This window comes from Mirounga angustirostris, unplaced genomic scaffold (genome assembly GCF_029215605.1).
Source record: "Mirounga angustirostris isolate CCGP_5_RB_7025 unplaced genomic scaffold, mMirAng1.0.hap1 SCAF_3, whole genome shotgun sequence".
NCBI lineage: Eukaryota > Metazoa > Chordata > Mammalia > Carnivora > Phocidae > Mirounga > Mirounga angustirostris.
Window position 1 is genome coordinate 10,738,069 of NW_026991711.1, and position 107,981 is coordinate 10,846,049.

The 107,981-nt window shown below is 43.5% G+C and overlaps 1 protein-coding gene, 1 long non-coding RNA gene and 1 other non-coding gene across 4 annotated transcripts; 2 read left to right on the forward strand and 1 right to left on the reverse strand.

The window, feature by feature from the left end:
• Positions 1-4,787: 4,787 nt before the first annotated feature.
• On the reverse strand, positions 4,788-31,489 carry LOC129045599 (uncharacterized). Its single transcript, XR_008505551.2, has 3 exons — positions 31,408-31,489; positions 7,217-7,313; positions 4,788-6,019 (listed from the first exon to the last, which is right to left on the reverse strand). It is a non-coding gene; the product is annotated as an uncharacterized LOC129045599 (long non-coding RNA).
• Positions 31,490-41,615: 10,126 nt separating this feature from the next.
• TMTC4 (transmembrane O-mannosyltransferase targeting cadherins 4) lies at positions 41,616-106,141 on the forward strand. 2 transcript variants are annotated; one of them, XM_045869664.3, is made up of 18 exons: positions 41,616-41,715; positions 47,416-47,631; positions 52,141-52,256; positions 53,364-53,580; positions 59,502-59,589; positions 78,190-78,290; positions 81,363-81,455; positions 81,686-81,850; positions 82,713-82,915; positions 84,389-84,560; positions 84,647-84,778; positions 93,126-93,205; positions 93,365-93,472; positions 93,582-93,723; positions 100,090-100,204; positions 101,530-101,642; positions 104,533-104,602; positions 105,781-106,141. In XM_045869664.3, the coding sequence occupies exons 2-18, from the start codon at positions 47,470-47,472 to the stop codon at positions 105,927-105,929; spliced, it is 2,226 nt and encodes a 741-aa protein (XP_045725620.1). In that variant the 5' UTR covers positions 41,616-41,715; positions 47,416-47,469; the 3' UTR covers positions 105,930-106,141. The 2 variants fall into 2 exon arrangements, 1 of the variants encoding a protein (XP_045725620.1); XR_006789773.3 differs by lacking the exons at positions 101,530-101,642; positions 104,533-104,602; positions 105,781-106,141 and adding an exon at positions 98,859-98,934.
• LOC123840054 (U6 spliceosomal RNA) lies at positions 52,464-52,570 on the forward strand. Its single transcript, XR_006789874.2, has one exon. It is a non-coding gene; the product is annotated as a U6 spliceosomal RNA (small nuclear RNA).
• Positions 106,142-107,981: the final 1,840 nt, after the last annotated feature.

Sequence of the window (107,981 nt, forward strand, 5' to 3'; positions counted from 1 at the left end):
GCAGGGGCGGGGGCAGACAGCAGGTTCCACCTGACCCTGTGGGAGGCTGGTGGAGACACACGGGTTGAGCCCATCTCCGCTGGGGCAGAGGGCTGCTCAGCCCAGGAAGCAGCACCTGGACGGTGTTGCCTAATCTTGAAATTGTTCAGACCCAGGACAGAAGGACTGCAACAGAGGAAAGCCTGTAGTCTCCACTCGCCACCTGGTCCTAGAGCCTCCGAGGTGGGTTAGAGGGCAGAAGAAAATCGAGGAAAATCCCAGAGGCTCCTCATTTTCACCTGTTCTCCTTGCCTTCCCTTTCTCAACCACTATGGGTTTTTGGAGGGTTTTGTTAACAGCCAATTCAAATACCATATAACTCACCCACTTAAAGTGTATCGAATTAGATAGGTTTGGCTATATTGCATTATTCATTTTTTTAAAGATTTTATTCATTCATCTGTCAGAGAGAGAGAGAGCGCACAAGCAGGCCAGAGCGGCAAGGCAGAGGCAGAGGGAGAAGCAGGCTCCCCGCTGAGCAGGGAGTCCGATGCAGGACTTGATCCCAAGGTCCTGGGATCATGACCTTAGCAGAAGGCAGACGGTTAACCGACTGAGCCACCCAGGTGTCCCACATTATTCATTTTTTTGAAGTTGTGAAATATATATAACATAAAATCTTTCATTTTAACCATTTTAGGTAGGATCATTTTTATTATCGTAAAATATGTATAACATAAAATTTGCTGTTTTAACAATTTTTTTAAAAAGATTTTATTTATTTATTTGACAAAGAGCACAAACAGGGAGAGTGGTAGTTAGAGGGAGAGGAAGAAGCAGACTCTCCGCTGAGCAGGGAGTCCGATACAGATCTCGATCCCAGGACCCCGAGATCATGACCTGAGCCGAAGGCAGGTGCTTAATGGACTGAGCCACCCAGGCACTCCTGTTTTAACCATTTTTAAGTGCACAGTTTTGGGCCATTAAGTACATTCACACTGTGCAACCATCACCAACATCCATCTCCAGAACTCTTCATCCCCCCAAACATAAACTCTCTATTCATAAAGCAATAACTCCCCATCCTTCCCTCTTCCCCCCCCCAGGCCCAGGTAAACTCTAACCAATTTTCTGTCCCTCTGAATTTGCCTATTCTAGATATTTCATGTGAGTGGAATCATACAATATTTATCCTTTTGTGTTTGGCTTATTTGACTCAGCATAGAATCTTGAAGGTTCATCCATGTTGTAGTGTGTGTTCAAATTTAATTCCTTTTTATGGCTGAATAATATTCCATAATATGTATACACTACATTTTGTTTATCCATTCGTTTGTTGATGGATACTTCAGTTGTTCTCACCTTTTGGCTCTTACGAATAATGCTGCTATGAACACTGGCCCCCAAGTATCTATTTGAGTTTCTTTTCAGTTCTTTGGTATACATACCTGAAAGTGGAATTGCTGGCTCATATGTTAATTTAGCTTTTTGAGGACCCACCAAACTGTTTTCCACAGCTACACCATTTTACAGTCCCACCGGCAATGTGTAAGGGTTCCAATACACTGCTTATCTTCTGTTTGGGGTTGTTTGTTTTTTAATTACAGCCACTATAGTAGGTGTGAAGTGGCGTTTCATGGTTTTGACTTGCCATGCCCTGTTGACTAGTAATATTCAGCATCCTTTCATGTGCTTATTGGCTATCTGTAGATCTTCTTTGGAGAAATGTAGTAGTTTGCTAGGACCGCCATAACATAGTACCACAGACTGGGTGGCTGGCTTAAACAACAGAAATTTATGTTCTCACAGTTCTGAAAGCTGGAAGTCTGAGGTCAAAGTGTTGGCAGATTTGGTTTCTTTTGAGGTAGGTCTCTCTCCATAGTTTTTAGAGGGTGTCTTCTCCCTGTGCCTTCATTCGGTCTTTTTTCTGTGCCTATCTGTGTCCTAATCTCCTTTATGAGGACACCTGTCCTACTGTATTAAGGCCTACCCCGGTGACCTCATTTAATCTTAATTACTTCTTCAAAGACCTTATCTAAATACTGTCACATTTTGAGATACTAGGGGTTAGCATGTCAACATATTAATTTGGGAGGGAGGGGACACAATTCAACCCATAACAAACGTCTATTTAAATTCTTTGCCCATTTTTTTTCAATTGGGTAGTAACCACTGTGAGTTTTGATGTTGACTGTGTGGTTTTATCTTTTATAGAGGTGAAGGTAGGGATAGAATAGGAGAGAGGAAGGTTATTACTAGGTTTTAAATCTTGAAATGTTTTATTTGATTAGGTGTAAGCACACTCACACTGTCCCAAAGGACATTTTCCCACTTTTCCCTATAGAGTTCCAACCATACTATCTCTCACTAGAATAATGCAATAATATCCAACAGCAGCAGGCAAGAAATCACTATATTATGCCTGAATCATAGTAAATCAGTTTTCAAATGCCTGCTAGACTATAACTTGCTTAAAGGCAAGTGTCATTTCTTACCCAACTTTGAGTCTGGCTCAACATCTGAGTCTCAGGCCATGACAGCATTTTCTCATGTGATAAACAAAATAACCTATGCAGTAGCTCTTATTATCCCCACTATACAGATGAGGAAACAGAGGCTCAGAGGGATCAAGGGGCTTGCCCAAGGTTACACAGTTAAGTAGCAGAAGGAAAGTATAGACCTGGATCTAGCCAACTCATCCTTCCATCCACTGTGATTTCTTTCCCCATGAAGGTAGAAATGGGGTATAAGGGCACAGTAAGCAAGCAGCATTGAATCCATTGAGATTTCTGAGTGAGCCGAGCTCATCTCTAAGGGGTGAATGCTTACCATTTAGAAGGTAGCATTGTCTGTCTTCACAACGGTTTTTTTTTTTTTCTTTCCGTACTTCCTAACTTCTTATTTTAAGTCTTGCTAAAATCAAGGGAGATTGCATCTCTTAGGCTTTGCCTACCAAAAGCTTTAACAAAAGAATGGGTCCTGAATGCAGTTGTGCGATGTATTAAACACTCTCCTGTCTCCAGTGGTAAGTAAAAGAGCTATGTAATCAAGTCAATCTCTCCATCACAGCTCAATTTTACACATTCACTGATGAGAATCCTCTTGGTATTGTTAGTATAAGCTACAATTACTTTTTGAAGTAAGGTTCTCTAATGTCAACATAAAGGAATATTTTAATTTCTCATGCACATATCAATTAAGTAGATATTATAATAACAGACAGGAACTCAAGTTCAGTCAATATGCTACATTCATGGTAATTGTAATAGAGACAGAGGATTTTTTTTTTTTTTAATAAAAATTGAGGGGATGGGGCAAAAGGTTATTAGATAACAGTTTCAATACACCAAGATAGTGAAAACAGTCAATGATTATTGTCCTTTTAAAAAAAATTTCTCCATCTAAGACAATGATAACAGCATGCACAAATTATCCACACTGGTTTTCAGCCCTCTGCTGGTGAGATGAATTTTTCTTTTCTTTTCTTTTCTTTTTTCTTTTCTTTTCTTTTCTTTTCTTTTCAAATATCCAAATAGACCTGGACTCTTCTTGGTAATGGGCAAAGAAGCTTTTGTAGGCATGTCCCAGCCCAACTCCATGGCACTCTCAGCCAGCTGCTTCACAAAGAGAAGGTGTCTTACCCTTTATTACTCCCATGCTGGTAATCTGGGCCATGGTGAATCCAGTCATCGCTCTTTTAACTCATTTGATAAGTTTTAATGGGCAGTTTTTCTCCAGTGGCTCCATTGACCAGCAGTCACCAAACTTGTTAGGTAAAGAAGAAATTTATCTAAGGGATTTTGCAAATATTGCATGTTCTTCCCTTGCTGATTATTTCTCCTTTGAAGAAGGGCATACAGAAGACCCACCTGGTAACTTGTTTAATAATTAGAATTTTGGGGGCGCCTGGGTGGTGCAGTCAGTTGAGCAACCAACTCTTGGTTTCACCTCAGGTTATGATCTCAGGGTCTTAAGCTCAAGCCCTGCATGGGGCTCCAGTCTCAGCAAGGAGTCTGCTTGAGATTCTCTCTTTCTCCCTCTGCCCCTCCTGCTTATGCTCTCCCTCTCTCTAAAATAATAAATAAATAAATTGTTAAAAATAATAAGAATTAGAATTTGTTCATTCCAGCTTTTTTCCCCCAAGGGGAAAAAATAATCACATGTATAGAATGTGTGGGTGAAGTCCTTGGTTCATAAAGGAGAATCTGACCAAGGAAGTCTCATAACACCTTTTCGTGTTTGTATGTGTTTTCATTGTGTGCTCTGCTTTACCTTATGTTCTCAACATGCTAGTTGTTCGATGGGGCATAGGCCACAACAGCACATAGTGGGGTATGTTAGGAAGACACATTACACACTGGGTGCCAGAACGATCTCTTAGTAGCATGTTCCCAACTTTCAATGACTATGGTCATATACTCAGGACAGTTTTATAGTCCAAATCACACATGTTATATCAAAAGCATCTGGTCCATAGTTTCTATAGTTCTTCTGATGAGGGACTATGTGGGTTTAGTAACCAGTAGGATGAGATTAACTTTTCTGATTGGTTGCACAGTTGCTCACAATGCTAGATTCAAAGTCTGGCTTCATATGTGGGCTTCTAAGAAGAGGGATTCCAAAGCAATCCTACATAATGGTTTGGATTGGGTGGCCAGGCAATTCCCCTTGTTCTTATTCATTTCCTTACCCTATTTCCCCCTTGATCCCACTCAAGCAGTGGTCTCTCCAAAAAACACATAAATATATTTGTACAAAAATTTATTGCCATTTAAAAAATTTATGTTTTAAAGGACATATATCACACAGTTTGCAAGTGATAAAGTATACAATATTCTTCCTTGTAAATTTTAGTCAGTTGATTCTCACAGAACACTTCCTTTGATCTTTTGCCAAACTCTGTGTCTACGTCAACCCATGGTTGCAACTGATAAGCAAATGTAGTTTTAACAAGAATATCGGTTGATGTTTTTATTTACATTAACAAGTAAGGTGAAACAATGAAGATATTCAAACTTTTACTTGATCATCATGGACATTATTGACTTCCTTGTTGAATCAGATAATTTTCTAATGCAGGAAGAATATTTCCTCAAATTTTTGTGCTGTTCACAATGTAATGGCTACAGATGTGACAATCTTAAAGTTTAATCTGCATTGTTAATATTTCCTCCATCCCTTCTTCTGTCTAGACAGTCATTAAACCAATAAATCAAGCCCTAACTTATAGCAGTTGTCAACTCCCATGTCATAAATACTCCCACCATTGCAGACTTCAAGCTACCAAAGTGACATTGAATGTGAACCTGGGGAGAGATACACAGTAGCACACCATTATATACTATTCATATCATATAAATACAGTAGATGTTAAAACCTCAAAAGGTTAGATAGTAAACAGGAAGTGATGAGTTTGTTTTTTTAATATAACTGATTTAATTATAAATGTATACAATTTAATTTTCAATAATGGCTGTGTTTAACCGTTGGTCCTCAAAATTTCTGAATTTAGCCATAAGTTCTTATAAGCTGGTAGGAGCCAGCTTCAGCACACAACTGCACCCAACCCACAGAATCTTACGTTACAACACCAACGTTAGTAGGGAATGCTTTAAACTACAGGTAATAGTATCTGGCTAAGAAGGGCCAGATTTAGCTTCAGGAGGGCAAGGATCTTTGTTCATTGAGATCTGTTAAAGTACCTAGAACAGCTCCCAACATACTAGACATGCTTTAGTAAACTTTGCTGAATTGAATTTGTTGAAATAACAGAGGCGTTTAGTTATCACCCACAGTGACAATGGTTCCAAAGCCAGTCCATCCAGGGCACTGGATCAACCACTCTGTGAGGTTCTGGCCTTCTCCTTATGGCTGGCAAGGTGGCTGCCACAGCCCCACTCATACCCTCACATCGAAAGGAGGAAGCAGCAATAGCCATGCTGTAAGTGACATGTCCTCAAGTGCTTTCCTGTTTTCTCAGCTAGGTCAAACACGATCAGTTGCAAGGAGGCTGAGATAGCAGAAGCCCCCTTTTTGGACTCTGTGATGGGAAATAGATAAAGAAAAAGAAGGTCAGGTATCATTACACTATCAAATAACTTCCTTGGTTTCCTACTAGGCCAATTCAATGTTAGGAATCAAGTAGTACAAATACTTATTTTGGTTCAAGTGTCATCTGAATATAATCATTGCTCTGGAATTTTTTATTTGTATTGAGCTCCTTGAAGTATTGTTTTAAAATAAAATGTGTAGGGGCACCCGGGTGGCTCCGTCAGTTAAGCGTCTGCCTTCGGCTGAGGTCGTGATACCAGGGTCCTGGGATGGAAGCCCACACCAGGCTCCCTGCTCAGTGGGGAGTCTGCCTCTCCCTCTGCCCCTCCCCCTACTCATGCTCTCTCTCTCTCGCTCGCTCGATTGCTCTCTTGCTCTGCACTCTCTCTCTCAAATAAATAAATATAATCTTTAAAAAATAAAATGTGGGGTGCCTGGGTGGCTCAGATGGTTAAGCGTCTGCCTTCGGCTCAGGTCATGATCCTGGAGTCCCGGGATTGAGTCCCACATCGGGCTCCCTGCTCGGCAGGGAGTCTGCTTCTCCCTCTGACCTTCCCCCCTCTCATGCTCTCTCTCTATCTCATTGTCTCTCAAATGAATAAATAAAATCTTTAAAGAAAAAATAAATAAAAAAAATAAAAAATAAAATGTGTAATGAATCCAGGAAGAATCATTACACATTTTATTTTTTAAAAGATTATAATTAACCTTTTGAAGGAAATCTAGGATCAACTGCTTATATACAATTTGACTAAAGAAGGTTTGTATCAGATTATCACAAATCAGATTTGTTATAATAACATAGCTACAAAGAAAAAAAATTCCTTGTAAAAATGCTCTAGCCCATAAAACATTCAAATAAAATAACAACAAATACAACAACATTCTACAGAGAATTTGAACAGTTTTTAGGAATATATTCTCCTGGATTTTGATCCACGTTAGTATTACTAATAAAGAAAACAACTGAAAACTAGTCACACACAAAATATTTGCACTCAAACAACCCTCAAATACTTTGAGGGGCCTCCTTCTACCCCTTGATAGAAGGTCAGGTATCATTACACTATCAAATAATTTCCTTGGTTTCCTATTAGGCCAATTCAATGCTAGGAATCAAGTAGTACAAATACTTAGGGAGCCCAAGGAAATACTCAGGGAGCCCAAGGAAATAAATGCAGCTTACTTGGGGATCCCAAGGTCTGTTGGCACAGATTCTGGTCACTGAAGAAGATTCTTTCCCATCTGTCATGATCCAGACACATCTGTGGCAGAAAGAATCCCTGAGTTCAGGAAAAGGCAGCAAATAAATGTCAGAATTAATACCGTCTGGGGTTTACTCTTTTCAGACTCAGAAAACAATCATAGGACTTAGAACTACAATGGACTCTAGAGATTATCTTCACTTACATTCAAAACTGTGTTCTCCTTGCTGAGGTCATTCTAGAAAATGGTTTTATACAGAAGAAATGGGGCATTTTACTCAAGACTTGTGTACTGTAAATCTAAAAACAAAACAACTATAATACCTAGCTTTTCCAAACATGATGTAACCGTGGGATGCCCGCCCCCTTTCATTTTGAAATGGAGCACATATTTTTTTTTTTAATTATGGTAAAAGACATATAATAAGCACCCTGGTTTTGATCAGATTGTATATTTAGGTAGCTTTGTTTTTTTTCTAAGGTCCTGAAGACATTTCTAATATTTCTAATATCTGCAAAATGCTTACCATTTTTACTTAGCCTGTTTGTTTTGGGCAGGTTTCAGGAGGAAGTTTATGACTTACATAGTAGGCAAAATCTCTCCTACTCAAGCCACCCCTTGATAATGCTGTGGAAGAGCTGGTATGAGGGTTCTTGCAGAAGGGAGAGAATATATCCTACATGTGGAAGGCATATGAATTGTTGTGACCAAAGTGTGTCCTCTGATGTAGGGTTCAAAAATTCATCAGTTGTGTATAATACCCAGTGTAGTGTATAAACCTACATCAGAAACTAATGATGTGCTATATATGGGCTACCTGAACATAATAATAATTTTAAAAAAGAAAATAAATAAAAGCTAATCTAAATTACATTAATAAACTATAAAAACTAAAAAAAGGTGTCCTCGGCCAGACTGTGTTTTCCAAACATTGCCACCACAACAGGTCCTGTCAATGTGCTCTTCTTACAATGTGACCTAGACGCTCCTCCCATAGTGGGAGGGTCTCTGCCCTCTCCCCATGAATCTGGGTGGAACTTTGAAGGCTTCACCAATATAGTAAGTGGAAGTGACTCTTTGTGACTTCCAAGGCTTAACAATGCCATACACACCTGCCTTAGGAAGCTGGTGCCCAGAACTCAGCCACAATGCTTGAGGAAGCCCAAACTAGCCTGTGTGGAGAGATGCTGTGGGAAGGGCACATAAAGGTGTTTGAGCTAAGAACCTACCTGAGAACCCAGCTGACGGCCAGCACCAAACACCAAACATGTAACTGAAGATGCTACCAGATGATTCTAGCCCCTACCCTTGGGTTACCCTGTAGCTTCCAGTCTTCCCAGCTGAGGATCTAGACATCATGGAGCAAGGACAAGTCAGCTCCATTTCTCCTGTCCAAATTCCTGCTTTACAGAATCTGTGAATATATTGGAAGGGTTATTTTATACTCCTGAATTGTGTGGCAGGTTATGAGACAATAGTAACGGAAATGCATAAGAATGGGAGCTATGTATTTTATTTGCTGGATTTTTCTTTGCCAGTTCCAGGAAAGCTTTTGTGCTTCCTTTCCTTAAAAGTAGACTTTTCTGGAACCCTATCGCTCTTCTGCAGATTACATCCCAAAGATGGAAAGGAAGAAAATGGTTGCATGGGAGAGGGTGGGAGGAAAGGAAGAAAACTCTGGGTCAATCAGAAACTGTAAAGAATCTCTTGAAATTACGAAGTAGGCAAGAATAAAGAGGAAAACCTGCAGCCCAGGATGATGGTGGAAGAAACCTGCTAAAAGCCTCAAGGGTACATCAGACCAACTGGGAGGGAATCCAGGAGGAGGCGGCAGCTGAGAGCGACCAAGGTGAGAACAGGAGGGCAGCCCCCGAGCATCCCACCTCTTCCCCAGGCTTGGCAGCAGGCAGTCATGGTGCACGTTCTCACCTTCCACCAAGCAGTGGGCACAGGAACTCCGGGAGCAAGAAATAGAGGGCAGGGTCTTGGTATGCCTTAAGGACCAGCTGTGAGAGAGCCTGTCCTGACACATCACAGAAGCTTCTGCCACGCTAACTGAAAACAGTGAGTACAAGCCTGAATGGCTGTTCCTACACCCCTTCAACCAGTCTGCATAAATTGTTACAGCAAATCTGTAACACGGAATTTTAACATTAAGGTACCTAAGCAAGAATCAATGTTTGAGGAGAGCCAACACCATAACATAGAAGGGAGCGGGAAGATGAATGGAAAAAGGAAAACGTACAACTAAAGAAGTAGATTGAATAGTGCAATCATAGGAGGTTTTTTTTTTTAAAGACATGTAACTATATCAAAGGTTTAAAGAAATAATGTAATCAAAAGAATAGCTAGAACTAATAAAAGCTGTTGGGCATTAAAATTATACTTGTTGAAATTGAAAACTTAATATGATGCATTGAGAAGCAGAATGGGCACAGCTGAGGAGCAAATCAATTGGAAAATGAAGCCGTAGAATTTGCTCAAAAGACACAAAATTAAGAGACTTCATAGAATAAATCTAATTCCAGCATCCATTACATAAAGGAATTACAAAAGAGCCTAGAGAAAATTAAAATGTAAAGAAATAATTGATTAGAAATTTACAGAACTAAAGTAAAATGTGAGGTCTCTGGAAGAACTCATACCCAGTAGGATCATTTTTTAAAAAAAAATTATTCAGACACAGTTGATATTAGAGAACAGTCTTGTCCTCATAGCTTAGCTATTGGGATCAAGAACCAAGACCACCTGTTTAAACATGGCTTATGTGTTCAGGAAATCCTTCCCCAGAAAGATAAGGCTGTAAATCAATAAATACTTGCTGTTTACCTCAGGAAACTCCTGAAAACCAATTTGTCTGGGCAAAAGGTATGTGCATCTGGGCAAACAGTTTTCCTCTCTGAACAAGAGTGTTTACACCTGAGCAAACAGCTCATTTATCAACAACAGTTTATATATCAATATTTGCTTTGAGCTTCACTGTGTCCACCAAACTAAACTATTCATTAGGAATTTTGCCCAGTCCTAATCAGTTCCCTGCCTTGAAAGACCTTCCTTAAATCACATGAGCCCTGACTCCAGAACCCTGTAAATATCTTCCCCCTGACTTTGCCCTTCTGAGACACCACTAAGAGCCTCTCAAGGTGATGGTCTCCCTTCCTACAGTAGGTTTAATAAACTCAGCGTGGCTTTATCAAAGTTACTTTCAGTAGACATTTTGGGGAGTTGGCTATTGAAAACCCATGGAGAAACTTCACTGAAATAAAAGGAACACCCTTAAACCTTCTAGAGAGGTATAAACCGGTTACCTGCAAAGGAAGAAGAATCGGGTTGATGTCAGGCTTCGTGGCAACAGCAGTGAATATATAAAGACCCTGAAGTAATTATCTTCAGTATCTAAAGGAGAATAACTTTGAGCCTAAAAATCTATACCCAGACAAACTATCCTTTAAAACAGAGGTCAGCAAAGTATGGCCAGTGGGCCAGCCGTCTGTTTTTATAAATAAAAACTTCTTGGAACACAGCATGCCCATTCACTTATCTGTTGCCTTTACATACGTAGTCTGTGGCTGCTTGCACTACAATGGCAGAGTTGAGTGGCTCTGAGACCGTGTGGCCTGCAAGCCTAAAACACTTATTATTTGTACCATTAAAGAAGTTTCCTAGGGGCACCTGGCTGGCTCAGTCAGTAAAGCATGTGACTCTTGTTCTCGGGGTCCTGAGTTCAAGTCCCACGTTAGGCATAGAGCTTATATTTAAAAAGAAAAGTTTCCTGACGTCTGCTTTAACATAAAGACACTTACAGACATAAGCTTTCCTGAAGTTTACTATTCAGTCACCCTTCTTGGAAGCATCATGATGAAAATTATGAGGATAGGAAGAAAGGAGGTTCAGGATGAAGAGGGGAGATTTATAAAGGAACAAGTTACAATCACAGTGGTAAAATTGTTACATTAACATAAGTATTAAATACTTAAATTTTAAGGAAGACATCCCGTGCGGCGTGGGATTTCACGGAGACAAGTGAGATTGTGAGTAGGTAGCGGAACTCAAAGGGCAATAAAGCTCTTACCTTTTTGTTGGGAGTGTGGAGGATAGAAGAGAAAACTAACTCCAGGCAAAGTTTATTACTTCTAGATTATTTCTAGATAATTATGCTTTCTAGGCAATGTTAAGCATTTAAGGGTAAGCATTACAAGTTCACATTTAAGATATGTACATTTCCAAATGTACAGAAGGGAAAAGTGGAAAACAAAAAAATACCAGTTAACCCAGTTAAAGCAACTCAAAAGCATAGTAAGACAAATGCAAATAAGGCAGCAGGAATAAATCCAAACACGTCTATGAGTTTGATACATACAACACAGGTACTTTTAGTTCAACACCGTGTTTATCACATGCATCCTTCATGACAGGCATGATCATAGGCAGTAGAGACAACAATGAACAGAAGCTTACATTCCAGTAAAGAAACAGACACAAACTGGGCGCCTGGGTGGCTCAGTTGGTTAAGCAACTGCATTCGGCTCAGGTCATGATCCTGGAGTCCCGGGATCGAGTCCCACATCGGGCTCCCTGCTCAACAGGGAGTCTGCTTCTCCCTCTGCCCTCTTCCCTCTCGTGCTCTGTCTCTCATTCTCTCTCTCAAATAAATAAATAAAATCTTTTTATAAAAAGAAAAAAGAAACAGACACAAACCAATAGGTATCTCACATAGGGGTGCTATTTAAGAACAACAACAAAGGGGCACCTGGGTGGCTCAGTCGTTAAGCGTCTGCCTTTGGCTCAGGTCATGATCCCGGGGTCCTGGGATCGAGCCCCGCATTGGGCTCCCTGCTCCGTGGGAAGCCTGCTTTTCTCTCTCCCACTCCCCCTGCTTGTGTTCCCTCTCTCTCGCTGTGCCTCTCTGTCAAATAAATAAAATCTTTAAAAAATAAAAATAAAAATAAAAAATAAAAAAAAAAGAGGAAAAAGCTGGCGAGTGATAGAGGTTGGTCACTTTGGAGTCTACTGAGTCAGTCCAAACAATGTGTGATGGGGGCTCAGATTAGGGTGGGATTTGTGGGAATAATGGCAGTGATAGCATTTGGGGGAAATTTTATTTTTATTTTTTTTATTTTTTGGTCTTTAAATTTATTTAAGTGGAATCCTATAGCTTATGTTTTTTTATTTTATTATGTTAGGTTAATCCCCATACATTACATCATTAGTTTTAGATGTAGTGTTCCATGATTCATTGTTCGCATATAACACCCAGTGCTCCATGCAGAACGTGCCCTCCTCAATACCCATCACTGGGCTAACCCATCCCCCCACCCCTGTCCCCTCTAGCACCCTCAGTTTGTTTCTCAGAGTCCGTAGTCCTACAGTTCATCTCCCTCACCAATTTCACCCCCTATTGGGGGAGATTTTAAAGGGACAAATGACAGGATTTTCAGTCAGAATGTATGAGAGGTAGGAGTCAGGTTACATTGGCGCCATCACCAGGAACACTCAGTTCTGTGTTAGAACATACAGACCAGTGGAGCATCAGCCATATTATTTATAATATTTGGAGTTGCGAGCCATCCCTGTGTTGCGGGTTCTTGTCTCACCAACTCCAAGAAGGAATCTTGCAGACAATAGGGGAAAGGGAAGTGAATGTTGACTAAAGGAAGGTGAGAACAAAAAGGAAGGCTCTTTAGAGTGAGAGAGCTCTGGAACGGTTGCCATTGAGAACTTTTATGGCAGGTCTTTTATAGAAAACTGACCAGGGAACTTGGTAAATATCTTGTCTATAACACTGATGACAAACAAGGTAGATTTGTAAATATCATGAAAATATCTCATCTATATTTAGAACAAATAAGGTGGATTTGTTATGTTCCCTTCTCTCTGGCTAATATCTTGTGTCTCTAACATTTCTCCACATCTGGGATTTCTGTGAGCCTGGTTACGTGGTCCCCTGAATGAGTCTAGTCACATCACCCCCTACCTGTCTCTCCCTACCTTGCCTCGTCTGTCCCTTACTCACATGGACAATTCAGACTTAAATATGCCAATAAAATCTTGGGCATGGCATCTCACATCCTATAGATGGCTCAAATTTGCAAAGAAAGAACTATTCCTTCAGAATTACAGAGAGTTCTCAGAAGCTGTTCTAAGAACCGCCCTTGGGCGCTCCAGAGCAATTTCCTGTTCTAATTAATAGATTAGCTCTTGAGAGGTCACGACCTACATTCTGTGCAGGTGTGGCTGATGAAAAGCTGCACGGTCGCTTGGGTAGCACAGTGATTTATTCAACCTTTGAGATTGAAGAAGTGGGCACCCCAGCTGCCTCACAGTCGCTGAGAACCAGGGAAGGCTGTATTGGCGCTGAATTCGAAGCAAGGCATGTGGTCCCTCACATCCACCAGCAGCCCTTAATGTCCTCTCATTGGCTTTCCATCAAGCAGCCACTATAATTACAAACAGACCTTTGAATCTTAAATATTTCAAAGTGACGTCACCAGAGAGAGATGAAAGTTGGTTTTAGGCTTTATCTTTTTGTTGTTCTTGGAACTTTCTTTCAGATAAAAACAATATAAATCTTTTTTTTTTTTTAAGATTTTATTTATTTATTTGACAGAGAGAGACACAGCGAGAGAGGGAACACAAACAGGGGGAGTGGGAGAGACTCGATCCCAGGACCCTGGGATCATGACCTGAGCTGAAGGCAGTCGCTTAACCAACTGAGCCACCCAGGCGCCCAACAATATAAATCTTTTTTTTTTTTTAAGATTTTATTTATTTATTTGAGAGAGAGAATGAGAGAGAGAGAGCACATGAGAGGGGGGAGGGTCAGAGGCAGAAGCAGGCTCCCTGCTGAGCAGGGAGCCAGATGCGGGACTCGATCCAGGGACTCCAGGATCATAACCTGAGCCGAAGGCAGTTGCTTAACCAACTGAGCCACCCAGGCGCCCCAACAATATAAATCTTAATACTTCCGTTTTTCTGACCAAATTTTCCAGCATTTTTCACATAGGATATAGAAGAGACGTCTCTTATCTTCCAAAATGCTGTATCAAGGAAAGTAAATGATGACTGGAAAAACCCTTCCTTTCTCAATCTGATGTTTTGTGTTCCTAACTGGTTTCCTGGAAAAGTGCTAACAGATTGCAAGAGAATTAGACATAGGACAGTTAGGCTTGAGAATGAAGAGTAACCAAAATATAACTGATTCCTATGCCATCGGTACAAATGCTATTTCCATGTGCTAACTTGATTAACCTGCCACCCACCCAGATCAAGTCAGCTGAGTTCAAAGTCCCTGAACTTGCAGAGAATTCTGTCATCCTGGGTTACTGTCCTCTTTTGCTTTTTTTTTTTTTTTTTTGGAATCTCTGCCTTCTGGCATTGGGGTTACAGATGTTCCTTTCCAAAGATTCAGTCCCACACCCCAGAATTGCCCAAACCACCCCCACTATCAAGCTAGACTGGATCCATCACTCTGTGCCATGGACTGAAATTGTCCCACAAAAAGTTCATGTGTTGAAGCCTAAACCCCCTATTGGCAGTATTGGGAGGTGGGTCCCTTAGGAGGTCATTAGGTCTTGAGGATGGGCCCTGTGTTGGGATGAGTGCCAACAAGGAGATGAAGACACCCAAGCTCGCTCTCTCTGCCACGTGAGAACATAGCAACAAAAGCCATCTGCAAACCAGAAGAGGATTTTCACCAAAACCCAACCATGCCGGCACCTTGATCTCAAACTGCCACACTCGAAAACTGAGAAATAAATTCCTATTGTTTAAATCCCCCCAGCCTGTGGTATTTTTGTTATAGCAGCCAGAATTTACTAAGATGCCCAATCCCCTCTTACTCTGTATTCATCTTCTATTGCTACTATAACCAGTTACTACAAACTTAGCAGCTTAAGACAATACAAAAATGCATATTCACTCGTGGAATTCTGGGTGGGTTCAGCTGTTTCTGTTCTGGGTCTCAGAGGCAAAATCTAGAGGGTGGCCTGCCTGGGCTCTCTCTCATCGGAGGCCCTGGGGGGAATCTGCTTCCAAGCTCATTGATGTTGTTGGCAGAATTCACAGCCTTGCAGCTATAGGGCCAAGCTCTGTTTCTGGAAACCTGTCTGAACTCCCTAAGGCTGCCTACATGCCTTTTTTTTTTTTTTAAGATTTTATTTTTATTTATCTGACAGAGAGAGAGAGAGACTCAATGAGAGAGGGAACACAAGCAGGGGGAGTGGGAGAGGGCGAAGCAGGCCTTCTGCGGAACAGGGACCCTGACATGGGGCTCGATCCCAGGACCCTGGGACCATGACCTGAGCTGAAGGCAGACGCTTAACAACTGAGTCACCCAGGTTCCCCAAGGCCACCTGCATTCCTCATCCTGATTCCCCCTCCCTCTTCAACCCAGCAGTGGCACATAGAATTCTACTCGCTCTTGGAGAGTCTCTGACTTCTTCTGCCCTTTCTCTTGGACTCCATTCAGAGAAAGTGTTAGGCTTTAAAGACTCATGACCACATGGGTTCCCCCTCTCCTTCCCTCACTTGATCCAGGATAGTCTCCCTATTTTCATGTCAACTGGTTACTAATTAGAAATCTTTATCACATCTGCAAAATCTTTTTTGCCATGTAATGTAACATATTCACGGGCTCCAAGAATTAGGGTGTGGACATCTTTGGGGGACCATCCTGTCTACCACCACCACCCCAAGTTTCCTTTGCTATCAAGCAGATCCAGAATCTATTGTGCCTAGAGCAAGCCCTTTACACACAGGAAAGCCTTTGGGTGCTACACCAAGCCCTGCAATCTACCTACCACCTTGATTCCTCAACCCGACCCATTGTCCTGCCAGGGCTCTGGTCTCTTTGGCATGACCTGAGCACCCATCTGAGAAGCTGGTCCTCCTCCCTCCCTAGGAGCTTGCCCACAGACTGGTGTTGTGCTATAATTGTACAGCACTCCCAGAACTGCCTGATACCTCCCGAACATCTTTTATCCAACATGCCCTGCCCCCAGGATCCAGCACCAGTACTGACAATTGCCAGAATCAGCCTCCATTCTCTCCCCACAATGGCCACCAAAGAGATTCTCCTCTCTATAGCTGGCAGCAGAAGAGCAGGAACAATAATAAGCTGCAAAGTTGTGGATTGCCTGTGTAAAGCATAAATCAGAACCAGTGTTTTTCTGTTGGAAATCCAATCAATATTTTTAATGAAACCACATTTTGTAATCTATGGATGTAGGTGATGTGTTCCCCTAAATCTTGCTTGTTTTGAAACGTTTCTCCCCTATAAGAAATATGTACTGGCTCTCTTTTCTCTAAACCCAGATGATATAAACACGCCAAGAATTTATATAATAAAGATTTGATATTTCCCAACTTCCTTATCATTTCTACTCTACTTTCAACTCCTACTCAATATATTTCCCTAAGGGAGTCTAACTTCTTACCCAATTCACAAACAAAATCCTGACACAAAGAACAGCCACAAAACCTGTAATAAGAAGGGATAGGAAGGGCAAAAAATCTGCATGCAAATGTTAACAAATATGCTCCTGGACACCAGCCAGTGGTGGCTAGATAACTGATCTCTCTCTCCTACTTGGTCTTCCATCCCCCCAAGTCTTGAGTGTTTCCATATACACAGTCCATCGTGTGACCTTGAACACAAACCATGTGACATAATTTGTAAGTATTTATTCTGTGGTCCTTGTATTTGTGTTAATTTCATGTAAGTATCCACAACTCACAGTCCAGAAACTCAGGTGCAAAACCCCCCCATCTCTTTATTTACATAAATCAGTCTTATTTCTGATTCAATACCAATAATGCAAGTCTGGTGGAAAATGTAACCTCGATCACTTTCAGAGTTTCCCGATGGTTCCTTGGAGCATTCTCTAGGTTATGGAGGTTTGTCACTGTTCTGTGATTAGTCCTCTGGACAAGGGTTATCAGGTTATCACTTGCATTTAGGCAGATGGGCAAGTTATCACCAGCCCATCTGCCTAAATAAGCTAAGGCTTGCCGCTCCCATTTCTTCCTTGGGTCCAAGTACTTCTGGGAAGCCATAACCAAGACGTCTTCCTCCAAGACCCTCAGACTTCCCTCTCCTTTTATCTAAATTCTTTATAATCTGTGGTGGGGAGAGGCTCAAATGGAGAGGGAAAAGCTCCATCACACCTCTCAGTCCTCTTCTCCGCGGCATCAGATCTCCAAGCAAAACAGTCTCAGTGGGGGTCCCTTATCAGGGATCCACAGTCTTATCTCTTCAATGGCTTGGGTTTGGAAACAAATCAGTCAGCCCCAAGCCTTCTCTGAACATGGAACATCAGGGTCTACTATCTATTTGAATAAGGGGGATAAAGGGAGAAAATTGGGCTGAAATACAAATATCTCAAAATGCTACTTAGCCAATAATAATGCAATACACAGCCTTTCTCAGTCAAAACAGTTGATGTTTGACAGAGAATGCCTGAAGTCTAGATGAGCCCCTGCCAGTTTCAGGAATTCAAGTTTTGTTTGGGTCCTGAACTAGGAGGGGATAGCTAAGTCATAGCCGCCAAAACTGCTCTTTCCCCTTGAAGGTCAAACAGCAGCTCTCCTTTTTCAAAAGCACTAGTGTACAAAAACTTAAAAGAGAGATTATTTAGGAAAGCACCATCCATGAGTGTTTTTCAGCCAGTTGCTGAAAGTTTGCCTTCCCAACCTTCCCTGACAGAATGAATTACTCTTTCCTTTATTCCCACACAGTGGGAAATTTGTAGGTATTTTTAGCACTTACTTTATTCTGCCTTCTCTGTGTGGCAATAAATGAAGACCACCCAGTTAAGAACAGGAAAAGGCTACTTATTTTTTTTAAAAAAGATTTTATTTATTTATATGAGAGAGAGAGTGAGCAAGAGAGAGAACACATGAGCAGGGGCAGAGGGAGAAGCAGGCTTCCCGCTGAGCAGGGAGCCCAACATGGGGTTTGATCCCAGGACCCTGGGATCATGACCTGAGCCAAAGGCAAACACTTAACCAACTGAGCCACCCAGGCGCCCCAGGAAAAGGCTACTTATTTAGAGCTGGCTGTGACAAGGGAGTGAGCCACCACCACTTGCATTTCACAGAGACTGCAAGGAGGCAGCGGAGTGGAAGCACTTTATAATGGAAGAAGGGAAGGCTCTAGGGCTGCCCTGATTGGAAGCTGTTGGCCTGGGGAAGCTGGAGGTAGGTCATTTGGGAGCACAGAATCCTGAGCCCAAATTGGTTAGGGGTGCCTATTTGGCTTACTCTGGTTGGTACTAAGGTGGAAGCAGAGACCAAAAAAAAATTAGGGAACTGTCAGATATTAATTAAATCCTAGCCACTTGGGGCCAATCATTATAGGGGTTATTATTTGGCTCCCTGGACTGGTTGCCAGAAATAGTGGTCTGACCTCCCTCCCGCAAGTTTAACTTATAGACAGTAGTCCAGCTTTCTGAGCTGGTTACCGTGATGGTGGATTGGTTTCCTGAACTGGTTGCTGCAGATTTGAAGTCAGAATTTTATTTTTATAGCTTAATTTTTTTACCATAGGTCTGGCCATTGTCCATTTTATATTCAGTCTCTCATCTATTATAGTTGGCTCTTTATGTTCATGATTATAAGCTCCTTGAGAACAGAGATCAAATCTTTGTGTTTGTGTTTCCAAGGCCAAGAGTCTAAGACAATTATTTTGAAAATTAAATTGAATCAGTTTCACATATATGTTTTTGGAAGTAAACTGACTATATTCCACTTTCCCTATTACAGTCATGGGGTTTATTTTTCCCTTTCACACAAAATTCTAAACGCCCAGTACTGTACCATCCTCCATTTGAGGCAAGCTCCCAATGCTAAAAACTCTCCAGACTCCACTTGTGGCCGATTTGACCTCAATTACATAACTGTCCTCTTATCAGCTTTGTATATCTCCCCTTGCCTGGATTCTGTGGAAATTAAGGTGACAGGTCACCAATGAGATGCAGAATACCATCTGACAGGGTTCATGAATCAGCATTTTATTGTTATGAAACAGAACTGTATCTACCTTTCCCAAGTTGGCTTAAAAACAAGATGTATTTGTATTGAACCAAGGTTTCCTTGTGTAATTTCTTTCTAGAGTATGTTTTCATTGAACTATACATTTTTACAGCTTTATTTTGATTGCCTGTATGGGACTAACATAACCCTCTCTAAGAAAAATAAGGTAGGTAGTTTCAGGGATCAAAGAGATGGTTTCATGATTTTTAAAAATTGTTTTCTTTTTTCTTTTTCCACATAGATATTCATGCCACAAACCTGGGTGTGATCCTAGCCTCTCGCCCCTCCGTCATTACCCACACCCAGGCATCATATTGCCAGTATTACCTAAATATTTCAAACATCTCTCTTCTCTTTCTTCCCACGACCACCATCTTGGTGTTGCAGGCACCCCTCACTCCAATCCTGGACAGCTACAAATGCATCTTGCCCGGTGTCCTGACTCCAGTCAATGCCCCACACTGGCAAAGATTTTTCCACGCTGAACATCTAGGCACATCATTACTCTACTTATATCCTATCATGGTTCCTCACCACCTGCCAAATAAGCCAAAATTGTGACCATGGTTTTGGTGGTCTAACAACCATCTGACCCCTTCTTAGTCTCCACTCTGTCCCCCTAGAATCACCCAACTTCAGCCACATGGGACAAAGTGCCAGGCTCTAAAAGAACCCAGATTCTCTTGTTCACTTGCTTTTGCACATAACTTCATTCTACTTCATGATTCAGATTAGTGGCTGGTCTTCCCTGATGTTCTTTCCCCAAGACTGAGTTCTATTGGCTTAGCAAAGTACCTGGGGCAGAACAGGCAGTCACTACCTACTTCTTTGATACAATAAACAGATGCACAATTTACATTATGCTCATGCAGCTCCTAAACTAGGAACTCATTAGATATCTTTCCTCTAAGCCCCCTAACATCCTGCTTCACACCCAGTCACACCTCGGAAACTACAGCTTTCGGTGGTTTCCCTCCAGACAATGGTGTGCTGATCTTTGTTTGGTAACTGGTTCTCCTGCAGGACAGAGCCCTATTTTGTAGTATTTGCCAATTTCTGCAGTGTAAACTCTCCCATCCAGGACCAGCTACATAATTTATAGGGCCTGCTGCAAAATGAACATGTAGGGTTGACTGTTAAAAATTATTCAGAACGTCAAGACAGAAACAAGAAAGCATTTAACCAAACATGAGTTCTTGTGCAAAGACACAGATTTCACACCCAAGGAGCACTCGCTTTGGCCAATGAACTCTGAGTTGGGAGATTTGCACAATCAGCTTGTGCACAGGTGAGCCATTTCCAGAATACCACTGCCTCCAGTACCCAGAGTACTTAGCATCACACAGAAGGCCTTCTCTTTCTACCTCTACAGCCCCATCTTCCAGTCCCTGCCTTCCCTTCCCTTACAGGAATAATGACCCGCTTGTATTCCTCCAATTACAGCATGTTTTTCATGCTATGCTATATTGTTCATGCTGTTTCCTCTGACTGCAGTTTCTTCTTCCCACTCCTTCCCAAAGTCTTCATCTAAATGGCTCCAATTCACCCTTCAATGCTCAGTTCAGACAGGAACTTTCTCCTCTGGAACGTTTCCTCTGAAATCCCACTGACCCAGAGATTCTTCTAGAATTTAAGGGAGGGTAAAGAATGGAGAACAAGAGGTCAGCCTGTTACACATTTCTCCCCTTGCAAAAGGAACAGTAAGAATCAGAATACCTTTGTTTATATTTCAAAGACAGTATATTTTGATGTAAAATACGCTGAACCAAGGATAACTTTAAAGAGGCCCTTTTCTCCCCTGTTAATGGCTTTCCCAGGTGAGAGAATCAGACTGCCTAATTGCTGTCCCTATAGCTTTGGTCTGAACACAAATAACTAGGTCTCTCCTCTCTGACTCTCTTCTCTCTCTGTCTCTAATTGAGATAAAACTCACATACATAAAATTAGCCATTGTGGAATATACAATTCAGTGACATAAATATATACACAGTGTTGTGCAATATCACCTTTATCTAGTTCCAAGGCATCTTCACCTTTATCTTGTTCCAAGACATTTTCATTACCCAAAAGGAAACTCCATGCCTATCCCCACTCCGGCTCCCTCTCGTCCCAGGCAACCACGAATCTATTTTTTGTCTCTGGATTTATCCCTTCTGGATATTTCATATAAATGGAACCATGCAATACATGCTCTTTCATGTTTGGCTTTTCACTTAGCATAATGTTTTCAAGATTCATCCATTCATCCATGTAGCATGTGTCAGAAATTCATTATTTTTTACAGTTGAATAATATTTTCTTGTACGGATAGACCACATTGTGCCTATCCATTCATCAAGTGATGGACCTCTGAGCTGTTTCCACCCCGTGGCTATTGTGAATAATGCGGCAACACGTTTCTGTGTAGACCATTTTCATTTCTCTTGTCTTTTTCGTGTCTACCTAGGAGTGGAATTGCTGGATCAAAATTCTATATTTAACTTTTTGAGGAGCCTTCTTGCTTTTTAAAGTGCCAGATGTGAGGAGTATTCAATCCATTTGAAACATGCTGGTGGGGATGGAGACCTGGAATGGGCTTTCTGTAACCTCCAGCAGTGTCCCCTCCTCTCTGCTGCGCAGTAAGACCTCCGTGTACCACACCACAATGCACCAAAATTATCCATCTCCAGTGTCAGGGACCCTGACTAGCCTGCAAGTCTTTGTACAGCAAGAGCCAGTGTTGTGTTTAGTTGTGTTAATTGTGCCTAGCACATAGTAGGAGCTCAAAAATGTTGGTGAGTCTAAATCAACTCACGAATGATTAATTTAGACATCATCCTTCAGTGTTTTGGTCCTTGTTTACTAAAAACACCATTTCTCCTCAGGATCCCCCACAGAGAGCTGCTGATAGGGCACAGCACCATCATCTAACATGAGGGGCATGTAAATTTGGAAAGCAATAAACCCCAGATGTAGTAATAACAAGGACGACATCACTGCTCCGGGACAGTACATTTAACTTGTGTTTAAATTAAAAGTGAAACGCGTTTAAGTATTTCTCAGCTCTTAGTACAAGAACTCATTATCTTGAGCAAAATACAATCTTAGATAACACTGACAATAAAGCTAAGTGTTGTGTCTGTAAGAACAAGAGGACGACTAGGCAAAATTATGTCAGTGATACACTGGTTGTGTTATGTTTCTATTGTTCAGAACGTTTGGCCTGCAAGTTCACCCACTCTGCCTCTGCAGAATAATGAGTATATTATAGGATCATGGAGAAGGACACAGTTTTTTAAATGTGCAGTAAACTCAGCCCTACATTGAAATGGAGCTCAGTCCCAGCTGCTGCTCGGTTGGCTTTAGGTGTTATCTGAATATGATGCCTGCCATTCAGGGACCTGCACATGAAGACAACATGACGTTCTGTGAAACTCCCTGTCGTTGGAATGAGGAGATCTTTTTCTCCCCGCTGTCAACTCTCCCTTGATGTTGAGACGCTGAGGCTAAGAATGATCAGACACTGATTAAGCCACCGCGATCGAAGAATTATGCAAGAGGACGACTAGGCAAGGACTGTCTGCTCCTGAGAGATAAATTGTGAAGCATGCAAGGGGAAGAAATATTCATTCTGGGTTAAAATGGGTGGTTTCAGGGTGGCGGACCATACGTGGAGACCAAGTTCACCGTCTCCTTCTAAACCCGCCCTTCTTTCTGTGTATATGGTGTCCCCGTCTCCCCACAGCCGAGTCTCAGGATGAGGCATCAGCTTAGGTACCTTCTGTCTCGTCCTCAGTGTTAGCTTCCGCACTGTGCCCACACAGCCTCCAAAGCCCCCTCACGTGTGTCCCATCCTTCACCTCCTGCTGCCACATCCTACAAACAGTTTAAGCCGACGGTAACTGGGTTATTGAAATAGCCTTCTAGCCGGCTTATGGCGTCCAGATGCCCTGCACTCTTAACTTATTTATGAATCCGCCTCACAGGAAAGCTAATTCACATTGAGAAACTGCTAACGACAGCCCGCTCCCTCCAGAATAAAGTATAATGGCTGGCTGGGTATTCAAAGCCCTCCATAACTTGGCCCCAACTTACCTTTCCTCACTACAGTTAAAGTGAACTATTTCTGTTCCCGACACACATTCCTACTCTCTTCGGTGGGGTTCCCCAGGGTCCCTGACATGAAGATTAGTGTGCAGGCGGCTTATGGAAGAAGCTAGACACAGGAGGAGAAAATGCCTCCCTCCAAAAAGATGGGGTGTAATTTCCCATGGAGGGAAGCTATGGGAGCATGAGGCTGATCGAGCAGAGGAAGTCTGCAGCTTTAAAGTGAGCCTCAGAAGCAAAGTTTACTGGTCTTCCTACTCCTGCACCAGGAAGTCCTTGGCTAGGGGCTGGGTGGGCAGGGGGCAGTGAAGGTGAGATGTAAATTCTAGGCATTTCTGGATCTCTGTGCAAGGAGGCAAAACTGGCCCAAGTGGTTTAAAGGCAGTCTTCAAAGAGTCACAGGTGCAGACTCTTTGACCCAGGGGGGTGGGTGCATGGGGTGGAAGATGAGAAAAGGTATAGGGACCTAGAGGATTTGGGTGGAGTGGTAACAATGTCTACCACACCGACTTGGTATCTTCCTCCTGTGGCCAGGACAGAGTTTATCATCTCCACTTCCCCAAAGCATGGCCAGTTTGACAGCCCAGCTTAAGAATGTCAACCCGTCTTCCCTAACCAACACACACACACCCCAAATGTTTATGAACAGATGAATGAATAAACAAAATGTGATATATCCATACAATGGAATATCATTTGACCTTAAAAAGGAACAAAATTCCAGTACATGCTTCAACAAGAATGAAACTTCAAAATGTCATGCTAAGGTGATATAAGTCAGACACAAAAGGGAAAGTATTATAAGATTCTACTTATATGAGGTAGGTAGAATAGGCAAGTTTGTAGAGACAGAAAGTAGAATGGTGGTTGCCTGGGGCTTGAGTGGGGGCGGGCTGTTACTGTCTAATAGGTAGAGTTTCAGATGGGGATGATGAAAAGGTTCTGAAGATCACAAGAATTTTTTTAAAAGTGCAGCAAGAACTTTAAAAAAATGCTCCTAATAAATAGAGGTAAGGGTTCTAAGAATTTTACCTCATCCAAATATAAGGATATCTCAAAAAAAATCTAAGTTTCAACCCATTCTCTGTTCTGAAAGTGGATGCTCTCCTCCCATAGCCGATCCCCTTCAGGAGTCCCTCAGGCACCTCCAGCAGTGCCTCCTGGTAAGTATTCAATAAATATGTGTGGAATGATTTTTCTCAATTCAAAGGAAGGCCCAGAACCCAGCCTGGGATCAGGATAGAGAGCTAAATTGCTGTATATAATTCAGTCACATACATTTTTTAGTCTTGCCCAGGGAGTTGGAGGAAAAAGTTTGGAGTGGACGTTAGAACATGGGAAGTAATTTAAAGGAGAGAGACAGGGTGAGAGAGGCGGCCAAGCAACATGGAGGAAAGCCAACCTTTATGAAAAAGTTGGCAAGTGAGCTATTCTCTGTGCTGAGTTTAGGCAAAGAACTTCAAGATGGAGATAATTAATACTGGAATATGGAACTAGGGAAGAGCGTAGGATCAGAAGCTCCAAGGAAATCCTCAGAAGTCTGTAGTTAGGGGTGCTTAATACTTTATTATACATGAAATGTGTGCACACACATACACATATGTGCATATGTATTTACGTATCTGTGTGCACATATATACACATACCAGGATATACCTATTCATACATATGTGCCTACATTTATAATGCTGTATATATAGATAAGTATATAAAATCTCACTGGTTTTAGGAAAGATGTCTAGAACAATTATGCTCTTTGATTCTACTATGAAGAACTACATGATGCATAAAATTCTCATGCCCAAAACACACTAGTGGCACTTCTTGTATTAGACTATAATAATTTATAATCACCACAACTCTTTGTTAAATGCTTCAGTAATGGTCCACCTGTATCAGTCACAACATCAGTAAAATAGCGTGGGCTATGCACAGTTCACCCACAGCGGCTTGCTGTCTCTCTCTCTCTGCAACTTCTAATCAAAGAGCGTGTCAGTATATAAAAAAAAAATTAGTGAACAATTGTTGGTTTTGTAAAATCAGCTATCACCAACTGACAGTGACACAGATACCCCACAGTTCCATGTTCCTTAGAGTGACCTAGGCAGGTCTTCTTAGGTACCACCCCTAAGACATATTTACAATGCTCTGGATGGTGAGGGTAACGACAGGAAGAAGGAAATAAAGCCACATTAAGAGTTCTTTTTTTTTTTTTAAAGATTTTATTTATTTGAGAGAGAGAATGAGAGACAGAGAGAGCACACGAGAGGGGGGAGGGTCAGAGGGAGAAGCAGACTCCCGCCGAGCAGGGAGCCCGATGTGGGACTCGATCCTGGGACTCCAGGAACACGACCTGAGCCGAAGGCAGTTGCTCAACCAACTGAGCCACCCAGGCGCCCCCCCACATTAAGAGTTCTACACTGCTTCCAAAACCAATGAGTCTTGGCAAGCTCAGCTATTATGGACTGATTTGTGTCCCTCCCAAATTCTTATGTTGAAGCCCTAACCCCTGGTACCTCAAAATGTGACTATTTTTGGTTCTTTAAATCGGGTCTTGAAAGAGGTGATAAAGTTAAAATGAGGCCATTAGGGTGGGCTCTAATCCAATCATGCTGGTGTCCTTATAAGACAAAGAAAACTTGAACACAAGAAGAGACACCAGGGGTGCACACAGAGAAAAGATCACAGGAGGATGCATCAAGAAGGTGGCCATCTGCAAGCCAGCGAGAGAGGTCTCAGAAGAAACCAAATTAACTGTCACATCAGTCTCAACTTCTAGCCTCCAGAATGGTGAGAAAATACTATCTGTTGTCCAAGCCACACGGTCTGTGGTATTTTGTTATGACAGCCCTAGCAAACTAATAAAACAGCCCTTCTTACCTGCCTCTGAGCTAGCTCACCGTCTGTAGGAGTTGGTTTGAAATGTGTCACCACAATATGGCTCTCTTCATTTTCCCACCCGGGATGCCAGAAATCAGGGCAGTGAAGGCCATTAATGTCCCTTTATATGGGAAAGAGACACTGGAAAACAGATCGTCAACAATTGAGATAATACACTTGTGTCCGTTAAAATCTGACCACAAGCCCTCAATCTCGTGTGAATGAGTGAAGAGAGCAGACACCAGAGGCACCGTCTTCTCCATACCAGAAGCTGGCTCAGCATGATAAAGTGTATTCATCAGCATTTACATGAGCCAGCACTTTGGTTGATCTGATTGAAATCACTCAAGTATTAGGCACCAATGACCTGCTGTCCAATTGCAAACCCTACTTGTCAGTAAAGGCAGGACCCACTGGAGGAAACGTAAAATGGGTGAGATGGAGTTGATGGATTTATTAAAAGTTTTATTGCCGAAGTCAAGAACTGTAATCCTTTCCTACTTATTTAGAAATCTACTGCTGCACTTCATCAAAATCTGACACCCTTCTGGCAGGTATTATGAAAGTGGTTGAATAATACTCGCTTAATTAGATTAATTGTGTGCTATAATTATCTAGAGAATTTATTCATCTTTACCTCCCTTCTTTTTCCTCAGCTCTTTCCTTCCAGGGTGTTTACCAGTGGGTGGTATGTTCAAGATGGCAGGACACCGAGAGAGTGGGAGAGAGAAAGCAATTGCTGAGACATTTGTCACTCTAAAGACATTTCCCTCCTTTATTCACCTCTGGGCCTCTGTGATCCACCTCCAAGGAAGGCAGCATCACCACCAGGAGAGACGAAGGGTTTGGTTTACAGCTAGAAATGAAGAGGAGGTTGGTCTGAGGTGCAGACACATGAGGATGGAGGGTACAGATGTGTGAAGAAAGGGGAGAAGAGTTATAGAATTGTGTCCTCTGCCAAAAAAAAAATATGACCTTTTTTGGAGATAAGGTCTTTACAGAATTAATCAAGTTAAGAGGAGGCCATATTAGAACAGAAGGGGCCTTTAATCCAACATGGATGGTGTCCTCATAAGGAGAGGAACATTTGGATACGGACACAGCGGGAAGACGGCCATCTGAGGACAGAAGCAGAGACTGGAGGGACACCACCACAAGCCAAGGAACACCTGGAGCCACCGGAAGGTGGAAGAGGCAAGGAAGGGAAGGATCCTCCCCTAGAGCCTTCAGAAGGAAAATGATCCTGCCAACACATTGATTTCAGACTTCTGGTCTCCATAACTATGAGAAAATGAATTTCTATTGTTTGTGGTACTTTGTTACAGCAGCCCTAGGAAACTGGTACAGGGAGAGAATGTAAGGAGCTAAAGGAACCCTCCTAAAGGCGCTTACCTCTATAGTTCCCGAGATATCGGCAGCGCTCAGTAAACATGTTTAAGTTAATAGACTAGAATGAGAGTCACTGCCATGTACATGAGGTGCAGAAAATAAAAATGGGAGAAGAAATGTGTGAGCCAGTGTCACATAATCTTTGATTTCTTCCCCACTGGCTAGCTCAGTACCTTCCAGAGAACAGGTGCTTAATGAATGTGTTGATTAATTCATTTCCATCATCATCTAACACTTGTTGATGGACTCTGGGTTCTGCAGTGAGGTCATTTGTTTTTTGAAACTGGAACAGTGATTGGTCTGAAAAAGCAACTGGGCATCCCATCATGTGCAGTTTTACCTCCTCTTGGTGTGAGAGGAATGAGGGTGAGGAGAACAAGGAGGCAGGACAAGAGGAAGAAGAAGAGAAGGAAAGAGAAGAGGAGGGGATGAAAAAGGGAAAGAAGAGAAGTTGTTCAGTTATGAATGTGTGGGAAGCAGTGAGTGTCACTTATCCCTGATCTATCTGTAGAGAAAGTTTCACTTCCTCAATCCTCCTTTGGGAGAGAACTAACATTACATGGAAGAAAATAATTTCCTGCCTCCGTAAGTTCCTGCTCACTGAGAACCTGGCTCAGCAGGCTTAAATTATCCAGGGTGGGGAAAAATATTTTCAATGAGACCAGAGGAGGAATTTGGCTAGTTTGCCTCTTGAGAGGAAGAGAAGTGATGGTGGCGTCGGCAGAAGGACTAGAGGTGGGGAGGAGCCCACAAAAGAAGGTGATGTTGGGGTGAGATGAAGTAGAGGGCCTGTGATTGGGCATGCCTCAGCGATGCATCTCTCGCACAGTCTACCCTAAGTCTGGAACTCACCTGCAGGCTTTTTTTGCCCCAAATGATGTGAGCTGGGTCTGAAGACATCTGGGAGCTCGAATGAAATCTGCTGAGCCAAGTCCACATGTTCATTAGGATATAGTTTCCATTTCCACATTATCACAGGCAGCTGGAGCTGCAAACATCTGGAGACTCAACTAGACTGGAATGTCCAAGAAGGCTCACTCACAGGGCTGGCAGTGGGTGCTGGCAGTTGGCTGGGAGCTTGGGTGGGCATATTGTACAGAGCATCTCACATCATGGTGGCCAGGTTTTGAGGACAAGCATTCTAAGAGAGAGGAAGCAGAGGCTCTGCCAGTCCTCATACTGACCCTGGTTAATTTCCACTGCATTCTCTTGGTTAAGTGGTCACCAGGATGGCCCAGATTCAAAGGGACGGGAAATAAACTCCTGTCTTCTAGTGGGGAGAATCACCAAGAACGGGTTGCCATCTTTAATTAACTATAGATAGCTAATGGAGCTTTTAAAAATGGGAATGTCTTCTGTGCCCATTAAAATTGTTTGCTTTGCTTCAGTGTAAACTTATCTCCAATCTCTGTGGGGAATGTATATTGTTTATAAAAGATTTGTATAAGTGGATTTTTTGGTTTTTTGGAAAATCCAAACAAATACTGACTTTTGCCTCTAGATTAATGTAGGATAAAATAGATATACAGCAGGGATGGATGCAGAAAAACAGGCAGAAAAGGACCATGAGAACACATGTCCTTGATAATTCAAAGGAAGTCAATATGTTCCCTAAAGCTGATAAATAAATACATAGGGATATAACAGTATTAAGTTACAGAAATAGATGTGGCGCCTGGCTAGCTTAGTCGGTTAAGCATCTGACTTTGGCTCAGGTCATGATTCCGGGGTACTGGGATGAAGCGCCCTGTCGGGCGCCCTGCTCTGTGGGGAGCCTGCTTCTCCCTCGCCTCCCCACTCGTGCTCTCTCTCTTGTTATCTCTGTCTCTCTCAAATAAATAAATAAATAAATAATCTTTTTAAAAAAGTTACAGAAATAGGGGCGCCTGGGTGGCTCAGTCTGTTGAGCATCTGCCTTCGGCTCAGGTCATGATCCCAGCATACTGGGCTCGAGCCCCGCATCAGGCTCCCTGCTCAGCGGGGAACCTGCTTCTTCCTCTCCCTCTGCCTGCCTGCCTGTCTGCCTACTTGTATCTCTCTCTCTCGCTCGCTCTCTCTGTCAAATAAGTAAATAAAATCTTTAAAAAAAAAAACTTACAGAAATAGTCATTATGAATAATAAAAGTAAAAATATTTAAAATAGAGGATTTTTTTTTAAGATTTTATTTATTTATTTGAGAGAGAGAACGAGCGGTGAGGAGGGGCAGAGGAGGGAGAGAGAGAGAGAGTAGTCCCCACTGAGCAGGAAGCCTGACCCTGGGCTCCATCCCAGGACCCGGAGATTATGACCTGAGCCAAAGGCAGACGCTTAACCAACTGAGCCACCCAGGTGCCCTATAAAATAGAGGATCTTATAGAGTAGAACTGGACACCAAGGGGGTACAGAAAACATGAATTTAAAATTTTTTAAATATTTTATTTGTAATATTTTTTTACTTTTTTTTTTTTAAAGATTTTATTTATTTATTTGCGAGAGAGAGAATGAGAGAGAGCACATGAGAGGGGGGAGGGTCAGAGGGAGAAGCAGACTCCCCGCCGAGCAGGGAGCCCGATGCGGGACTCAATCCCGGGACTCCAGGATCATGACCTGAGCCGAAGGCAGTCGCTTAACCAACTGAGCCACCCAGGCGCCCCTATTTGTAATATTTTTGAAACAAAGGTAAACTTTTTCTGCCTCTCAGACTGACAAAGATTAAATATATTGACAAAACCTGTTTGGGCAAGGTATTGAGAAATAGGCTTTTATGGACTGTTACAGTAAACATGAACAGGTATAACCCTTTCAGAAATGTTTTTTGCAAAATGTTTGCATATTATTACTAGCAATACCACTTCTAGGAGTTTACCTTAAGATGATAATTTTTTTAAAGATTTTCTGCTCTTTCTTTTTTAAAAAAGATTTATTTATTTGAGAGAGAGAACAAGTGGGAGAAGGAGCAGAGGGAGAGAATCTTCAAGCCGACTTGCCACTGAGCAAGGAGCCCAACACAGGGCTCGATCTCATGACACATGAGATCATGAGATCATGACCTGAGCCAAAACTAAATGTCAGATGCCTAACTGAGCCACCCAGGTGCCCCCACCTTAAGATGACAATTACAAAAAATGTCAAAAATGTAGGCACAGAGATGTTCAGCATTGTTTATAATGATGGAAAATCAGAAGCAACCTAAATGGCCTTTATAGGGAACTAATTAAGTAAATTATGCTATAGACACTGTGATAACCTCCAATCATTATAAGTGATCTCTAGGTCCACATTTATGAAAATGGAAAGGTGTCCATGACAAACTATTGTGTGATGATGCTGGTTGTTGGTTGCAAAATACCAGTGTTTATATAAAGCTGTATACACATACTTACATGTGTCTATATGCACCAACATAGTCATCATGATGAGTACAATTTCCAGTATCTTCTCTCTTAATTTTTCCGCTTTACTTAAATATTTTACAATAAGTAACTTTTTAAAATATAAAGCCAACTTTGAAAAGAGCTACGAAACCACAATAACAGCATTTGCAACAGTTCAAGATTATACCTAGTCCTTTTGTATATCAACTACTTGGGAGAGATGACAGCATTTTATAAAATAAATACCATAAAGAGTAACACAAAGCTCACTCTGGCAAATGCCATAAGCAAACAAACAGAATATCATCATCTGTTTTGAATAAAATAATTCTACCCAATTCTCTTGAATGTTTTTCCAGAATAAAATAACAATTCTAGGCAGAAACTCAGAGTTTTTGTATCAAGGAGAGAAAAAAGGAAAGATTCACTTACTTGGGGGTAACTTGCATCAAGAAGAAAATCAGGCAAAATGTTACCGAATGTCCTCTAACCAGATGAGCCATATTACCAACCTGGGGGAGAACCAAGGTCATTATCACTTTTATTTTTCTAATTTCTTCCTTGAGCCCTTACCTGCCCTATTTATCAGAAATTTCATTACCTCCTTCTGGAAAGCTTCCTTATATCTGCCATCTCAGTGCCAAGAATTCAAAGTTCAGTTGCCCACCCCCTAGGCCCAGGCAGAGGAAAGTCTGAGTTTTGCAGCTCAAGCCCAGCACCATCTCTCTGGGGCTGCCACCATGCCTGATGGATGCCCAGTTAGCAGTTATGGCTTCTTGGTTTCAAACACAGTCATATTCTACACCTGGACCTTAAGGTTATATCACCTTTAGTTCAACTACATGCTCGGCCATTTTTTCCAGCATGACACTCTGCTAGAACAGATTTAGGAAGACCACAAATATTTAATGCCTGTGGTGAGCCTAGTTCACCAGCCCAGATACATCCTCACCCAAATAAATAGATTATGTAAGTAGATAGGTAGGTAGGTAGATAGGTAGGTAGGTAGATAGGTAGGTAGGTAGGTAGGTAGATAGGTAGGTAGGTAGGTAGGTGAATGGATAGATAAATGGGTTCTCATTTGAGTCCTAGGTGACCTTTCCCATCAGTTGACTTCAGCTGGGTCAGAGCCATCTTGATTCATCAGAAAAAGCCTCAACATGGAATCTCAGGAGTGAAAGGATAGCAGATGAGCCTCACTCCCCTTACTCCCAAATCTACCCACCTGCTAATTCAGGAACTGTCTCCACCAGCCAGGGTTCTCCAGTACAAAGTCTAGCTAAAAAGGCTCCTATTAAATGACCAGAGAATGGATCCCTACTCAAATTACATTTGTATGGCTGAAGAGCCCTTGACGTGACTCCTTTCTCCAGCCCCCCCAAAATTTACTCTAAAGACACTTGTTACAGAGGCTAACCCAGATAAGTGCTGTTAGCGCCTCTGTTAAAAAATCCTAAATCCTGGTTAACTGGATATCCTATTAAAAAGCTATCATTTAGGGTGCCTGGGTGGCTCAGTCGTTAAGCGTCTGCCTTCAGCTCAGGTCATGATCCCAGGGTCCTGGAATCGAGTCCCACATCGGGCTCCCTGCTCGGCAGGAAGCCTGCTTCTCGCTCTCCCACTCCCCCTGCTTGTGTTCCTGCTCTCACTATCTCTCTCTCTGTCAAATAAATAAAATCTTAAAAAAAAAAAAAAAAAGCTATCATTTAAACAAACAAACAAAAAAGGGCAGGGAAGCCTAAAACTTAACTTAAAATTTCCTCCTCTGTTCTTAATGTGTGTCAAGACCTACTCTCCTGAATCAGCCTTAATAATTCCAGGGACACATTACATACCCAAACAGCTCATGACAATGACTTCTCCCAAAATGGTAACTGAGTGACCTGAGACCTGCACTATTATTATTATCAAAGCCTTTTGTATGATTATATTCAAGCATCCCTATGTGATCTAGACCTTACTTTTTTATTAGATACATACTTAGTGTCTTTCCTTTGTATCATATCAACACATATAGAGCTAGCCTCAGCTGGATGACTCCGGTTACAATGTATGAGACATCAGTGGAGGTGGGACTGGGGAAGTGACTGCTGTTGTTAAGAAAAAGTCTTTAAAACTTGGAAATAAGGCCAAAAAAAAAAAAAAAGTAGGTGGTGTGTCCCTTAACTCTCTTACTGGGTATATTAGGTTGAATACACACCACACACACACACAGAGTGAATTCATGTCCTTCCCAGAACCTCAGAATGTGACCCTATTTGGAAATAGGGATTTTGGAGATGTAATTAGTTAAGATGAGGTCATACCGGAGTAGGGTGTGCCCTAAATCCAATATGGCTGGTGTCCTTAGAAGAGAAGAAAGACAGGGAAACAGACACACAGAGAAGAAATGCCCTGTGATGGCAGAGGCAGAGATGGGAGTGATGTGTCTACAGGCTAAGGAGCCCCAAGGATGGGCAGCAACCAGGAGAAGCTAAGAGAGAAGCATAGGACAGATCCTCCCTCACAGCCTCCAGAAGGAACCAGCACTGGGGACACCCTGATCTCAGATATCTGGCCTCTTGAACAGTAAGCGGATACATTTCTGGTGTTTTGAGCTCCCCAGTTTGTGGTAATTTGTTACAGCAATCTGGGAAGCTTAATACACTGGGGCATTGTTTAACAAGCTCATCCAAGAATTATTAACTTTTTTAGGGGATTGTCACTTTATTTGCTTTTTCTACTTACTATTAGATAAGAGGTCCATCTCTGTGTGGTTACTATTAACTTGTAAACCTTGTCCAGTAGAGATGCAAATAACTTCCATCTAGTAAAAAGGATAATCCTAAAGCTTACAATTTTATTGCCCTGTAGAGATATTAACCAGTTTTATCTCACACTTAGCAAAGTTGTATCAGAATGTCTTTTCCTGTGAAGGTAATTCCTATTCCTCTAATTCTTACTGAACTGGTTTTACCACTTCTCTAGTTCTCTCATTAGAAAGCTGAATGAAATCTTTAACACTTCTTCATTCTATACATGTATGGGAGTCATGTTTTCAACCTTTTTGAAAATTATACCTTAGGCGCCTGGGTGGCTCAGTTGGTTAAGCGACTGCCTTCGGCTCAGGTCATGATCCTGGAGTCCCTGGATCGAGCTCCCTCGCAAATAAATAAATAAAATCTTTAAAAAAAAAAAAAGAAAGAAAGAAAATTATACCTTAACAGCACCAGAATCATCAAGGTCAAAACATCCTTTTGAGGTCATCTGATTCAGTGACCCTCTAAATGCAGGAAAGAATTCCTTCCTCTGTAGGTTTGATAGGTTTGTTCAGCCTATGCTTAGAGATGTTACTTAATGGGGAACTCATGATTGTTTTTAAGGTAACCCTTTCATGGTTAAGTATTTATTATTTGAAAGTTATTTCTCAAACTGAGATACATTCTCTTTCCAACTCTTACCCATTTGTTTTAATTGTGTTTAACTGAGCACAGAATCTGACAGCCCTTGGGATATTTGAGATCATACCCCTCTTGGTATTTTCTTCCCTGGGCTAAACAGAGATTAGATTAGATTAGATTAGATTAGATTAGATTAGATTCGATTCCATAGATGCACACTAGAGTATCCCTCTTAGGTAGCCCTATTGAATTTGGAAGTTAAATTCAACAAACACAATTTTGACCTTCTATAATGTTGGGCCCTAAAGGCATAGAAAGGGAATCACACCACCTGAATTGTGGAGAAAATGCTACATTTATGAACAAATCTTTATAAGAACAACTAATAGGTTGGAAAAAGTCTCACGGCTTTATGGGATCCAATGAAGACCTAAGGGAGGGCATGATTAATTCTACCTGGGGGTTTGAGAAAGGCTGACTTCCCCAAGAAAGTGCTCCTTGAACTGGGTTCTTAAATGAAGTGGAAAGTCTCTGGAAGGTCAAGGTATGATGGATATCTTGGACAAAGGTAGAAAAAAACCAAAAAACCAAGGGAAAATCCTCAGATATTCACAAGGTAGTAGAGTGCCCTCCAAATTCCATGAGAGCTGCAACAATATAAATGTAATTCATAAAAAATAAATTATAATCATGGAAATGTAACCCATTACTAAAAATGGAGACAGGAGGGTGGTGGTCTGCACAAACACCATAAACATTGAGCTTAAGAGCAAAAATTTGTCAATCCAAAGAAAGGGAGCATATGGGAAAGATTCTAGTATTTTGGAGGAGAAAAGCAAAATTTGAAGAAACAGTAATCAAACAGGAGGCAATCTTGTTTAGTAATGACTCAAAAAATGGGATCTGGTGCCATGTTGCCCAGCGCAAATCCCAGCCTTGCCCCTGGCTCTCTGCATGACCTTGAACAAGCTACCTAACATCTCTAAGATCGACTTCCCCATCTGTCAAATGGGGGAAATTAGCACACTCCAAGGGTTATCAGGTTCATATAAAATCATCCATGAGCACATGTATCATATATGTATGTGCCTGACACATACTAAGCTATCAGTGAAGATTAGCCATTATTATTGTTAATTATCCTATGATTGTAATATTTATTTTAAGTAGAGATTTAAGGTAAGACCGCTGGAGAGAAGGAGATAGGGAAAAGGAAAAGAGAACAAGCTGCTGAGCAAAGAAATACTAAAGATCAGGCAAAGGAAGATTGAAAAGAAGAAAGGAGGGGCGCCTGGGTGGTTCAGTCAGTTAAGCTTCTGCCTTCAGTTCAGGTCATGATCCCAGAATCCTGGGATCGAGCCGATCAGCAGGCAGCCTGCTTCTCCCTCTTTCTCTGACCCTCCCCCCCGACCCTGCCCCCCTGCTCATACACTCTCTCTCTCTCAAATGAATAAATAAAAAAATCTTTAAAAAAAAAAAAAAGAAGAAAGGCTGAGGAGATAAAGATGCAGGTTTTGAAGGAGTCTATATAATTCTTGGTTGATGTGCACCCCAGGCTATGTAGGGGCAAAAGAGAGAACTGGTTAAATCATGACCCTTTCCTGGCCAGGCCACCTGGCCCTGAATCCTAGCTCTACCCAATACAGCTGTTACTTAGCTTCTCTGGTGCCTCAGTGTCCACATCCATAAAATAGGAGACAATAATAGGTCTACCTTCTAAGGTGTTGTCTGGACAAAATGAAATAATATACATAACATGCTTAGGGCAGTCCTGCACAGAGCAAGTACTTTTTTATTCTCTCTTCTGACATCATACTGTTTTCTCCAGTTATTTTAGGGCTTAAAGCTGAGATTCAAATATAACTACACTGGCTAGACAAGCTTGTTTGCTTAATGTATTATTACACACCTAGTGTTGAAAATGCACATTAAAAATGAAAATGTATGGAAATACTATGCAAAATACGATGCTTTGAGATTAAGCAAATAAAAACCATTTAGCCTTTCTCTCCAAAGCATTTTTAGTGTTTATACCAAAAATATCTACACTTGCAAATATTGATTGACCTACAAAAGTTCTTAAACAACTCTTGTGAAATTTGGGAATTCTAAAAACAGAGATGATCATGGGCCTCTTGAAAAGAGGAAAATTTAGGGCGCCTGGTGGCTCAGTCGTTAAGCGTCTGCCTTCGGCTCAGGTCATAGTCCCAGGTCCTGGGATCGAGTCCTGCATCGGGTTCCCTGCTCAGCGGGGAGCCTGCTTCTCCCTCTCCCACTTCCCCTGCTTGTGTTCCCTCTCTTGCTGTGTCTCTCTCTGTCAAGTAAATAAATAAAATCTTTTAAAAAATAAAAAAAAAAGAGGAAAATTTAGAAAAAATTAAAGAAAGCAGGTAGGTAATGTAAGAATAGAGCAGATGGCTAACTTGTTGAACTTGGGTAAACAGGTGAAAATATGTTTCCCCAAAATTAGACAACATATGAAAGGGAGGTTTATATTATTTAGCATCACTAAATATTCTTTAGCTTAAGAGGAAAAAGGTATCTATTCCAACCTGTACCCTGGATTAGATTTTCTTCTTAGCTCCTCAGAGACCATGGTCCATATCACTTTTTTTCCCTCCTTTACCTTCAATCTTGCCCTCTCTTCTGGTTCTTACTTCTCAGCATATAAACAAATTAAAATCTTTCATGTATTAACAGTAAACTTCTCCCTTGACACTCTATCCCCTTCCAAATGCCATCTGGTAAAATATCCTAATGGCTACCTCTCCAACATCCATTCCTCCCAAAAGAAACTCTAAATTGCCAGCCCACCAACTGCCCCCACCCCCTGTGATTTAGGGAAAGTAGTTTCCCTCCAAAAGGCTCAAATGGTTCATCTCCCTCCAACAACTTTTTTTTGAAAAAGATTTTATTTATTTGAGACAGAGAGAGAGAGAGAGAGAGCGAGAGAGAGAGAGAGTGTGTGTGTATACAAGCGGTGGGGGAGGGGTAGAGGGAGAGGGAGAAGCAGACTCCCAACCAAGCATGGATCCCAGGACCCCTAGATCACGACCTGAGCTGAAGGCAGATGCTTAACTAACTGAGCCACACAGGCACCCCTCCCTCCGACAACTTTTGACACCTGCTACTAAGAAAAGAGAAAGGGAAAATGTATGGGGGGGGGAGACAATACTTACCGTCTTCTCAGTTCTAGTTCTCTCCAGCCCCAAATATCAACCTTTTAGGCATTTCAAGGGTTCTTTAAATCTCCAGCTACATCCCTCAGTTGTGCACCCAGTCTTGGCTCCACTAAGAAATGCTCTGGTTAAATTTGCAATGACATGGATGGAACTACAAGGTATTATGCTAAGTGAAATAAGTCAGAGAAAGGCAAATACCGTATGATTTCACTCATGTGGAATTTAAGAAACAAAACAGATCAACATAGTGGAAGGGAAAGAAAAATAAAATAAGATGAAAATTGGAAGGCAGGCAAACCATAAGAGATGCTGAACTCTAGGAAACAAACTGAGGGGTGCTGGAGGGGGGCAGTGGAGGGAAGGGATAAATGGGTGATGGGCATTAAGGAGGGCACTTGATGTAATGAGCACTGAGTGTTATATGTAGCTGATGAATCACTAAATTCTTCCTCAGAAAGAAAGAAAGAAGAAAGAAAGAAAGAAAGAAAGAAAGAAAGAAAGAAAGAAAGAAAGAAAGAAAGAAAGAAAGAAAGAAAGAAAGAAAAATGCACTGGCTTCTAAAAAAGAAAAAAAAAATGCACTGGCTGTTTGACTCTGGACCTCTGTGCCTCTTTTTCCTCATCCATAGGATTAAGATAATGATATTCACTTGTTAGAGTTTCTGTGAGAATTTTTTAAAATAACATGCAAAGGGTTTAGCACAGCGCCTGCCACAAACTAAGCACTCAACCAACCTGTTTTCTATGTGTGATGGTGACCCCCATCTGGGAGTCAAGGGTTGGGGGGGTCAGTGTATGAACCTGCATCTCATACCTTTTTTTTTTAAGATTTATTTTAGAGAGAGTGAGAGAGAGTGCGAGTGAGGGGAGGGTCAGATGGAGAGGGAGAGAGAGAATCCTCAAGCAGACTCCCCAGTAAGTGTGGAGGCTGATGAGGAACTTGATCCCAGGAACCTGAGATCATGATCTGAGGTGAAATCAAGAGTTGGCTGGTTGGCTGCTTAACTGATTGAGCCATCCAGGCACCCCTGCATCTCATACTTCTTAATAAACCATAAAATTGGAGCACCTGGGTGGCTCAGTCAGTTAAGCGTCTGCTTTCAGCTCAGGTCATGATCCCAGGATCTTGGGATCGAGCCCAGCATCAGGCTGTTCGCTCAGCGGGGAACCTGCTTCTCCCTCCCCCTCTGCTGCTCCCCCTGCTTGTGCTCTCTTGCTTTCTCTGTCAAATAAATACATAAAATCTTCAAAAAAATAATAAAAATAAACCGTAAGATTGTAAAAGTTGGAATCAGCACCATGTTCACCTTAATATTCACAGAGCCTGCCTCTTCCTTGACACGTAGTAGGATAACATTTTGATCATGGCTGGCTCAGCAATTTATGGAGTAGAATTCCATTGCGTTAAGTCAGGAGATTCCAATTCTAACTCCAGCATCACCAATAACATGCAGTATGACTTTCAGAAATGTACTCCTTTTGGAGAGACATTGTTGAGTGCCTGCTCTGTGGGAGGAACAGCAGCTGCAAGGATACAGTACTTAAGACAGCCATGACCCTTACCTCCGTGGAATTCACAGTCTAATGATGGAGATAGACTTCATACAATGATCACATGGATAGTTAGCTACACTTGTGATAAGAACAATGAGAGCATATAAAGAGGGACCTAAGGGTGTTTGGGGAGATAATTCAGGGAAGGCTTTTCTAAGAAATTGACATTTGAGCAGGGACCTGAAGGATGACTTGGAGTTAGCCAAGTGTCACAAGAAGAGCAGGAGAAAGTGCTGCAGGGTATGTGAACAGCCCAAGATGGAAAGAAGCATAACACTCTCGGACTATAAAAGGCCAATGTGGCCGAGCTCAGGAAACACAGGCGACAGGCGCAGAGACCCACGGGGCCAGGTCATGCAGCATCATTCAGGCATTCTCACATTATGCCTTTGTTGATTTTTCTGAAGTCTTGTATCTTTATCCAACCACTGCTTGTAATTCAACCATGGTTTCACAGAAGGATTGGATCTCAATCTGCTCTTTTCCCAATAAATTTATTGTGACTAAATCTGATATGTGATCTGTTAAGCTATTTTTTACCCTGTATAAATAAACCCATTAAACTAAAATCTTTCAGCTTCAGCACTAAGCACAACACATTTTAAAGTTTAATCTGCATTATTAACCCATCACTTTCTTAAGCCTAGAGACAATCAGCAAAACAAATTAAGCCCTGATTCATAGTGTTTGCTAATTTCTACGGTGTAAATACCCTCGCAATGACCAATTGCAATCTGCCAATGTGACATCACTGAATGTGGGTTAGGAAGACACACACACAGCAGCATGACATTTTTATATATGGCAGTGGAAATGGAAAGAAGTGGGCAGACCTGATAGACATTTAGCAAGTACAACCTTGGTGATTTGTTAGATGCCAAGGGTTTGGAAAATACTGTGGCAGTTACATCACTATTACAGGGAGACCCGAGGAGGAGAAAGCAGTGAAAGCATGCATTCTATCTGGGACGTCTTCCATCCCAGGTGCCAGTGACACAACCAGGGGGAAGCTGGATAAATGGGGTTGAAGCTCAGATAAATAAGGACTGGACTGTAAATCTGAGATCTATTGATTGAAACGTTGGCAGTGGATTAAATCGTACAGGGAAAAATTGTGGCATGAAAGGGCTGAGACCGTAAAAATATGTCCTTTGGAAGTCATCAAGCAGCAGATGAGCAAAGTAAGGAGACTGGGGAAACAGAGCAGCCGACCACTATCACCAGAAGAAGTGTGTCTGAGGAAGAATTTTGCTGAGAGATCAAGTAAAATGAGAAAGGAGAGTGTCCTTTGGATTTAGTGATTATGGGTGACTACAGGAAAGGCAATTTCAGCGGAATGTGGAAACCAAGACGACTAGAAAGGGGAGTTGAAAGACTAGAACGGGGGGGGGGGGGGCGTGGGGACCGGCAGCTCTTTTTTCAGTTATGCGGAGTAGGAGAGGGGACCGGGTGGCAGCTGGAAGGGCGGGGTGAGGGGCAGAGGAAGGCTTAGGACTGATGAAATGCTGATGATTGGGATCCAGTCGAGAGAGAGACTGATCTCAGACTGGACTCTGTGATACTGGGGGGAAAGCGGGGAAAGGAGGGTGGAATCCGTGCTTTAAGGAAGTTTGTGTGTTAGGCGGCGGAAAACGCAAAAGGTTTCTCTCCTTTTGCGGAGGCAGCCAAGTGATCTACTGAGATGGGCGTTACTGGCGGGCGGAGTGGCAAGCTGGTTGGGAGTAAAGTTTCGGGCAAAGTGGCTACTGGTGAATGGACGCCTGAATGTCGGATCTGGCCAGGTGAAGTGCCACAGCAGGGTTCGTGCATCAGCAGAATGAAGACCTGAGCCGAGGAAGAGGACCCATTAATAACAATAGGCGGCAGGGCCTCGGATGGAAGAACGCAGTTTCACTTGTGTGCTGAGAGGCACAAAGTGGAGACCGACGCATTTGAAACAACTCCTCCCAGACAGGAAGAAGTCAGGCAGGCAGAACGTGGAGACACACAAATTTAAAACAACTCCTCCCCCGACAGGAAGAGTCCTGATGGTTCTCATCCAGCTCCTTTTCCTGCAGGAACGCTGCAGTCCCGCCGCGGAGCGCCACCGACAGCGCAGGGAGCGCAAGACAGACCCGGGACAGGCTCCTCGCCCGCGGACGGCAGGAGGCGGGCCCGCCCGCGCAGCCCGCCCCCCGGGACCAGGCTGGGGGCCGCCCCTTCCCGCCGGGCCCCGCCCGGCCTCCGCGCCTGGGACTCCGCTTCCTGCACTCCCGCAGACGCCGTCTGTCCCTGCGCCTCTTTCGCCGCCGACTAGCGCCCTCTGGCCCGACGTCACCGGCGCGTCCTCCAATGAGCTGAAGAGGGACGGGCTGCGGCGTGAAAGTGACCGCAGGAGCAGCCAATGGCCGCGAGGACAGGGCGGGCGGAGGCGGGAGTGTAAGAGTGAGCGCCCGCGCGCGTGGGGAGCTGCGGGCGGTGCGGGCGGCGCGGGCGGCGCGCGGCGCAGGGCGGGGGGGCGCGGCGGGAGGGCGGGGGCGCGGCGCGGGAGGCCCCTCCCCCTGGCCAGCTCCGGGCGGGCGCCGAGAGCGGCCGGAGTTTCCGCGCCCGGGAGGGAGATGCGGCCGCCGCTCGGGCTCCTTGCAGGTAACGCGCGGGGCGGCCCCTGCAGGGCGGAGCGGCCGAGCGTGCCGCGAGGCGAGCGGAGTTGGGCGCGGAGCGGACGCGGGGTCCCCGCTGTCGCCGTGCCCCGAGCCCCGCGGGCCGGCCCGGGCCCGGCGGCGGTGCTACTGGGAGTTGGCCTCAGGACCTGGGCTGCGGCCGGGGCCGGGGTCACGGGGGACGCGAGCCCCGAGCACCGTGCGCCCCGATGTAAGCTGCACGCGGGACAATGGGCGCGGCGTGAAGGGTGCGCGCTCCGCCTGCCCGCGCCCGGGCTCCTGCGCCCCTTCCGCCCCGGGCTGCGGTCACGCTGCCACCCCTGTCTGCTCCAACTGCACGGGCGCTCCGTACCAGGCGCCTGCGGCGCGTTCCCGGAGCGGCCACCTGGCCGCGAGGCCCCGCGCCTGGCCGCCAGCTGGCCGCGGCGCCGGCGATGGCTGGGCACAGCCGGGCCTCTTGGCCGCCTGCCCTGGGTTAAAGGCAGCTCCCCTGCAGCGCCGCGAGTGCCAGCTCCTCCGCGCTGGCTGCCGAGCGGAGCGGCGGGAGAGCCGCGTGCCACCGGCCGGGGTGCCCGGGGCCACCGAGCTGCCACTGCCCCGTGCGGGTTTGGAGTTTAGGGAAGCCGAGCAGGTGGCGCAGCCGCCGCCTCACCTCCTGCGAACTCCGCGGGGCTTCTGGTCTTGTTGATGTTTTGACTGTGGGCTGTGTGTGTGTGTGTTTCTTCCTTTCCTGTTCCTTTTTTTTTTTTTTTTTTAACCACACACAAAAGAAGGGAGGAGTTAGAAAAAAAGATCAAGCCAGCGCGCAGTGAACCATCCAAAACTGTTATCTCTGGAAGAGCAGATGGATGAGGATTCCTTGAGGAACAGTTACAGTAACGACTGACTGGACCTCCTCTCTGTCCCCTCTCCCGGCAGTCCAGTCCTGACCGTGGCTGGTACAGCCCCAGATGGGCGTGGGGTGAAGTGATGCGGGTGACTTAGATGGGAAAATGGCTACAAACTAGCAAGCTGGAAACTTTCTGGGACAGCGTAACTGTGAATGTCGAACCTCACCCAGGCATTCTTGCGGTAGGCAGGCATGGCTCTCGCCTGTTAGTGAATTTAAAAGAGCAAAGGCTATCACAAGAGGAAGATACTTTGAGTAGCTTTTTTTTTTTTTTTCCAGCTCTGCCTGGTGGAGGGCGGTGGAGATGACAGGCTCCCATACCTCCAGGGTCCCAAGAGAGGAGCTGCTAGCTCAAGTCTCCAGATGCTGGGTCAGAAATGATGGTGTTCTTTAATCTGATTTCCAGAAGCCCTGTCTCGGCTCAGCCTGGCAGAGGGCAACTTGCGTTTGGATGGATTGTTACTGATGAGGTAGAAAGGTCGGCCAGAGGCCAGCAGGCCCTTCCATGCATGTGGAGGAATATTCTGTAGTAGGTGGCTATCACTACTGTTTCAGGGTGAATCCTTTAGGTTTAGTCTCACCATTCCTGTTTCCTGTAGTCCCAGGCTGCTGGGTCCCCAGGGTTCACAGCTTCGTGACATGTGTTTTGGGAGGTGGGGCCCTTGTTTGAGGTCTTTTTCACCATTGATGATGGATTAATTTGTTTTAACCCCCTAACAATAGAGGCTTCATATTAGAAGTTTTGCGAAATTGAGGCTAAAGAGCCTTTTGCTTTGTTCCAAATTCAGTTCCCTCTAGGGCCAGTTAATTCTGAACAGTGTGAAATGAGCACAGGAGTCAGAGAGGGGTCAAAGCAGCAGCTCTATCACTGGTCAGACTGGCCGCAGCACCACTTTGGACGGAGCCTGAGGCCTCCATGAGGCTCCCTTCTTTTTACCTCATACAGTGAATTTACCATCCAGCCACACCCCGGAGCCAAGGCTCCCAAGCAGGACACCTGGAGGAGAGGAATGGGACAGTGCAGCTGGGGACCTGTCAAGAGAAAAACAGAATGTGGGCCTTCCTATTTCATGGCCTGCGAACACAGGGGTGGAGGGGTGGGTCCACTGGTCTGTACCACCTCACTCTGGCAGGACTTCTACTTGAGCACCAGGCCTGGGATCATCACAGAACAAAGTCCATTTCCTGTTGGAGGAAGCGAGGTTGGGAGCAGGGTCACTTTGTTACACTCTGCAGCTTGTGCAGGACATACAGACACCAGCCAAGCACGCAGTGCCCTGGGCCCATCCAAAGAAGGGCACCTTTTTCTCAGTGATACCAGGACACCAAATAGGCTACTGCTGGCCTGGGTTGGGAAGCCCATCTGCAGGAATAAAGAATCGATGGCCACATCAGTGTTCCCCAGATGGGAGATCAGGGACCAGGCACGGAACCAGTTTCTCCAAAATAGTAACAGTAAGGGGAACTAATTGTTTCCATACATTCTGTCCTCTAATCCTTATGACAACCTCCTGAAGTATACAGTGGTGCCCAGTTGTGCCGAAAAGGAACTGATCCTCAAGGTCTCAAAGGTAGCAAGTCCAAGTCAGCCTGCCTCCAGAGCTTGTGCTCTTAACGACACCCTGAGAACTTTGCATAGATTCCTAACACATTGGAGCTTTTATTGCATTTGCTAATCCACAGTATTTTCTGAACTATCCCAGTGTATACACTAATCATCATGCCTTCAGTGAAAAGGGCATTTTTGAGTATTTTCAGGGACAGCAAAGTAGTGAGAACCTTGGTGACTTGGGAGGGAAGCCGCAATGAGGAGACAGGAGGCCAGCAGAAAAGAATAAGGTGGAGGGCAAGGAACGGGGCGGACTCTAGGTTCCCTGATGTCCCTGCAATAGAAGAGGGGGAGAACATTCTGAGATTGACTCAACTGTCCTGGCGACTGAGTCTGGGCCTGGCCCACCAGGGTACTGCTGATGTTCGGGTCCCCAGTCTTCCTTCCGTATATCCAGGCTGTCGCCCGAGTACCAAAACGATTTACCTCTATTGTAAATACTCTGATATGAAAAGTGGAGCAGGACAGCGAATTTAGGAGCACAGATTATCTCTTGCTTCGGTATTCTTCCCGTATGGGTATTGGAACCTCACAACAGCCTTTTGTGAAATAATATTCAAATATTTGGGCCTAAAGCAGGAAACATCAAGACCAGCTGTGTGACCATTCTCAGCTCACAGCTGATTTATTTTAGGGTGCCTGGGTGAGTGGCTCAGTTGGTTAAACATCTGACTCCTGATCTCAGCTCAGGTCTTGATCTCAGGGTCAGGAGTTCAAGCCCTGCATTGGAGCTCAATGGAGACTTACTTAAAACAACAACAAAAACTGATGTATTTTCCTCTATATTAATTTTCCAAATCCAAGAACAGTTTTATTCCCTCTGTGTTAAGTCATGGTATCTTTCTAACTGCATGGTCTTTGTGATTTTTTTTCACATTTTTGTTTGTTTTGCTTTGCTTTTTAAGTAGCAGTTTCTTTAGCTGAAACATAGACATAGTGGTAGGGGCCTGCATGGTGACCTGTATTGTATTTGCGGCTGTACTTTGGATATCACCAGTGGTCTATACTTTCAGTGGAAAAGAAAAAAGGCAGCAGACAATAGCTGGACTATTTCCCCCCAGCATTTGCGGGAGTGTGAGTTCCATTAAGTGGGAGAAGCTTGAGGGACCAGCAGTGAGGGAGATGCAGAGCCTTTCCTCTCTGGATTGTAATCTGGACCCCTTTCCAGCACCTGGAGAGGGGCAACGTTATCAGAGGATAATGTGTCCCGTTGACTGTTGGATCTTTCTCCACATTCACTCAGATAAAAGCCTACAGAAAAGATGTCTGTGACCTCGGCCTGTTTTGCTGACTTCTTATTGATTCCATCGTCTGGGGTGGATCTAAATACATCTAAACTGCCTTCCCAATCAAGGGCTCTGGGATTCTCTTCCACCTTAGCATGAAAAGACTGGGGGCCGGGTCCCTTCCTAGTGTAGACAATAAACCAGAATGCTAAAGGGGATCTTTTTTTTTTTTTTTTAAGATTTTATTTATTTATTTGAGAGAGAATGAGATAGAGAGAGAGCACGAGAGAGGGAGGGTCAGAGGGAGAAGCAGACTCCCCGCTGAGCAGCGAGCCTGATGCGGGACTCGATCCAGGGACTCCAGGATCATGACCTGAGCCGAAGGCAGTCACTTAACCAACTGAGCCACCCAGGTGCCCGCCAAAGGGGATCTTGAGAAATAGTTCTGTGCCTGTGTTTTTACCCTTCTTAAAGAAAGTGCTTGTAATCATAGTTACCTCCCCTGAACAGTCATTACAGCCAGGCAGCAGTCCTAAGCACTTCAGGTGGGTATTTTGTTTAATGGCAACTACGTAAGGTAGAACAGTTATCCCCATTGTAGAGGCTAGGAAACTGAGGCCAGAGAGGTTAAGTGACTTGTCCAAGGTAACACAAGATTGGAACCTGAACAGTTTGAGCTAAACAAGATTCTGTAAATCCAAAGAAAGCACCTGTTGAGGGAGTAGCGGGAATAGGGACAGATAAAATGTGATTTGCAGGGTAGTTTGATATTCGGGCAAGTTCCAAGGCAGGAAGCTCTCTTGGGCAGTTCTCACCACTGGAAAGTTCTTATGCTTTGCTGAGTGGCACAGGAAGTAGACTCCAAAAGGGCAGGTGACATGCACAAGGCGCAGAACTAATAAATGGCAAGGCAGAGGGACAACCCGTTCTGACTTTAACATTTTTGCCTGTTGGAAAAAAAAGTTAAAAAATTAAGTGTATTTTTTTTTTTAAAAGATTTTATTTATTTATTTGAGAGAGAGAAGGAGAGACAGAGAGCACGAGAGGGAAGAGGGTCAGAGGGAGAAGCAGACCCCCCGCTGAACAGGGAGCCCGATGCGGGACTCCATCCCGGGACGCCAGGATCATGACCTGAGCCGAAGGCAGTCGCTTAACGGACTGAGCCACCCAGGCGCCCAAGAGTGTATTTTTAACTTGACTCTTTCTTCAACATTGAAGGTTATATCCTTACCTGGACTAGCTTTTCCTCCTCTGCTTTAGGATTCAGCTCGGCCTTTTCTGGACTAAGGTATTGTCCTAAACCAATGAGTCTACAGTGTTCTCTCCTTCCTCTGTGTATGAACCTCTCAGCTGGCCTTTGATCGTGGGCCCTGCCTCATCATCTGTGTTAAAACCGCGCTCTCTGGATTTTCATCTAACTGGCATGAGTGTCTGAGTTTTGAGAGAGACTGTAAGCTCTTTCAGAATCAGGACCATGTTTATACACTAGCTCCCCCGCCGCCCCTCTCTCCCTCCCCCGCTGAAGGCCCCCCCCCCCCCGCACACACACAGTGTGTTAAGACCCAACAAGGAGTATTTATTGATTTCTCTTGATTGGATGAAGCAACATGCTAACTTTTTTTTTTAAACTTTGGTGTAAAGGACTATAAAAACAACTTACCTTATGGGGTTGATATATACAGGATTCCCTGAAATCAGTGTTTCTCAAGATAATCCAGTATCCGAAACCCAAGGGCTTCCAGTTTGGTAGTGGCAGATGGGCCCAGGCGAATTTACATGTGTCCCAGGTGACTCTACTGCCCACAGAAAACCACAACTTAAAAGTTTGTAATGATCACAGCCTGTAAACTCACAGCATAGATGGCTGTCTAGTTCTTACTCACTTAAGGTACACATGCCCACTGCAGAAACATTCCTAACAGCGTGTTGATGAATACTTGTGTCTTGTCATTTTTCTTGTAGATTTCTAACCAGCATAATGCTGGAGCGAGAGACTGGCAGCCAGCAGTTTGCAAAATGGCCGAGCTGGACGCCGATTTGGATCGCATCATTCCGTCTTCTGTTCTTCCCCCTTTCTGGGCTAAGTTAGTGGTGGGATTTGTTTCCCTCGTGTGTTTCGCGCGTAGCTACGATGGAGATTTTGTCTTTGATGACTCTGAAGCTATTATTAACAATAAGGTACTGTATTGTAACTCCTTTTCGGTAAACTTAGGTTAACCATTTGCCTGTTTCTCATTAATAATCGAAGTTTGCATTGAATAATTCTGTGTTAAACTTTGGTTAAGCACTGTTGGGTTTAGATTTCCCACTTCTCAGGTCGCATCTCCTCGACTTAGGGTCCCTTTTATTGCTGGAAGCAGGGTCTCCAGCCCCTGCCTGACCGCAGGCTGTACTCTCCCCACGTCCCCTGTCCGAGGCCCCACGTACTCTCCCACATACCCAGTCTACACGTGTATCAGAGAGACCGTTTCTCTCAGATTACAAGGCAAGGAAGGGTATTGCAAGGCATTGCAGACTAAGTCTTTCAGGTTTTGTGACAAATTTCCAGAATTCTAGGCCACAGCTGTTCTCCCCGCCCCTCCCCCCACCCCAGTATGCATTTGCTACCGTGATGGATGAGTCTGATCACCTGCCAAGAGGTGCGTCCTCAGCAGTAGGCAGCCAGCGAGTTGGCATCTTCTTTGTCCTTTGCTGAGAGCATCAGGACAATCTGCTGGCAGCTGCTGGAGGGTGAGGAGTGTGCTGTCCGTGGAAGCTGCAGTTCCTGCTCATTTCTTGTTTGGAGACTCAAATTTGCTGAGTTTGCAAAATCCCAGCCAGTTTTGCTCACCAGTGGGTGCTATATCGATGCAGGAAAAATGACACTGTCTTTCACTAGCTAGAGATAAGGAAGAAGAAATAGGTGTGGGGGAAGGGAATAAAAAGATTCAAGTGAGCTAAAAGGAAGTCGGAACAAGAAACTTGGATGTAGGGAGAGCCCAGAGGAGAAAGAACTGGGAGATGGCACAGATTAGAGTCTTTGTGACAACCCAGTTACTCAGCAGACACTTTACGCATGTGCCTTAACCAATGAAGAGAACCTGAAGGAATACACGAATCTCTTTCTCTGCGGTAGATGCAACTCTAGCAACTCCTTGCAACACTGTGGTTGAATGCTCTTAAAATTGCTCTTAAAAATGCTCTTAAAAAAAATCCATCAAGGGCGCCTGGGTGGCTCAGTTGGTTAAGCGACTGCCTTCGGCTCAGGTCATGATCCTGGAGTCCCGGGATCGAGTCCCGCATCGGGCTCCCTGCTCGGCGGGGAGTCTGCTTCTCCCTCTGACCCTCCCCCCTCTCATGCTCTCTCTATCTCATTCTCTCTCTCTCAAATAAATAAGTAAAATCTTAAAAAAAAAAAAAATTAAAAAAAAAATCCATCAAGTCATGGATTCTCCTAAATGAGAAAAAAAAAGTCATTTTCATATTGAAAATGTTGAGAAAAATTCACATGTGTTCTGTGGGGTGAGGGCGGGGTGGGAGTGGGGGTGACTTGTGCAGGTATTGAGTTTGTAACATATTACCTGTACTTGATTTTCTCTATTTTGAGGACACAGACTACAGCATCCTTGATGTTTGTTATGAATCCAGGTTCTTCCCTTGCCATTTTCCTCAGGTTCACCCCGAAGTTACGCAGCGTTCTTTTTTGAATCATGCTTAAAAGCAAGAGTTGTTAAGTTTGTAGCTCCCAGCAAGTACGTCCCATTGGTGGTTTCATCGCTCCAGAGTTGCTTTTCGAACGAAAATATGAGAATGTGACTTAATTTTAAAGCCCATTCTTCATTTCTTTGAGAGCTTCTTGGATCTTCTACTTTGACAAAGTGGAGGAGAGACGGTGTTAACTTAGAACGTATGTTGAAGGGCTCTGATGAACAAGGCAGGGGAAGGCACGAGCTCTGTTGTACTTGGGATGCCCTGGTATGCAGTGAGAATGCTTCCTTCTGTGTGCGGTAAGGCAGATGAAGCCATTTTGTGGCTCTGCTGCACATTGTCTTGGCAGGGTTTTCTAGAACATCACACTGTGCCCCTTTGTTAACTTGCTAGCCCTCCTTTTTTCCTTTCCTGTCTAATGAAAGGCTCTGCTCTGTTCGTTGGCACGGTGCCCACAGTAATGTGAAACAGGCTGTTCCTGGGTTTTATTGGTGTTGAAGACTGTTTTCCAGATGCTTCCTTGTAGTGTTGAGTTGCCTTTTTTCATTGAGATGATGATTTTCTTTGAGACAGTGGAGTTAGCAGGAATTTCAGGCACATGTCTTTTCCATAAATCATTATGAGGAAAAATTGACCTTTCTTCCTGTAGTGCACCCTGCTGTGTGTAGGCTACACCTAATCAAATATTTAGAGCTTTGTTGGTGTTCATTTTCTGCTCAAATGGAGGGAAAGAGCATCCGCCCAGCTCCTTCACAAGTGAAGAGGTACTTCTGGGACAATGCAAAAGAAAAGGGACTTCCAGTTTTGTAACTGAGCCAACCAAATTAGTGGGTGGTTTCCGAGACCTTCATGAAATCTCGAACTGACTCTTAGAAAAGGGGTCAGTATGCTTAAGGACTCTGAAGCTGATACACAATGGAAGGGAAATTCACCCTCCAAGTGGGTATCAGGTGACCAGCTTTGCCTCTATCACCCATCCTCAAGCCTTGCCCTTTGAGTCAGTAAGGACTGAAGTCGTGATACTTCCTGACCTCCCCCCAGGTGCTGTAGACCCTGGTTGCTCTTCTGGGCTGGCCATATTGGATGCATTTCTGCTTGAGGCTTTGCCCATCTTGGTTGTTAGAAGCTGCCGAGACTGTCCAGGTTGGATGCAGACTCCACCTGTTGGAGGCAGGAGCTAGTCACACAAAGAGGACAGGATCTGGAGGCAGCTGGGCACCTGATACTGTCTAGTGGTGTGATCTGTGGGTGTGCTTCTGGCTATGGCGCCCCAAACTGGGAGCCCACCTGGGAGTCCGTGAGCCTTGCCATCGTCTTTAAAGCAGTCCTTTTTTGTTTATGTTAATCAGAGTTGATTCTGGTTCCTGCTACGAAGAGTCTTGACTGATACACTGTGTGGTGCATAGCATGTCATAATTGCTAGTCTCTAAAATGTCCCTGTTTCGTTACGCTTTAAAGAGAAAATCAACATTCACTTTCGTTGCTTACTCTATGGTGCCTTGTCTGCCTCTTCTTGTTAGACACAGTTTAAGCAATTTAGTCTTACATTTTTTAAAGATTTTATTTATTTATTTATTTATTTATTTATTTATTTATTTATTTATTTTTATTTATTTATTTGAGAGAAAGGGAGAGAGCATGAGTGGGGGGAGGAGCAGAGGGAGAGGAACAAGCAGACTCCACTCTGAGCACAGAGCCCAACACGGGGCTCGATCTCACGACCTGGCGATCATGACCTGAGCCAAAATCAAGAGTCAGACACTTAGCTGACTAGCCACCCAGGCACCCCTAATTTTACATTTAAATGTTTTTTAAAAAGATGCATTTTTAAGCATCTGTAGTATAGAACCAAATTAAATTACCTTAATAGTAAGATAGGTATCATTTTTTAATATTTAATGATTTTTATCTTTAAAAATTACATGGGGGGGCACATGGGTGGTTCAGTTAGTTGGGCATCTGCCTTCAACTCGGGTCATGATCTCAGGGTCCTGGGATTGAGCCCCACATCAGGCTCCCTGCTCAGTGGAGAGCCTGCTTCTCTCTCTCCCTCTGCTTCTCCTCCTGCTTGTGTGCTTGCTCTCTGTCTCTCAAAGAAATAAAATCTTAACAAAAAATAAATAAATATAAATTTAAAAAAAATTATGTGGAAGTTGTTTTTTCTTTAACATTTCTGTTTAGCTCATGATCAAAAATAAACAATATATGTTTGTTCACTCATGTTTTAACTGGGATATTTTAGGGAAATTATCTTATGAATATGAAAGAGCTATGTGATCCATTAGTTCATTCAACGTAGATTAAGTACCTTCTGTATACTCCCCACCTACACGATGTGGCCCGGGCCTCCTTGACCCTCAGTCCTGTGGGGCAGACAGATGGGAGTTAGAGATTATAAACCGCCGGTGTGCTGGGCACTGTAAGGACAGGTGCGAGATGCTGGGAGACCCACGGGAAGGGAATTATATCAGCTAAGGAAGGTCACAGCTGGCTGGCTGAGATGTGAGTGGCGGGAGGAACTGGGCTGTGAAGAGCTGAGGGGTAACCGGTGGACACCTATGCGTGCCAAGCCTTTGGGATGGGTGGCAGCAGGTGCTGAGTGGGGTTAGGACAAAGGTCAGAGTCTGAGGGAGATGAACAGGCAGAGCTCTGCAGGAGCCCGAGCACCCTGGGCTGGGGCACCCACATCAGGACGTAGGTTCTGTCCTGGGGGAGGAGGGTAGCTATTGTAGTGTTTTAAGCAGGGTAGGGCGGGTGACCCAATTTGCGTTTTGGAGAGATCAGCCTGGAGAACATGTCACAGGGCGCGGTGGATCCGCTGGGAGGCCTGGCGGTATCCTAGGGGGAGAGATGATGATGGTTTGGGCCAGGACTGGTGGGAGGGACGGAGCAGAGGGGAATGCACAGCTCCAAGGAAGAGCTTGCCGGGAGCGCTGAGACGCGGGATGGGGGAGGGGAGGGACTCCTTTGTTCAGAATGCCTTCTGCTGCGTTCCTGCAGGACCTCCGAGCAGAGACGCCCCTCGGGGACCTGTGGCATCATGACTTCTGGGGCAGTAGGCTGAGCAGCAATACCAGCCACAAGTCCTACCGCCCTCTGACCGTCCTCACTTTCAGGTAGGTGATGGCGCAAGCTGTGTGGATGCTGTACCAAGTTCAATGTGATAAGCCTCCCGGTGGGGGTGGGGGGGAGTCGAGCCAGGGGATCCTGGGGGAAAATATGGTCTCACTCATATGGGTCTCCAAGAAGCACGTGCTAATCCCAGCTGTTAGGAATAGGTCACAGGAAGATGGAGAGAATGTGCATGAGGAAACCTGACTCCAGGGCTGGCTTTGCCGGTTCGGATCCTGAAAGTGGAAGGATACAGAGAAGATGAGCATTGGTCCCTGTGCAGGATGACCTGCACATTAGTGAAACGTTCCATATTTTGCACATTTCTTGGAGGTTGGGCTTTTGCTGGTTAACACTGGAGAAAAAGTGTGAGTCAAGGCAGCCTGCGGCATCTAATGAAATTGTGGGGTTTTTTCCGCTACGAAAATAATAAGGTAAAAATCTTCCTACTGTTACCAAGTCAATGTGCAGAAACAAAATTAAGCTAAAAACACTCTCAGCCTCCCCCTCCCCCCCATTTGCGTTAGGTAGATTTATTCACCTCACCAAAATTCCCACTCGTAGCTGTTTCTCAGGTGCACTAAACACGTGTGTACAGATCTCTCCGAAGCAGAGAAATGATGAATTAGAACGGCTGGGGAGTGAGCGGCAGTCAGGAATAAGAATCCCTGACCGTGAGAATGTGTTTTGTTGGGATGGAAGGCTGATGGACGAACTATTAAGGAGTGCTTTTGTTTTTTGGATAAGCAAGTTACGGGACTATCTTAAACCCAGGTCCCTATGGGGAGCCAGGAGGAATGTGTGCTATATTATATTACCTTGGCCTTTTTAGCGCTTAAAAATCTGTCCGGTTTTCCTTTTGCTTTTCCTCTCCACATTATCTCCCACTCCTCTGAGATGCTCTTCTCCATTTTTCCCCCTGCAGTTAATTATATGCTCTCACCCTTTCTTCAACCTTCCTCGCTTGATAGGCATTATTTATCTTGCTGTCACTTTCGGCAAACCTCCTCTTCTACCCGGAATACTATTACTCACCAGCGTTTTCCTTCAGATGGTTTGCATTTCCTATTGCACGCTTCTGCGCATCTGGTATGAACCCCCTTCACTTACAGGATTAACTACTATTTGTGTGGAGGCTTCCACCCCATGAGTTTCCACGTGATCAACATCCTCCTGCACGGTGGCATCTCTGTCCTCATGGTGGATGTCTTCTCCGTACTGTTGGGCGGCCTGCAGTACACGAGTAGAGGCCGGAGGTTGAACCTGGCCCCCAGATCGTCCCTGCTGGCCGCTCTGCTATTCGCCACGCATCCGGTGCACACGGAGTGTGTAAGTAGTGTCCGTCCGTCCGTCCGTCCGTCCGTGGCGTCTGTCCTTGCATGAGGACAAGGAGCCTGTCATATGTTGGCTCGTTCCCTAAAACAGGCTTCCCTCGAATAGTCTTATCGCAGTAGAAAGGATACGGTGCCACACCCTGCCAGACACTTGAAACAATTATTTGCGGATCCAACAGGTCTCTCTTATGAAAAATGCCGAGTCCCCGGGGGGGGGGGGGGTGAAGACTTTGTCGTCACCGTATGATATGGTCTCTGGTGATACTTTCTGTTTCCCTTATATGGCCACACTGGAAAGGGCAGATGGTGAATATTGCCTGGTTTGGGGGCCTAAAGGCCAGAAGCGAGGAACTTGTCTTCTGCAAAGGGTCGGACGTCATTTTCCTACGTTCGCTGAGAGCTGTCTAAGGGTAGAACTTAAAATCTCACACTGAGGAGAGGCCGGCACACTTTGGCTTGCCCTGGGAAGGTGTGGTTCCCACTCCGTGCTGGGGATTGGTCAGGACCTCTCCCACCTTCCTTCTCTTCTTCGCCACCTGCATTCTTCTCCTACCCTTGGAAGACTCGTCCCAGGTGGCCCAGGTGATGGGGCAGAGGGTCCTAACCTTACTGTCCTGTGGGCCACGCCTTTATTCTGTTGAGCTGCTGCTGAATATATTTGGTACACACTGTGTTGGGATTTAACTAGGTGTGTGGGGATTTCAAGAACCACCCAATCCCCACTACCATGGAACCCTTTGAAAATGAAAGTCGCATGTTTGCTGAGGTGAAAGATTTGATTTTAGCCATTCATTCTGTGAGCATGAAGTACCTAGTATAAAATACTACATGGTCCTTATTACTTCTCCGCAACGGATTTCTGCATTTCATGCGTATTTAAATCCCCACGTTTAACCAAATGTATTGAGCGTCTTGAAGTGAGTTTCAAAATATTGAACAGAATTTCTCCCTTTAGCGTCTGCTTTTGTTAAACTCTGTTCTTCGGTATGAAGGGGATTGTAGAGCTGTTACCACAACCTTCTCCTAGTATTTTATCACTTTAAAGCCTTTAAAAAAAAAAAAATTCTCATAATGTTTTACTTTAGCAAATTCGGAGGACTGACAATCTGGAAACTGTTGTAAGAGATTTGTCATAGACTATTTATATGTAACTGTGAGCAACTTAGAATTTGCTTCCATCTGAGCCCTCCTATGGCTTAAGTATTTGTTGGGACCCAGAAATAGTGTACACGTTGATCAGAAATAGGGAATTTCTGGCAAAAGTACAGATTTACAGTTTGGGTCCTCATCTAATTTAGTGGGATCTTAAAGCAAAATGAAATATTTGAATTAGTAATCAAAGGAATTTTTCTAAAATTCTGATTTTAAACGTTGAGAAGTTAGTTTACAGAAAAGTTTGAAATGCCAGCAAGTCCAAGTGGATGCACACACACAGGCATACACCCATGCCCCAGTAAATGCAATCTGGGAAAATGTTACCCCGAAAATTCTACACTCGAGGTATTTAAAAAGAAGCCAAGGAAGATCTGGCTGTAGGAGAGAAGGGGATATTTGAGAAAAATCTCTTCATCTCCCCCACCCCTCCATTCCATCAAAGTCATTAAAACTCAGATTGCAAGAAAAAATTATGAGTCGTTAAAATTAGCATTTTTTTTTTTGAGATTTTATTTATTCATTGGAGAGAGAGAGAGTGCATGAGCAGGTGAAGAGGGAGAAGCAGACTCTCCACTGAGTGGGGAGCCCAACACGGGGGCTCGATCCTAGGACCCTGAGATCATAACCTGAGCCGAAGGCAGATGCTTAGCTGATCAAGCCACCTAAGTACCCCCAAATTAGCATTCTTAAAGCAAATGATTTGTATGTTCATCCTTCATTGTTCTGGCAAATAGGGAGTATTCAGTTTCCTCCTATCTACACCCGCCCTGTTATCCCCCATTCTACATTTAACCCAGCTTTAAAAATAAGCAGAAAGCAGGACCCAAGGAGCTAGGTGGAAGGAGAGCCCTTGGAAGCCCCCAGCCCAGTGCTGGGGAAGTAGCCCTGGGCTGTGGACTCTGGACCAGGGCCCTGCATGACGGCCCTTGGCACAGTGCCCCCAAACTGAACAGTGATCTAGAATGAGGACTGGGGGTTGGGTGGTTATTGTGCTTCTCTTTACATTTATTAAGGGAAAGCAGTGGCAGTGTGGGCCCCTGCAGGTTTTAGTAATATAAATTTCTTTGTATTAAATTTGTGTGTTTTGTGTCTTTACACCTTCTTGATGTTAGCATTGAGAATGTGTTTGTCCACTGCAAATAAGAACCTGAATTTCCCAGTCTTCCAGGGTGACCAGCCACGCACTTTGCCCATTATTAAGGAGGTTCTGGGACATGGGACTTTCCACTTTAAGACTGGGACAGTCCCAGGCAAACCATGGTGCATTGTTCAGTCTTCCCCCCTCCCGGTCCCCAGTGGGTAAGGCAGGGATATGTTAAAATTAATAAAATGATTCTTCATGTGGGTAACGAAATAATTGTAATTGGTGTTTTTACTTTTCAGCTGATATGGATGTCTCTCATTTTCAAGTATACCACCCAAACCACTCTGGGATATTTGTAGGCATATAAGGCCAGGCATTAGGGGAGGGAGGAAAGTTAAAGGAGAGGGTTGCCTAGCCCCTTGTCTGTGGCCATCAGGATGGAGACCCCAAGGACACCAGTGCCACCCTTTTCCTTTTCCTCAGAGTATTGGTAAGGTTTTCAAGTTGCCTGGATTTAGTATCAAAGAGGGAAACTCAGGCCTCCTTAGGAGTTCTGTCTGTGCACAAACCCAGAGTTTAATACTGAAGGTATTAGGTAGGGAAGATTCCCCCTTTCCCTTCCTCTAATTCCTTTTTAACAACCCCTATGCAATTTGTTCCTAGTGGGGAAACAACACTACCTGCTCTATAGATTTGAGGGAATTTTCTCTAGAAAACCCCAATATGAGTGTTAACGGTTACCTCTGTAGGAGTGAAAACATTTTCCCTTCTTCCCTCCTAGGTTCTTTGGCTGGCCTCATAATTAAATCGACATAAGATAGGTTAATGGGAGAAAAGTTTAATTTCTGGAGCCCCATAAAATGTACTGGAGCCCCCATAAAAATATGAGATTCAAAGAAGTGTCCAAAGCAGGAAGGATTTCTAAATTTGTGAAGAAATGGCATGACAAAGGGGTTTGCACTTGGGGTAGTGAATTAATGAAGTAACAAGGGTTGTTTATGCATCCTTCTCGGGCCCTAAACTCCCTACTTCTGGATGCCTTCTAGCCTGCTAATAGAGGGAGGGTGCTTTTCATAGGAGAGATTTATTTCCTGCTTTCAGGGGGACAAAGGACGGTCAGATCGTCCTTCTGAGAAACTGGCTATTTCTCAAGTACCTTTAATTCAAAATAATCAATATGCCAAAGTGGCATATCTGAGGATGGCAGAGTCTGCTCCCTTTCATTTGTAAGAAAAAGAGAATAGCCTACAAAGGCTGTTATAAAGACCTTTGCCTAGAAATACATACTATGCAAATATCAGAAAAGAAAAATAAAATCTCTCTATAGTCTTGCCCATTCCCCAAACAAGTGGACTCAGTGCTTCCTTGGATAGCCCTTAAAAATGTTTTCTCTGTGAAGTCTGTCTTTAATCACAATGTCAAAAATTCTTTGTAAGGACTAAATCTCTTTTTACTTTAAAACGCCTGCCATACTTTTTAAAATCTGTTTTTCTTTATGTCGGATAACGTCATGTACAATTGCTTAAGCACTTGGGAGTATTTTCACCAACTAGCCAAAGAATGTTTGTTTAAAAATAAGCTTATCATGGGGGCACCTGGGTGACTCAAGTCAGTTGAATGTTTGACACTTGGTTTCGGCTCAGGTCGTGATCTCAGGGCCATGAGATCAAGCCCCACGTTGGGCTCTGTGCTCAGTGTGGAGTCTGCTTGAGATTCTCTCTCCCTCTCCCTCTGATCTTCACCCCCCCCCCACACACACATGCACGCACATGCATGCTCTGTCTCTCTCTAAAATAAATAAATATACATTTAAAAAAATAAGTTTATCATGTTTAACCTTCATTTTAGTGCAGGTCTTTAAATGTACCTTAGCTATCTAGATAACAGGTGGTTAAGGCTGGTTGTTTTGGCCTCATCCCTGGTATTTATCCAAACACTTCCCTGCCCTCACTCATTTCAGTAAACCTTGTTTTCCGACCCGTTACCACCCCACCCCCTGCTTCTCCTGAGCCCCTTGCTTTAGGGACCCCTTTGGATAAGCTTCTCTGCATGGGTTTGGATTACTTTCTGTTCTGTGAGGCTTTGGGATTCAGGGCCATCCTCGGGCGCTGTAGATAGGTGCAGATGGAAGATGCCCCTCCCTTCCCTCTCGGTGTCCTGGCTTTGTCACTCACCACAGTGCCCTCACCACAACACCTGCCTCTCGCCCTGAGCTCCGGCGCCTTTGTCCATTCCTTTCTGCCCCCGCTGCTTACAGAAGCACGCATCAGGATTCTTGTGGGGAACTAACAGTGAGCCCGCACCTACTGCGTGCCAGGCGCACCTACTGCGTGCCAGGCACTGTTCAGTTTACCTGCAGCCCCGATTTTCCCAGGTCCCTGACTGAGTGAGGTGCAGGCTGGAGTATTCAAGAACTCTCATTACGTGGTTCCTGCACTCATGAAGTCATTGTACTGCTTAACCCTCTGGCATATTGGCATGCTTGTTCCAGATCCGTTGAACCTTTGTTTGTCCTTAGCTTCCTTCTTGGGAGGGTTTTCCCTGTGGGTTGGATTCATCAGCTCCTTCAGTCTTAACAATCGTGTGACACCTTGCATTGCCACGCGCACTGCTGTCAGAAATGAAAGATCAAAATGGATAATCACCTCCAGCATTTTATATCTAGCCAGGGTAGTGGGAAATTACTGCTCAAAGGCATTCTTTTTAGCCATTGCTTGTCCACATAGTTGGGAATCAAATGTAAACATAGTAATTTCACGTCAATTGTTTATTCTCTTACCTCCATTTATAGCTTAGTCTTTATTCTGTCCCACATTTCATAGTCCCCATCCTTTAAGAAAAGATAAACTTACCAGCTATTGGAGTAATACCTAGAGAATCCCAGTAAAGCTTTGGTATGTGTCACCTCCAAGTGCTGGTTAGCCAAATGTGCTACATAAGCCAGACCCACACTCCCGAGTGGAGTTTTCTGTCTTTCTCTGCCAGGAGATGTGTAGAGAACGGTTATTGGGTGTGATGTGAGACACAAATTTTACATTGCTTTGTTATCACTAAGGTAGAGAAGGAGAGGGCAGTCACGGCGGAAAGAAATGGTAGACGTTTTCTTCTGTCTTCGTCTTCCTTCTCAATCACGTTCGAAGCATTCTGCTTTCCAGGTTAACCCCCCCGAACCGGTTTTGGTCTTGAAGGGAGGAGCAGTGGCAGAGGTAGCTTTGCATGATTGTTCCTCTACCTTTTTCTGTTTGCCTGATGACGTTTCACACTTACTTCCCACCTCTCCTCCATGTCTCCAATCAAATTTTGTTTACTAAATATTCTGCCCTTTGAGCTGATAACATTTTCCGTTGAAAATCCACTTGAGGGCTATCAGCAGCGTGGGTGTCTGGGCTGTAGGGTGCAGGGTGCTGTGATGGGGCTCCTGCTCCCAGAACAGCCAGCGGTACGATCCTGCCCATCCCGATCTCTCGGAAGCAACTAGCTCGAGTCTTAGTCCAAAGAGGGAAAAGAAAACCCTATTGTAAGATAAGACCACAGGACTGTTGCACAGTCATTTTAATAGATGACAGAATCTAGTAAGGTTTTTGCCTTTCATTTCTAAGAAATTTTTTATGTTTCCTAAGTTTAGGATTTTTTTAACTTTTTTTTTTATGTAAATCTTTTTTTCTTCTTCTTTCAAGGTTGCTGGTGTTGTCGGCCGCGCAGACCTCCTTGGGGCCCTGTTCTTTCTGTTATCTTTCCTTGGCTACTGTAAAGCATTTAGAGAAAGTAAGCATGATGTTTGCCTTCTTAATTTTGAGATGGGAAATTATCGGTTTATATAATTTTATCATTTTGAGAGAATGTGGGCCAAAAGGTCTCTCTTCAGCTACGTGTTTACTCCGTTGCGTTTTTAATAATACAAAGTTCATACGTTAGCATTCACACGGGAGCCTTCTAGGGTGGTGAAACCAAGAGTTTCTGCTGTTCCCTAAAGCAGCTGTGATTGATTTTTGTCATTTTATTTGCAGTAAAATTGCAGGGGAAGAACACTTTTGTTTATTCTTTATTAAAACCTCTCTGGGAGAAAAATAGAAAAAGTCTAAAATGAATGAATAGCTGTGGATATGGACCTGGATTATGAAATTCTTGGTTTTGTCATTGGTATTAATACGTACAAAGAAAGTCCTTGTTGCTGGAGTTGAAATGGCTCATTGAGTGTGTGTGTTGGGGTGGGGGGGGCGTGGAGGAATGGCTTGGGGTGACACAGCAGGTGCATTGACCAAGATGCTGCAGAATCCCTGTCTGACTCTGCTCAGTGTATGGATTCCAGTCATCCCCAAGTCAAGTCGGACCTTCCCAATTGCTTTATCGTAGACACTGGATGTGATGAATCCAGCTTATGTACCTGTCATGCCTACAAGCTCCAGCAAAAGTTCTACACTCAGTTTCTGTTACCTGGAGAAGTCGGAAGTGTATGGATTGTAGAACGCTCCTTGTATCTCACAGTTAACGGTTTCTGTTTGGGGGAAGGGGACAAGAGGGAAGGTGAGCGGGATGATTTCCTCTGGAATGTTGGAGTGGAGCCTTTTAAGCAGGAGCGCACGTGGACCTTGGCCTGCTTGAGGCTTTTCCACAGAGTTTCTCAAAGCTCAGGTGTGGTCCAGGCTGCCAGGCCTTTCGTATTAGTGTCATATACTAATACTTGTACTTTGGTTTCTCCCGTGAATTTATCTCTTATTGATAATGAAGAGCAGAGCCCTCATTCAGAATTTTGTGCGCTGGGGCTGGTGAAATGGAAGTGTCAGGGTTACTAAATGAAGGGACCCAGGAGCCAAATCCAGCCTGCTATCCCTTCTCATGTGGCCCGCAAGCTAAGAATGAGTTGTTTTTTCCAAGTACGCATTGAGCTATCTAATTTATCTAAACTATCTAATTTAACGGTCACTGCGGCAAATTTTAACAGTGATTTTTACATATTTTTTTACCACTGCAAAAATGGTGCAGTTTCTTTTTTTCCATAATTAAACTTCCACAACACCTCGCCACCACGAGTATTCAAAAGAATTTTTGTTTAAAAATCACATTTTATAGATCTTAAACTCGTCTTCAGCATTTAGCTCAAAGGTCTCACTGTCCTCAAAAAATCGTTCTCCTGCTAAACTCATCAGCTGAAAGTTTCTATCCCGATAGTGAAAAGACGGTCTTTGCTGGCCCATGGTAATTCATTTCTCATTTGGCTGAACGCAGCCAGCGGAAGGCTCAGACTGGTGGGGGAGGGAGGAGGGATGCGAGGACTAATTTTCCCCAGCATGAGAAGGCACCTGAAGCTTGATGGGAGAGCGGACCTGGAGAGGCTTGAGGGAAGGGTCCAGGCTCTGTATCCGGTCAGAGTCCGTGCTGGAAGAAGAGGAGGAGGAATGCTTGTCATGCTTGTGGTGCTGGTGCATCTTTTTATGAGCTTTCTTCATTTTCTTCCCCATTTTCTTGTCCATCACCATTCCTGGTCCTACGAGGCCATGTGCCGAGGGATTCACAGGGAGCATGTCCGGAGTAGGTGCTGCGTGAGGACCATGGGGTTGGCATCCTGGATACCCTCGTTGTGGCACCAGAGGAGGGGGCGCACCCGGGGTCAGGGGAGCTGGATTCCCCTGGGGAGCCACTGGGAGAGTTGAAAGAAGCCTGGAGGACAGGCGGGATTGGCAGGCGGTGGATGGGCAGGATGGGGGCCTCCGGGCATCGGGCCCTGGCTGCCCGGCATGGGGATGCCACACGTAACAGTGTTCCGGCTGCCTGCACTTGACTCGTCCTCAGCTCTCTGCTTTTTACACTTTTAAATGGTTGGGAAATAAAAAACGATAATAACCTTTTGTGACATATAAAAAGTCACATGAAATTCAGATTCCAGTGTCCTTATATAAAGTTTTATTGAAAGAGGCACACCCATGTATTTTCATTTTGTCTGGCCGCTTCAGCCTTACAATGGCAGAGTTTCTCAGCGTCCCTACAGACCAGCTGGCCTCAAAGCCTGGGACACTTCCTGCCTGGTCCTTTGCAAAGTTTGCCCTGCTCTGAGACAGGTGATTCCCACGGTAGCTGTCACCATCTGAGTGGATCCAAAAGTTTTTTAGTAATGATTAACAGAGGTTTCCAGCAGTTTTTATTTAGGAACATAGATGACTTTGCTGTTAATATAATAGCTGCCATTTCTTGACCGTCTATGGGCACTTGTATATATATGTATATATATTTTTTCCCATTTAATTATGTAACAATCTTTAAAGTAGGTGGAATTACTTTCCCATTTTTCCAGATGTTGCAGTAACTTTGTTGGGGGTCACATAGCTCTTTATGGCAGAACTGGGTTCCCACTGGAGTCTAACTCACTGGAGTCTAACTCACTTCAAAGCCAAGGCCAGCTGCCTTGTGCTCATCTGCTTCCCTGTACTCATTGGACCGATGAGGCCAAGTTTATCAAAACCATCATGAAAAATAACCGGGGGTGGGGGGCGGGCACTGAGTGGCTCAGTCGGTTGAACATCCGACTCTTGATTTCGGCTCAGGTCATGATCTCAGGGTCGTGAGATGGAGCCTCGTGTTGGGCTCCACCCTCAGCCAGAGTCTGCTTGGAATTCTCTCTCTCCATCTCCCTCTGCCCCTCCCCAAACCCCCTCCCCGCATGCACTCTCTCTCCCTCTTAAATAAACAAACAAACAAACAAACCAGGAGGCACGTTCAATTCTGTTAACAAATTGTTAAAATATTAGGCATGATAATGGCATCACAGGTATGTTTTAAAAAACAATCCTTTTCTTTTAGAAACACATGCTGAAATATTTATGGATGAAACAGTATAATGTCTGGGATTTACTTCAAAATACTCTGAGAGGAGGCAGGAAGCATGTTGTCAGATTAGCCAGAAGTCAATAATTATTTAAGCTAAGTTAGGGGACATAAAGTCACTAGAGCCATATCTCCACTTTTGTATGCTTTTGTTTTTTAGAAGAGTTGGTTTGTTTTTTTCTTTTAAAGGCCAGGTGAGTTACCAGATTAAGAATCAACAGATTTTGATGACATGCTTTTTTAATCTTTAAAACATTGGGTTTATCTCAGACAACTAGATGATATATTCCTTAGAATTTTTTTCCTCCCAACATTACATGAAACAAGTGAATAGTTAATGACTTAATATTTTTCTTAGGGAAGTGGGAGGGAAAATTTAACACCAAACTATAATAATATAATTTGACAATTAAACATGAAAAGCTCAAAATATTAGAATAGGCAACTAGAATAAATTTACAGAATTTTTGAGACAAAAGAATGCAGTTGATATATAAATAATAAGCCAGACAGTAACTGTGAACTCATTTCCCAATTTTTAAAAAAGACACCTTTTCTAAAATTAAAACAGTTGAAAGACTCTGCTTCCTGCCCCTCCCCTACCGCCTCCTCTCCAGCCCTTTGCCCACGTGGGACCATCCCTGAGGCCTGGGGCTCTGCCTCTCCCCAGGTCTCTGTAGGTTTGGAAGACAACCATTTAGAAGGTTGAACGGCATCTCCTTCGTTTTATCTCCCTCCCTACGACTCCTAGGTGGTGTCGCTCCCCACGGTAAATGTTGGCAAGGCCGCTTCACCACACTGTCCGCTCTCAGGATTCTGAAAGAGTTTCTAACACAGTCTGCCTTTCAAGAAGTGCCATCCTAAGGTGAAAATGCACAGCGACCAGATTCCTCTCTTGTGACTTTTTAATGTCCTGGATACCAGTGGGAGTTCCCTAGCAGATGTGAAAAGCAAAGCATTAGTTCTATTATTTAAACCCCAATAGACTTTTTCCCCTTATTTTTATTGTGGTAGAATAGACGTAACATACAAGTGACCATTTTAACCATTTTTCATGTACCAGTTGAGCACACTAAATACATTCCCCTTGTTCTGTAACCATCACCACTGTCCATGTCCAGAACTTGTTCATCTTGCAAAACTGAACTCTGCACCCATTAAACAGTAACTCCCCATCCCCGCCTTCCTTAGCCCCTGGCGACCACCATTCTGCTCTCTGTCCATGAATTTAACTGTTCTAGGTACGTCATGTAAGTGGAATCATACAACATTTGTCCTTTTGTGTCCGGCTTATTTTGCTGAGCATAACATCCTCAAGGTTCTCTATGCTGGAGCGTGTGTGTCAGCGTATCTTTCAAGGCTGAATACTTCCATTGTATGTATATACCACATCTCATTTGTCTGTTTATCTGTCGGTGGGCATTTGGGTTGTTTCTACCATTTGGCTACTGTGAATACTGCTTTGAACATTGGTGTACCCAACAGACTTCCTTTTAACCCTTACTTTTATTCTACAAAAAGATTTAGGCAGGGTTGTAAACTCTTCTAGTTTGGATGTTCTAGGTATTTATAGTTATATACCTTGAACATCCATGGAGAAACTATCCATAGTTTCCAGGGGCGGGTTGGGGAGGACCTGTGAGATTGTTCACTCACGGTCCCTCCTCATCCCATCCTGTACAGGCTGAACGTGGGGCAGATTGTCTCGGAGCATCTGTTCTCTCAAACCAACGGCGCTGCTAAGACACAGCCAAAGGGTGACCCCAGTGGCCCCAGACTGTACCAGGCTCACTCAGAACTTGGTTACACCCAACCGCTCTGCACCCCCTTTTGTTACCATTATTTTATCATACTGAGATAAAACCACTAGTTTTCTTGTGACTCCCCGTGTTTCTGATACAGCAGAGAGGTTGGGGACAGCTGAATAGAACAGCTTCCAGTACAGAGAATATTGGTGGTAACTTTGCTTCCTGATACTGAAAGCTAACTTAGCAATAAGCCATGTCCAGCTCTTCCTGGGGCTGAGACCTCCCTACCTATCATGATCATAAAATTCCTGAGGACACATGGCGCCAGGGATTTGGTGGGGGAAGGTGGTGGGGGAGGAGTGCACCTGCCGCAGCCTCAAAGCACATCGTGTGGCTTTTCCGTAAGACTGGATCCCAGTGGGAGTGGGAGAGGGGGTCCATTTACTGCTCACTCCCTTGCTCATTTCAGACGGTGGTACTACATGTTCTTCAGGTGGCAAATCTGAATTTGCAATTACAGAAGGTAATTTATCAGTCATATTTTTCCTAAGGAAAATTAAAAATTAAATCTGTTGGCCTTTCCCAAAGATGACTCTAAAGTTTCATGAAGAATCATTTTATTAATTTTAACATATCCCTGCCTTAAAGAATCTATTCCTTATTCTGAGTGCATGTCAAAGACATCAGAAGTGTTTTTTGAAGAAAATCTAAATGTTGATAGATTCAACATGTGGGACACATAATTTAGGAGATAGACTAAAACTTCTCACTACTTCTAAAGATTACTTTGGTGAAATAATGAAAAAACTATCAGGAGACTAAAAGTTCTTCCGTCAACTGAACTGATACATTTATTAGCCTCCTTTAATGTGGAGTATTCTCGCAGAATGGAACAAAACTTAAAGACATGACATATTCTTTTCTTGGTTCCTTTAGCATTGGTCATTTTTTTTAAGATTATTTATACGTTTGAGGGGCACCTGGGTGGCTCAGTCATTAAGCATCTGCCTGCTTGTGTTCCCTCTCTCACTGTCTCTCTCTCTGTCAAATAAATACATTTAAAACAAAAGATTATTGATACGTTTGAGAGAGCGCGCACACGAGCGGAGCTAGAGGGAGAAGCAGGCTCCCCGCTGAGCAGGGAGCCCAGTGTGGGGCTCGATCCCAGGACCCTGGGATCATGACCTGAGCCAAAGGCAGTCGCTTAACAACTGAGCCACCCAGGTGCCATTTTCACATTTTTTTTTTTTTAAAAGACTTTATTTATTTGACAGAGACCGCGAGAGCAGGAATACAAGCAGGGGCAGTGGGAGAGGGAGAAGCAGGCTCCCCACAGAGCAGGGAGCCCAATGTGGGGCTCGATCCCAGGACCCTGGGATCATGACCCGAGCCGAAGGCAGATGCTTAACCGGCTGAGCCCTCCAGGTGCCCCAATACTGACCTTTTTATTTCACAATGTACATATTTTGATATATGCATCTGTTTTGAATTCATTTGTAAGTTACAAAATTATTTCTGAGAGCCATCTTTACAGAAGATACATTTTTTAATAAAGCCTTTGGAAACTGATACCAAAGGTAAAAGTGCTCTAATGTGTGATGACTTTTCAACAAATACATTGATTCTTGAGAAACTGGTGCAGTATATTCCAGTCCTAATGGAAATATGTTAACTGTAGTAGCAATATGACCTTTCTTTTTCGGTCTACTAGCATTCTTTTGACGTTTATATATTTGCTTTAAAATGGGAAAGAGATTGTTGGGCCTTTAATGCGATGTGTGTAAATGTTTTCCAGAAAATTAACCTGGAAATTTAATGTTTGCACACAGATAGCGGTGGTAGATGTGACTTCTACGGAGAGAATATGAATAGATTGGGGCACCTGGGTGGCTCAGTCGTTAAACCTCTGCCTTCGGCTCAGGTCATGATCCCAGGGTCCTGGGATCGAGCCCCACATCAGGTTCCCTGCTCGGTGGGAGGCCTGCTTCTCCCTCTCCTACTCCCCCTGCTTATGTTCCCTTTCTCACTGTGTCTCTCTGTCAAATAAATGAATAAAATCTAAAAAAAATATATATGAATAGATTTTCATTAGGTTGAAGTTACTTAGAACAGAAGACAAATGGACCAATTAGGAGGTCTTTGAAAAAGTGTTGACCTCTTATCTACAGCACCCCCCCCCCACACACACCTTCCCAGGATCTGTTTTCCTGTTCACTTGAACCCCCCCACCTTCAGGAAAAGGAAAGAGTAGATTAAAATGAAGCCTGTGGCCCTAATTCCAGACTGGAATGGTCTTTTACAGTTCCTGTCAGCTTATTCAGCTATTGGAAAATGTAAAGCTAGGAGGTTGACCCTCTCCGCGCATCCAGCCTCGGGGTCTCGACCCTGAAAGTTATTATTGGCTGTGGTCTTTTGTGTCCTTTCTGTCCTCTGATTGTATCCACCTGCCCAGGTAGGCTTTGAGTTACAGATCATGATCATTTTTTTTTTCTTGTGAGTTTAAAGTAGGTGGTTGAAAACATCCATCCCTCAATCTGCACTCTCCATCATTCTGAGTTGGTTTTCACTGCTCTTTTCAGTTCCCATGTATTGTTTTCACATCACAGAGTATGGAGGGCATGATTGAATTTGGCCTACCAAGTTCCTTGCAGGTCTGGAGGCACAGAGAAACCTGGATTCGAAAGAGAAAGGCTTACACTCGGTTATTAGCTTACTGGGGGGAAGCCCCATGTCTGAAACAGACCGCAGTTCTATGATCCTCCCCCCGCCAACGGCTCTGTGCCCTGAGCCCCACCTGGTGGACCCGGGAGCAGGCAGAGCAGGGCAGGACACGGTGACCAGATGCCCCGCCCTGGCCTCCCCCTCCCACCCAGCTCCCCTCACATCAGACAGCCCCCTTTGCTCTGCCAGCCACCCCTCCCCTCCTTTCTCTCAAATGCCCCTTTGTTTCATTATCCACACCACGACCCCCCCCCCCACCCCAGGACTGGTGCCCATGAAGTTTGCTAGTTTCTGTTGATAGAGGCACTCTGGTTTCAGCCACTTTTCTGTGTTTCAGATTTTCCATACTCCTTTTTAATATACTAAGAATAGAAACTAATTCTTTGTTTATGGAGAACAGCTCTCTGGAATAATCTTTACACATCATGTTAAGGTTCAACTTCATACCTATGGTGGCTAAGAGTCTTTTTAAAGAGGGGCAAGACTCATATACTAATAATAGCTGTGCAGAGAAGAAGCAGTCCGAACAGGGGCACCTGGGTGGCTCAGTCGTTGGGCATCTGCCTTCGGCTCAGGTCATGGTCCCAGGGTCCTGGGATCGAGCCCCGCATCGGGCTCCCTGCTCTGCGGGAAGCCTGCTTCTCCCTCTCCCACTCCCCCTGCTGTGTTCCCTCTCTCACTGTGTCTCTCTCTGTCAAATAAAATCTTAAAAAAAAAAAAAAAAAAAAAAAAAAAAAGAACCCTATATGCAAAAGTAATTCTGGTAAGGCATCCATGATAACACTTTTTCTGATTCTATTCTAAACTAGCATAGAGGCTTATCAATTTGGTCATTCATTCTTTCACCAATAATGAAACATTAAGGGTGTTCTTTGTACCAGCTCCTGTGTCCTGTGTTGGGGATACAAAAACTAGAAGGACACAGTCTGTGCCTCAAAGGGCTTACAGTCTAGTATATTTTGATTAAAATAAAGCTGTCAGTATTCACAATGCTCAAGGCGTAGAATGTTCTGGTTTTCCATACTTCCTTGTTAGCTTTTTCCTTCCTGTACGCAACTCACCTTGGGCACTCAGTAAGTAGTTCCTTCTTGTCATAGTGCATTTAGGCAGCATTGATGACTGTGGCCTTTGTACTGTTAATTTCTTTTTTTGTATGTTTCCCTTGGAATGTGCATTTTCTTTTTTCTTTCTTTGAGATGTAATTGACCTATCACGTTTTATTAGTTTTATGTATACAAAACAACGATTCAATATTTGCATATATTGTGAATCGATCACCACAACAAATGTAGTTAGCATCCATCACCATATATAGTTACACATTTCTTTTCTTGTGATGAGAACTTTTAAGACCGACTCTCTTAGCAGCTTTCAAGTATGCAACGCAGTGTTGTTAACTCTAGTCACCATGCTGTACATTCCATCCCCAGGGTTTGTAACGGAATCTTTACCTTTTGGCTGCGCACCTTCACCCTCCTCTGGCGGCCACCAATCTATTCTATCTATGAGTTTGGTTTTTAATTCTACATCTAAGTGAGATCATGCAGTATTTGTTTTTCTCTGACTTATTTTACTTAACATAATGCCTTCAAGGTCCAAACATGTTACAAATGGAAGGATTTCCTTCTTTTATTTATTTATTTATTTTTTTTTTTAAAAGATTTTATTTATTTATCTGAGAGAGAGAATGGGAGACAGCATGAGAGGGGGAGGATCAGAGGGAGAAGCAGACTCCCCGCTGAGCAGGGAGCCCAATGTGGGACTCGATCCTGGGACTCCGGGATCATGACCTGAGCTGAAGGCAGTCGCTTAACCAACTGAGCCACCCAGGCGCCTGGATTTCCTTCTTTTTTATGTCTGAGTAATACTCCATTCTGTTTGCACTGTGCATATATACATATATGTACACACAGTATGTATTTTATATACATACTATATTATAGCACAGTGGTTTATAGTGTATATCTTATGTGTATAATACTGTACTGTAGTGTTATATATTATAGTGTAGTATGTTATACTGTTATGGTATTACATAAAATGTAATAATATACCATAGTATATAAGTATATCGTGTATATATACATATATATAGTATATAGTAATGTGCCACAATATTACATAGTATTATATATGCCCTGTATTTTATAGTATATGTAACATATAGTATTTTAGAGAGAGAGAGAATGTGTGTATATATAAACATGTATGTATATGTGTATATAAAACAATTGTATATACGTATGTGTATAAAACAATTTTTCTTTATTCCATTCGTCCGCCAGTAGACACAATCCTCATGTGTTGGCTGTTTTAAATAGTGTAGTAAACATGAGGGTGCCATATCTTTTTGAGATAGTGAGTTCATTTCCATTGGATAAATACCCAGAATTAGAATTGCTGGATCATATGGTAGTTTTGTTTATGCTGCTAATTTCTTTCATCTCTGTTAAATTTCCTTCAGTCCAACAGAGCAGAGCGGTTGATACTAATGGACATTCAGGTGTATATTTTTTTCATTTGGACTTTGAGATATATTAAGAAATAGTCACTCATTTTTTGTCTTCCCCTGTCTCATCAGTGTGGATTGTACAAACAGCTGAGGACTAAACACATGCGGTAAACACATTGTCATGGCGATGGCGAGTCCTTGTGCCAGGCGCTCATGTTATCCACATGTTTGTAAGTGTTCCACTGAGAATCAGAGCTCCATTGTGGTAGAAGTTTAGTCCAGTATTTATTGGATGCAAATAATAATGCTATTTATTGTTTAAACTTAAGGTTTAAAGTGACCTGGTCTTTGTTCTTTTGGGATCTGAACATAAATTCAAAGAAAGGCCTAGCATCGGGTGCATGGAAACTTGTAGTTCAAGAAAGGTTTTTAATATATTTTATAAGGGAACAAAACATTGAGTACTCTGAAATTAGTGGTTTTAACTAGTTAAAAAGCTCTTTCAAACGATACATTTCTTTTTTGATAACCTCATTAGCTTTCTTTATAGATGCAGTGTCTGTTATTATAAAGCTTAGGACAATTTTAACTGCCAGAGTTTATTTAACAAGCAATTCTGTGCTAACCTCTAGAATCCTTACATTTTCAGAAAATAAAAAAAAAACTACTCACATAATATTTCTGTCTGCTTTTTTTTTTTTTTTTTTTTTTTGTGGTGGGGTGCTTAGAATATTTCCATGCAGATCTTTTGCTACAGAATCCTTTTTAAAAAAGTAAATGTCCTTATGAGGGAAGCCATACCTTTTTTTTTTAAGATTTTATTTATTCATTTGAGAGACAGAGTGAGCGAGAGAAAGAGAGCACATGAGCAGGGGCAGAGGGAGAGGGAGAAGCAGGCTCCCCTGTTGAACAGGGAGCCCGATGTGGGGCTCGATCCCAGGACCCTGGGATCATGATCTGAGCCGAAGGCAGATGCTTAACTGACTGAGCCACCCAGGTGCCCCGGAAAACCATACTTTTTCTTCAAAAAAGAAAAACACAGTCAGATAAAGTTGACGGTGCGCTGGTCATCATTTCTGAATGCCCGAAACAAAAAGTGTTATTCTTATGATGAGACATCTTGTCAACATTGACACCTCTTTTAAAGCCTAGTATTTTTGATTGAAAACAGATAATCTCTCTGCACAGTAAACGTGATAGACTAGCCAAAAGAATTTCTCTCACTCTTTTTTTAAGATTTTATTTATTTATTTATTTATTTATTTATTTATTTATTTATTTATTTATGAGATTGAGACAGAGAGAGCGACAGGGAGCATGAGCAGGGAGGAGAGGGAGGAGCAGGCTCCATCCCAGGACCCCGGGATCATGACCTGAGCTGAAAGCAGATGCTTGACCAACTGAGCCACCCAGGAGCCCCGCAATTTCTCTTTTAAACAAATAATTTAAAATACTTGTTTCATGGGAGTGAGGACTAACAAGAGAAATTTATAAAGTAATTTTTTTAAAGATTTTATCTATTTGACAGAGAGAGACACAGCGAGAGAGGGAACACAAGCAGGGGGAGAGGGAGAAGCAGGCTTCCCGCTGAGCAGGGAGCCCGATGCGGGGCTCGATCCCAGGACCCTGGGACCATGACCTGAGCCAAAGGCAGACGCCTAACGACTGAGCCACCCAGGCACCCCATAATAAGAGAAATTTAATTAGTTCATTTATGGTGGGCAGGAGAGAACCTTTTTAAGAGGGGAATGAATCTGCTACATACCAAGAACAACCATTTGAAATTCTAAGCTATTACAAAAGACAAGGTCCCAAGTATTAGTTGTTGCAAGTCCTTAAACTGTTTGTTGTATTGCTTTCCTTATGATAGTTCAGGCAGCTAAATAAAGTAGAATAACTCTTACTCTTGGGGCATCGTGTCCTCACATTTTCATTCGGATTTAAGACATCTGTTTTTCTTTGACTGAGAATCATGCAGCTCTAAAAAAATAAACAACAGGTGACTGTGTAACTCCCGTAGCCTAGGACTCTTGCTTCTAGATTTGGGGTCCTTGCCGACTGAGTTCTGATGGTGGTATTCACGTGTATTTTCTTTTCTCTGCCTTCGTGTTTCTCTGGTTCCTGCATTGCTTGATTTCCCCCCAAACAGGCTGGTGTTTGAGAACGGCCACGTTTGACGTCTTTCGTTCGGCAGGGGTAAGCACGGCCTGGCTGGCCCCGACTTTTGGAACGGGAGCCTGCTGCTCCTTGTGTCTCGCTGGCAGAGGGAGTCGAGGCCACCTGTCGGGGTGGCATGGTTCCCACACACAACACGGCGTGCCAGTTCCGAGGCAGTAGGGATGCCAGGCATTGAGCGGTGAACAGGGTAGCTCGTACAATGTGATGCTTTTTCTGAAAGAAGATCTTCGCCCCCAGATGATAGGGCCAAGTCCAAGGCACACGCTTCATTAAATTGATCACATCTGTTGGCACTTGTGGGTGTTAGCGCTGACAAGCGTGTTTCTGTTCGTGCCTTTTGGGGTGGGTTTTTTTTTTCCACCTCTACTCCCTCCACTCCATGAGCCTTTGCCTCCATTTATCTACGTGGTCGTATGGTCTTAGATGCTGCAGGCATATAGTGAAACAAGGAAAACATTTTCTAAGCCAGTTTATTAAGTTCTGGATCATAAACTGTTGATGTTTGCTACCGCTGCATAATTATCCTGGAGCAGGCGGTCTTACGTGATGAGAGGTGTCACATGGTGTAAGAACGGTTCTTTTCTTCTTCCCCTGGGTCACTGGTGATTACAATTTAGCAGACTGGATGCAGATGAGACCGAGAACTCTGGGTACATGCAACATCCCGAGATGCTTGCGTGTCGCTACATCCCAGTTAGAACTCCCTACTTGGGGAAGGTTTTTTTGAATAAAAATCTTCATAAGTGCACATGCACCGGAGGTGACATCTGGCTCTCGGGATTTATTGTTACTGTTTCTAACAGCTCTAAATTTAAAATTAACAATCAATTTTGGCTGTACCTTTTCATTATTCCTTATGTAATTTTAAGAAATTTAATTCCAGTATAATTGACATACAGTGTTATATTAGGGTTATGTCATTTTTTTGTTAAATTTTTTTTTAAAAGATTTTTTTTCATCTCCTCACGATGGAGATTTTTTCCATCGTGAGGAGATTTCAAGACATTAAATTAATGTCAAATGAAAAGATGTGACTTCTGGCTGTATTTGTTCACATGGAGCACATTATTAACTTTTTGGTATATAAATTACATATCATAATTGCATAAGAAATATGGTGATACAATAAGACTTCTGGTAGACATAGAAATGAAACTGTTGACTCCCCAAATCTTTGTTGAGTGCCAACTGTATCGCAGGTGGCCTATCATTATCTATTTCAGCTGTACTATTAAAATGCCCAAACTTGGAAATAAAAGAATGGCTTGCATTAGTTACTAAATAAGAGTGTACTCACAAAAATGCAAAGTCCAAATTCATCTAGATAGGCTGTATCTTGGCAACTATTAGCGTTGGTCACCTTGACAAATCAAGACTCAAAAAAAACTTTAATCTGGAGAATTACACAGGTAAAAACTATGCTAGTGCAGGTCATATTACCAGAAGTCTACCAGGCTGGGCTCAGAACCAGTTTCCCCGTTGAGTATTTAATTTTTACAAGGCCTTTCTTGACCATCCCTGTACTGGAAATACTGTCAGTGCTATTATGTACATTGGCCTTGGTTTATCATGCACATGCATACCACACATTTGTAAAGAGGACCCCTTTGATTTATATGAAATCATTGAAAAACAGTTAAATTAAGCTTTCCTGTTTGAATTCTGGAAAAAGTGAAGTGTTTGTGTGTGCCTAATCTTACGACTCCCAGTAATGTGAGGTGGCTAATCTGGTAGAGTTGCAGGAGAAGGATTTAAACAGGCAAACTCACTTCATATTTTCTGAGCTTTCGAAGGCTTGGAATACAAACAAAGCCACATGCAGATCATTTCATCTGTGAACTGGGTCTCTGAGCACATGGTATAGACAGTAAGAAAAACAGCATGAGCCATGCTTGTAATTTTTTTTTTTTTTAGATTTTTATTTATTTATTTGACAGAGAGACACAGCGAGAGAGGGAACCCAAGCAGGGGGAGTGGGAGAGGGAGAAGCAGGTTCCCCGCTGAGCAGGGAGCCCGATGTGGGGCTTGATCCCAGAACCCTGGGACCATGACCCGAGCCGAAGGCAGATGCCCAATGACTGAGTCACCCAGGCGCCCCCATGCATGTAATTTTTAAATGTCTAGTAGCCGCATTATAAAAAGACACAGGTTAAATGAATTTTAACTACACTTTTAGCCAAATATATCAAAAATATGATAATTTCAATATGTAATAATCAGTATAAAAATTATGAAATATTTTATATTCCTTTTTTTCATACCGAGTCTTCCAAATCAGGTATGTATTTTATACTTACAACACATCTCACTAGGGACTAGATAGATTTCAGGCGCTCATCAGCTAGAATGCCTACTCCTCTGGACAGTGGCGGAATTGAATTCGGTTTTCTGAATGTGAGGCCATCACTGGGTTTTGTAACTGACGACTGAAATTTTGCCTTTGATCAGAAATTGCCACTGTTGGGGCGCCTGGGTGGCTCAGTTGGTTAGGCGACTGCCTTCGGCTCAGGTCATGATCCTGGAGTCCCGGGATCGAGTCCCGCATCGGGCTCCCTGCTCGGCAGGGAGTCTGCTCCTCCCTCTGACCTTCCTCCCTCTCATGCTCTCTGTCTCTCATTCTCTCTCTCAAATAAATAAATAAAATCTTTAAAATAAATAAATAAATAATAAATAAATAAATAAATAAAAAAGAAAATGCCACTGTTGAGAAGTGGCATAATATTTAATCATCACTGTAACTGAAGAAATTTCTTCAGCAAGGAAATACTCGCTCGCACACGTCTTTTACCAGACATGTCTGCACAAAATCAAAAGTATAAGAGATAATTACAGAGTGGTACTCTTCCAAAAGAATCATGATAGAGGGTTTGAGAGGTGTGGGGTGTCCAGGTCCCTTGCTGAAATTTGGGATTTGAGAAGTGTGATGAAATTATGGGGTGAGCTTAGGGAGAAGATTATCAGTAAATCTGAAAGCTGTGTTTTCTATATAAGTTATTTTTCTGTATTCACTGAAATCTCTGATTTAGCCATCTAAGGAGAAAACCATTTTAAATTCCAGGCAAGTGGAACATGAGCCCATTACTTCCACATTTCTGTACTAATTTAACTTTGTGTTAATGGAGTGCTTTAAGAGCCGTCCTTTGGGTGTTTTAATGGAGGGCCTGGGGTTTTTTTTCCTATCCAAAGCCACTGGTCCATGGTGGGGGGAAATTCATCCAGGTTACACAGTCAAGTAAAATACAAGCTAATTCAGTTTTTCTAGGAGGGAATGTAAAATGATTAAGGGACCTTCTTTCTTAAATTTTTTTTTAAAGTAAGTTCCGTACCCAGTGTGGGGCTTGAACTCACAACCCCGAGATCAAGAGTTGCATGCTCTACGACTGAGCCAGGCAGGCGCCCCAAGGGACCTTCTTTACATGTTAAGAACAGGGAGCATTATATTGGGAAGTCCTGTTATGTTTCATGAAGAGTTCCAAGCACAGATTGTGGGAATCAGGAAGCTTAGAAAAACCCAATCCAGGCAGTAGGGGAGAGGTCCATCTGGTTCCTAGTGAATCACCACACCTAATGCTTCGTGGATGTGGAAGGGGCAGGCAGAGGCTGGGGCCCACAGCACATCTCCCACTCTGGCCTGGAGTAGATCCTGTTGTGAGGGGCCTCCCTGAGGGACATGGGAGCCAGGCTGGGGGTCATTTACTCCCTTTATCTGTGGAGGAAACCCCCCCCCCAGTAGTACATGAGTTCATTTATAAGTAAAGGTACCTATTTACCAACCAACTGCTAACATGAGAAAATCCTGAGAGTGGTTTGATACAGACTCAGGAAGACGTGTGATGGGAGAAACGCTCAATGGACCATATGTCCACCAGCATGGAGAGGACAAGCCTTAAGGGTGGCATCTGCCATCCATCGCCATCACATGTCAGAAGGCATGGCGCATTGTGACCTGTGGTCACCTCCATTCAGCCAGCTGGACCCCTGGGCTGTGCGGCGAAACTTGCGAGGCCTTTCCTAAAATCATCATTCAAAAGGAGCTAACCAGGGTGTTAGCTTTAGGGTTATTTTGGCCATGATTTTATGTAAAAGCTTTGGTATCTGGGATGGCATCTGCTTTGATGCTGTTTGCTGATGATCACTAGCAAATCCCCCCCAAAAATAGTAAGTTCCCATAAATATGTAAACACTCAAATACACATTAGTTTAAGGGGGTTGGTTCTTTTGGCTCGTAATTGTATTCTTTCGGTTTCACATCCATGGAATGTCATTAATTTCTGCAAGTGAAATGACCCTTCGCTGGCTTGATGAGACTCTATACTCCTCTAGAATGGTTTTCAGTAATGAGAAGTTGGCTCCCAGGCACGGTGCCTCCTGAACAATTGGAAAGGTGCTAAAGGAGAGCAGAGCCAAGACCTGACATCGAGGGAGGCAGGTGTGGGCTCACCTTAAGAAAAAATATTCCAACAACCCACAGTTTCCAACCGAAATGGGCTCTTGCAGAAAGTTCATCCCCATCCCTGAAGGTCTTGAAGTCAAGGCCATGTGGCTCCTGCTGGAAGCGTCTTGGAAAGGATGCCAGCACTTCCAACACTTCCATCACTTGTGCAAGGGAGATGGTCTGCACAACTTCTGAGGCACTGCTGCTATTCCTGCATGGTGGCCCTACCATTTGTTAACTTATGGCCCCTTTCTGGCAGACAGCGGACGGCAATTTCATTCACCAACCACATGTTGCCTTTCCAGAGTCAGTCAGGTGTCATGGATCCCAACAGCAGAAGTCTGAGCTGCTCCTACAAGCCACACATGGCCCCAGGGATGTGGCTGGGAGCAAGCTGCTTTTTTAGGGTGATGCTCTCCAACCTTTCGCGAGCATCAGAAGCACCTGGAAGCCTGGTTAAAAGGCCAAATGGGCTCCACCGTCGCGTTTCTGATTGCACAGGTGTGGGTGGCGCCTGAGACTCTGCATGACTAACAGGATCCAAGGGCAGGTGCACAGACCACCCATTGTCAGTACCGCTGGTTCGGGGCAGTGGTCCCAACCAACTGCAGGTGATTTCTGTCCCCCTCCTCCCAGGGACATTTGGCAAAGCCTGTGACATTTTTGGTTGTCACCACTGAGGGCTAGGAGTACTGCTGGCATCTAAGGGCTAGAAGCTAGAGATGCTGCCGAACAGGCACATAGTTTTAAAAGAAAAAAAGTAAAGGATACGTGAAAGGCTATACAACGCAAAGTAAGACTTTCTCCCTCCGCTGCCCAAAATTTTCTTCTTAGAACTGTTCAGAAACTACTGTAGTTGGTTTCTTGTATGCTTTCCAGATATGATTTGCATTTACAAGAATGTTTATATAATTTTTAACACAAATGGCCAGGTAGTTCACTTTTCCCCTCTCAAATATACCAGTAGGTAGGTCATGTTGCTTCCATTTTATAGATGAGGTCATTGAGACTGTGAGTGTAAGTAATTTGCTCAGGGTCACGTAGTAAACGGCAGAGCTAGAATGTGGAATTCAGTTTTCATCAGAACTGAACCAAGATGCATAGGCAGCCCAGGCAAGCTAATGGTTTGGCTCTCCAAGCAGGTGCACTTTGCCCTATTTCAAACCGATGTCTTTTTTTTTTTTTTTTATTCTTACCGATGTCTTTTTTAAATGTTTGTTTACCGTCCGTGTGGATGAGGAGGTGAGGGCCTTCCAAAGGAAGAACAGAGATGAGCACCACTTGTGGCCTTTCCTCTCCTTTCAAGCAGTTCAGCTCTGGCCCCCAAAGTGCAAATACCTCCCATGAAACAGTATGGAGCCCAACCCTCCCTTTCCAGAAGGCAGTTCAGGGACTTTTGGTGGTGACTTGAGCTCAGTCTCACCCCAGGCTTCGTACTACAGAGTTCACATCCATAGGGATGTTTTGGCTTGGGTCCCCATGCAGGTCAGCAGTGCAGCCTGGCCTGCGCCTTTCCCTGGACTCCTCTGTGGGCGGTCGTAGGGTTTCTCGGGGCCACTCGGCCAATGCCATCCCCCCTGTGCCGGGAACAGCAGTCGCTGCTGGGGTCAGCCTGTGACCAGATGCAGTGCTTACATTTGCAGGGGCAAGTCTCAGTACCGCTTGTCACAGTGGCCTCTTAAGTGCCTGGCAGGTTGGGACGAAGGAATTTGCCCCATTGCGAGCCTGCTGTGAGCTAGCTCTGTGCCCAGGGCTTCACTGAAATGCCTCCCAAAGGCTCTGGGCACCTGCCAGAGTCTGCCTTGAGGCTGGATGTGTATATCATTTAGAAGGTGCTGTCTAACCAGAAATGCGGAACGTAATACACTTGCCCACAGAGAAGTGCTATCAGGAGACCAAACTCTTTTTAAACTGTGGCTATTTTAAGGTGCATGCTTAGAATTGTAGTTCCTGGTGCTAAGAAGCCTGAGCTGTATCGCATGGCTTTTATGTTTGTCATTTCTCTTAATCAGCAGGTAACAAGGAGGGAACACATTCTACGTTCTGGGTGTTGCTGAGTATCCTTCTGGGAGCAGTGGCCATGCTGTGCAAAGAGCAAGGGATCACCGTGCTGGTAAGACCCGAGATGCTGTCAGGACTGCCCTTTCTTCCCCTGCGGTAGAGATGTCCTGGGCTGGCCCGGCCTGTTTCCCAGCCCCATTGCAAGCCTGTCATAGACCCTTCCGCCAGTTACTTGTGCTTTCAGTACATCTGATGTTGCATGGAAATGGGCTGTCTCAGTTGATGATCTTTAGCAAGCAGTGGGAAGTTCATACGTGGAATATAAGAAATCGTGCAGAAGATCATAGGGGAAGGGAGAGAGAACTGAATGGGAAGAAATCAGAGAGGGAGGCAGACCACAAGAGACTCTTGACTCTGGGAAGCAAACTGAGGGTTGCGGAAGGGAGGTGGGTGGGGGATGGGGCAGCCGGGTGATGGGTATTAAAGAGGGCACGCGATGTGATGAGCACGGGGTGTTATATGCAACTGATGAATTATTGAACACTACCTCTGAAACTAATGATATACTATATGTTGGCTAATTGAATAAAAAAAAAAAAAAAGAGTGATTAGCTCCTGGGGCGCCTGGGTGGCTCAGTCAGTTAAGTGTCGAACTCTTGGTTTTGGTTTGGGTCATGATCTCAGGGTGGTGAGATTGAGCCCTGCATCGGGCTCTGAGCTCAGTAAGGAATCTCCTTGAGATTCTCTCTCTCTCTGCTCCTCCCACTTGTGTGCTCTTGCTCTCTTTCTCTCTCTCTCTCCCATAAATAAATCTTAAAAAAAAAAAAAAGGCAGTGATTAGCTCTCATGGAGAGGTGCTGTAGAAAAAGAGGAAAGAACAATTTAAGTTTTCTGCGGTGCTCTCCTGTTTCGGCAGTTCTAAATACAACAGTGGGCTGACCCCATCCATGCTTCTGGTCCTGGTTAGAGAAGCATTGAGTGTATGTTGTGCTCAGCTTCGACTGGAAATATCAAAGAGGAAAGGAGGAGCCTCTGAAGAGTACAGATGTACACCTCCTATGTCTAATCAGAATTGAGGCCCCAGGGAGGGAGAGGCATTGAAATCCACTTTCCTTTTTTTCTTTCTAGCCAATTTTATGCTTGACTTTATTAGAGGAAAATTTAGAAATTAGGGCTGTGATTAGGGGTAGAGAAATGGAAAACAAAGATACGGGATTTGAATGGCCCATATAGGAATAGCTTGGGAAAGAAAAAGCAGATAAAGCTTTATGGGGTTTGATGTAACTCAAAGCAAAGATCCATGGTTTTATCAGGCTCAGTCTATAAGATTAAGATTAGATAGCTAAAAATGGCATAGTAAGAATTATTATGCAAAGATACTTGAAGTTCGTGAGTTTTTTTTTTTTTTTTTTTTTTTTTTTTTAAGTTCTAAGCCCATGTTTCTCAATCTTGGCATTACTGACATTTGGGCTAGATCACTCTTTCTTATGGGAGGGCTGTCCTGTGCATCGTAGCATGTTAAGCAACACCCCTGGCCTCTACCCTCTAAATGCCAATAGGACTCCCTTGGTTGTGACAACTTAAAATGTCTCTAGACATTGTCAAGCATCCCCCACGTGGCAAAACCATCCACTGCTCTAAACCCTTGCTTCTCAAAGACCAGCAGCATCAACACCATCTGGGAGCTTATTGGAAATTTAGGACCTCCAACCCCACCCCCAGGCCTGCTGGGTCAAAATCTCCATTTAACAAGGTCCAAGGTGGCTCCCGTTAATGTTTGAAAAGCGCTAAAGAACTAGGTTGAATTTATGTAACTAAAGATATGGTAAAATTCAGCTATTTCCAAAAATGTGATTAGAATGTGGACATTTTGATAATGCATTTAAATGGGAAGTTGGAGAGTGCCAAACAGAAGTGATGACAAGATCCCCTCATTCCTTGGGGAGAAAAACAAATGGTATAAGACAGCAGCGGCTCAACAGGGAGCTTCTGCCTTCTAGAAAATGGTTTACACCCGGGCAGAAATGGTCTGCTGTGACCCACTAAAATCCTGTACCGCCTGAGTTGATGAAATCAGAATTCTTTGACATAATTAACCCAGCACTGGCCTGTGTATTGGATAATTAATGGCTTCTAGCATTTATGGGAGAGGGTTAAGTAGGGATGTCATCCTTGCTCTGGAAGCCACCAGTTACCACTGGCTTCTGATGATTTCTGATCTTCTTCACCACAAAGCCTCACATTAAAAAGGTTAGGGTCATTTAGGGGGAACTTTAACCATATACGCCATATGTATTGTGACCACATTATCTAGATGGGGCAGGGAGTTCCACAAGATGACGTTGCCTGCCGCGAGAGAAGGGAATCCAAGGCTCACCTAGCTGCCATCTTGGGAGTGTAGTTTCCAAAGTTGACCCAGTGGTGTCCATCCCAGCCAGCTGCAAGGCGACACCAAGAGGCGGGGAGTGCCCAGATTATAACCAAACCTCCAAAATGGTGCGTCATCACTTCTACCCACATTCCGGAGGCTGGAACTCAGTCATATGACCACTTGTAACTGCAGGACTGGCTGGGAAGTGCGGTCTGGCTGTGTGCCCAGCAAGAACTGAAAACCAGCAGACGGGCTAGGAGTCCGAACCTGAGAGATCTCTGAAGCCCTCTCAGAGATTATTTTGTATGTCATGCCCCTGCTGTTACTGCACTTGCTGAAGTCGGCACGCACTTGGCGCTCTGGGGGTGCGATTAATTATTTACGTGGGTGGGTTGTCGAGTTTGATGGCTGCCTTTCTCTTCTGAGGCATAATTATGGTGCAGGTAACCCCTCTGTCACATCAACTAAGAGACTGTTCTATAGTAAAGGAAAAACAAGGGAAGAGGGACCTCTGCAGAACTTCTTCTGGGAACCCCAAATGTCCAGCCATCCTGAATCTTTAAATACTCTTCTAGGCAGACTCTGAAATTATGACCAAGAGGGATTTACTAGATAATAAATTTGAGATATTACCATGAGCTGATTTTATAGGAACAATAGTGGGGTGTCTGTTTTAGAGATGAAAACTCCTTCCGTGATTATCTTATCCACTGCAGTTCTTGTCGAGATTCAGTAATAAAACTGTGAAGTATAATTGCTGCCTAATCAGAGCGAGGCTCTCCCGTTACTGATTGCCTTGCTTTGCTTCCTCAGGGTTTGAATGCAGTCTTTGACATCTTGGTGATAGGCAAATTAAATGTTCTGGAAATGGTCCAGAAGATACTACATAAAGACAAGTCATTAGAGGTGAGTATAGACTTTTGTCTCCAGCCCAGACATGGAAAATGTCAAGTACCAGCTGATTTAAAATGCCATTTTCAAAATATTTCTTGCGGTTTTGAATCTTGAAGTAGCTGGCCCTTTTAAGCTACCGTGTCCGTGTAGTTCTGGCAGAATTGTTGTACGTTTGTACCTAGCTTGGCTGCACTTCTCTTTTGAAAATCTGCGCCATCAGGGGCTTGGCGTTGTCCTTTCAGAACTTTGGCGTGCTCAGGAACGGGGGCCTCCTCTTCAGAATGACCCTGCTGGCCTTGGGGGGCGCAGGGATGCTCTACGTGCGCTGGAAAATCATGGGCACCGGCCCGCCCGCGTTCACCGAGGTGGACAACCCCGCCTCCTTTGCCGACAGCATGTTGGTCAGGGTGAGTGCTGAGCCTGTCCCCCGCTGGATTGTCTTCTCTGCCCACCAAATCCCACCATCTTTGTCCTCCACTTCTCGCTTCCCAGCACACCCACAAAATCCCCCATTGGCGGAACACCTCCACATTTGTTTGCTCTCACTAAGGATATTCTAGGATGAGACCCGAGTTTTATTAGGGGATGGAGAGGGTGTAAGCCCTTTGCATTTCCATTCGAAACAAAATTAAAGAGCAATGGTTCTTTCAAACATCAGGTTCCCTGCTAGCCTCACTAAAGTGTCCCCTGACCCCATTACTTTTGTTGTAAAGAAAACTGATATAGCGGGATTAAGACAAAATACAACCACATCGGTTACATATCTTCAAACGTCCAGCAGTATCAAGATTCCCTTTATTGTAAAGGTTCGCTTTTTCTGAAGGCGAGGGTGTCAAGCCACAGAGTCTCAGCTGTGCATTTCATAGAGACAGAAATCAAAAGAAGGGAAAGCCCTGTTCTTAATATTGTGAGACGCATAGGTGACCCCCGGGCCTCAGATTTCCTGGGTCACAGACTTTGGGCATCACTAAGTAAATGGGACATACTTCGACCAGAAATATAACGGACGTATATAGCAGAGTCTGGTGGCTTCGCTGTATTTTTGTCTATTGCATTCTGAACGCATTTAATAAGTTGCAAACGATGGCCTCGTGTCCACTATCAAAATTGGTAATATTTTATTTTACACAACTGCTCTCTGTGAATGGAAGCCTATGGATGCCTCAAAAGTGAAACTTCAAGGTGTGTGTGTGTGTGTGTGTGTGTGTATTACATACACATGTAGAAGTTCTGTATCAAGTACATGTTTGTTTTCCTTTTGACTGACAGGCCATAAACTATAATTACTACTATTCACTGAACGCTTGGCTGCTGCTGTGTCCCTGGTGGCTGTGTTTTGATTGGTCAATGGGCTGTGTCCCCCTCATTAAGTCCGTCGGCGACTGGAGGGTAACGGCACCAGCCGCTCTCTGGTTGTGCCTAATTGGCCTGCTATGCCAAGCCCTGTGTTCTGAAGACGGCCACAAAAGAAGGTAAGAGGCAGCACTGAATTTTAACTTCCACACGGGATCGAGTCAGAGCTGCTCGCTCAAGCCAGCACTGATCATTTTAACAGTTTGGCGGAAGTAGGGTCCAAGGACATTTATTTCCCGTACATATTGCCGGCGAGGATGAGTTCCGTCCCTTTGGAATCCATTGCCGGCTTCAGCTGGTGGGGAGTGGCCTTGGAGGAGGGGGACAGATGACTGCTCTCTCCCCCGCTCCCGCAGGCCCCACGAAGTAGCATCTTGAGATCCTTTTCGAGGTAGGTGGTAAAGAGTAATTTATGGTCAGAACAGAGAGTGTAATTGATGTGTGCCGTGCCCGTTGTTTCACGGTTCTCCTTCAGAAAGCCCTGGTGGATGCCCTAGCGAGTCCTTCTGTTGTTCCGTAGAAAATAAACTGCTGCCCCAAAGAGACCATTCTTTCTTGCCAAAAAAAAAAAAAAAACGAAAAAAGAAGAGAAAAAGAGGGTTATTGAGAAAATAATTGGGGAAAAGCAAATGTGTTTCATGAGAACGAAAACTATTTAAGGTGATTGATTCCCTTTAAGCGTAAGTGCTTACGGAATTAGATTAGTAATTTCTCAAAATAAATAAGGTTTTAAGTTTATCTATTACATTGGTTCATAATTCTAAAGGGCAACTAACTTTAGTCCCAGTTCGCTTATACACGTGCAATAGTATTTTTTAAAATATTTTATTGATTTATTTGAGAGAGAGACCACGCACGTGTGGGGGAGGGCAGAGCATGAGCAGGGGGACGGGTTGAGAGAGAAGGAGGCTTCCCTCTGAGCAGGGACCCCTAGGCAGGGCTCGATCCCAGGACCCCAGGATCACGACCTGAGCCAAAGGCAGACGCTTAACTGACGAGCCACCAAATTTCACCTGGCTTCTTAATTGTTCTTATGTCACATGGAACACTGGACATGTTGCCTCGTTCCACAAGTGCTTTGTTGTTCAGCTTTCTTTTTGCTTGACTAACATTTGCGGTGATGTAGCTCCCCAAAATGATTTCATTTATTGCAGATTTTATAAAGTTTATAAAGTCAAGTATTATTATTCCTGGTAAGGTTGGGGGCGGCGGGGGCGGTTTTTTTCCCCATGAAAACTATATTGCACTAATATACCCACTGATCTATTCAACGCTACATGGTTTAAGGTGGGGTTAAGAGTAGGCGAATTAATAAGATCTCACAAAATGTAATCATTCTAACCTTACTCATATGGACGGGACAACTTACAAGTCTTATCCCTGCATTTGGTGTTAGTGCGATTTTATGACTTATCCTAATACTGCCAGGCTAAGCCCTAGGCCCTACTGATGACATTTCTTTGCTACTGCTGATACCTTTCCTCAACTGATGACGTGAAAGAAAGGGGGCTTTTATCACTATTTTAATGTTGAGTAGGAATTTTTTTTTAAAGGTCTGAGAATAGCCATTTCAATGACTTCTCATTTTCCAGGATCCTTACACTGGGCCTGGGATTTCTCATTATCCCATTTCTTCCTGCAAGTAACTTGTTCTTCCGAGTGGGCTTCGTGGTTGCAGAGAGAGTCCTCTACCTCCCCAGTGCTGGGTACTGCCTGCTGCTGACTTTCGGATTTGGAGCTCTCAGTAAACACACTAAGAAAAAGGTATTGGCCCAGAGTGGTGCCATTCATAACCAAGACGAATGGACGGATCTTCCTAATGACACCTACTGTATCTCTCTATTCCTAAGAAATTGATTGCTGGTGTCGTACTGGGAATCTTATTCATAAACATACTGAGGTGCATGATTCGCTGTGGCGAGTGGCGGAATGAAGAAGAGCTTTTTCGAAGCGCCCTGTCTGTGTGTCCTCTCAATGCCAAGGTATGTTGGCTGCCATGTTTCTTTAGAAAGACTTCAGTTCAACAGCTGAGTAAGAGAAATGTTTACCTTCACACAGAATCTAGCATAAGACCATGACCAAATACTTGGTTTTTTCCTTTGGTTTTATTAATGATCTTGATAAAACTTACTACAATTCCACTGGGCCAAAATAATTCAAAAGAAATCATTACAACCAGACAATGTCAGTGAAACTTCGGATTACTGAGATGAGGTTTGGCTCGTCTTCAGTTGGTCCACGCAACCGCCCTTTGAAATGGTGGCAGGGCGGTAACCACACACATCCGAGTGCGGCTGGGGGAGGGGCAGAGTCAGTCCTTTCAGAGCACACCTCGGAACCTGTGCTCGGGTCACGGGATTAAGTCCTCCGCCAATCTGTAACTTGAAGACGACACCACTTACGAATGGGCAGCGCTTTGGTTCAGGAAGTTTAAATTATGCCGTCTGGTGTTTCATAGTACACACTGCTCTCACCTGTGGTTTCTCGGCTTGCGATTCCTTTCATCAGATTAGGTAAAAATAAACGTGTAGACTTCAAAATTGGCAATGTTTTCATTGAAGCCGGCTGGTAGGAATTTGTGTCACTTGTATTCTCGATGAATCCAATCTCTTCATTTAACCCGCTGTGCCTTTTGGGGCAAAACTAAACTGTTTTGAACTTTCAGTGCCCTTATCTATAGAAGGGAGATAACGTCTGTCTCTCGGGCTTATTGTGAGGCCTTAAAGAAAGATGGCATCCAGGGACGCCTGGGTGGCTCAGTTGGTTAAGCGACTGCCTTCGGCTCAGGTCATGATCCTGGAGTCCTGGGATCGAGTCCCGCATCGGGCTCCCTGCTTGGCGGGGAGTCTGCTTCTCCCTCTGACCCTCCTCCCTCTCATTCTCTCGGTCTCAAATAAATAAATAAAATCTTTAAAAAAAAAAAAAAAAGAAAGAAAGATGGCATCCAAAGAGCCCTAATATGGTAGTTAGAACGTAGTAGGTGCTCAAGAAATGTTAGCTTTCTGGGGCTCATTTTGGTTTTGGTTTTCTTGTTAAATGGCAAGAAGAGAATTCTACTTGCTCAAAATAGGAGGCCAAGGGGTTTGGTTAGAAGAATTTTCTATTGGTATAGATTACTGCTAAATAATGATATATTCTCTCTCAGGTCATCAAAATAGGAGTTCCTAGGATGCTTCAATGTGATCCTCTAGGGGGAGAAAAAGAGCTCTCTGGAGTTCTCTCTCATTTCCATATCCTATATTTAAGAGAAAGAAGTGATTTCAGGCAAAATTATTTGAATAAATCTAATGAATAGTTGGCATCTTATTGTGATCCTGAAGTAAAGAATAGTATAAAAAGTGCTAACTCCTTGTTTGTCTTTTTCTTGGATTAAAAAAAAAAAGATCTTGTTCATGTTTTATAGTTAAGAGACTTAGATAAAAGAGTGAATTACTTCAAGCTTTGATTCTTAATTTGATTTGCTGACGTATCCATTTATTTTATGCTACTAAAAATAAATTGCCTGTGATTTAATTTCATAAATGTTAATAGATCTGCTTTATTTTTGCTTTTCTGTTTGAATAGCAGTAATTATCCCTTCTATTTATATAGTGCTTTCCCACAAGGAACTCCGATTTCTTTGTAGAGGCTCTATAATTAATCTCTATTATCCTCCCTCTAAGGTTTTGAGAGAGAGGGTTTTCTTTATTTTTCCAAATGGGAGAAACTGAGGCATAGAAGGATGGAACTGATATTATCTAGATGAGTAATTCCGGTGGTAGGTAGAGACCTGGTATGATGTGCTGCCCAGTAAGTGAGGGGGAGGGGTGACATATGTGATGTTTGAGCCTATAGGTCTGCCTTAGGAAGTGATTTCTTATGTTATAGGATAGAAAACACAAGGTGTGCACACATGGACACACACACAACCATATGTCTGCATGTGTAGTTTTCTTTTTTAAATGTAAGACATACATGGGACGCCTGGGTGGCTCAATTGGTTAAGCGTCCAACTCTTGGTTTCGACTCAGGTCATGATCTCGCGGCCCTGGGATGGAGCCCTGCATTGGGTTCTGTGCTCTGTAGGGAGTCTGCTTCAGATTCTCTCTCCCTCTCCCTCCCACTCACTCTCTCTCTCTCCCAGATAAATAAATAAAGTCTTTAAAAAAAAATTTAAGACATACATACAAGACCTCATCTTCAAAATGGACCCAGTGGTGATAGTCCTTTCTAAGAATCTTTTTCAGTGTTACCTATGAGCAAGATAGAATCTTGGGGTTTTTTGTTTTTGTTTTTGTTTGTTTGTTTTCCTTTCCAATATAAATTGCAGTATAATTAAATCATCTTTACTTCCTTTTTTTCTTCTTCTTGGAAAAAAGCAAGGCTCATTTCAGGGAAGAGACCTCATTTAGGAAGACACTGGTCTCATTCAGCTCTGTTGCAGGAAATACATTTTCTGTATTGGCTTCCACTTTATATTCATTGACTACTAAGTAAGTATTTGGCACCTGGCTCTAGATTAGGCTCAGATTTACAGCTGAGACTCATCTTTTTCAAAAGATTATGGTGCCAGTGCCCGGTCAACGGTGGGATCACCCACACTGCCTTGCAGATGGTGGGCACTCAGTATTAGTGATGGAACTGAGCAGCGTGGAAATTAAATTCCTTTAGCCTACAGTGGATGAGATACCAAGTATTTAATTATATTTACAGTCACTTTTCATTGTTAAAGCTTAAAGTATGTGCCACTTTGGATCAACTCTGAGATAACAATTCTAAGTTCTTTTAACAAGGAAGAGGATCAAATACCCCAATGAGGTATTTCGTTAAGGATGAGCCAGAATGGTTTATAAGATTATTTTTGTGTGTAAAACATTTTAACATCAAATGGGAGCAGAGAATTTTTTATTTTTATTTTTTTGCGAGAGAGAGAATGAGAGAGCACATGAGAGGGGGGAGGGTCAGAGGCAGAAGCAGGCTCCCCGCCGAGCCGGGAGCCCGATGCGGGACTCGATCCCGGGACTCCAGGATCATGACCTGAGCTGAAGGCAGTCACTTAACCAACTGAGCCACGCAGGCGCCCGGGAGCAGAGAATTTGAAACAAACCGGCTTTAGCTCTGGTGCTAACGCACCTTCCATTGTTGACGTCCGTGCCATGGGGCTACAATGGTGGTCGTTTTGTCTGCAGTGTCTGTGCTGGTTTGATGCCTCAGCATATGAATCACAAAGGCTAGAGGGAAAGTTCAAGAATAAACAGGGTTTTTCAGTCTCTTCCATTGTATGGGAACAAAATCATTCATTCTTTAAATGCTGTTATAAGGGAACTTACGAGGGTTTATGAGGGTTTGGGGGTTGGTTTGTTTACAATGGGTTATCTAGACAGCTGTTTTCCATTCAGATACTTCCCTCCCTATAACCCATAGGATGAGGCCGGCCTCTGGGTGAGCCTGTTTATCTCGGTTCTTAATTACGGACAGCTTGCCTTCTAGGGCTGTATCAGATCTGTAACGGGTTCCATGGAAATAAGCACAGTCTCAACCCCCGGAGGGCTCCGTCTTTCTCCCTGATCTGGTTGCTGCCCTTCTGGGCGTCTAACAGAACACCGTGTCTACTGCAGAGGGCAGTTGATCTCTTTGTCTGAGCTTTTTATTGAGAAAACAGAATTTGCCCATAAAAAAGGGTGGCAGAGGCTGGAGTCATGTGTTGAGCAGAAGCTGAATTTGTATTCTGGGGACCACAAGCGCATCGCTCACCAGTTGGATTCTCCAGTTTGGGTTCTTCTGTGCGCGGCACGGGAGGTGAGATGGCACACCCAGACTGGGGCTGGGGGAGGCACCAAATGAAACCGTCCAGAGCACATTTTGCAGAGCATGTGCTGTACCCGTGGCATTCGCTGTAATCCGAAGATGCGGATGCCTAGGAAGGGACGATAATATGGTTCGGGAAGTTTAAAGTACACTCTGTGCCGCTCAGTACTATACATTTCTATCCCCTGCTTGTGATTCCTTTTGTCGGATTAGATAAAAATAAATGTGTAGACTTTAAAATTGGCAGTTAAATCTCTGGTACCTGTGTGCTTAAAAGAATGTCGCACTGTTCCCTGTATGTTCCCAAAAATACTAGTATTTTTGAAGACAAGCTGTAACTCTAGGTGAAGATCGATAAGGCAGGAGGTGGTTATATTTTCAGAAGGGTTTCTGAAGTATACGATGTAATGCTACTTGAAATGTGCTTAAACCATTACCATAGTTCATGATATATTAACTGGGGGCTTAGATGAGAGACATTTATCTTCTCACAGTTCTGGAGGCCAGAAGTCCAAGATCAAGGTGTCAGCAGGGTTGGCTTCTCCTGAGGCCTGCAGATGGCCGCCTCCTCACGGTGTCCTCACCTGATGTGTCCTCTGTGCACGGGCAACCTTGGTGTCTCTCTCTGTGTGCAGAGCTCCTCTTCTTACAAGGACACCGGTCAGATAGGATCAGGGCCCACCCCGATGGCCTCAGGTTAGCTTAATTTCCTCTTTAAAGGTCCTGTCTCCAAATACAGTCACATTCTGAGGTGCTGGGGGTCAGGACATCAGCAGATGAATTTCGGGGGTGGGGGTACAATTCAGCCATTAACATGCAACAAAGAACATTATTTACTTGAAGAAAAATAACAGATGGCGTGAATGAGTGGGTCTAGAAATCACCTCAAGCAACCGGCCCCATCCTCAGCCAGCGCCCTCGGATATGGGTGTGATATAGTGAGAAAAACACAGGTTTTGGAGCCTGGCTTCGAATGCAGCACCACCCCCTTTGGGTGAGATGCTTAATGATACTGCAGCTGTCCCCCAACTCGGGAGGGTGGGTGATAGTAGCCACGGGACAGGGCCGCCATGCAGAGAAGTCATATACGTATATGGTGCTGGCCCCACCCAGGCTCATGGCAACCCTCGGCACTCGCCAGCCACCAGGATTACTGTTATCAGGAGCTACGCTGAACACACCCGATTTGAATACATTTCTGTGAGATCATCTCGTCTGAGATTACGATTGGCCTAAGCATCGTAAGCCTCTAAAAAGAAGCCTCATAAATACTTCTGATGATAGTCCTTGTGATTCTACAGTTCTGCCCCGGGGTCATTTTGGGTCCCAGCCCCTTTCCTTGTAACTTTTTCTGAGCCCATGTACAGTTGAGAAAATGCCCATAGGTCGACCTCCCTGGTGCCCTCAGGTGAAGCTGACCTGAGAATTTCTGGTAGCTTTGCAACTATGAGTCCAGTTTCTTCTAGTCAACTTTACCATCCTCTTCAATCATTAAAAATGCTCTCCTTGTTCTCTCTTCCTCTCTTCTTGACATGGAGGCAAAATTCTCATAACATAAAGTTAACCATTCTAGGTCTTCAAAAAATTAAACATATAATTACCACATGACCCAGCAATTCCACTTCTGGATAGATACCCCAAAGAATTGAAAGCAGGATTTCAAAGAGATGTGTGAACACTCACGTTCATAGCAGCATTGTTCACAGTAGCCAAACGGTGGAAGCACCGAAGCGTCTGTCCATCGACAGATGAATGGATGAACGAAATGTAGTATAAGCATGCAGTGGAATATTACTCAGCCTTGAAAAGGAAGGAGATTCTGGCTCCTGCTACAACGTGCATGAACCTTGAGGACATTATGCTAGGTGAAACAAGCCAGTCACAAAAAGACAAACACTGTGTGCTTACACTTCTGTAAGGTATCTAGCGTCATCAAATGCATAGAAACAGAAAGTAAAATGGTAGCTGCCAGATGCAGGGAGAAGGGGAAAGGGAGAGTTACTGTGGAATGGGTACAGACTTTCAAATATGCAAGATGAGGAGAGTTCTGGAGGTTGGTTGCACAACAGTGTGAATGCACTCAACCCTACTGAACTATAATCACCCAAAACTAATGAAACATTGTGTGCTCAAATAAAAACAATGTTCTTAACGGTTAAAATGGTAACTTTATTTTACCACAACTAAAAATTGATTTTCAGAATAAAATGATCATTATTAAATACCTTTTTAAATTAACTATTTTAAAGAGAACAAGTCAGTGACACGTAGAGCGTTCACAATGTGGCCAGACCCGCACTTCTCTCTAGTTCTGGAACATTTTATCACCTGGTTCTTTTTCTTTTGCTACATTATCCCCTGGTGGTTTCTCCAGCTGATAGTTTGATTAGCGAGGTTGAAACAAGAAAGTCTTACAGGATCTTTTCCTCCCCTGGCTGGCTTGCTCTGCATGATCCCAGGACCCGTGGCTGTACCGCCTCAGCCTCCTGCCACGTTGGCATCCCCAGCCTGCTCCTCTCCTGAGCTCAGGTGGCCACCTTGGTCTCTCTACTTGGGTTCTCCAAGGATGTCAAAATCAGCCTGATGCATATCCCCCCAAGCAAGCCCAGCCAACCTGTCGTATCTCCCTGCAAAGCCATCACATCCATTCAGTTCTGGAAGTTAGAAACCTCGAGTTCATTCTTGACATGCTTCCCCACTCTTATCAATCCATCAGCAATTTCTGTGCTTTTTGCTTCCACAGTGTTCTTCCAGTTCTTCTGCTCGTTCACCACTACCCTCGTTCAGTCTGCTGTCCTCCCTTCCCTGCTGGGCCTGCAGCCTCAGGCTGTCCCTGGACCCCTGACATCTGCTTCTTCCCCACTCACATTTCCCACAGTGTGACTAACTTTTTTTTTTTTTTAAGATTTTATTTATTTATTTGAGAGAGAGAATGAGAGAGAGAGCATGAGAGGGGTGAGGGTCAGCAGGAGAAGCAGACTCCCTGCCAAGCAGGGAGCCCGATGCGGGACTCGATCCCAGGACTCCAGGATCATGACCTGAGCCGAAGGCAGTTGCTTAACCAACTGAGCCACCCAGGCGCCCCCGCAGTGTGACTAACTTGTTACAACTCTGATTATGACTTTTGGCCATCCTCCTACGCCTGGCTTTTGTTATAGGTTGAATTGTGCCCCCAAAAAGGACATGTTCAGATCCTCACCCCTGGTACTTATGAATGGGGGCCTTGGTACAGGGTGGGCCCTTAATCCGATATGACTGGTATCCTTATAAAGAGAGACACAGACACACAGGGAGAAGGCGATGTGAAGACAGGCAGAGATTGGAGCCAAACAGCTGTAAGCCAAGGATCGCTGGTGACCATCAGAAGACAGGAGAGAAGCTTTCTCCCTCAGAACCTCCAGTAGAAACCAACCTTGCTGCTCCTTAATCTTTGCCTCCAGAACTGTGAGGAAATATGTTTCTGTTGTCTTAGCCACACACACACATCCCTCCCCCTAGCTTGTGGTATTTTGTTATGGCGGCCCTAGGAAACTCACACACTTACAGACCTTGTGCTGGCCTTTTCTGCTTTTGGCAAAGACCAAACCAGACCTGTCACCGCTTGGGGTTCCCTGTGTAGCATGCTCCCCACACCCTCTGGCCTGCTCTCCCTTGCCCTCTGCATTCCAGTGATATTGGGCATCTTGTAGTCGCTCAAGCAAACACACTGGGCTTCCTCCAGCCCTAGAGCCTGCCCATTGCCCACTCTGCCCGGCATGCTTACTCCAGCCCCTTTAACTAGTGACCCCCTGCAGATCTCCACTGGAGGGAGGGCCCTTCCTCAGGACAGCCCTCCCCCTGCCTGGACCAGGTGCCATCCTGGGGACCCACCGTCCTCCACAGCCCGGGGTGCCTTCTAGTGACACACTTTCCAACAGGGTCATTGGACTCACAGCCGGGGCTTCAGGAGCCAGGGGTCCGACAGGTTTGCTGGCCACGGTGTCTCTAACTTCCAGCAGTGCCAGGGCTGAAGGAATGAGGGAGGGAGAATTTCATTAGCATAAACTAGAATGTTTGCAATGCTACAGAAGAAAGGTGTCCTGTAAGAAAGGGCTGTAGTTGTTAAAATGCAGAATCCTCATTGCTCCCTCTCACAGCCATGTGTGGTTGGATTTTGCATCTCAGCCCTAATGGGGCAGGAGGGGAGCTGAGGGTTTAGCACTAATCCCACTTTGTATATGTGCTGCCGAAGCGAGCACGCACTAATCCCACTTTGTAATTTTCAAGGTTTCTTTAGGTAAATATCTTTTTGTTGTACCTAAGTGATATCATCTGCTTGTTGCACCCTGTCCTTCCCATCTTTTCTTACAGGATGGGGGATTAAAGCATGACCCTGGCCTGCCCTCTGTAGGGATTTAGCCAAAGTTCTAGTGGCGTGGGTTATTTGTTTTATTTTGTTTTTTACCTTTCGCTCTTATTTTCCATGAGAAGCTGCGATATGTATCCCTGCTCCGAACAAAGAAGCCTATCAGCTGATGGCCAAGTTTGTCTCTGTATTTTCAGGTTCACTACAATGTTGGCAAGAACCTGGCCGATAAAGGCAATCAGACAGCCGCCATCAGATATTACCGGGAAGCTGTGAGGTACTGCAAGCGTCTTGTCTCATTCATATCCATGTCTTGTTTTAACTGTCGAGGATTAAAAAAAAGACCCCAACTTTAAGATATCTTTGCCAATTCCTGACAGTTTAGTGAAGGCCACTGAGCGTTAACAGACGGTTTGGTTTCTCTCTCCGCTTGCAGACTAAATCCCAAGTATGTTCATGCCATGAATAATCTTGGAAACATCTTAAAAGAGAGGAATGAGCTACAGGAAGCGGAAGAGCTGCTCTCATTAGCTGTACAAATACAGTAAGCATGGGTTTGTAGAATTACGCCAGTGGCAAAGAGAGGAGCTCCGGCATTCTGGGGTTTGAGCCTTTCTTCTCCTTGTTTCTCTTTTTAAAAAATGCTCTTCCAGGCCAGACTTTGCTGCTGCGTGGATGAATTTAGGCATAGTTCAGAACAGCCTGAAACGGTTTGAAGCTGCTGAGCAGAGTTACCGGACAGCAATCAAACACAGAAGGAAGTACCCAGATTGTTACTACAACCTCGGGCGGCTGGTAAGTGTAAAGTGTCCAGAGGCTGCAGAAGAAAAGCTTGGTTTTTCCCTTTTTATAATAAAATGGTAGAAGCACCACTCACGCTAGCACCCTGCACCTTGTAAAGTTCTTTCGCATATGCTCCTCGCTTGAAGGTAGCTGTTTGATTTCCTCGTCTGTAACTTTCTAAGCTCCAAGTAGAGAGCAGTTCAACTTGAATTAGCCAAGTGTAAGTTCTCTCCAAGGCCACAGGTTAAACCAAGGAATAAATTCGAATTTTTTAAGTCCCTTGTGCTCTGTAAAACAGTACTCTGAGGGTCACTTCCTGATAAACATCAGTTTCTCTGTTTCAAAAACACGAATAAAAGCTGAGATAAAAAAACAAATCCATAATATGGTTTCTGAGCTTCCATCTTCCTCCTCCAAAGACCGCTCCCTGCATCTCCAGACGTTCGTACTAACTGTTCTTTCTGTAACAGAAGGCTCGGGGGGATTTATTTGAAACCGTTTTGAGATTGTCCAATGGAAATAGGAAAGAGTGTGTTCCATAGTGACTTTCTTTTCTTAGTTACTGACTAAAGATCTAATTGCTCTTGATTTTCCTTTCTTACACTTTATTTCTTTATTCAAATAAATATTGCAACAGTAGTTAATACAATAAGTTCAGTAATCTTAAAATGTGAAAGCATGTATTGGTAAATGGTGGTGACATGGATTCTGTCATTGCTTCTGAAAAACCTCCATGAGGATGCACAGCTCAATCCTTATAGCTCTGGATTTTCTTTTCTTTTCTTTTTTTTTTTTATTTATTTGAGACAGAGAGAATGAGAGAGACAGAGAGCAAGCACACGAGAGGGGGGAGGGTCAGAGGGAGAAGCAGGCTCCCTGCCGAGCAGGGAGCCCGATGCGGGACTCGATCCCGGGACTCCAGGATTATGACCTGAGCCGAAGGCAGTCGCTTAACCAACTGAGCCACCCAGGCGCCCCAGCTCTGGATTTTCTTAATGAAGAAAAGAACCAGCCACACAATGATGTGAGGTGATGGAGGCGTTAGAACTAACCTTATTGTGATATATACACAGGTATCACATCATCACGTTGTACACTTTAAACTTATGAAGGTTCTACGCCAATTATATCTCTGTAAGGCTGGGGGAAAACAGACTTATCCACAAACAGCAAAATTCCTTAAATAAGAATGATTATATTCTCCCTTGAGTTAAGCCTTTAATTTGGTTTCAAGAAACTAACTACATAGGTTCCTAATATATTCAGTTTGATTAAATGAAATTGTTAAGGGGAAAAGGTTTTGCTCATTTAGCCACACTATATGTGGAATACACATATAGTGATGTGACTTTTTTTTTTTTTAAAGATTTTATTTATTTATTTGAGAGAGAGAATGAGAGACAGAGAGCATGAGAGGGAGGAGGGTCAGAGGGAGAAGCGGACTCTCCACCGAGCAGGGAGCCCGATGTGGGACTCGATCCCGGGACTCCAGGATCATGACCTGAGCCGAAGGCAGTCACTTAACCAATTGAGCCACCCAGGCGCCCATGATGTGACTTTTAAAAGAAGTTTAAGATATAATTTTTCAGATTTCATCCAGCCTAGCCTCACAGGTACGATGACATCAAAGTTGTTTTAAAGAGATGCCTGTTTATCCTCACTTTAAGGGTCTGGAGACTTCTTGGTTTTATGGAGTCCTTGTGTTATCAAAACCAGTGGTTCCCCAAACTGGTTGAATATCCAAGTCCTCCCACCCCATCTTAGATTTATGGAATTATAGGCCCCATAGATGATCTGTATTTACAAAACAAACCAACAAAATTCTCCAGTCATTCCAATACCCTGTTGTTGGCCCTGCATTTGGGAAGCAGATCTATCTGAGCACTGAGAAGACAGACTGACCAGCTCAGAGCAGAAGAGACTGTTTGAGGAAGGCAGCCTAGAAAACATGAGTTGCTTTAAGGATTATTGAAAATCCAAGCTTCAGTTCTTAGCATGATGGGAATGTGTTTGGTCTAAACTTCTTTGTTTCTGGATTGGGTAGCAGTGATATTGCATGTTGTGGAGGCAGAATTTTATGAATGGAGGAAACTAAGTGACAGGAACGTGTGGCTAATGATGGTGAAATTTTACTTCTCCCACTATGCATATGTCCCTTTAAATGAGCAGGTACTGCATGTGTTATAAATTTTAAAGTGAAGTGGCTTTGTGTTTATTATTCAAAGAATAGAAAACGTGTTTCACGTATGATGTATCCTGGGAAGATACTGTCTCTATATGCATGCTCTAGTGTGGAAAAGAGGAATTGTTTCTCCCTGGACTTGGAGGAAGGTGGCAGTAATATGACTGAATCCATGTAACAGCAAGATGTTTAAACAAGGAAAATTGATAGCAGGCAATTCCTGTTGTCCCACATAACTTTCTCTAGAGCCACTTGGCCTTTCCCACATTTCTGTTTCTTTTTACATTTTATAATTCTGTGCCTTACGATCTAGTTACATACATGGATGTTGAAACAGCTTTCTCTGTGAAACCTGAAGATTCAAGGAGAGCTTAAATTATTCTAGTGAGAAGCTGTTGAAGGCAGATTAAAAAAAACTTTCCTCTACCCTCTTACGTTCTGTCTTTGGGGCCCTGCAACTTAGACTGACTACAGACAGATTAACAAGAGAAAAAAAAAAGAGTTTATCCAGACATGCATTGTGCGTACACATGGGAAAAACTCAGTGATGAGTAACTCAAAGAGGTGGTTAGAACTTGGGCTTATATAGCATCTTAACAAAGAACAATAACTTCGTAGAGAAGTGACAAGAGAAAGGAAGAGGTTTTAGGCTTCTAAGGGTGGCACATTGTCAGAAGGTAAATACGGGTGGAAACTAACGAAGGTTTGTGTGGGTCCTTCTTCATGGCCATAAAACGTCCCCAGGAGAGGGGGATTTATGGCAGTCCTTATGTCTGTGTTTCTGCTTTTAGTCAGATAAGGGAAGTTCCAGGAAGGCTTCTTTCTGCATCTGTCAAATCTCAAATGTCTTTAGTGCAATAATCCTTACATCTGAGTGGTATATTTGGGATGGCATATTTTGATCCTCTGTATTGTTCTCTGTGGGGATGAGGGTGAGAAGACAGTAAAACCTCACCATAATGATACAAGTAGAGACCAAAAACTTCAATCACATACAAGGCAGGGTGGATCCTTGCAAAGTCAATGAAGTGAAAATGGGGGATGGGAGCAAATTGGGTATTATCTGAACACTTGCAGGGATGACTGTTTCTATTTACTGTGTCTAGTACACTAAGACTTGCACGACATTATAGTTGATATCCATATGAATTCTTCCATTTTTTCTTCTGTTCTGGAGGTAGTTTTTTAGATTACTGTTTGCAGAATGTATCTGCCTACAGTCTTCCAGGTTACACTTAAGGCTCTAATACTTGGCAGTATTTTTCCTTCCCCTAGTAACTGCCTATCACTGCAGTTCCTTGGGGTTTGGAAAATAGAGAATTTATGCTAAATAAGCCCTTTGTAAGAGTTGGATCCAAAGAAAAGAAAACAGACTGTAAAAGTCAGGATTTTATCCATGTGCTCCAGTCCTTGGAATTCATTCCCACATTCATGTAGAGGATCATCTGTAGTATTAAGTATATTAGACTTTGTAGCACTCTTTGTGTATATTGTTTACTAATTATGCTACCATGAAATGATCTTCCTGTGTTCCCTTCTGCCAACTGTTCTTATTTAAAGATTTTGCTCTCCATTGTTGTTTAATTATCCAGCTTTTGCCTGCCTGACAGCTTAAAAGCACTGAGAGCTTAATCTTTAACAGCTCAACCAACACATTTATATATTGGTGAATAAGATGAACTTAGTAACATAAATTTTTCTTTTTAAAAATCCTCCTTAGTCACTCTTTAGTAATGAGAGACAGAAATGTGCTTTGAATTCTGCGCCCTTATAAGAAGGGAATATAATGCAGTTTCCTTGTGAAATAGAAAATTGGGAAAAGCTGGATTATTTGCGACATGTTACCATTAGAGAATTTCAGTAATAGTGACTGGAGATATTAACTAGAGACGATTCATTATGCAATGACTGATCGTATCAGTTAGGAGCCATTCAGGAAAACAGAAACCATGCCAATTATTGTATTGTATTTAGTTTGTTTGTTTGTTTGTTTGTTTATAGTAATCTCTATACCCAGCCTGGGGCTCAAACTTACAACCCCAAGATCAGGGGTCGCATGCTCTTTGGACTGAGGCATCCAGGTGCCCCCATGCTAAGTATTTTAAATAGAGAAGATTCTATGTAGGGAATTGTTTAAACAATTGTTGGAAGGCTGGATGACAGAAATGGAAAGATGATGTTAACTCTGAGAGTATAAGGAAACCCTGTAGGGTTACATGAACAAACAGGAGGAAATGGCACTACTAGAATATAAAGGGGCTGCCATGTCAGGAGCCACCATAATCTCAAGAGCTAAAATCATGAAGGAGGACCACTGCTTCCAGCCTGGCAGTGGAGGGGGAGACATAGCCCCTTCAGATGCACGGCCAAGGAGAAGGAGGGACAGTGTGAGAGTGAGGGAAAGGGCCCCTCTTGCAGCCATCTGATGTCACCCATGACTCCTGCTGGCAGAAACCTAGCAAGGAGCCAAGTAGCAAAGGACTCTGAGAAATGTGTTTTGCAGAGTACGGAAGGATGGGCATAGAGCTCATGGGTAAATAATGTGTGCATTACCTGTCCCCTGTCTGGGTGAGTAGTTCTGGCCAAATCACCATTTTTCTCTGCTTCCCTTAAAGTGCTGGTTCACTTCATATAGATGCTATAAGAAGGGGAGAGTTGAGACAAAATAAAAGTACAGTAAATTTTACCTGATTCAGTCTGTTGTTCTTCAGTAAATAGTAATAAGAAGAAGAAATAAAATATGTGAAGAATTTTGTTGTTGTGTAAATGAAGTTTTGTTGGTTTGCCTATGTATTAAGAATGTCACCACAGATTTTGTCCAACTGCCTCAAATGCATGTCACTCGCTAGAGAGACTTGACCAAGAAATCAATGGAAACTCCGATACAAGCAATTAAATATTGGTATAATTAACACCCTTAATTATTTTACTTTTTGAACTTTTCACATCATTTCCTTACTTACAGGGTGAAATATTGTGACTGGAGTTTTCTGAGTCTCATGGGAAATCTGACAACATCATCAGCAAATGGATATTCATAGGTTTTCCATAATTAAACCCTTATTTTCCTTACCTACTATGCCACCAGTTTGCTGTGGGTGGGTGGGTCATAAAGTCAAAATGTTTCTGTTGTCTAATAAAAAGACTTGCCAGTTAGGAAGGAATTGCCTTAAACTTGGATAAATTGTTATCATTTGTAGCTTTTGCAGAGGTAAAGGAACTAAGTTCATTCAAATAAGATGGGCATTTGAACTGAGTTAAAGAGGGCGAGAGGATCACCTGCTAGAAAAAACCCATCACTTTCTCCCTCGGAATGCTCTTATTAACCATGCACATTGAGAGCCCCACATTTTGTGGTGTTTTCAGTGTTAAACAATACGCCCTCTCAAAAGAAAGCAACAGATAATTCTCTCCTTCCTAAAGGAGGCAAACAGGCTTCAAATTGCCAAAGCAGGGCGCCTGGCTGGCTCAGTCCGTAGAGCACGCAACTCTTGATCTCGGGGTTGTGAGTTCAAGCTCCACGTTGGGTGTAGAGATTACTTAAAAATAAAATCTTTAAAAAAAAATCGCCAAGGGGTTTCATGTTGCCACTTAAGACTTTTCCAAGGACTTCACTAATATGTCTGACACACTCATCACTTTGTATGTAGCTTAGATGTAGGCAGGAAGAGCCTACTAAAGCATCCTTCACAAGGTGAATTTGACATATGTAGCTGTTACATTAAATATTTTATTTACCGCTTTAAATAATACCTTACCAAAGATACACTATGTGAAGTCTTTCTAGAAAAAGAGTAATGATTAGGTTTTTAATTCATGTCTCTCCAGGAGTCTTAAATATTAGTTGACGCCTAGAATCGCTAAATTATGAATTACAGTCAAGAGGTTGTAGGCTCAGGAACTAGACCACCTGATGCTCATTCCTGTTTACCATTTCTAGACACGTAACTTTGAGCAACATGTAACTTTGAGAAATTAACTTAATTTCTCTGTGCCTCCGTTGTTCCATCTGTACAATGGGGATGGTTATCTACTTCAGTGAGATATTTTGAGGATCAAATGAGTTACTGTGAAAACTTAGAAGCTCAGTAAGCACTAGTTAGGCTTTGTTTAGTTTGGGGTTTGGTTTTGGGTATGTCTTAGATGAAGCAACGACATTGGAATATTGATTTTTCAGGGCCGTGCTTTATTTTCAGTATGCAGATCTAAACCGCCACGTGGATGCCCTGAACGCGTGGAGGAATGCGACTGTGCTGAAGCCGGAACACAGTTTGGCTTGGAACAACATGATCATACTCCTCGATAACACAGGTACAGAAAGGCGCCTTGCATACATCAGAGGACAAGACGCCACAGTACCATGCCACTGGATAAGTAGGAAACAGATTATATGTGCTTTTTTTCTCTAGTGTGTATGAGTTAAAAAAAAAATTAATATGGGCTAATATTTTACATGACAAAAATTATTCTTATAGAAAATAGAGTTTCCTTTGACATATTGAAATATGTATGTTTGGGGGAAATGACACTTAGAATTAGTGCTGAGCCATAGGGGAAGATGGGCGCTAATATCTCATTTCTTCTGGAGCCTGTAATCTAGCATTGTCCGTCGTCTAGGCTGCTGGAGGTACCCAAAAGTGAACAATAATGGCTTTGGGGTTAATAAATGCAAGGTCCATGCTCTACAGTTCATGGACTCTTCTTAAAGGAGATGCCCTCAAACCTACACTCAGAGCCATGGATTCTTAGTTGAGATATAATGCTAACAGACTTGACAGTGTGGTTTCTCAGCCAGGATCTTAGCCCCATCAACTGGGAGTTACTCCGCTCCCCTACTTTTGAAAATCCAAGCATCCCATAAGAAATGATAGTTTTAATTTGGCAGAATTTCAAGCCAGTGAGCCGTCTAAGCAGTGTGGAAAAGAGATACACACTTGCTTCTCATGAAGGTATAAAATGTGTACTTCAACATGATAAATACTCAGTTATTAAAGTGTTACTATGGATACTGTTATTCTACAGACTGGCTTTCTCCAATTTAGGTGTAACTGGTATCTGGGGAAAAATTTAAATTAGGTTTTATGTGCTTTTACAGAATTTAATCAAAGGCTGTTTGTATATTATATCAGAATTGTGCTGGACTGCAGTGGTTTTGCAACTGATCGCGTCGTGTATGTGTGTTGTGTATATACGTGTATTTTGTGTGTATGTGTGGATAGGTGTATCGTGCATGTGTGTGTTGTATGTGCATATGTACGTTGTGTAGATACTCTATGTGTACATGTGTTATGCATTCTTTTTTTTTTTTTAAGATTTTATTTATTTATTTGACGGAGACACAGCGAGAGAGGGAACACAAGCAGGGGGAGTGGGAGAGGGAGAAGCAGGCTTCCTGCCGAGCAGGGAGCCTGATGCGGGGCTCAATCCCAGGACCCTGACAGATCACGAGCTGAGCCGAAGGCAGACGCCTAACGACTGAGCCACCCAGGCGCCCCATGTTACGCATTCTTCATTGATTTTCTTAAGGAGTTATTCCTAATCATTGTGTACAATGCACATTAAGCACTGTTAGACAGAATGAAATACCAGTACAATGTTAACATGTTTTCTTAAGTGTTTCTGTGTTTTCCTTGCAGGTAATTTAGCCCAAGCTGAAGCAGTTGGAAGAGAGGCACTGGAATTAATACCTAATGATCACTCTCTGATGTTCTCGTTGGCAAACGTGCTGGGGAAGTCCCAGAAATACAAGGTGTGTAAACCGGAGGCCGCGATTTCTTGCGATCAATGCCAACATCTGACAGAAGCCATAAATGTTATTTCTGCCCAGTTAAATTCAGAATTAGGCCAAAACAGTGAGAGCCGTGCACCAGTGTGACTTGGTCAATTTGCTTTCTGGAGAAGCCGCCCAAAAGATGGATTTGCAGGGTCAGACTTCATGTCCTTTCTCATCAGCGTTCATTACCGTTGCGCAAACGTGGGGAGGGGAGGAGAAGCCCCAAAGAAGAGGCAGTGACAGCTCATCCTAGCAGCTGCCCCAGCCCCCACCCTGGCGCCTGCCAGTTTCTGCACTAAAGGAACAACAGCCCATGGGGAATACAGGACTAGTGCTTGCTGCCTCCAGGTTTCTCCACATCTAGAGTTATGTCGTAGGTCATCCGCAAGGCCCTGGAAAGGCTGACCAACGGAACCACAAGATACGAGATCCGGGCTCTCTCTGACCTGGCTCCCAGGACTGGCCAGGAGTGGACTATGAATCAAAAGGGGCATGATGCCCTGTGTCCCTAAGGGGACTCAGGGTTCCTAACACCCGTGATCTCAAACTTTAAATTTATGTGTCAGAGCCAGGGAGGGAGTGTGTTAGATGCAGCTGGCCCAGATGCCTCCCCACAAGAGGTGCTGTCTCAGTTGGCAGGGTAAAGTCAGGCATGGTGCACTTTTAACTAGCATCCTGGGTTTCTAACGCAGATGTTACAGAAAACACACTTCCAGAAGCAGGACCTTAATCCTTCGTGACAGAAGGATTTTCTTTCGGAATCGAGAGCTATGTCTGATTTTGATCACATGAGGCCTAAGGAGGTGATTAATTTATGTTTGTCCCACGTATTTACTTCTCTTCTGCTCATCAGATATCATTATCAGCATAGTTTTCCACAATAACAGTAAGATATTGCATGCACGTCTCATTTTCAAATATCAGGGAGTTTAAAAAAATTAAAAATTAAAAAATTAAAATAAATATCAGGGAGTTTAATAGCTTCAGTATATGTTTTAACATTTCTAGCTTTTGCTCCAGAGGATGGTTTTTGAGGGGGTTAATTTTTATTTTTTATGGGTTTACCTGTGTAGAGCTGGGGGAAGAAGGTAAGGTTTGTGGTTTTCCCGTCTCTCGACTTCTCCAGCCTTCTCCATCAGCCTGGGACAGCTCTGGAGCGTCCAGCGACCACCGGCTACAGCTGGTCATTTTCAAGATACAGCTTATGTAACCACTGTATTGATTTTTCTATCATCCCACAGTCTATAAACTAGAATTCTATTAAGGGGACAGAACCCACGGTTCATTTGGCTTCCAGTTCACATTGTTCTTTTTTTCCCCAGATAAAGTAGAAAATACTCCATAGAGCAGAACGGAGAAGTGGGTTTCCTATTTTTCTATACATTTTGCATCCTAATTGTCTAGGCCAGGGTGCTGAGCCTAAGATAAGGAAAGAGGAGAAATTTTAAAGTCGATTTAAATTCCCTGGCCTTCCTATTCCTCAAGCTAAATGGTAGTGTTTGAAAGTCATCAGAAAGCATAGCTACTTAGAGCATAGCTACAAAGCTATACAATCCATTTGATGTGTTTTCCAATGCACCTAACACGGCAGGAGAACCTTAACACTACCTTGAAGGAGTTTCAGCTACTCTAACTTGGCACATAGACACTGACTCTGAGTTCTGGAAGTGATGTTTGCTGACATCTTGTATGTTACCCGGATGTCTTCATTCAGTCCTTTTTGGATGACATTTCCAAAATACAAGTTTTTCTCTGCCAGCTCTCTCTAAAAGGTTGTGGTTTCAGAGATGTTTGCCCAAATGCCCAGCCTGCTTCTCAGGAGTACCACAGGCCATCTCAGGACAAAGAATCTGTCTTCCTATACTTTATAAAATGTGTGATCCTAGATGTGGGAAGCCCGCTTGGAAAACTCACAGAAGGTGCAGCTAGAAGGAGCAAACGCATCCCGAACCAACAACTTCAGTGTTTCAGCTTAGTGTTTGATACTCACTAACACATGTGTGTCCCTTCGGGAACACGAATGTATACGGTATGAATAGCTACCCCGGCAGGTGTCAGCAAAGAACAGTTAGGCATCTTTATTTCCTGGTATTATGGTCGAATGGGACTATCCAGGAAGCCATGGTCCAGTAATGATAAGGTGAGAAGACACTTGGTCCTGCCTCATAGCAACCCGATTGGAAATGAGCACTATTTGGAGGAAATGCAAGTCTATACAAGAATCAGTTCACACCCATCAGGGGCATTTGGTCGTGGTCATACACAGTACTGTGACCGCTTAGATGGCAGATGGCCATCCCTCCCTCATTCTCTCTGCTTATTTTTTCCAGATGAATGGGCTACTTATGGATTGCTGAGAGGGTTGTGAGTTCTTGGGGGAGGTTAAATTGGCCCCGGCTCCTACCTTGAGAATCCTGGAAATGAGCTCATTGAGGCTGACTGAAAATAACGATTTTGTGGGTGTCCTCAATCACCCAGCCCTTTCCTGGCCATTTGACTTTGGCTTATCCTTCACTGCACCCTGAACAGAGCTACTTACTTCAAGTTGCAAAATTCCATCCCTTTCTGGGAGGCGGGTAACAGAGCTCCTTAGCATATCCACCCTCTCTCTGCTGCCCCCACTGCTTTCCACCCGCCCCCCATCTTCCCCTCACTGCTACCCTGTCACCTTTCCCTGTCGCACACTTCCCTGCCTGCCCTTCAGAACCTCTTAACAGGGTGTGGTCCCGCTGGCCTTCCCAGATGTTGCTGGGAGAAGGACACAGTGGTACACAACAAGGACATTAAAAGTTTGAAAACCGTAAGCAGCAAAACTGTGTGTGGCTTTTGCGTAGTGTAATACCTTATTTTTTATATCATTCTCCAGGAATCTGAAGCTTTATTCCTCAAAGCAATTAAAGCTCATCCAAATGCTGCAAGTTACCATGGCAATTTGGGTAAGGAAATTTTTCCATTTGGATCCTGTTGAAATTCTGTGTGAGTTGAAAGAAATGGGTGCATTTCTGTAAAATCGATATTGGAAGAATGGTTTTTTCAAGCCTAGCCTGTATTAGCCTTTATAATCTGGTTCTGAGATGTGTTTTTTTTTTTTTTTAAGAAATTAACACATTAAAAAGGTAGGTATATAATAGTCATATTTACAAATCATAATTGTATGACCAGACCAACCCCAATAATCCCCCACTCAGTTTATTCCCTTCTTATGATCTACTTTGATTTTCTTCCTTTGAAAGATCCTAGAATGTCAAACTGAGAGGTACTTTGGAAGTCTCTGGTCTAATTTACATCCTTTCCCTTCTTCCCTAGTGGGCCTTCCGTTATAACTGACCTCCTCTGTGTTCTTATATTCTCTCGTGTCTTGGCTAAACGTGCATCTACAATAATCTATGCCTTAGAATTCCTTTCTTCCATTTTTACATCTCAATAATTAAGATTTTTAGAGCGTTACAGTGTCAATGTTTAGAATGCTCCACATGTGAATATGTTTTTACCAGATCTGTTCTCTACCGACGCTGTAGCTTCTCGTTGTGAAAATCACGAAGCAGCAACAGTTGCCCTTCTGCCCATGTAAAAAGTTACTTTTACTTACAAAATCACAATAATAATCAGATGCTTTACCATCCTAATAATTAGATTTTAGTTACCCTTCTCTGGTCAGATCTTAATGTTAGAGCCCTTATTTCCAGCTAGCAACAAACAAGCTATTATTTTGCCAAAAGATGTAGGGGCATCTTTATTCAGATGCTGGACTTCTGCAGGGCTCTGAGCAGTGATGGAGCCCAGCCCTATGCAGCCTGACTTTCTGGAAATTTCCTGGCAACCTTAGTGTACTCTTCCTTTTACTTCTTTATGTAATAATGTTGTTGTAGGGAGATGGGTCATGTCTGTTGATATGCAGAATCCCAGGAGTAACTGGAGATGGTTAAACGGATAATCACCAGGGAGTGTGGTTATGATAAATAAAGTTTGTGGTACAAACAATATTATTTTAAACAATGATTTTTGAAAACTGTTTGCAGAGGTGCTGTCATTTTTTTTTTTTTTTATAAGTGGTTGGGAATACTTCAAGGTATTCAGAAGCATTTCCAATGAAATCCATCTCTTGCTGTTTCAGCTGTGCTTTATCATCGCTGGGGACATCTCAATTTGGCCAAAAAACACTATGAAATCTCTCTGCAGCTTGACCCCACTGCATCAGGAACTAAGGAGAATTATGGTCTGTTAAGAAGAAAGCTGGAACAAATGCAAAAGAAAGACGTCTGATCCTTTTTTCTTGCATTTTTTGTTTGTGTGCATGAGGCATATCATTAATATTATGTGGTTATGTTTAACCATTTAAAAGTCTTACATGTTGTTTTTTTTATTCTGTTTTTTTTTTTCTGTGAAAACAAAGACATGCAAAAAGATTACAGCACCAGCAGTATACTCTTGAAAGCTTGATGTGGTTTTTGCATTGAAATTGTATTTTTTCAGACGACTCAAATGTAAATTCTAAAATTCCAAGAATGAAATCTTTTTTAATTAAAAAAAAAAAGAAAAAAAATTCTCTGGAGCGACTTGCAGTAGGATGAAACCTGCATCTGGGGTGTGAGCCATGTTGTATAGAGACTAACACTATTGTATGTCAGTCGTGAGCAAGAAATGACAAACTGACTCCTACAATTTATATAAATATCGAATGTGTCTGTATATTAGAATTTTTATTTAATGACAAGAAAGAGTAAATTAAGATTTTTGTTTTTTTAATCTTTTTTTAAACAGTGCACTAGGAACTTCACTTGTAAGGACATATATTTATTTGTATTCTTATGTTTTGAACAGGGCAAAAAATTGAATGAAGAAAGGAAATTTTAACATCTAGTATATTTATATACTTTTTTCCCCATTGGAAGACACTCACTCCTGCAATAATTTTTGGATTCTCCCAATTTCAGCTTCATAACATAGGAAATTATGTTGTATTTGTATTCTGTATAAGCTGTTATTATTAATAGAAAATTCAAGCCATGCTTTAGGCAAAAGCAGGCAGCCTGATGTCTTTTTGTTACATCCAGTATTAAGAGGGCTACATATCTATGTAAGTTGCTTTTTTATGTTTTTAGCTGTGAAGCAGTTTTCCATTTGGCTTAATGGAACTACAGTCATTACTATATCCAGAAAATGCAAGAGCTAAATTTTCTCTTAAAAGGAGCCACATTTGGGGTGTTTGTGATAATTTTAAGAATTGAAATTTTTCCTGTCTTACTGGATCAGAATAATCATGTCTGCTTTGTTTTATTCTTCTGTATATGCTGTTGACCTAATGATTTATGCAATCTCTCTAATTTCTTATGCAGTAAAATTATTACACAAACTGGTATAAAAATGGCGTGTTGCCCTCTTAATAGATGATTTTCGAGTTAGTGAACTTTGTCTTCCTTTCCCTTTAAAATGAAGTGGCCAATTCGTCCTTCTGGTATGTGGCTTCCCTTTGGTGTCAGGGACCATGCAATAGGATTGCACTCTGGAGTTATCCAGGTTTAGAGAATGGGATGAACAGATCCACAATGAGATGTATTTAATTCTCTACACTCACATTTTGGGGGGCAGATCTGCGTAGAATTGCCATTTAGAAATTGTAACTTAGGATGGTTTAAGGTACATCAGGAAAGAAAGTCCTGGTGTTTGACATACATCAGAAAAGGAAGTTTCAAACATTTCTTAAAAGGTCCCAAAATAACAGTAACAATTTATAGATCTCTCGGGGGCAGAAGCTGTCTTATTCTTATTTATGTTCCTACAGTACTCAGCTCGGCAGATAACAGATGCACTACAGGCTTGTTGGTCTTTTTTGTTTTTAAAGCAAATTTCTTTCTTTAAAACAGTGCTTGCCTTTTGAGAGTAAAGAAAAATATTTCTTGTGAAAGCTCCTTCAGGATTTTTTTTTTCTACCGATACTAAAACTTTTGTGTCAAATCAAGACACGCACATCTGGGACCCTTGCCTGCAGGAGGAATCCCCTTAGCTGTCACCGCTCCATCTCTCGGGATTTCCATCACGGCTGTCTTCTTTCCAGAGAAAACAGTCATTAATTTGATTGATACTTCAGGCAGTCTTCTGTCTCTGCAGAGCTGAGCACTCTTCCTTCTTTCTCCACCCTTTGGTGGCGGCCACCCTCTATTTCTTGGGATTCTATCCCAACATTCCACCGGCCACCAGAAGCAGGACGCTGTGTCCCGGTTCCCCCTTATTTTATTTTAATGTTTTTATTGCTGATAGGGGGTAGGATGGGGGTTTGTCCAGACAGACATGGGGGAAGTTTCCAGTTTGAGAAAT

Bases quoted from the DNA above. Each gene is read 5' to 3' on its own strand.
- TMTC4 (XM_045869664.3), top strand. From the start codon at position 47,470: ATGGCCGAGCTGGACGCCGATTTGGATCGCATCATTCCGTCTTCTGTT. The intron at 84,779-93,125 runs GTATGTTGGCTG...CTGTATTTTCAG, and splicing joins TGTGTCCTCTCAATGCCAAG to GTTCACTACAATGTTGGCAA. The intron at 101,643-104,532 runs GTGTGTAAACCG...ATCATTCTCCAG, and splicing joins GGAAGTCCCAGAAATACAAG to GAATCTGAAGCTTTATTCCT.